The sequence below is a fragment of the Aythya marila genome (assembly GCF_965140915.1).
Source record: "Aythya marila genome assembly, chromosome: 1".
NCBI classification, from domain to species: domain Eukaryota; kingdom Metazoa; phylum Chordata; class Aves; order Anseriformes; family Anatidae; genus Aythya; species Aythya marila.
In genome coordinates this window covers 95,122,785-95,265,378 of record NC_139042.1, presented here as the reverse complement: position 1 = coordinate 95,265,378, position 142,594 = coordinate 95,122,785, and the positions used below count along the sequence as shown (strand labels likewise).

The window sequence follows — 142,594 nt, the reverse complement described above, 5'->3', positions numbered from 1 at the left end:
TCAGTGTAAGTGTATGGCATGAATTTCAAACCATGTAATATCCAACCTAAGTCCAGAAAATGGTGACAGAGGAGTCAAGGGCCAGTGGTGCTGGAGGCTGGAGCTAATGAGTCAAGTTTTTAACCTACAGTGACTTGTAACAATTTTTAATACAAATGTAAGAGCAAAGGAGAAAAGAAGCCTGGAAACTGAGCAAAGGAAGTACATGGATGGAGACAGTGGCCATGGCTGATAAGATACAGGAATGTTCTCTGTTAAGAAGGGATATGGGAGCGAGCAGGGCAGCCATGACAAAACAGATTAAACTGTCATAGAGATCAGACAAGTTCTTGCAGAACTGCATTCAAGAGTCCACTATTTCCCTTGGGTCTGTGTCTCTTCTGCTTTTCAATGTGTTAAGATTTATTTATTTATTTATTTTAAGCAGGCTAGCTGTTCCTTAATTTATTGTCAGTTGAACCCAGGAGGATATAAATGGAAAATCTGATCTGCCTCAGATTCAGGAAGCATCTCAATACAAGACGCTTGGAAAGCCTAAACTACATGCTCCAGCAGCTCAGTAGCTAGGTAACAGATCACACTGCTCAGGAAACATACCAGGCACTTGAAAGAGCTTGCTGATGGCCCAGAACGAGGACACGTACTGGCCACTCGATATCCAAACTCATTTTACTATAAATCATATGGGATTCACAGGATGGCTCCTATCATAACAGTTCTGACTGTCCAGAGTGTGGGCTGATGCCTAAATTGTGGTGTTATACATATATTTGTCATTCACATGGTCATTTGCTTTGCAAATAGACCTCAAATTGCCTTTGCTGTCTGCCCTCTGAATAACAAAAGGGTAGTGATATTGTGCAAAGTGGATCTCTTGTAGGCTACAATAATTAACAGAAGTATTAGCAAAAGTGTCCCTTTCCCTGCAGTTGTGCCTTGGAACAGAGGAAAAATGCCCTAGGTTGAAAACCACCCAGAAAGATTATTTTTGAACAGTTTTCCAGATAAATTGCAGGGACATTTTGCACACTGGAGGTTGAAGCAGTTCAAAAGTTTCAGACATAGCCTGTGTCCGTAGGTGCCTACAATGGCAAGAAGCCCCAGAGTGCTTCACAGCAGCAGTGCACTTGCACAGAAGATCCTTCAATATAAGCAGTAATGTTTTCTGTATAAATGAGAACTAAATTAAGGAGGCAAGCCTCCCATTCACACACACACACACACCCTTTTTAAATTAATTGCAAAAGACCAAAGACAATCAAGTTAAAGAATGACCAAGCTGTGACCCTATATCCTGCTTTAGTGGACAATATTCCCCATTGCTTTTTAAGGAATTTGTGTGGAATTAGTTTTTTAAGTGTTCTCAAGGTTTCCTCTTGGACTAGGACCCAAATGCATTCAGTACTGTACAGCATAGCCCATAAAAAATCTCCCATGCTCCAAAAAGTTTACAGCTGAAGTATGGATCAAGAGACGTGCAGGCAAGAAATACAAGGAAACAGGTGCAATTCTTTGTAAGCAGCAAGGCAAAGGAGTGATAATGAGGTGGCTTGGCAAATACAGGCATCCCATCCTGTATGTAATCTAGCTTGCAGTTAGCAGATAAAAAACTATTAAAGCTAGGATAAGGTATTGAAGTTGTTCCCGAATATCTTTGGGGCTTTTTGATTTTTATTTTGGGTGGATTTTACTGGTGTTTTAACGGGACAATAAACTGGCCCCATATTAATATGTAGATTATAAAATGAATGACAGGCAAAATAATGCTATTGTACACTTCCAGTTAGGTTACTGTTGAGCTGACAGCTAGACACCCATTAGAAGATTGCCAAGAGGCAGCCAAGATTTTTATTTGGACAGAAGGTGATGACCTGGACTGTGGAGGTGTACCTCTGACTCACCGGCATGAAGATTAATGTTGTGTTTACAAGTGAGATTATCTTGAGAGAAGATGTGGAAGAGCATTTAACAGGTGGCAGGAGAATTACTTGTGGTATAAGAGTCTTACATTTACAGGGCATAAAATTATCAACTTCTGGCTGGTAGTGGTGCATGTAGCTCAAAGGAAACTTCAGCAGAACAGCAGCAGCTGTCTTTCTGAACCCTGTCACTTACCTGCCCCATGATCTGTTTGAGCTAATCCTTTATCATGTTTTATATTGCGGCAGGTACAGACAATTCATATGACGCAAAAAGGGAGGGAGTGTTTGTTTTGGAAAGTGCTGTGGTAAATACCACATCCAACACTACAATACCAAAAAAAAAAAAAAAAAGAGAGAGAGAGAGAGAGAGCACTGCCCATTTAAGTGAATAGCACTGTTGCCAAAATATGTCAAATATCTCGGAGCATGAACTCACTTTAGTCCTCATATTCTTCCCTGCCACCTGCTGCCATTCCCCTCTGTGCTGGGATATACAGCTCTCCCTGCCTCGCCAGGGAGCAGGCACATCACACCCCATGAGAGCACGGTGTCAGCAAGGGCAGCAGCTCTTCCATTTTCAGGTAGCACAGGACACGAGAATCCTTTATCTCAGAAAACCACAGTATGCAATCAAAGATCTTATCACCAAGGAGCTGTTTGCTTTTCAGAGTGGAAGCATGCAGTTATCTCCAAATACTCGAGAGGCTTGTCGCCCACATCCCTTCAGAGCTAGTGAAAACAGATGGAAACCTCAGCATGGGAAGAGGCATGCTTGCTGGAGTGGCTTATTCTCATCCAGACACATGCATTCACCATGGTGCTCCGGCAGCACTGAACAGTGGGTGGTCCACATGACTCATTGCTACTACTTTGAGAGCTAGGATATTTTTTATTTTTATTTTAGCTAAATCTCAACAAGTGTACATTTTAAGGCCCCAAGGTCCAGGTTTGATGCCACTCCCAAAGACACCCTGAAAAGCACAGCATCCTCTATCCACAGAGAGAACAGGCTCTGCAGATGCTAAGACACCTGGTTAAGATGATGCCCACCATATATGTCCTAAGACCTGTTTCTGCCCCATAGCTGTTGCATCATGCATGTAAAGTAAGAAGCAGTTGGCTCAGGAGACTAACAAGTACAAAAGATCTTGCACACAATCAGATCTAAGCCCAAAGACAAAGTAAACCATAGTATAACTCTCTATTACTGGCAGGAATCCGTCTCTCACCATTTAGTGGTACAAAGTCAAGAAATGGGAAAATGGTATTTGTTTTGTTGTGTTATAAAGATTCATCCATAAATCTGCAAAGTTAGCATGCAGCCCAAATGTGTAGCTGCACTAGGGACTAGTCCAGTGGTCAGGTGCCAGGCAGGTGAACCTGGATAGTGCCCAAATCCTGCAGACTTCACATTAAAACATGCCATAGAGTGGAGAAGCCCTGACAATGCAAGAGACATTGAGGTTTTGGTTTTGTGATTCACGTGCGCCTCTAGGTGTGTGCAACACCGGAGTTAAATGAAACCATTCCCACCTGATTCCCACCTGATAGATTTTAACCTTGCATAGGTTGTACAAGGCAGCAAGAGGCCCAAGGCAGCACTGACCAAAACACAGCAGCTTGTGTTAGTCAGAAGGTGTGTTCATGTCTTTTTGTGGGCATAGCCAAAGTGACTTTCAGGTAGAATCACAGAATCATAGAATATGTCGAGTTGGAAGGGACCCACAAGGATCATCGAATCCAGCTCCTGGCTCCACATAGGTCTACCCAAAAATCAGAATTCAGACCATATGACTGAGGGTACAGTCCAAACACTTCTTAAACTTCAACAGGTTTGGTGCTGTGACTACATCCCTGGGGAGCCTGTTCCAGTGTGATACCACCCCAGGTGGCTAAAACATTCTAGTTAACTGTACAACTAAGAGGTATGGAGCTCTAATTAGGCTGTGGGATCATTAATTCCTCTACTTGTCTGAGAACTGACCACATTCTCAGACCAGAGCTGCAGGCTACTTCCCTGCAGCTTGGCTTTGGAGCTAGCATTGGACTAGCTAGCTCAGGTGTGTTTGCAGAGGTTGCCATTACGTATATCCAACATCTTGTTTCCTTGATACAGCCCCTATAAATCAGTCAAAAGTGTAATAAGGAACTATTATTGCAGTAAAAAATGCTGTAAAATTCTTGTCTTTAAGACGTCTTTGACTCAGCACATCTGCTTGAAGACCAAGCCATGATATCCGCTCTGCTTTGGGTGCTCAAAGGTACCTAAAGGCAGGCAGACTTGCACCAATTTTCTCTGGGCACACTTAGCACACCTGTGAAAACCCCAGCTGCCATGTTTTCCCATGTAACCATGTCCCCTGGGGATGCGACCACTCTAGGAAAGGCACCGGTGCTCCCACTCGCATCGTCACACCGCGCAGGCTGGCAGCACCACTACAACATGCAGCCAGAGTCACACTGGCACACTGGCAGGAAACTCCTTTTTTGAATTACTCTCTTGGTTTGTACACATTGCAAAAGTGTATCAGCGCTGAGGTTTTCGTGGTAAACTGGGAGAGGAGTTAACAGAATGCTGCTAGCACTATCTAACCTCAGTTGTTTTATCCCAACATGGCTGTGGTTTGGTCTTCAAACAAGCCGAAAGATAAGCAAATATCAGATGTGACCCCTCTTGCATCATGTATGTTTTATGAAAGCAAACAGCACTGTGCAATGCTGTGATTCATACCTTACCACTGAACGCTCAACAGAGTAATCATTTCACCAGAACAGGTGTTGCAAGCATTTTTATTCCTCCCCAAAGTGTGCAGTGAGGGAACCCCACGCAGAGGTCACTGGGGGCAGTGAGCATCTGCTCTTCATAGAGCCAAAAGGGCACCCAGAGGATCCTGTACTAATTTTGCTCCAGTTCTCATATAGACAGGCAACCAAATAAAACACATAAAGAGTAGCTCTCGGTGGCACATGCTGATAGATCTAGAAGTCAACTTTTCTGATTCCCATTCCTTGTTTAATGGGGCAATCTATTTTCCTTGTCATAAGCACCCCAGAGTTACATTTCCATAACTGTTCATTTGATTTCTTCTTAAAATAATGCATGGACTACAAACAGGAGAATCTTATTTCAGTGAAGAAGTTCATTGGAAAGGCATCCTGGAAAGAGCAGAAAAAGACAAAAAAAAACATCATTCACGTCATTAGTAGAATCACAAAAGTCACAAACTAAAAACAATTGCGCATAGCTCTCAGCTCCCTTGAGACCTGACATTTAAATCTCACATATATTTCCTGCAAGTTTTACAAGGGCTTCTTAAAAATATTCTTGTCTGCAGCTAAGTGAGGAAGCATCAAATCCAAGCCATGCACACAAAGCATCTTAAACGAATTAGTCATTACTCTTTACTATTCTAAATAATTTTAAATTAAGAAATAACATTTTGAGTAAGAGACATATTCAGCCAGGGTTGCTAATACAATTTTTTAAAACTTGCATTTAGTTCTCAAAAAATCTGAAGGAGAACCATGAGGCAGAAATAAAACACCGTTTTGGTTTTAAGATGGACTTCCAGGATCCTAAAGTACTGAAATGATACTGAAATCCACTAAACAGGTCATATTTCTCTTTTGAACATTATAGAATTTGAAATTATGTGTATTTTTGAAAGGAAGAGGACATTTTTACAGTGTCAGCACTTTCCCCTTATCCTGACTAAATGAAATTTGTAACCCAGAAAGGATTTGCCAAAGAAAAGCTGTTTGAGATTCAAATAATAAAAGCGTTGAGCAATTCTTAAGACTTTCCTTAAGACACAAAGTTGGACAATTTAAACAGACTCAGGGGACTCGTACATTTCAATAAGCATGGTTATGTAGATAAAGGGGTAGGCACTGCAAGTTTCCAGAGTGTGACCCTATCACCTGCTAATGTGTGGACTCTGCTCTGTATTTTCTGTCATTTGGAAACAACTGCAGTCCTGTGCCAATTCATTCTTTTGTTTTAACTTTCTCACTAATTGCAGTACAACAGTATTATTCAGTAGTTCTGGGAAGCTATAGTATCATTTCCCTTCATTCTGCAATGAATAATTCAGCTTGTTAGTTGAAGTTGTCTCTCAGTATTTTGCAAAATCAGAAATGAGCTCTCCATCAGCACATGCCTTGAGCAATATTTTAGTCCCATGGACACCTCAGAAATTATCTGTCATGAACTATCTCTATTGTGAGCTGTATTACTGAAAAAAAAAAATAAATCATGTGTTCACATTTTTAGCTGCTTTAAATAAGCATTTAACATACAAGTTATCCATTCAGGAAGCGGAAATCAACTCCTGTGTCCACTTTGTGGCTTATATATATAATGCAACTTTTGTAGTTCTGGAAATGGAAGACAATGAGCAGCAAAATATGCATTGGTACTATGAAGTGAGGTGGTAGTCAGAACATCTGGCAAATTCTGAATATAAAAAACATAGACAGAAATGTCAATTCCATACAAGAACTAAGACCATTTGTTCCAGCATCCAGTCTCTGATGGCAGCCAGTAGAGATGCTCAAGGGAAAAGCATAAAACATGGCATAAGCATGCTGGTCTTGTTTTAGTTTGCACCCAGATCACTGGCTCTGTCCTTGTCTTGTCCCTTTTGGAAACCAAATTCTTTTGGCCTCCAGGACATCTTGAGGCAATAAGCTCAATAAGGCAATTACGCACTACTGTGAAAAAGTTTTCCTTTTTTTTTTTTTTTTGTTTATAATCCCACCAGACACCCCCTACTGCTTGCATGTTGAGAAAGAATAAATAATCTTTCCCTATCTGCCTTCTCCATACTATTCCTGATTTTATAGTCTCCTATCATAACCCTTTATTATTCCGTTTGTCTATTTTCCCAGACTTATGAAAATTGGTACATTTAAATTCACTGTATGTAGGGATCATTTCAGTCTCTGCTCTTTGCTTTATATTTTTTAGTTCTGATGTATTTAAGAAGTGGTAACCAAAGAAGTGGGTGTTATATAATTTAAATTATATTACATTATATTATAGTATACGACATTGTACTCTAATATTCCTATCTAAAAGGTATAACTCATGAGTTATACAGTGGCCAAATGTGTAACTCATGAGTTATACAGTGGCCAAAAAATCCTCTATTTTTTCCTTGTGCTTTCCCAGTAATCTCCAATAGCCTGTTTGCCTCTTTGACTGCTGCTGAGCACTGAACCAGCATTTTCATATACCACAACGTAACAGTCACAAGGTGATACCTGTATCCTGAAGGCAGTCCAGTTCAAATATCCCATTGACTTCAAAGAACAAATGTGCAATGAAGTGAATCTGTTCCCAAAGATAGGACCAAAATATGGTCTATGCACCTCTTAGCTCCTATTTGAATGCCTCGTGATAGACAGTAGGTGGAAGAATGGCCATTTTGCATAGAACTGCACTTAACCCCAATTAGTTTGAACAGCGAACTAATTCTAGTTGGCATGAATTCAGAAAGAAAGAATCTGGTTCATGTATTTAATGTTAAAATGCCATAAACTATGCCCACATGGCATATTGTTGCTTATTTTGACCATAAATGTTTTGGAAGAGTAGAGATCACTCCCTACTTATACTTCTTTTGTTCTTGATGGTTTTCTGCAGATCTGCATGACTCCTGAGCATGGAAACTATACTACAGAACATGGACATATGTTGTCTGGAAGGGACACCAAGATGAATTAATTCAATTTTGTTATCAATTCAACCTGAATTCAGCTGAGATACATGTGCATTGTGATAAGGAGATGAACATTTGGAAGCAGACCTTAAAATACATTCAAAATCAAACACACTTAATGATAAAAAATATATTTTAGCTATTAAAACATGAAGAATTTTTAAAGCAACAAGCATCTGTAGAATTTCTATAGTATAAAGCATTACATAAATTTATAGCAAATGACTTAAAAAATATGTGATAATGACTGTTTCAAATCAAAGAAGTTGTGACCTTCGTTAGAACTTCAATGTGTTTTCAAATATAATAAATGACTAAATCACAGCCCATGTTACAGGTTTTATTTAAAAAGTTGTTTAATAAGATATTTGGCAGGCACCCAGGGAAAGCTACATGATAAACTCTGATACAGCACTACATGAAAGCAGCCCATCATTTCTGCAGAATACTTCTGCTGTTGAAAAGCACATTGCTTACTCAGAAACAATTATTCATGTGAAAACCATGACTAATTCTGATGAAACCCCTGTGAGTATTGCATGTACTGTTCTCTTCCTGTGTGCCTTTCAGCCATATCGGTATCTTCCTCAGCATGCGCTCCTACGCAGCCTACATTTCCAGCACCGAGATTGTGCAGCCCTTATTTCCTTTCCCCATTTCTCCAGTCTCTGACCTACCAGGATATATCTTCCAGCACTGCCAGGTTCATTTGCCTGGGGCTGTACTAAGTCATTGTCTCCAGATGGACCTGGAATATCAAATCCAGACCAGCTTGAAATTCCCCCAAACCTGCAGGTTTTAGACCCAGAGCCTTCATTTGGATCCACCACCCCCATGCTCTTCTTCTTCTGAAGGATACTCTAATCTCTCCGTGGGCCCCTCCGGCTGGGTCTGGTATCACGCCCTGTCCTTCTGGCCAAAAGGTTTGACACGCATGTTTCGTGAAAGCCTGTGGTCATCTCTAAGGCACATCCCTGAGTCCGTGGCTCCATGTGTCAACAGAAGAGAGAAAAATGGCTCTTCATGCATTTATTGTTCTGTTGATTGGTGATAAAAATAAAGCAAAACATTCCTGAATACTCTCACACAAGATTTACAAGAAGACAACAGTAACTGCCTGCGGATAATAATTAAGCAAGGCCCACAAAACTTTGGGGTATAGAAGACTGTCACAGCTTGTCTTTAATTTTGCTTATGGTCTTGCATAGTTTTGTTGTATAATAGTGATATTGAATTTGGAATCTCCGATGTACCATTAATTTGGAAACTGTGAAAAAGTGACAATCACAGCTGCAGCAGATGTGGATGAATAACTCAAGTCACGGGCTGCATAAAAAGGTATGACTTATTGAACTCTGCCCAGCACGAATTTGAGCACAACCCTACAGGCAGGAGAGAGTGAGTTCTCATTGCAGATGAGTGAGAGAGAAAATACCAAGTACTATGCTGTGTTACAATCAATTTATTCCACAGGCAGCAAAATTAACAAAACTGCATTTCTCTTGGGTTTGCATCCATCATCCGCAGCAGCCCCTTCCACCAGCAGCACAGGACAAGCCACACGGTTGGGGTCAAACAGCTCACAATCCTTCGTGGAGGGAAAATAATTTAATTTCATTTTGGTAGCAAGCAAATACAGCATTGTTTGTAAATAAGCCATCCTTCTCCCTCCTGTGGGATTGCACTATGATTTTATAGGTGTGCTGTCATTTAAAAGGAAATTTTATGTACATATCTTTGTGTGTACATTGTACACACACAGCCGTGTCACTCTGAGCACAGTTACCCAGAGTGTCATCCATACGAATGACAGCATTTTGCTTCACTGTAGCAAACCAAGCCCCATTATCACAGTTTTCTTGCAGACAACTAGCATTTTAGTATTTCAGTCGTATAACTGAAGTAAAGCTGCAGAGCACCTCAGAGTTGCCCAGAGTCTTCCCTTACCACAGAGCTTAGAGCCTTAGTTTGTGGAATCAGGCTTCTAGCTTTCATGGACCAAACATTCTTTTTTTTTTTTTTTTTGTCTTCTAAATCTGATTATTGTAAATAAAATTTAAATTTAGTACAGCTGGAATCCAGAAGACAAGTGAAACCATACCAAAAATCATCACAGTTTTCTTCTCGTATAATCATACCTTATGATGAGAGGCAGATGCGAGGCCCTTAGGTGGCAATAAAGGTGCTCTCTGAAGAGTATTTCAGCAATTTTGCCATTGCTTGGAAGACTTTGAACCAGTGCCAAGTTTCTCTGGTCCAGCAGACAGCAGGAGATGACAGAAGAGCAGAGCCTTGCCTGACACACAGACTTAGACAGCAGAGGCCAGCCTGGAAGTGCCTTGTTGTGGGAATAAGGGAGTGTTGTGTATATGTCACTATTGTGCCACCAGGCATTGCTGTGCTGTGTGGCTGGAAGAGCAGAAGTTTTGCAGCAATGCTGAGGGAGCTCACATATCACTTTGGGGTTCACACATGCTTAGGAATTGCCAGGCTGGGGTATTTGGGACTTCTCCAGATGCAAGGTTTGCAGTCAGTAACACCACCACATTCACCTTCAGGATACAGGGACATTTTGCATGCCTGACCTGTGCTGCCAGGCTGTTAGCATGCTGCAGAATTAGTCATCACCAACACTGGAGGTCAAAGAACCCCATGACAGAAATTTTGTCATACCAAAAAATAAATAAATAAATAAATTATAAAGTGATTGCAAGATGGGAATTGGCTTTACCACATGCTTTACATGGCATTAGGTTTTAAAATGCTGAGGAGCATAGCAGTGGCATTTTAAGCAGTGTTGAAGGCAGTCAAGCTCTCAGAGTTAATACTCACCCACTGTTGGGTTCTCCAGTCCTTTATGTTGGGCTTTACTTTGCACTAGAAAAACCTAGCTCTGTGGACTTGAACCACAATGTTATTGTAACATGCCATCTATCGCTTGTCTTGATGACCAAAAAGTGTAGGGGCAAAGGTGACTAGAGCAATAATACGTTTGTCCAATTGCATTAAGGAAAGGTGATTTATTGCATGGCAATCTTTGAGGGAGACATTATTTAGAAAGAACACATCAGAAGAAATGCATGTCTAAATACAGATGCAGATGAAATGCAATAGCCACAGTTATCATTGAGAGGATCTGAATCTTGCCAACAAGCAAAACCACAATAAATGGCTAATAAAAACGAATCTCTGTAAAGCATTAAAAAAATGTACATTACCATTATGTTGTGGTTAATTCTCAGACAATACTGCAAAATAACAGTGAAGTGCTACTTCCTGTCATTTAAAGGAAAAGAAACCCAAACACCAAGAATTCTTCAGGCTGAGGAATGCAGACATACATCATGTCTGTGAGAATCATAAAAAGATCAAATGTAATATTTTCTTTCAGAGCAGACAACTGCTTTGAGATTTTCCATTCAGACAGCCTTGAAAACCGCCTCCAGCATTTGCCAATTACTACTGACAAATACCATTTGGTAGTGAGTGATGTTTTAAGTGAAATAAAACAGTGAAGAAAACTGAACATGATGAAAGGATTTTTTTTCTCCCTCTGAAGTGACTGTAAGTTATATATTCACAAGGTAGGGTTTACGCTTCCTGCCAGTGACAAATTCCATGTGATGTTGAGCGCGGAGGTGAAGTTTGTTTGACAGTAATAGGAAAAGAAGACAAAACTCGTTTTCATGTTCTTTTAAGCAGTCAGATATATTTTAGCTATAAACAAAGGAAGAGTTGCTAATACCCCTGTTCCACATCATTCTTCATAATATAAGTGCACTAATGGAGAGAATGATTCTCTAATATTAAAGTGGTCGGAGTGCAAAGAGGATGTACAGTGGATCTTTCTGTCAGGGGCACTTGATTTACATATAAACTGCAACCTGCAACCAGCAACAACTAGCATATACCATATTTTTAAAATATTTATTGGTCATGGAGAGCTTTGAGATGAGGACAAATAGCTCAAACTATATGACCGGATAAGGTGTTTAAAGAATGATTTAAATAACTGACTATTAGTACTTTCTTTACTTTTTCTCCTTTTAAAAGCAGAATAGTCCATTTAGCTCTACATTTACTGCCTAAGATCATCATGAGCATTTCTCTCAGGGCCTTGTTTCATATCTGCCTTCCTCACAATCTTTAACTCTACAGCCCCATTAGAGGCAGGCAAGTGTTTATCAGGAAGGCAGCTGGCACTGAGACCCCAAAGTCCAGACTCACTGATATATCCCAATCCAGATCTCTGCCTGGCCTGGGCTCACACAGCATCACAACAGCATTGCCTGTTGGCCCTAGGACACCAAGTTACCAGAATTTTGCCTCTTCCTCCCAAGGGGAGTAGCATCTTTTTCTAACTTGTACAATGCTGCATAGCTGCAGCAGCTGTTTTCTGAATTATCCAAGTAACGCTCACATTTTCCCCCCTACTTGACATTCAACAGTTGCATCTTGTTATTGACTTAGATTCAAATCTTACATTCATCTTGAAGCAGTGGGGAAAATGGGGAAAAATCCAGAGAATGTGGGTACATCAAGAACATTTTTCATGCTGTTTTATTTTGCAATGGTCTGGGCTTTCTTTGTTTCACAGTTCACTGCACATTTTCTTTAATGAAAACATTTTATTTTGAAATTAGGAATGCTTAACCCATAGTTCTTCCAGTGCTGCTTTTCTTCTTTTGAATGGAGGGGTGTTTGTCCTCATCAGGTGATTCTCCCAAGGATTTTGAAAAACTTAAATAAAAATGGCCAATGTTGTGATAAGCAACATGAATGAATGAATATACAAATAACATGAATAAATAAATTTCAATAAATGAAATGGCCAATAAAAATGGCCAACGTTGTGGTAAGAGTTTCTACCAACTTTTGATGCTACAGCTGAACGTTTCAGCAGGGATACTCTGATTATTCTCCTTGATTATTGATATCCCTGATTATTCTCAGGGAGGCATAAACCAGAGACTCACTTGCCAGCAAGTCCCACAAGCACAAACGTGGCGGTGGATTTATTGTGCACACGCTGCCCAGGTGGCCAGAGCATGTACAGGTGATGTGTATCAGGCTGTGCACAGGTGCAGATCTATTGCCTGGCACGTGTACGTGAAGACCAGCATGTGCAGGTCTCATTGGACATAAAAAGCCTCCACTATGCTGCTTGACTGCATACATGTGGCTGGTCAGGCACATATGTCGGTCATTGATGCACCAAAGGAGCTCTCTGACTTCTGGAAATCCCAAAGTAAGAACCAAATTCTGATTTTTCTACCTGAACAACACTCCTTTGGAGCAAAACTCAGACATACAGCAGCCTACCCTCAGTGCTTCAGCTGTGCCAGGTGCTGTTCCTCTGTGGCTTTATCTCTGTGCTGTTACTGGAGGAGATTAAGAGCTACCTCAGGAGCAGGTAGATTGAAGTGGTGCAAACCTAGCAACTGCGAGACTCCCACCCATGCTGGGGGATGTTAGACCCACCACAACTCAAGCACAACATACTTCAGGACAGCCAAAACCACCTGTTAGCCAGTCCAGCCACACTGCACAAAGGGGAATTGGGGCTCACCTATACCCACACATTCAGGCTTCCCCAGGTATGAGAGCTCTGCCTACGTCTGGGTGCTTCCAGTGCAAATTGTGAGTTGACAATTGGGTCATGCTCTATGATCCTCCCACCAGGCTATAATAACCCCCCTGTAATTGCAACACATTGTGTTCTTTTCTTGACAAAAAATGAAAATTAAGCTTCAACTCACATAAACCAATTGATTTCTGTCAGCAAGATTTGGACCACAACTATGCCTAATGAAGCCCTGAGGCCAAATATCAAAGGCGAGGTGTAACTCTGTTCAAGCCAAGGGAATTAAACTGACATAGTATGAAGGGTTTTTGTTTGTTTGTTTGTTTGTTTGTTTGTTTGTTTTTTATCAGAAGCAGCCAGGGAGAGAGACAATATTAAGTCTTCTGAGGTTTAGATCAGTCTGTCTGTGGCTCATGACTTGTGCCAAGCATAGGTGTTTTTCTAACTGTATCTAGAAAGGGAATGGCCATTCCCACAGGCAGGGACCTCTTCAGAGAAGTACAATCATCTCCCATTGCAAATGTCTCCAATATTGACTTCAAAACATGTTATGTGCAATTTTCTGTTTTTCTGTTGATATTTTAGACTGGATTCACAAGAAAGGAGATCTCTGTATATCTGACCATCTCCTTCCTCTCTCCCTTGTTTCCTGAACACATTAGCCAACTTCTGCCAAATGCGACGTAAATGTATCAGACTCAAAGTAGCAGTCACAACTGTACTGTGAGTTCTGTTGGCTGTGCACTCAAAGTCCAGCTCTTTGACCATCCATACTGCCTTAGCCTTGGAGCATGCTCTTGGATCATGAGAGCACCTCCTTGAAAATGCTGAAGGAAACTTGTCAGAGGGGATTGCATTTCTGTCTGTTTCTTCCAACACATATTCCCTATCTCACCAGACAGCTCCACACCCCAGAGTGTCCCAGCCAGAGCAGCTCATGTCTTCCAACTCCTATCCATACAGCAAGGTAACCCCACCAGTGAATGACGGTGGGATGCATTGCATGCATCTCCATGACAGACAGGCTGACTTTATTGCCACGCCAGAAGCAGCATGCCTGACAAGAGGGATGTCCCACCTGGAGGGATCGTTCCCCATCTCCATGTGCATGGCAGCATGGAGCAGAGACAGCCCAATGGGCCAGCACTGCCAAAGGGCTCCCTCTGTCAGTGTGGCTCCAGCCCAAACAGGGCTCTTGCCCTTCAGCCTTATGGCCCCTGCTCTAACACCACAGAAAGAACAAGCCAGGGCACCAGCGCTATCCAGTTACCTAGTGAACTTACAGGCAAAGAAAAGGCAAATAGAAGCATGTGCCCTTCATAAGGGTGCCAAATATCCCCTGACCACACTGTTCCTCCTGTCCTAGCCCACCCTTCCCCTTCCACCTCCACAGCCCACACTGCGCTTCTAGCAGCCCTTTAGGAGTTTCCCAGGACTCACATGGTGCTTTCCCACTCCTGACCCAGTGTCTGGCTAACCCAGCATCCAAGCACTCCTCAGAAACCGTTCCGAGCAGTGTGAGTCCTCTTGGGATGGCACAGTCCCTTCTGATCTCTTGCCAACATCCTCTGCAGGCCAGCCCACCCACACCCAAGCATCTTTGTCCATGCAAAGCTCATGTCATGGGAAGGATACACAAAGTCATTGGCACTTCCTTGCTGCAAAGAGAGCTGGCTTCTTAAGGACTGAGATACAGGCTCTGGAAGCTGGCCCAGGCAGGGTGGTACAGACAGGCATGGCACCAGCCCCATGCTGAGAATGTCCCTCTGTCCTCTTCATAGTCATCATTGCCTGCCAAAGGTCAAAGGAGCCAAACCATCACGGCCAGCTCCTTCCAGAGCAGCCTCAGCAGGAGGGAGCTACTGAAATAGCATACCCAGTGCCCGTTGGATGTATCTGAAAGGGATACGGCACTCTTCTGCCAATTCCTCCAGCCCAGCTCTAGCATCCTTGTGGAGAGGTAAAGCACTGGAAATGTAGCTGGCCCTGCCAGACTTGGGATAAGTACAGGTTTATGTAAAGAGGAAAAATAATCTTACATTAATAGTGCACTGCAAATACCTGCCTCCTGCCGCACACATGATGGTGCTAGAGCCCAACCCACTCCAGTGATCTCAAGGTTGGCATGTTGTAGTATGGTGCAGCACTGGAGATGGGGGAAAAGAGTTAAGGAACAGGAGAGTGGGTTTCAGAACACAGTAGCTTTGCAAGCAGCATTTCTTTCCAGTCCTCATTTATCTACAGGGCATCTGGGACAATCCAAAGGGGCTTTAAGGACACGCAGTATAGACACACACTGACTGTTTCAGGAGTCGCAGGGAAAACAAGAAAGACAACAAGTGTCCATCAAAAGTAATGAGCAGTCATGAAAATGGGCAGGGAAGAAATCTCCAGGGAATGAAAGGGACAAACACCAGCTTATTGCTATTAGACACTAGAGAACAGACACTAAGTAGAGCCCACAGAACCACCCTGCACAGAGGAAACGTTTCAATCAGAGTTCAGCCAGCCACATCAAAGGACTACTGAAAGAGACCTGTGCGAAAGATGAATCCAGCACCTAAACTCTAAAGAAAAAGACACATGAGCAAACTTTGCAATCCCACTAGCTAAACTAGCTAATCCCACTAGGTTAAAAAAAAATAAAAAATGATTTGACACATTAGTTACATGTAGGGTGACAGTTTCAGGGAAGAGCAACATGATTTAACTTGAGAAAGGAGCAACTGCTAAAAAGTTAAAATCAAACTCAAGGAAAATAAAAGACTATAAAGCTTCGAGTTTTGCTTGAACGCAGTAGAAAGAAAACCACATTTTTAACTATTTATCTAATACCAACCACGATGCATCCATAGAAAACTATGTAGTCTGCTATTTAAAACAGAATACTGTAAATAGAATTACAATTGTATGTAGATATACTGTAATTTCTTATTTCTCTGTAGTACAGTTGCATCATCTAGTGGACAACACAGGGATTGCAGTAGTTTTACACAATTTAGATTGGGGTTCATTAAATATTGTTGCTTTCACTTAATATATAGGTCATTGCAGTGCTTTCTAGACCTTAATTCTGGAATTATAAATATTCTCTAAGACACTCAGAAGTGAATCTTAGAAATATATTTTTTCTTTCTGCTCCAATCTTCAAGAGACTGATTCCATGTAAGTTTTGTTATGGATAGGAATAAAATTGAGGTCTTTTAGTTGAGTTCAGTCCCTGAGCTTTTGCACTAAAATGAGACAAAATCATGAATTTCACATGGTTCAAAATCAATTGCTGGCTCAAACTCACAAAGAAAATAGATAATATTTGTGAATCTTATAACATCTATACTTCCTATTTAATGCATAATGAAACATGACGTTTTGTTGGGACAATTTCATTCGATCTCAGTGTTTGTATCTGTAGTCACTGATGCACTGAGTGCAAACAATCACTTCAAATTATACCAAAGTGTGGCATTTGTACATGGGCACTCTACCTCTAGGTAGGCACAGGCTACATACCCTGGGAGACATCACTTCTAAAAGCTCTTTCTTTGGGAATGTCATCTTTGAAATGTTTTCACAGCGTACCTAAAAGCTTTAATTATCAGGGTATGAGAGTTGATACTCCCTTATCTTGTCCTGAATAGACAGGTCTAAAGGCACTTAGCAATGATGGATGAGCTCCACACATTACAGCTGAAGAAAACTGTAAACTAGAAGCCACTCTCTGTAGAAGATCAAAGAAAAATCCATGCCATATTTACATAAATTGACACAGGAAAGATACTATCATGAGGTTTCATGTTTATCATTTTTCAGTGACTTCAGACTGCACTGGATCAACTCCCCTTTCCCCCCGAGACAAAAAAAAAAAAAAAAAAAAAAAAAAAAAAAAAAAAAGCACTGTGCTATTCTGTCTCACACTCTTATCACAGGAAATAAAGCTTCTCTCATTACACCTACCTAAAAACCCAGTGTCTTCACTGCAGTCACTGAATGCAGTCCTATTTTAGCTCTCTTTGAGTAATACTGCACAAGCTGGAAGAGAATCTAACTCACTGCCATGGTCTATACTAGGTTTGTATGGCTAATGGTAAGAAGCTGGGGTTTATTCCTACTACTGCTGAGGTTTGCAGATATGATCAGAAAGGAAATTTATATGAAGAGGGAAATACACCATGTCTTTCCACACTGGGATCACAGCTAAAATCCTTTTTAAACTAACAGATAGCCAGAGCCAAACATTCACAGCAATTTAAGTCACTAAAGCTATATGATTAAGGTGTTTGAAGCTCAAAGGGGCTTTAGGTAGAGGCTGACAGTAAGCATTTTCACTCTTTAAAAACTTGATTCAGTGTTCTCTAAGAAAGCACCCCCAGTGCAGTTACTTCCTCCAGCACCTTAGCTCTTAGACCAGCTTAGGATGCTCCATTAGGCACATAGTTTTAGGTTTGACTGAAGAAAAAAAAGGATTTAAGCTTTTGCTGACTGTGCATGTATGTGTGTATTATATATGTATATACATATATATATATATATATGCTGATTTGTTACCTATGCTCTGCCAGTTATAAATGCGCTACTTTTGATGGGTTACAAAAGCACTAGTTCCAAGGATTTTGTCTTTGACATTAAACACACATGGCTCTATTCAGAACACTTGGTACGGTGCTTAGGGTAAAGCTGGGGGCTTACTGCTGTGTTTACATCCAAGAGACAGACAAGCAACTCAGGCTGCCTGCTATCCTGCTCTGCCAGAACCCCTTCCTACAGTTCCTCAGGGAGTGCAGGAGTTAGAGGTAGAACCCGTATTCAGACCAGGTGGTATAAATGTGCACCTTATCCTGCAATACTGAAGCAAATAAACTTCCATCAAACTAGTATCCATTTTGCAAGGCAAGAAAAAAAAAAAAAAAAAAACACTACTATTCAGTCTTCCAAACACAGAATTGGATGCTCGGCTGGGTTAAGTTAGCAGGGCCCTACTGACTACCATGGGACTACATAGCTTCACCATAGCTAGAAAATACATCTTTTCTTAGAGAATTAAAAAGATCTTACTGAAAGAACCTAAGACAACCGGTTCAATGGTAATCATAAAAACTGCAGGACACGTTCAAAGCATGTGTCTATCCAGCTATACAAAAAGAGTAAGCACAAAAGAGTAACACTCTATACAAAAAAGTAAGCACAAGTCACCCTGCCCTCTGTTGGGAAATGTAAAGCAACCACACTGTCAGCATCTCCACATGAGCGATCCAGAAAGATCCAGAAAGCCTGAGAGTACACGTCTCAGTGCACTCAGGTGAACTGCATGGAAATAGCTTATTATCTAAACCTAGGAAGAGGTTACAAGCATGGCACCTCAAAACCAAGGAGAACTTTTGTCTTCAGTGTCATGGAAACTGAGTAACAGCAGTTACTTTCTAATTCCCCCAATCTTTTGGGCCTCACCCGACATACCTCTCTAGTTAAGGAAAGATCCTTCTCAGAGCTCCAGTGTTTGGTAAATCATAAAGGAGAGGGGGAAAAAAATAAGGGAGACACGTTGAAGAGCCTCAACTTGCCTCAAAGCAATGGGACCAGATGGCTTGGGAACAGATGTCATCAACAAGATCAGAACATTAGTGAAATACGAGAATTTTTGGAGATGACAGATTGTTTTGCTTAGAAAACATATCACATGTTCACATAGCCTCATGCAGATTCTGGATAACTACACTTTAGGAACAGCAGTTCACATGGGTGAGGTATCAAAGTATTTCCTGTCCCAAATACATTAAAGCAGAAAAAAAAGGATGCAGGGAAAAATCTTGGAATACTCAAATCCAAGTAAGTTTATTATACATTAACATTATTGTTCACAAGGTACCAAAGAAAATCAGAAGGTGCATTTGAGCTTTCATATTTCTTAGAAGTTTTCACTTGCTGCATTTTTTTTCTTTAAATAATATTAGCCAAAATATCTTTACTGCTGTATACAATTTCATTTATTAAAAATACATGGAGAGAATAGTTTTGTAGAGAAACAATATATTTACAAAAATAAACACTCTTTAAAAAGACAATTCTTAAAAAAAAGTCTGAAAATATTAATGAAAATTCTACAAAATGTGATTCCCCATACAATGGGAAATAATCACAACACAAGCACAATTATGAAGCTTATAAAGCTCAAACAAGAGTCCTGCTCAGAAATGCCCTCAATGAAGCCTCTCTCTTCTAAACTACATAGGGAGCCTGACCTCCCTTTTTAGTAGGACTCATACTGAAAGGCAACTCACGAGACTATCCTCTTAAAGACAGTATAAAAGTATTTCTCGTTGCGATCACAAGAACTGAACAGAAACAGAACGAATTGCCTGGATGGTCTTCCAAATACAAAAGAGTTTTAAAATGATGCATCCTTTCAGTACTCATTCCCAGCAGGAGGAGTTAGAACACAAACTAGTGAGTCTGGAAGAAGCTCTGAGAGTAAAGGAGGGAAATTTGTATTTCCTTAAGTTCCAGAAACACAGGCTGAAACTGTAAGGGAAATGATTTGGGGTCAGCCACAAAAAGGCTGATGGTGATTGTGTTCTGGTCCACATTTATTGCTCCAGCAATGAATTGACACTACATGAACTACTAATTTTTAGGCATATGTACAGACCTCAGGGAAAAAAAGAAAATGACTAGTACAGGACAAATAAAAGTAGCTCTGTCCTTTCCCTCTCTGTCAGTTGCCAGAACTCAAATACATGCTGAGGAACGTCTGCTTGACCCAATGATCTATGCCTTAGCCCCACAGGCAGCTGTAAAGTCTAAAACTGCTGGAGCCCACAATCCCAAAGCTGCTCAAATTACCCGAGGCTGTTTCACTCATAACTACCATGATTTGGATGCAATGTGATGAAAGCTGCCTGTGGTCCTCCCTACCCTTTGGGCTAACCTTTTGTATTACTGAAGAATGTCAGCAAAGAACAAAATAAGCTTCTAGTGCCCATGTGACCCTATAAAGAAAACTGGGCATTTTCTGATGAATTTTTCCATTCTTCTTTGCTGCTCCGGTCCATTAAAACAGCTGAGCAAGGCACATCCATAGCAAATGAGATGCAATCAACCACAGCTATCACAGCTCCAGACGGGTCAAGTTGTTGCCGCGTTCAAGTTGCAAAGAATCTCTGCTGATTTTTGTAGTATCTTCAGATCTTCCAAGCGTAGTGCTTCTACCAAAGAAAGGTGTTTTTTGAGATTCTCTTTGTCCCTTTTCAACTGGGAAATCTGGAATTTATACAAGTAGGGTGAAATTACTCAAAATTCACATTAGGACATGAACACAAAATTTGTGGAAAGCTCATCTGTAGTATTATGTCACACAGTATTTTATTATTTATTTTTTTTAATAAAAGGAAACAATCATCATGTGGATAGGAAGCAGAACAAAACCAAGGAGAGGATGGGAAGGGAAATTGTTTACCTGATATCAAGTTCCTAAGTCCATACTATCCTCAAGATGTATCTCAAGACCAGATTCACCTCATCCTCAGTGCATGCATTTCCTTTGCAAAAGCATGGTTTTCAAAACCCTTTGCCATTACAGCCATCCAACTTCACATTAAATACATGTTGCTTGCAAAAATCAGAAAGGAAGCAGAGATTCTTTTTCTAAGAGCGTAACAGTAACTTGGTCTTCAAGACCTCCCTCACAAATGGCTGGCTGACAAGGGTATTTAGCTTGGCTAGCTTTAATGAACATACTTTCTGCAGCAAATGCACTCACAGCAGGTCTGTAACATCTTATGTGTCTACTTTATTGGAGTCTACACTTCCTTTTAAGATGTAAATGAAACTTAAGAAATTCAATAAACACATTGATATTGTGGGCAGAGCAAGTTTAAATACTATTCACTTGTTTACAGGGCTTTGTATAAGCTTTGTTAACATGGTTCCTCCTGCTGCTGCAGCCACAAATGCTGCTGAGCAATTTATTTAGCAGTGTCAGTCACCCTGGGAACAAACACTACACCACACCAGTGAAGTCAATTCCCCCACCACCACACAACCCTAAAATTCTTAACCCTGAAAATCAGACTGCCATATATTTATGCAGGGAAAGAAAGGAATCTGGGCTACCTTGCTCTTCTAACCAAATTACCTGGAGAAGGACACGCTGTGTCTCCTCTGCTAAAAAATGGCATATTTTTGCTGTTATATTCAAAGCCTGCTGTTCGTTTCTGGCTGATATTACATCACCAAGCAGCACTCTCCTCCAGCAAGTACTAGAACCAAAATGTTTGAACAACACACAATCACTCACTGTATTAACAACTAAATATTAAACACATGGTTATATTTATAATAACATTGCAGGCATAAGGCAAATAGGGTTAACGTGCATAAAAAAGGCAGAGTGTACAGATATGAGGATGATGAATCAAGCAAGAGAGAGGAGACATTTAATGGTCCAAAGCAGCAGTTCTACCCCTACCCTTTCAGCCAAAGCCAGTCTGTGCTTCTAGTCTTTACTGTTATGCCATGCTGCCACCAACTTCAGCAGCACCAGTAAGGACTAAAAGCTATTCAGTCAGGCAGATCTTATTAACATATTGACACATTTCATGTGCCTAAAACCAGTGTCATTGGGATTTATTTTTAGTTCTTATAATCAACTTATTCCACTCAGCAATCAATGTCTGAAGCATAAATAGCTGCCCAAATCAAAACTAAGAGTTAGCCTTTTTGATAACCATTTTATTTTTGTTTTTTTTTAATTTACTATTACAAGAAAAGCTCGGGTAACCATTTTCTATTAAACCTGTCTGAGGCATGCTTGCCATTTGGAACAAATGATCAAAACTTCATTGATAGTCATTGGAGATGACTTTCAGCATCTTAATTGACCTTAGAATATCAGAAGCAAGCATGCAAGGTCAATAGCATATAAGAGTTCCATCAAACCAACAGAAAAATTGTCTGCAGTCTGAAGCGTAAAGAAACCTCTGTTTTTTGAAATAGAAATGGAAAACAATGGAGGTGTGTCTAGTGTTTAATACAAGAAAGTGAAAGAGCAAAGCAAGAACTAGGCAATCTCTTCACATTATATACTTTTCTCTGCCTTTCTTCTCTTCCCCTCTCACCTGGAGTCAATCAGACAGACACAGAAGACCCAAACCAGTCCCCAGTGTCTCACACACAGGCAGCAAAGAACAAAGGGAAATGACACATGCACATTGTCTAAATACTCAAAAAGTACTGAAACTTACAATTCATCTGCTCCAAGACTTAACAACTTGAGGGCTGTAAGAAGTCTCCAAGATGGTCCATCCCATCCAAAGGTCAAGTTTCTAAAAAGACAGAAGTGCTGAGATACAGAAAGTATAAGTTGTCTTCTACAGCCCAGTAGTTTTCTTCCTGATAATTGTCAACAAGAGAAGATCTTCTCTTCAAAAGTAGAGGATTTCTTGACTAACCTTACTCTGCTGCTGTCCACAACTAGGAGACAGGCTGGACCTTGAAGCCTGATATTGGTGTTTACCACTTGTATGTTCTCTCACAAACAGCAAGCAAATCAGTTTGTTAGATAAAAATGATCTTACGGTGGACTTTGGTATCAGAAGCAAAATTTGACTCCCAGAAAAAAAATACAAGAACGCTCACATGGAAACAAAAAACTCCAGATACCTACTGTAAGAAATCATGATCCTTCAGAATAGAAAGTTTTGCATCTCTCTGCTTGTCCAGTGGTGGAAAATATTTGAGGAGAATATCTACAAAAAGACATTTAAAATATTTATGTAACTAATATGAAGAAGAAACCACAACCCTCAATTCTGAAATGATATTTCAACTGTATTTGTCACTTAGCTAAAAGACAAAAGATGAAAACTGCTAAATTTGGGAGAATTTGAACATAATCAAAAACATATTTTGGAGGTGCTCACTACATCTTGAAAGCAATCAGCAACCTGCAGGATTTTATCCTTATAATGGAAATTCTGACTCAAATTGAAGTTATGAAAACCTTTCAGTAACTCCAGCTAGTGGGAATCAGAACTCCATTCTTGAAAACAATGATACAATCTAAGACATCCAGTTAGAAGCTCTATATAAATGGTAGTAAGAATCACAATTTTACAAAAGAAAGAGTTACCAAAACCACTTCCAATTGGAAAATGCCAATCTTTCAATTCTATGCAGTTCAAGGTGGTATCAACTCTACTCTACTTCTTAGAAGTACACAGAAATATTTTGATGGCAATAAAATAGAAGACCACAATGCCTTAATATGCCTTGTGCATATATGTATATGCAAGCACATGAACTTCACTATCCTTTAGTTGTTTCTAACCACGTCTCCTGTTGAAGACAATGTTAGCGCAGACACTCTGCTCTCTACTCTTGTACCTTTTAGTATCAAGACAATTTATAAATCCAACCTGATGAGACATAAACAGTGCTGTGAGGGTTATTAATGGCAACAAATCCATATTCTAGTAGCAGTCGCTGATTGTCATGAGGTCCATAGCAGATAAATACTTCTTCATATTTTTTGCACTGTGAATTTGTCTGTATTTCATAACTTCTTGCCTGTTCATTAAATGCAGCCTTTACCTTTGAGAAATCAAAAAGTAAAAGTTTTAGTCTTGGCAGAAGATGAGGGAAAAGGAATCAAGCCTTGAATATTTAAAGCCAACAGAACTAACACTTCTCTAACACAGCAACAACGACAGGGTGCAAACAGATAAGCATTACAGATGTCTGAAAAGGCAACCCATTTGGACAATTTAACACTAGGATTACTCCAAAAATACTAGTACAAAGAACAAACATCAAAACCTTAGTCTGCAGGATGTCTGCAGGATCCATTCTGTAGACTTATTACAGAAGCCCCCAAATAAAAGTGGCCACACACAGAGCTAACCACTTTTATGCTGTCCCAGAAATACGCTGGCACAGTCCCATCTCTGTCACCAGGTGAAACTGCTCTGTACACTCTCCTAAGGCTAAAGGTGAAGTAACCCAAGGACTGTGTAACTCAAGATTTGTCTTAAGAGTTAAGCCTGTGGGGAGAGCAAGGCAGGGTTATATTTACAAGTGGTTCCTCCCAATAGCTACCCTGGAAGCAAATCTCAGCCAGAAATAGAGAGCTCTCCCTGTACCTCTGCTTTACTGAGTAAGAGCCTCCAGGGTACATGTGAACCATGCGTGCTCAGACTGCAGGTGTCCTCCAGATAGATAACTTCCCCCCTATGAGATCTCTTGCTAACCTCCAGACACTCCTAATCCATCACATAAATGTATACTGCATTGGGATAGTACATTCATAAATCAAGAAATTAAGTGATCTATTCTTAGTCTCTTACCTGAACATTTGGACTGTGGTTTAGCAAATCTAAATATGGTGCCAATGCATAAACATCTGGCTCAAGAGAAAAACATTCCCTCTGGGAATGTTTCATGTATATTGTTCTGGTATTTATAGTGCACCAAGCCCACTCTAAGGCACTGTAGTTAAAAATAGTTCCTGTGTTCTCAGCAAATAAAGACTGCAGGGAAGAGAAAAAAGCCTTGGAAGACGTGTACAATTCATGAACCATTGTTCTCTGCTCCTCAGCCTTACTTCTTAAAGGTTCAGGAAGAAGGCTCACTACATCTTGCTCCAAACACACAGGGCAAGTGTATGACTTTGGTAAAACATCAAGATATGGCTTCCACAGAGATTTCTCACCAGCATGCTTCTCTGCTATTAAAAATGTGCACAGTGCTATCAAAGGAGATACAGGAGGCTTCCATCTATTAAGAAAAAAAAAAAAAAAGGCAGATACACAGAGGTGAGATAGGAAATTGATGTAGTAGTATTTTGTCTATCTTTTAATTCTTTGAAATGTTATAAATAACTTCTATTTTAAAGTTCTTTGTAGTTAATTTCCTTTTGATGATTTCAAAGGGGCTTTTGACTTCATTTTATTGAGAAGCTATAAAAGTCAGTTTGTGGTAAAAAAATTCAGGTTCACCTCTTGTTGTTTTTTTTTAGCATAGATAACAAGTACTCATGAACCTATTACAGCAAGTCATGGACCTAGGAGGGCCACAAGGATGATCAAGGGGCTGAAGCACCTCTCCTGTAAAGGAGAGGTGCTTCTTGACAGGCTAAAGGAGCTGGGGTTGTTCAGCCTGGAGAAGAGAAAGCTCAGGGGAGACCTCAGAGCAGCCTTCTAGTACCTAAAGGGAGCCTGCAGGAAAGCTGGGGAAGGACTCTTTTGTCAGGGAGTGCAATAATAGGACAAGGAGTAATGGTTTTAAACTAAGAAAGAGTAGATTTAGATAAGATACAAGAAAGAAGTTCTTTACTCATAGGGTAAAGAACTGCCACAGGCACTGGCACAGGTTGCCCAGGGAAGCTGTGGATGCCCCATCCCTCAAAGTGTTCAAGTCCAGGCTGGATGGAGCCTTAGGCAACCTAGTCTAGTGGGTGGTGTCCCTGCCCATGGTAGGGGGACTGGAACTGGGTGGTCTTTAAGGTCCCTTCCAACCCAAACCATGCCGTGATTCTATGATTCAACTCAACATCCAGCACAGGCCTTTGTCCTGAACTTTCTAAAAGGCCTGAACTTCCTAAAAGTTCAGGTGATTGCTTTGCTGCCTCATGTTATTTGCCTTCTTCTATTGAAGCATACTTGCAAATTTGTAAGAAACCATTCATAACTGGCATTTATGTCCAAGATGTCTCTAGTAGCAGGTCAAGTTCAAACCTCTACCATACCTCCAACTCCACCTAGCTGATTATTTGAGCATTCCACATGCAGGAGAGTATATAAAAAATACAAGTTAGGATACACAGTTCAAAATTCTACCACCACTTAAGATGATTCATCTACTATTGAGCAACCCACAGGAAGGGTCAGCTGAGAAAGTTGTTTTCCTTTATTGCCACACGTCACTTTTCACTTACTTGATAATGTATTCTCCTAAACAGCTGCTAAGGACAGTGTCCGTGGTGAGTAAGCATTTTTCAGGCAATGAAATAACCAGTTCCCCTGCCTTTGAGGGAACAAAAAAAAGTAAAGGTCAAGTGTAAATGACTCATGTACTATGTGATTCATGAAGAGAGAGCCAAGAGAACCCTAATGACAGGAAGCAATCAGATGTGATGTTGAATTTAATGGAAACTAACATGGCTTTAAGACGGTCACTGTCCAGGGAAGGAAGGACCTGCAACCAGTAGGAACTGTCACCTGCAGAAACTCACCTGTTCACAAGAGATTTTGGTGCCTGGCTCCTCAGCATCACTACCTTCTGTACTATGATATATTTTATAACTGGTCTCACAAACACTTGCTCTTCTATCAACAGAGCAGCATGGAGTAGGGATGTTTAAGGTCATGTTTACCCTGACGTTGTTCAAGCTGCCATGTGTGTAAATTAGCTTTCACCCCTAGCTTGAGAGGTACATGTCCATCCCTGTAGGGAGAGGACATAAATCAAGCCAATACTCTCCTCTTCCCATTTCTCTCCTGCATTTCCCTATCCTGTTCAAGTATAGCCGAGCACAGCTCTCATTTCATTAACTGCAGACTCCCAGCTCTGTGGATGATTCAAGCCTCTGGCTTCAACTGCTGGCTCTGGCCCTGAGAACATACACTGAGCCAGCATGAGAACCTACACTGTTCTCCACGCAGACTCTCCACTGCATCTCCTTCCTATCTCTTGCCATATTCTGTTTCACAAAAGGCTCTGGGTCTAATTTCCCAATATTTGATATGCTATTCTTATGCCAGTTAAGAAACTTCTCCAAAAATATTTTCTGAGAGGCACTCTGCAATTGGAGATCAGTCTTGCTATGCCAGTATCTGAAGGTCAAGGTATTTTTTCTATTATACCCCTTTTCTGCTGGGAATGTATACGAAATTACATTTTTATTACTTGATTATCGACAAAGAAGAGGGCCATTGAAGGGCGGTTAAAGCTGTGGTTTAACATTATGGTTAAGATAATCTAACACCAAATGTTGCTTAAAAGCCTTGACCCCTTCCCTCCATCTCCCTCCCTGACGTGCTATTGCTCCCTTTGTACCACCTGGTCTAACCAAGGTGTGCCATTTCCAGGAGCAAATCTATCAAAGGTAAGGGAGAGTCTTCTCCTGGTTTAGCTTCCTGAGGCAATTTACCCTAAGAGCAAGGAAACTGCTAGAAGCCAGTGGCTGAGGAAAAATGCACAAAGCAAGAAATGGGCCTGCTCCTTCTGTTTTCAGTTAGCCACTGACTGCCTTAAATTGAAATGTAAGACTGCATACTAAATTGCTGTAAATGAGTATAGTAATGCCCTCATCCAATGAATCCTCAGAGTATATACAATATAATTTTGCAGATATGACAACATTACAATTTCTAGTATTAGGCTAGAAATTACATTCACAATGAGGACTGCAAACACCTCGTCCAGAATTTTGAGTTTCCTTGTTGCAACAGTCACATTCTGTGATTCAGTGATTACAATTTAACGAACCTAGAGGCTCATTTAGAGGAGCTCCTGCATTACAATCAACATTACTAACCTGAAGACCTTTTGTTGTCATCAGTCCTCTTCCTGTATCTGAAGCAGAAACAAAGAGAATGTTTATAGTAAAATACAAGAGACTATGGTAAGCTGCAATAAATTTACAGGCCAACACAGAATAAGTCTGAAAGAACATATATCTCTCTGAAAAATCATAAAAGCCAATTATGGATTATTCTAAATACACACCACATTTCTTTTTCTCTTTTTACTCTATTTCCCTTTTTACTTTTCTACTATTTTTCAGGACCTGGAGAAAGCCCTTTCCCTGCAACAGTTGTCCAGTTCTAGCAATTACTCAATTCCTTTTTCCCAATTTTTTCTTTAAGCACATCTTTCATCACTGGCTCCTGGCCTTGTTTTCAAAGTTTTAACTTCACTTTACAATTTCTATTTGCAACATTTTTCTCTGATTCATACTACCTTCTCTACTCTCTCTTCAATATTGCAAAAGTTTTTGAAACACTATCTAATTGAAGAGAAAAAATATGGGTAGATATCTTCACTGTAAACAGTAGTATATGACTCTGACCTCTAAAATCATTTACTTATCTGTATCACTAGAACTGCTGAACTAGCACAGGAAAATAAAAGGTAAAGAAATGATACCAAGGTTAGATTCCGATACTGGAAGCACTTGGGATGATACTTTCTTATTGAAAACTGTACTATTAACACTTAAAATCTCAATTTCTACAAGGAATTTGGCATAGGTTTGCATGTTTTACAGCATACCTGATAACTCTCATAACAGAGTTTTACACAGAAGTATCTCCATATAAGCAACTGTTTACAGTATTTCAGGCCTCCACATATGTTAAAATATGTTCATGTTAAAATGACATTAACATGCACTTACCAAAAGTCCTTAAAAGACTAATGGTAACTTTTTTTTTTTTTTTTTTTTTGCTAATATGTCTGATTCAAAGTCAAAGTAGGAATACAACATTCTTAATCAAAAATATGTACCACCAATAAATAATTAGAACATTACCCTGGAATTGTGCTGGTCTTAAATTACTGTCTTCAAACCCTCTGTCTTTCAGCCACTTCTTAAGTTTAATATATTCCAGTTTGTGACTGCAGTTGACTGAAAATGAAAGAGAGGTTTAATGCTGTAAAATAGTGCTCTATTGTAAAACAAAACAAATACAAAAATTTGACTGTGTGTTCAGAAAAAAAATATGTTTTGAACTTCTTAGTACAGCATAACAGAATAGCAAGAAAGGCTCTCCTTGAACTAGCTTACTAAATTCTGGGCCTCTGGGCACTGGGAGCTCTCAGAAGTGTAAGAGTTATTCAGCAAGTTCAAGGGACAAAGAATTTAAGAATAACATGATGCCTCCCAACAGCCACAAAGTAGAGCTCACAGTATTCTGACTGGGAATGAAATGTTAGAATATTTGTATAGGAAAATAAAAAAGTAAACAAATAAATCTGAATGTTATTTGTAAAATATGAAAATGTTTGAAAAATGTGCACCATAAAATGATACCTAGATAAAGAACTATTTAGCAGTACTTCCAGGGATAGTACCTCCATGCATGAAACTCTGCAAGCGTTTTCTTCTTCTTTTTCGACCTGTCCGGCCTCTGTTTCTCTTCATATTAAGAAACAGATCTCACCTTTTTTAGACAGCCTGAATTTAGGAAAAAAGAGAAAAAAATATATTTAATGACCACTTCAAATGTTGCATGTTTCTTTCATTTCAATAAGAGAAACCAGAGCACGGCCTGCTTAACACACCGGCTCTTTAAATTTAAGCAAATATGCTACAATCAAACCCATAAACGAGGGTGGGTGATGGGGTGAGAGAAGATGGGAAGCCTTTATCTCCAGCATCATCTTGGCCAAGGCATGGCCATAACCGGCTAAAGGAAATGAGACGCGGGTGCTTACGTGCACAGAACTGAAACAGTTTCCGAAGAGCAAATATATTAAGAGTTATGGAAAATCAACAGCCAAAATCGGCTGCCCCAGGCACCCACCCAGCTGCCTCCAGCCCACCTGCAATGAGGGGTAAAGCTGCCACCGACCCCTTCCCCGTCCTGCCCACCCCGGCCCTGCCCGCCGCGGGAGGCGGAGCCCCGGCCGCCATTTTAGGTCCGTGCGCCTGCCCCTGGGGAGCGTGGTCTGTGGCGGGCCGCCAGGTCAACCTCTGCAGCGAGGTGCTCGGGGTACCAGGGGCAGGCACGCAGAGCCAGAGGTGGGTCGCGGAGCGCTGGCCGCCCCTCGGGTCTGTCCCGCGGCAGCACGGAGTCTCTTGGGGACTTGGGTTGGGTCTTGGCCTGTGGGATGCCTTCTGTTTTTCTTTTAGGGCGAAAAAGGGGCGCTGGGGAGGTGGTGGGCGGCCAGCGGGACCTCGGTGTTGAAGCGGGAGGGAAGGCTGGGCATGAGTCGTCCGGCATCTCCGGCGTGATGTGGGTGATTTTTGGGAGCTGGTGAGGGTTTCGTCCTGCTAGGTGCCTTCTCGTGGTTACTTGCAAGCTCCTTTTGGAAGGGAACAGCAGTTAAAAGTGGACAAAAACTGCTTTTGAAACTCCGTTATATGGGTATAATGCAGGTTTTAACGCGCTGCATCCACAAGAAGAGCAGTTTTCTGCAGTGGACTTTATGTCCAAAGCTGTCTGATGTGTTAAATGGAAGAAAAGTTGTGTGAGGGCAATGCATGGTCCTGTGTGTATCCCTCTGAAAACACCAGAACTAGTTCTGCTCCGCACTTCAGGATCAAGCTGCTCCTCTCCTATTTTTCAACCCTGTTTTTCCAGTTTTGACTTCATCAGTGCTTGACCTGAACCAGCTGAATGTCCTGAAAAAAAGGGGAATGGTCATCCTGTAAGGACCATTGCAGTCCAAAAGACTGTAATCCTATCAAAAGTTAAGTTAGTGATGCAGACTAGTGACTTTTAAAGTCCAACCAGTTACAGAGTTCAAACTTTTTAACAGCGAATATATTTCATTGCTAATACTCCACACTACTTCACTAAATTAATGTACAGTTGTAACGTAGGTTTACATAATTCAAAGAGAAATTCTAAATTGGATTTTTAAGAAAAAAAAAAAAAAACTTTAATCCTTTTTTAGATATCCGTTCTGTCCATCAGAGTGTGAAACTTTTCTTGTTTACTGTTTGCAGCTGCTGTCACTTTGGTGTACGTTCAGAGAGGACAATGTCCAGCGTGCCCGTGGCTGTGGTGACCGGCTCCAACAAGGGGATCGGCTTCGAAATCGTGCGGGCTTTGTGCAAGCGGTTCCCAGGGGATGTGTACCTCACAGCACGGGACCCCGGACGTGGCCAGGAAGCAGTGGCGAAGCTCCAGGAGGAAGGGCTGCATCCTCTCTTCCACCAGCTGGATATTGATGATCCGCAGAGTATCAGAGCTCTGCGGGACTTCCTAAAGCAGAAATACGGAGGTCTGAATGTGCTGGTGAACAATGCAGCGATAGCTTTCAAAGGTAGGAAGCAGACTGGGTTAGTCAGATGTGGTATAAAGTTACTTGAAGAAGGTTGGTATATGCATCAAGGATTTTATAAAGCTGCTTTTATGGGATTTCGGTGCCAACACCGTACTGTTTTTTTTGGCTGGGCAAGCTGCCTGCTATCTCAAGTATGATGAGAGGGTGATGTGAAACAGCTCTTCTGTGAGCACCTGATGGGTTAACTGTGTATGTAAAGATGCTTCCCTGGAGTATTTTGTTTGCATCGTGTGCAGAGCATGCAAATATTCAAGATGCACAGTGCACATGAGCAAAGGGATTTGTTGCCTTGGTGCACATGAGTTTCATCAGACCTCTGGCAGCCCATTGTAGGTATGAATGCTGGCCACATTCCTCTGGGATCTGAGTTTTCTGTGTTTTGTGAGCCCTGTACTTTGCTCTGTGCATTATCTGCTCAGGAGTTCAGTTGATAAAAAGAACCTTCAACTCTGCGTGTTCCTGTCACCTTTACTTCTCATTAACTTTCTCAGATTATTCAATTGTCTATAGGACAGTTAATTTAAATCTTGCTGTGCTGAGCAAGAATTTAAACTTTTCATCTCCTAGTAGATAGAAGGGCAGTGAAAGTGAGGAAGGCACCACAGTTATAAGGTAGAAGAGTGCATTCTACTTGTAGATGTTTATAAAAACAAATTGAGAATCATGTTAGCTTCAGATGAAGCAAATTGCAAGCGTGACTACTAGTTCATTTCCTTGCCGGTAAAAGCTTGCTCTTCTGTTTTGTTTTTTAATCTATCGTCTGTTGGGTTTTGTTTTTTTTTTAATCTCTTTGCCTGATCTGTAATTAGGACATTAACAGTTCAAGTATAGCATAAGCATTGTTTTGTCTGCTCACAATATGGGTTAAGGCAGCCTGTCAGTATGGACCAAACCACACTTGCTGCTGAAGATGGAGCTTCTTACATAGTGGGAATGTAGCAAGAGTGTTCTGAAGTCAAGTCACTGTTTACGTTTTGCTTGGTACTCTGCAGGAAGATTGCTCGCGTTAATGATCAGCTCAATAAGGGGCAACTCTTAATATAATTCAAGTGCATCCTGAAGTGTGGACAAATAGAGCCGTGCTAAAACCTAACAGCAATGGTTAAATGATTGCATCTCTGTCCAAGGTTATTGCACAAAAAGCCTGCAGGTCTCCAGGGCAGCATTTCTTCAGTTCATAATCAGGGCCCTAGCTCAACGTGCAAGTGACAACACGTTTGAGCTAGACTAGACCATGACTGCCATAGTTGAGGTGCAGTGTGTGTTTCCCCTTGCTGACTTTGCTGCAACCATAGCCTTCACCAGGATGGATACCGGGGCAGCTGAAACAAAAAAAAATAATCCAGAAATCACTCTAGCTAGATTGGCTAGGGCTCATCTGTGGGAGATCTCAGATATATTATTGTATAGACACTGGACAGATAAATCACAGAATTGTTTAGATTGGAAACAACTCTATAAAGAGCATGAAGTCTAACCATCAACCTAACACTACCAACTCTTCCACTAAGCCATATCCCTAAAGCACCACATCCACAAATAGGTGAAAATAGCATGAGCAGTGAGGTTTCTGTTAATTCCTTTACAACAACATAGATTTTTCTATTCATAAATTGCTTCCAGGCACTTAGAACTTGACTAGTCATGCTGACGATGCACCATGAGTCAGCAGCAGGTCGTGTGATGGGTTCCTCTATCACAGTTCTTATCTGTAACTGCTATTGTGTAAGGATCTAACAGAGGTTAGAGAGTTACACCTAAGTATAATAACTTGCTCTGATCCTTATCTCATATTTTGGCTTTAATTCTTGCTTTCTTGGTTTTTGCTGCCATCCCAGAATTTATGGATTCCTTTCTTTATTGTAGTACTGTGTGTTATTGCAGTCTGTCAAAGATTAGATTTGTCATTATATTGAATTTATTGTTCACTTTTTGTGCTGTGCTACAGGTAGTCCAGCAAAGTCCTTAGTCCACCAAAAATGTCCCTGTATGAAATGACTGTGTACTCATGACTTGTTTTCTGGATGAGTTTGTGTGTCATTCTAGTAACATTTGTTAAGTCAGGGGAGGGCGTATCAATGGGATGTTACAAGACAATATTTTGTTTGACAAATGGGTGGATTTCTGAGAGCGGGGGATTCTTGGCTTGCGTGGATTTTTATCTTTTTCTCCTGTTGTCACCGCTTTTGCAATAGGCTATGGTCTGGCTTTTATCTCTGTTCTAAATGCAACCAAGTGATCTGCTTGAGACTGACTTATTTACAGTTATTTAAGCAGAGTTTTGCAATAAAACCATACCTATGTTAACCAGCAAGTGATCTGTTACTGCTTCTCTGAGTTTACGTAGGTCTGGACTATGGAGACCAAGCGAAGACCTACCCATTCTGTGTAGGTGGCCTTTATCACTGCAGAGATTGAGCCTGTAGCAGATGAGGAAGAATGCTGTCTCTTTAACTTATTTCCCCTCAAGCTGGAGGATGCACAGCATATGGCTTATTGCTGAGCCAAATTGTCAGCTGATGGCACATCCTACCCCACTTTTGGTGGTGGCAAGCTGTCAATTCTGTCTGAGATCACAGCCTTAAGCAGTCCGTGGAACTGCACCGTACGATTACCTAAATCAGTTCCTTGCTCTTTCCTAGCTGCTGTTTCCTACTGTTGTGCTTGTGTCAGCACTGATCTGTCAGTTTAGGGAAATGATTTATCACACTGGTATTTATCAGTAGGCTTTTTTGGACTGCAGCAAATGTTATCCCTCACCCTTTACAGAATGTTTTACAGTGTTTGTTGCAATTCTGTACTGCTCTGACTCCCAAGTCCTGTCTGAGAACCCAAAAAGACAAGGCAAGAAATGGGTCAGGATATGGAAGCATTTGTCTGCTCTGGTTTTGGATCTTAATGCCAGAGGAGTAGTCAAACTTCTGCATCTTCAGTGTCAATATCCTAGATTCAGGATCTTTTTTGCTCTCAATTTCCCCTCTTCCCATCCCCTCCCAAAATATGTCAGGATGCTGGCAAAGTGCTGCACTGTGTATTTAAGAGGAGAGGGCACCTCCAAGTTTGCTTGGATGTGGTAGTCACGGCCCATACACTGAGAACTAGATGTGAGCAGGTAGGTCATTGGACAATGATAAGATAAACTTGTTTGTTTTTGTTAGTTGAATAACTTCCTTTCAAACAGTAACATAATTCTGTTTTGTTTTGTTTTTTCTTCCCTTGCAACTGCCTTTTACAAAAAGTTAATGACCAAACTCCGTTTGCGGTCCAAGCAGAGGTTACCCTGAAGACAAACTTCTTTGGAACTAGGAATATTTGCACAGAATTGTTGCCTATCATGAAGCCTTATGGTAAGTGTACCATAACAAGTAGAGAAATAGTTTTGTGTTCTTTTGGTGCTCATTAACTGGCAAAGTCCTGTCATATCTCAAGCACACTGCACTGAAGCAGAATTTTCACGGCACCCTCAAGAAGAAATGAAGAATTCACACATGTTCTTTCCATGCTACTTGTCTACATAAATTATTCTCGCTTTAGAAGGGACATTTTGATGATACAATTAGGATCAGGAAGCCACTAAAAATAGTGTTCCTGTTGGGTTTGATGCGATACACCTGTCCTTGCAACTGAAGAAACCTTCTCGATAGGCCGTTGGTCTGTCTCTATGTAGATCACAGACTTTGCTATATTTGCAGGTGTTTAGTGATAAAGTTATAAATAGCACTCAACGATGCTTTACACTGCCGTAATTTGGTAGCAGGAGGAACTAGAGGAAAAACTTTACCAAAAATGGTAAATACAACGGAGGAGACCAGGATAAAGGAAGACAGATGCATCAGTAATAAATGGATGTTAGCAGCATGCAAAGTAATCTGTACTCATCAGATGACTGTCCTGCACAGAATGCTCCTCTTGTCAAAACCTAGAGTGCTTGAATGCTGCTAATATGTCACAGATAATGTGAAAGGAGGGTATTTGGATCCAATTCCTACATCAAACTCTTGAAGTTCTTATGCTTCTTGTTGTTTATTTTTTTCCAATAGCAGTATTTTCAAACTTGTGATTGAGTGATATTTCCATAGATACTTGGATAAGTGCTTGATGCTAGAAGTGAAGTGTAGTCTATACTGACATCTAAGTACACCTACAATTTGCATGAGAAAAGGAGTAGATGAGATAAAAGTTGTGAACTCTGAGTCCACAGGGAGGAGGGAAAGGACACAAAGTGAATTTGAGTCAGTAGGTGGGGGAGAATAAAGAGCACCAAAATTGCATTTTAGTCCCCTGTACCAATGGCAAAGAACAAGTATTTTAATAAAGTCATTCACAAAAATGATTCATTTCTGTGGCTTTTAAGGTCTAAATCCTGCATTCATTCCTTAGTTCATTCTGTGCTGAAGAGCTAGGGGAGAAGTAGCTTACTGCAGTTTTGCATGCTGGGATTTGTAGACCATCAGGTATTCTATAAACAAGCTGATGCTCTCAACCTAGGAACTAGGTTGCTTTTGCTGTATTATGCATTATTCTGGCATTTGGGGTATTTTCCTGTGGCACCTTCTTAAGGCTGTTGTAGAACTGAGAATGTTTTCCAGCAGAATTTCAAGACTGCATTTAAAGGCTGGCTGCCCTTAACTGAGAAAGCCACTTACTGCTCTGACTGTGACTACAGACTGTAACAGGCTGTATCCTGCAAGCCTACCTGAAGTTCAGTAGAGAGCTTTTGCAGTTTTGCACCTTAAATTATCCTTTGCGATGGAATTCACTAGAGGCATTGAACACTGAGTAGACTGTGATCCTTCAGAAGTTCTGCAAAATAGTCCACATAAAATATTTCACAGGTATTCACTTAAGCAGCAAACACACTACTGTAGAGCAAACTTACTTCAAGTTTGGGTGTATTTAGTGTGCATAAATGTAAATATTCTTCTTTTTTTCCCAGGTAGAGTGGTGAATGTCTCTAGCATGGCAAGTAGCTCAGCTCTGGGACGCTGCAGCCAAGAACTACAGAAGAAGTTTCGCAGCGACACAATCACCGAGGAAGAGTTGGTGGAGCTCATGACAAAATTTGTGGAAGATACCAAGAAAAATGTGCATGAGAAAGAGGGGTGGCCAAATACTGCCTATGGGGTGTCCAAAATTGGTGTCACAGTCTTGTCCAGGATTCAAGCCCGGATGTTTAATGAGAAAAGAAAAGGGGACCACATCCTTCTCAATGCCTGCTGCCCTGGGTGGGTGAGAACAGACATGGCAGGTCCTAAGGCCCCTAAATCACCAGAGGAAGGGGCTGAGACCCCAGTTTACTTAGCCCTTTTGCCTTCTGATGCTGATGGTCCTCATGGCCAGTTTGTTAGTGAGAAAACTGTTCAGACCTGGTGATTTTATGGTTAGTGGACCCATGCAAGTGGTAATATGGCTGTAGATCAGCCTATGCCTTGGTAGTGACACCCCGAGCAGTCTCATCCTTTCCACAGCAGCATGAGGGTCCTTTGTCATTATGGTGGAGGTTACATTTCCAGTGTTTCTCTAACACTGTGTTTATGCTCAGAATCTTCCCAGCAGCATCCGTTCTGCTCACAGCACTGACTGGGCAGCCTGACCTCTGATTTGTGGGGTCTTCCAGCCCAGATCACATAAGGGCAACACCACGTTAACCTCCGCTGAGGTGCCTGACCTTGTTTACCAGAATTTGGTCTCCATTAAGTCACTGCCAGCCCTTCACTTCTCATACTACCCATGAGACTGCCATGGATCTCTGGCATGTGGCTCGGATGAGACAAATGCCTTATGCTTTCTTAGTGCAACAGATCTTTTTGGGTACCACAGGTTCTTGAGTTTGTATGTGATTTCTTAAAGGAGAATTAGGTGTGTTTTTGTTTGTTTTGTTTTTTTTTTCTCAGAGCTACAGTCTAACCAGTTTTTAGGGGAAGCTAATCAGACTCAAGCAGAACCACCTGTATAAAAATTCCTTGTGACTACAAAATGGAATTAGGTGAAAAAAAAAATTGCACTCATATACCATTAATTGAAAAACTTATCCAGTGGGCTTTATTAATGTGTACACCAATAAATGATTACTTATGGACTTCTATTATTGTGATACTAAAAATAGATGTTTGTTGAAAATACACTTTAATTTTTTGCATCCAGACCTGTAGCTGGAATGTGTGATGTTTGGAATATATGAAGAGAAAATAAACTACAGAACTATGATAGCAAACGTCTCCAGGACTTCCAGTTCATTTATTGTGCAGTCAGAAGTTTCCTTATTAAAAACCCAGATTAAGTGCACTCTGTGTGGTAGAGAAATTGAACTATGAATGTTATGTTACTGTTACATGGTAGGGCTGAAATACACATAATTATCAGAGTAAAAATTTTCTCTAAGCAAAATTACAACTAGGGAAAGCAGTGACATGTAGAGTACCAATTTTTTGTGGGGTTTTAAATGTTGGTTGTTGCATCTCAAATGCTTAACCTTGAAAGGGTTGCCCCTGCACTTCAAGCTGGGAGGTGCAGGCATGTCGAAGCAGAGGTGTAGGGTGGGGTAGGGTGAGGTAGCTGGCTGCAGCAGGTAGGAGCAAGGTGGGTTTTGGTCACCCTCAGGCAATAACTGTGCAGCCTTCTCCATAATACCTGGTTTTGTGCAGCACAAAAGCCATGGTGGGGGCTCCAAGGCCCTGTCCCATCTTTGCTGTGGGGCAAGATGCGCACAGGACTGTGCTATGCAGGAGGAGGGTGCCACCCTCTTGCTGTGGGAAACTTAAAGGGATGGGGAAGAAATGCATACAAGCCTCATTAGTTGTGAAAAATCTGTAATGGTTGTGTTGGTTCTTAATCAGGAGTCATCAAGATGATGCCAAAATGGTTTAGCTACCTGGGTTTTACACTGGCTTCCCATGGTATGGTTTGTGTTCAGGGAAGCCTGAGCTCAAAATGCACTGGGCACAATATGTGTGGCTTTAGTGATCGCTTAACAGCGCAGAACAAAGGTGTGATTATTAGTCAGTCTTTAAAGGACACAGTAGCGATTGTTTTTCATCAAGATGGAGCTGTTGGCACAAGTTGAGCTCCTCAGCCAGTTGAAGAGGACGAGTGCTGCCCCAAGAGTCCTCATGCTAATTTATGCTCCACAAAGAAGAAAATCTCCCGAGGCCTGATGTTTAAGGGCAGCAGATCAGTTACAAAATCCCTTCAAAAGGTTTTTAATGCATTTTATGTAGTAACCACAAGCTGTCTACTGTATCATAGCTCCAAATAGAGCTAATAGAGTAACTAAGGAAGAAAAGTGGAAGATGATGTGGTAGTCAATTTCAGAGATGCCATTTTTTGTAGTGAAATTTATATTATGGCTTCTTCCAATGTGGACTGAAAGAAGTAACAGAGGACAGACCTTTCCACAACCTTTGGGTTGAGTGGGGCAGTACTGGAGGAAGGAGAAGCAGCTGTGTGGACACAACCTCAGCGGCAGGAGGTGGGAACAGGTGTGTTGTGGAAGTAATGAGGCAGAAAATACTGCTTGTTCGCAGCAGGGATCAAGGAAGGCAGGAGACGCACAGCCCCCTGTGGTAACGGTGTGAGGGCCTTGTCCTGAGAACAGAGCTGGGACTGTGCAGGGCAGGCGTCCAGGGCAGGGCTGTTTGCCAGGAGGAGAAGGAGAGGACAGGCTGTACAACGTGCGTGGCAGGCTGGGCCTTTGGACAGGGCTTGCATTGTTCAACCATCATTTCGTTTTTTTATTTATTTCTTTTTTAGGCTGCTTCCCTGCTTCTCTCCCACGTCCATTATGTGTGAAGTGTTTTGTTGCTTTCAGGTTCTGGCACGCTTGTTGAGTGTTTAAAATTTAAGGGTTAGGAAAGGGATAAAATAATGACCTGTTCTACTATACAAACCCTTTACACGTGATTTACTGTTTTTGTTTTTACAGCACGTCACTACCATTTTTACTTTGGAATTTATTAGCCAAAGAAAATGCCTGGCAATGTAGTAACTGGAGTGACATGGGACAATAGAGGAATTGGTTTCACAATTGTGAGAGCTCAGTGGGAGCAGTTCCTTGGTAATGCCACGGCTTGCGCAGGATGCAGTCAGGCAGCGGTAGCAAAATTGGGAATGGAAGCTCTGCCTGCTTCCCTATCAGCTGGATATAGACAGCGTGCAAGGCCCCTGGGACTGTCTGAAGGAGAAGTTACAGACATCCAAGTATGCTGATTAATAACGGAGCCGTCACTTCCAAAGGGTTGCTGTTTGGCAGAGCTTTGCTTTGGAAAGCCAGTGACCCTTAAAGGTATGGGGGCAACCAGTAAGGAGTCTGGCCTACTCTAAACCTTTATGACTCTGAAGTGGATTACAGACAGATAATTTCTATCTGAATCTTCTGTGACACTGATGACTGTAGTGTGGACCACACCTTTGTATCCATTATGGTTGCAGTGCAGTGTGTTTGGTTTTTAAAACTGCACTGCAGACATGCCTAGAGAGGTTGAGGTCAGTTTACATAAAAATACGAAAAAATATACCTAGCTTAACAAGTTGTTTCCTTAAAATTTCATTTAAGTGTTTTCCTTTATAAAAAATGAAGATGAAAAGAACTCTAAATTTTATGTCCACAGATAATTTTAATTTAACCCAACACTTAGAGTAGTATGAATCAACATATAGGCAGCACCAGACTTTGAATGTTCCTTTCAGACTGAAAATGTGTGAAGAAAATTTAGATTGTATATGCCCTTCAGCATTACTTAAAACCTTTAAATGCAGAATATACTTGAAATGCCAGTCTAACATTAGTACAAAATGTTTGTGGCTTTTTGTCTCAAACAATGAAAAAAGCAAAAGGACAATAATAATGTTTTACATTGTTTAAATTTTTCAGTTTTCATTTTTATTGTGTAAAGATTTCATTTGGAGCAGACAAAAAAAGGAACCATCAGACGGACAACATTGTGGTCCTTTAGATTGTCTGTAGATTGCTCCACAAAGTTAGCTACCCATAGCACTTAGACCTGAAAGAATGTACCCAACTACACATTTTCCAGTCATGATTGTTGTCTTTGGTTCCTGCTCACCATGTAGAGTCACAGTTACTCTGTATTCTTAAAATCCTTCCCTTGCTGTCTTCACGTATGCACCCACACTCAGACACCCTGATCTGATGGGTATTGCCTGTTTTGTTTGATTGGAGTTATGCAGTATGTAAGAGGACAAATGGCAGTAGTGGCTCTGTTTTTATTTCTGAATACATTTGTTTACTTCTTGCTAAGGAGATTAAATACTGAAAACAAGCAACTTGTTAAATTTCCCTCAGTAAATAATAAGAAAGCTGTATATTTTCATTGTAGAAATTTAAGACTTTAAATTGTGAGAGAGATTTCTATTAAAAAATCTGATAGGTGATATACCCTTGGAGTAGACTTTTCCAGTATGAACCAAAGAGATTTATGTCAACATCATATGAAGGTTAAAGTGATGTTCATTAGATTGAAAGGCATCCCAGCCATCTCCAGAGGTGATTACATCAGTAAATCTACTGCTTGATCCAGTTCCAAGGGTCAGGAGTTATCATGGGCATTTCTGCATACAACAAATTGATTTATGGCTTTTCCCGATAAAAGTACTGAACAGTAGTACAATAGGCAGGCTTTGAATTAGCATAGCCTCCGATAAAACAAACAAACAAACAAAAAACATTCAGAGTTATTTTTTACATGATTTAAACAACCAGCAGGTTTGTAAGCACCAGAGCTAAGGAGGTGGGTTGGTCTGGAGTCTGGTTGATTTTGGTGCACGCTCTGATCAAAACTCACCACCAGGCTGAGCACTTCTGTCGCCTTATCAGGAGACTTGTGCCTGCCTGTAGCTTATCTGACACAGCCGCTGCTGCCACAACAGGAACCCCGGGGGATCTCTTTCCTCTGCCTGCCCATTTCTTTTAAATTCCAGAAGACCTCTGTCTTGTGGCCGAAATGGCAAATGGGTTCAAAAGTTGGGTAGAAATCTTAATGAAATGAACGTAGTTGCCTACCCACATGCAACTGGTGCAGCCAAGTAAGACAAATTTGCAGGGGAAAAAGAACTTTTAAAATGATAGCAAACCCTCAGAAGCTAATTTTAAAATATTCTAAGTGACACGCTGTATTCTGGGACAGAAATGTCATGTGTTAAGAACATCATCAAAAATATGAGTTCTTTGCTCAGTCAGGCACATATTCAGAAGCACTGAATTTCATTACCAGGAATGAAGCTACACTAAGTTTGAAAGTTTGAAAGGTACAAAAAAATAAAATTGAGAAATTGAAGCTTAAATTGATGGCATTGTCATTTAAAAAGACAAGCTATGTTGATGCCCATGGTACTGAATGTATCTACTGCCATCTATATCAAAGGAAAACTTGTATTCAAATGACCAACAAGTTAGTTTATTGGATTGGGAGGGTGCCTCAAATGAGTTTAGAACTTGCTTTTGCATACACTCTACTACCACCCCATTTCTGATAATGTATTGAGAAACTGTAGCAGATCTGTAACAATGCTGTAGATCACTGCAATATATTTTAGTGTTTTGTCAAGTCACGCCTTTATCTGTGGTTATGCAGTGCTTCATGCATACATACCAACCATAGCACTGTCAGCAGATGCTTACTTCCCAAATGGATGGAATGTGCAATTGCCACATGGGCTGTATCAAAGCTTGTGAACAATTGCCAAGATTTTAGTGAGATAACGCATGGCCAGCAGTGCTTTAAACCTTTTAGCTTTGAAGAGATGGTGATGTACACAATCGGGGATTAAAAGCACACATGGAAGCTTTCCTGCCACCACACCTTGCTTCCATTCTTCTAGCATGTGCACGAAGCAGTCTCATGAACTGCCCTTAGATGTTGCTTTTATTTGCTAGATGAACATGTCAAATTATACTACTAAAATCGAGGAAGAGGAAAGGCAGGTGGTCTGAAGAAAATTTGAGAGTGCATTAACATGAAATTTACTGGAAATCATTGCTGAAACAGTATCATAATCTTAAAAGCCACAAATGCTATTCTATCTGGAATAACTGAGCAGGCAGGTGGATGTTCCTTGAAATTTTCAACTACTTTAACTGCCAGGATTACATTCCGTCTCGACACACATGCGCACGGAGGTTAAATAGTATATATAAACACATATAACACACAGCATATAAATCCTTGTCTGGCAGGATCACGTGATTTATTTTCCATAGGTATTATGCCAGTTTATTTTTTCACCGTGAGTACTAGAAGCCGTGCATATCGACTTTCTTTTGAGCCTTTTGAAAAGGCAGCGGGCAGAGGTCCGAGCTGCCCCCTCCCCGCCTCACACCGCCACCCACCGCCATTTTGGGAGCGCCTCCCCCCCGGAGCGCTGGAAGAAGGGGAGACGCTGGGATGTACCATTCCCCTCACCGAGGGGGGGACAGGGGAGGAGATAACCCTCTGTAGCGCTCACCGACCCACGCAGCAGGCAGTCTTCCCCAGTGAATTAAAAGCGAGTAGAGACAAAAGCTGCCTCCGTGTGTCGAGGGCCACCCGGAGCCCTCCCACACCCATCTACTACCACATCCCCCCCGTGCTCCATTCAATGGTATCTCCCGGGCTTCCGAAGCGGGCGGGGCCGGGCGGTTCCCCCGCGTTGCCATAGGGACTGCGTGGCCCCGCCCCCCGGCCGCCCGGGACACGTCGCGCCAGGACCGCGCCGCGCCCGCACCGCGGGACCCCAGGTAGCGGCGTGGCGGGAACGGCTCGTGGGGAGGGGGCGCGGGGGGGGCGTCGCGCGGCGGCCGCCATTACGTGACGGGGGCCGTTGGCGGCCCGGCTTCGCGCGGGGGTCGCGTTGTCCCCCGGGTTTGGGGAGACGCCACCTGTCAGCGACCTGCTGCTTTAAAAAATAAACCTTCCATCATCTGTGGGGCATGGACACGGTTGGGTTTTCCAAAGCTTGCTGGTGTGCGTCCAGTCACCCAGCCCATCGCTGCTGCTGGGGATGGCAGCCTGCCGCCGTGCTGCCCTTTTGTCAGAGCCAAGTGTCCAAATAAATTCTTTTCCCCCCAGTTGAAGTCTTACCATTATTATTTTTTTCCCTCTTGAGCAGTACCTTCTGTTTTACCCTCAAGCTCAATCTAGACTCTACTCAATAGACCAGGTTTTAATGCTCTGAGAATGCTTCAGGCGCGACTATCACAGAATATTTAGATCATCCTTAAGTGCTGTCGATAATGGGATTGATTCCTCTTCAGTTAGTCGATCCCTGCCTTTATTTACCATTAAGAAATGGAGAAACTGGATGTGTTTTGGCAGCAAAGTGGCTGCAGGATTCTGAATGGTCTGGGCAGACGCGTTATTTATGAAGCTGGAGGTATTCCTGGCTTGCACGGAGCTTCTGCAGTGCTTCTTAGCTCCTGCTTGCTTTTAGGCAGCAAGAACGCAGTCCAATGGTTAAGGTGCTTACAAGAGCAGAGGGAAATAGGTTTTGTTTGTTTTTGTAATCTCCCTGCTGCGAGAAGTAGTGCATACATCCTGGTGAAAACAGAAGCTTTTAAAATCTTTACCGTGGTGGGGAAAGAAAAAAAAAAAAAGGCAGCACATGGTCTTCGTAGCATTGCTATAATAATATATATATATATATGTATATATATATATATATATATAATTATTTTTTTTTTATAGAGGTGGTTTTAGGTTGGACAATGTGAATTGGATGTATTAGCAATGACAGAACCCTACTATCAGGGCACTATCAAAGGTAAAACCTGCCTTTAAAATCATGTGCATCAGCTGGCATTTTTCTGTTTCTGAGAGTTTGCTACCAAAATGTTATCTCAATGCAGTTATTGTTGTTTGTTAAAGTTTAAGGACAATACACAGTTGCTCATTTTTTTTTGTTGTTGTTTTATGTTTGTTGTTGTGTTTTTTTTTAAGGGTGTAGATTGCTCAGACTTATTTCTGTGACCTATCAGTAGGGAACTGAATGAAGATACCTTTCAGAAACATAAAATGTTTCTGAATAGGACTTCATTTACTTTTCTGTCAGTGATATAGCACGGGTGGACCTAAGCCTACCATCCTTAAACCTAAGCATTTGTCTAAGAGATTATTGCGATATTGTCTGTCAGGAGAACTGCTGTCATGGCTAACATAGGAGTGCAGATATGATTTATAGTATGTAAAATGCAACCAGGCCCATTTCCTTTTGTTCTAAACCAGGTTTCGTTTGCTTTATTTATTTTTTTAACCTAAATGCATTACAGAATATGAAGAAATCAGGCCTGTAAAACTCGTTTTTTCACTCTGTAAAAGCATGTGAATACATTTTGGTGAGCTATAGGAAGACCTGAGCGCATGGCTTGACAGTCCTGCACAACACCTCAAATTTTACATCGGCTGCTGACGAGTAGAGATGCTGAGTTCTGAGGGATCCTTCTGCTATGAGCCAGGAGGCCCCTGAAAATTCATATTTGGATATGAGATGTTTCACGTTCCACTGCTACAGTTAACGTTTCAAAACACTGCCCAGATAAGTTATGAAAGCTATGTATGTCTCCCTAACCGCTTCTCAGCCTGTTTACAATGAGACTTTTATACTTTCCTTTCCTTTTTTTTTTATTGTGTGACAGTTCCACGTGCATGGAAGGAAAAAAACATGTTTCATAAATAGAAAAATGTGACTGCAAAACCACAAAAACAGGCAGTGGAGAGTTGAAGTCATGCTTGTAAAATGCTTTTTGGCTTCATGTTGCAACTTGATCAGATGACCAGTTCGTTGCAATCTGTCAGTGTTTCTATTTATCTATTGTTATCTTACGATTATTTTTGGTTTGACAGATCTTAAGTTTCCTTTTCCTCTTTGTAACTATGTACATATTTTAGTTTACCAGGAAATTTCACCTTGATATGAGAACTGAAGATGGATCCAGAAGAGCAGGAGTTACTTGGCGATTATAGATACAGAAATTATTCTTCAGCAATTGAGAAAGCTTTGAGAAACTTTGAATCATCAAGTGAATGGGCAGATCTTATATCTTCCCTTGGCAAACTCAACAAGGTATGGTGTTACAGGAATCTTTTTTCATTGATTTATTGTCTTTGTATTGTTATTAAATTTTCTGTAACTTACAGTACGTAGCAAAATTGAAAAATCATTCAAGAAATACTCTTTCATATAGGAAGGGGTAATGGAAGCCACTGAATCAGAATCTTTTATATGAGTATGAAAAAATCTGGTAAAATCAGCATAGGTTTCATTTGAATGGTGTTTGTTTCCTTTATACAGTTTAAGCCTAATTTAGATTTTACCTTAAAAAAATCTTCAGGATGTTGGTTAAATTAGAGCAGTCTAGAGCAGATAAGTAATGCTTTATGTAGGACAAAAGCTCAAAGATTTTAGCATAGCTTCTGAGTCAAAATTCATATTTAAAGATCATGCTTAGTTGACTACATCATTGTATTTGGGGAAATAACTGATTTGCTGGTGCATTTTGTATGACCATGGAAAATATGGCTGGATACAGGGAGAAAGAAAAAGACTTGTACAGGAAAACACCTAGGAAGTGTGTCTTCTCTTGCCAAGGAATGAGGTGTATGTTATTTGTGTCCCATTTGGTCTATTTTAACATAACGCTTGTCGTGAGTGTACATGGAGCAAGAGTAGTTGCGTCATCAAGTAAACAGGGATGGGAGGAGACAACTTGCAGAATTCATAAGGCAGCATCTGTTGTTAGAACAGATGCCCCACATGATTTTGCTGTTGTTGCTAAACCTTAATTTTACAGTTTTCAAAGGGGAGGAGAGTTCAAATCGAAGGTTTTTTAAAGGGCAAGCCAAGTTCTTCCCTCTTTGTGGAGAGAAGCTGGATTTGCTGTCAATAGGAGTAATGTTTCTGCCTTCACTGTTTCTGCCTTCACTCTGTGATTCCCGCTGAGGGCAATAAGGAGAGATAAAGGCCTTCAGAATGCTTCTCTGGAAAGGGAAAATCAGACTTAGGGTTAGAGATTACATACCTAAGTCAAGAATTCGGCTTCGACCTTTTATCATGACTTAGGTAAATACACTGCAACTGATTAACACCGATCCAAAACTCTTATGCAGGTACAGAATTGCCAAAACACATAGCAGCACAGCAGAAGCCAAGCAAGAAGGCTTTTAGCTGTTACATCAGTCCATCTGCTGTGGTATTTTGTGGACTTAATCGTCTTAGGAGCATAAGAGTTGGTAGAGCAATCAGCCCCAGTGTTCATCTGCTTCTGCCTGTTATCTGAAAATAGGGATGACAACAGATAAGTCAGGGGAATGTGCCACCAGAAGGAAGATTGTGAAATAAGGCGTCGATAGCTATTCTCTTAAATTCTATGATTGCTTGATCTATTATGATCTAAAACATAAATATTGTTGGTGAGTTCTGTTTGTAGAGGGTTCTAACGTAAAGAGCCTAATTTCATCTGCAGTTGGTTTCTTATAACCCAAAAATGAATGAGCAGTGAGAAAGTGGGGAGGAGGAAGTAGACTATCATTATTTTAGTGATAAAAATGTCTTTAAAAACATTTTTTAACGCTGCACGTGAACCTGGGTGTCAGTAACCGGAGAGCAGTGATGCCTATTGCTAAGCAAACATGAAAATGGAAACCGAGAGAGTGAAGTCGAGGAGTTCTGGGAGGACTTTTCATGCTTTTATAAGCATAAGCTTTATAAGGATATTTGTATTGCCGACTTTAATTGTGGGTGTTTTTGCTTATGTACTTGTAATATTTTCTGAGGCTTTTTCTCCTATAGGTAGGCTTCAACACTTACTTTGTACTATTGAGTCTCACAAGCAGACACCCACATCCTCACTTACTGCCATAGAAGTTCAGTAGAATCACTCTTTCAGTGCAAGGGCTGGAGGAATCAGTGCGGTCTCTTCCTACTTAAAGGTGAGGGTAAAGAACGGAGGGAGCAGATCCAGATGCTTTTGGCCGTGACTAAAAAAGTGATCTTGGAGCTCCTGATGCCGTTACTTTCGGTGAACAGAGACAGCCGTGGTACTGTTTTCTATTACCTATTTAGCCTTGCCTACTAAGGTTAAACTAAAGGTTCTTTTCGCAGCTTCTCTGTTGCTTCTCTCAATCAAAATTCTGTTTCATGGTGACTTTTAGAACCACAGAAGCAGCAGAGAAACTGGTCAGCTTCAGTCTGAATGATCAGCCAGAGCGGTCAGTTCGTAGATCTCTCAAAAGATTGTGTTTTGCCATTTGAGAGAGATGAACCTTATCTAACTTTGTCTATCTCTGCTGTGGACAGCTTTACTTTGAATCATTGGCAGGCAGGGAGAGAAAGAAAGGTTTTTAGTTAGTTGTGACTCACCTCTTGCTCTTTAAAGTAGGCCAGATGAGTCCTGTCCTAAAACTGCCTGTGTTCCTCACTGACTCTATAGGGAGCCTGAGGTGAATTACTGCAGTTTTGCGCGTGTTTTTTAGCTGACCTAGACATTTAGGGTTATATCAGGTGAATCTCCCCTGCAGCATTTGAACAGAATTGCAGGTACCAAGTGTGAGCCTGAATGAAAGTCGGAGGGAAACTTCTTTTAACAAAAGCTAGCATTGGTGAAAGTTGCTATCTTACTTAAGCTACACTCTGAGCTTGTAGGGGAGAGATTTTTGGTTTTAAATTTGTATAGTGTGTGTTATCCCACATTATGGTGATGAGTCCTATCTCTAGTTACATAAACAACTCCTTTAGTAGCTGCAGCCTAAGCTACTTCATGCTTCAAGAGTGGGGTTATTCTCTTCTCATTACTGTTCATGGATACAGCTTCAAACTATTCTTTTATTATTATTTTTGCAAATTTGCATATGTTTGGAAAACACTGTTTTGTGGTTAAGGTTTTCAGATCTTCAGCACAGATTGCTGCATCCACAATTGTTTTAGAGCTAAATGGGATTGTGCTGTTGTGGATTTTGCTGGCTTGTTCCAATGTTGTAATAGGATACAACTGTATACAGCTCTGCAAAATCTCTTTGATAGAAGAAATTTCTAGGGCTTTTCTTTCTTTTTCCCTAACCTAGAAATAGGTGGTAGCTCAACATATGCAGGCCTGCCTGTGAAAGAGATGCTTTTAATTTTTATTATTATTATTTTTAATATCCAAAATGCTTGTAGCTCTATTCCGAATTCAAACAGAGTAGAGGGAAAGAGGGAAGAAACTACAAAAACCATTGCTGCTACACAAGTGTTATTTCAGTAGTAACATTTAATCCTACAATATGTCTGTTCTTGAGGGGAGAGAAGAAAAGGATTCTTCTGAAATGCAGAGCCTGTGAGCACAGCCATTAATTATACCAGTTACTTCATATGAGGAGTGTGACTGCCGTGCCTTTATGACAGCCGTTGGCTGAGCTGCAAACACGAGCACCACTTGCCTTCTGTTGAAGACGAGCCTTGTATCTTCAAGAAAGGAAGCTTTGCCTTGTAATAGCTTTATGAAACTTCACACCCAGCGCACAAACACAGTGTGCGGGACTGGGGATATGTCTTTTTTTTTCTTCTTTTGATATAACTCCAGCTCCCAGTTTAGTTTCCTCACTACAGTCTTTGAACTTCACACTGCTATTTTAGTAGAAGCTGGAGCTCTGTTTAGATTTTTTTTTTTTTCATACTTACTTGGAATATGGATCAGTGGAAAATGGAATCATAGGCTCTCCTTTATCCCCTCCCAACTAGTGTTGACTTAAGAGTATCTCCTGATTGAAGATAATCGTACAGATGGATGTGCATGCTGCATTTTTCTAGAATTCTAGTTAGGTGAATAGAAATATTTACTTGATTTGCTTATTTATTTTATGTCTAGACAAATTGAGCAAACTGATCTCTAGTAGTTCTATAAAGCAGTGCAGGTTTTCTTAAAACAGTAAACGTGGATACAAAAATACTCCTGTTTGTGTATGTGTGCCTGCATTTGTTTAGTGCTTTAGGTCATGTGTATACACTGTCACAAAGAGTAAATAGTCTTTCCTTTCTATCCTTTATATCTCATGTTCAAAGAAACTATAAGCATGCTTATGCATTAGAAAATCTTATGTGTGCATAATATATTCTCTGGTCAGCCATAAAGAAAAAGAACCTTGAAAAAGTTGCAATCTGGATATGCACATGGACACAAGTCATTGTTTTGTATGTCTCATTCTGTTCAGTACGCCAGGAAAAAAATCCTTATTTTAAAAGCCAGTGGGAGGTCAAATGCTTCTTGGTTTTCTGGGATTGTTGGTTTCTCACTGATCTATGAAAACCAAACCCTGTGATGATCTTACTTTGTGTGGAGTGCTTGCTGACAGTCCAGGCTTCACCAGCCAACTCTTAGTAGGAGTGCCAGTGACATTTAACACTTCTGCCATCATAACTGCTAACGTGGAAGGCAGTTGGAGAAAAGGAGAAAAAAGTGGGTGGGCTTCAGCCCATATGTAGCTGAATACCATCAAATCAAGCTCACAAGAATCGAAAGAATGGGTGAATGGTACACGTCAGTTCCCAAGCCCGTGAGGAGAGCTGTCCATCTGCTGTTTTCTACCTAGATAATATTAAATTTTGCCTGGTAGAATATTAAGATGGTATTTGTTCGATCTTAAGGTCGGGGAGAAAATATTTACCACTAGCATATTTTTTGTAATTACCTTATTTTGTATATACAGAGGGTGTGGGCAAATATATACCAACCAATATAAACAGAATGTTTCAAAGTCCAGCTTTCAACCTGGTTTTGAAGTTGCTGCAAGACAACAACATATTAAGTATTCTTTTCTCCCTCTCAAGTATGAAGATAATTCCACAAATATAACTTGTTTCAATTTCATGTGTGAAATTCTGCTGTATTCTTCAATTCTAGTTTTTAATACCTATTAAAATGCAGATCTCCTTGTGGAGAAGAAGGGAAATGAATTGGCTCCAAATGGCATTTGTACTGTATGTATTTCAGAGTGGTGTGACGTTTCTTTCTGTTTTACTGTAGTTACAGACTCACAGCCTTTCTCTTCTTGAATGAAGTGTATTTACTAGAAATTCTTCCCTAACGACTGGTCTCTCAGCATAGGCAGGGCGGCAAATGGGAGATAAAATGCAATGGTAGTGTCGTGGATTCTAACTTCTCATGGCCATCTACTGCAAAGTCTTAAATGATACACTGCACACACTTGTAAATATGATGGGTTCTGTCTCTTACTGCTGATACTCATATACTCATGCTGATACTCATCTTACTGATATGAGTATTCAGGATTCAGTGTTCAAATGAATGCTGTGGTCATTGCTGAACTATTTTTTTAATTGAGTTTAATTGAGTTTAGCTTATTTGTCCATTGGTTTTTCAAAACCTTTTTTCAGGCATGGTAGATGAACATCGAGTTTAAAGCAGCTGCACAGAATAAAACTGTGGCTTACCCTTTGGGAGAGTCAAGAGTTTGCCTAATCCTCAAAACATCCCAAATGCCGACCTGCAGTAAAACACTTGTTTGCCTTAGCAGATGGTGATCAAAGGCTGAAGTAGCATTTACTTGCTACCTCTTTATTTAATCATCTCTTTCTCAATTGCAGAAGCACATTTAATTACCCTGCTGAAATGCATGCATCGTTTGAGGAAAAGTGTAATCTTTCCAAAGAGAAGTGATACAGCTTGTTTTTCCTGAGACCTGGCCTGTCTGCAATACTTAATTATTTCCTATCCTGAAGTTTTTTTTACTTATACATCTGTACAGTGGCTATAGTTACTAAAGCTTACTGAATATAGCCACACAGGATTATAAGTAACATCAAAGATGCTATTGTCCCATCTAACCATGCCTGCATTGGTGGAAGGGTTGTTTATTTCAGCTATAAGTGAAATGTTGATTTATGAGGAAAGACGGTTATTTAATTCTTATGTTATTGCCAGACTCCTCTTGTCACTTCCCCACTATTATTGGAGATAGGGTAAGGGAACACTGTCCCTGTCCCCTCATTTGACTTCCAGTTCCAGTTTCTAGGGACAGCAAGACCAGACTTTTCTCTGTTATTCATGACTAATTTATACAGAAACTCAGTTGCTGGTTAAGTGTAACAAACTGCATTTATGGGAGAAAACTCTTGAATATGTTATTTAGTTCTCAGTTTGCTAATAGAAAACCTTTGAAATACATTTATATTATATATCATCTTTAACGTTACAGCTGTTCATTCTAATCTCCTTTCTGCCACAGGCTCTTCAGAGTAACCTGAAGTATTCTCTGTTGCCAAGGCGTCTGATCATCAGTAAAAGATTATCTCAGTGTTTGCATCCAGCACTACCTAGTGGAGTACATTTAAAGGCACTAGAAACTTATGAAATAATCTTTAAAATAATTGGGACAAAATGGCTTGCCAAGGACTTATTCTTGTACAGGTAAGCTTCTCTTTAAAGGCTTATGCATTTCACAGCCTCTTTTAATTGACTAAATTAAATTTTTATTCTTTTTTTTTTTTTTTTTTAAATAGCTCTGGTTTGTTTCCTCTTCTGGCAAATGCAGCAATGTCAGTGAGGCCTGTTCTTCTTGGTTTATATGAGAAATATTTTCTTCCTCTCCAAAAGTCCCTCCTGCCTGGTCTTCAAGCCTTTGTAATTGGACTGCTGCCTGGACTGGAAGAAGGGTCAGAAATTTATGACAGGTGAGAACTAACATTAATTTAAAAGTAATACACAGTGTTTTGCTTTCTTAGGGAATTCTCAAGGAATTTCTTTTGGTTATCAATGTAAAGAGGTTTGATAAAGGGCTTCTAAGGGTCGAAGAATGAGGAGTCCTTGAAAGATGCAATGAATAGTATTAAAAACCCTTTCCCCTTCTGTTTTCATGTCAGGAGGAGGAAAGGACAGAAGAGGAAAAGGAGGGTTAAAAATAGATGTGTTGAGAGAAGAGAATGAAAAAGCATTTTTAAAAACTCTTCCAAACTCCTGAATAATTAACCTGACTCTCCAAACCACTGCTCTGTGGGAAATTCTATTTAAATGTTGTAACATGAGAGAGCAGCTGAATTGTATCTTCTTTTCAGTCTTCCTATAGCAGATACTTACCCTCAGGTTCTGAAAACATAAGCAACCCTTCCGGGATCTGTTGAGGAAAAAATAATCTCACTTATTCCCAGGTGCCCCTGGCAGTAATGACAATGACATTTGGTATGATAAAGTCAGGATCAATAAGCGTGCTGAGAAGAGCACCCATTTGTGTAATGGTTTTATTTCAGTTACAGGAGCTGTTTTGTAAGATCTTATAAGAGTTCAACTACTGTAGGTTTCATTCAGATATTTCTTTGCTTAAACAGTCACTAAACATTGCATTTGTTTATGTTTATGTGCAATGTCACTAAACATTGCACTTCCTTCTGTGTTTCCAATCTGGATGTGTTGGCTGCTCTCTGCCCTTTTTGAATGGTAAACTACATACACCAAGGTTGATAAAACAGTTCTACATCTAATACTTCCTCTTAGAAACAATTGTTAAACTGAAGACTTGTATCAGTCACTGGAGCAGCTAAGAATAGATGGCATGTGTTCTCAGCTTGGTGAATAGCATTCAGTTGGCAACTCCAGATCTGTGGACACGTGTATACCTCTTATACATCTGCTGTAGAAAGATAAATTTTAGTATGTGCTTTTTGTCAGGCAGGCTTATGAGACACAGTGATGATACATAGTTTTCCTCATTCCAATAGCACTGGTTGTTGAGGATGTGGGAAGAAAGGGAATCTGCTGGAACTAAATTTTCTATCCATCTCGAGCCTTTAAAAGAGTTTCAGCTCATTTTGAAACTGACATTATGAATTAGTAGTAATACATCTCCTGCTGTTCCTAAAAGTGGTAGAAGTACTAGCTCAGGTTGTGCTTCAGACTAGACACTTCCCTTCTAATGCTTAAACATACACACATACATGGAAAAGAAAAAATGGCTTGAAGGCTACTTTTTATAAAGAAATGGGTAGAGGTTTGGGATGACTTTTTGTTTTTCCTCTTCTGTACTGGACTTCTCCCTTTTCACTTCTACATTCCTCATGTGAGATTTCGACACCAGAGTACTGACACAGTTGCCAAAGCAGAGAATGTGCCTTTTAGTCATAGGACCTCTGACATGATTGCCATTCAGTGTACCAGTTCTATGTGCAATAACTGACAGTGTCACTTTATCTCATGTTTTTGTTCATTCAAGACTTAAAAGTTGAGCCCATCGATTTGTAAGCATGAATATATGGGATATCTTCCAGTTTCCAGGCTGATAAAATTGGCTTTCCAAGTCTACTGTTAGCTTAAAGTATTTCCAGTTCAGCATTACATACATTAAATATTGTGCAATCAGAGCTGCTGCCATAATTTCTTCAGAGCTTACTGTTTGCAGATGATTACTGTAGAAGTTTCCAAAGTATGCAGAGAAACTTTGTTTCAGTGAGTAGCACAGTGACAAAGTATTTGAGGCTAGCATTTTTGTTTGTTTGTTTTTTGTTCATTCAATCAGATGCTGGCCATCTTCATGTAAAACGCGCAATACTGATAATACAAAGAGGATGAAAATAAATAAATGTTGTGACCTAGAATACTAGCTTTGTGTAGAATTGCCTTTGTGTGGTATAAAACTGTACTAACAAATCTGTTACTTCGTGTCAAATATATTTCTGTACAGAACAGATGCTTTGCTTGTGAAGCTCTCCTTATTAATGGGCAAAGAAGTTTTCTATGGAGCACTCTGGGGCAGCGTTCTGGTCAGCCCGTCCATCAGGCTGCCTGCTTCTCTTTTTGTTGTCAGTCATATCAACAGAGAGCTGTCCGGTAAACAGCAGAAGTACATGCTTGGCACTGATTATAAGCTCACAGTAAGTTCATCACGCTCCTTGTGGAACAGTCTTATCTACCAAAATGCCAGCATACTAGCAGGTTGTGCCTTCTCTGTGTTGTATTAGAATGACACACTCTTAAGAGTCAGAGAAAAAAGGCTGAAAGGTCTACACTTCAGAATTGCTTGATACGATTTCTTCATGTGAACATTGTGTCTGAAATGTACCTGAGAATCTCCCATACAGATTTTGTTTACTCTGCAGAATGCAAATCTACTGAAGTTTCTGTACTTTTTGATAATCAGTACTGTATAAGGCCTTAAAAGACTGACTCTGTTTCAAATCAGAAGATAAATGTACTACATTACATATAAAGATACATCTACTTGTTCTGAATTATATCTGAGGCAAAATTCTGAATACCTTATATACAATTTATAATGTGGATTTCTCAAGTGTTTACAATCTAGAAGACAATTCTGAAATTTAGTATCTTTTTATTCAGTAAAATAGAAAACTTCAATAGCTAGTAATTTATTTTCATGATACAATTACTATAATGCTACCTTATGTAATTAATACCTGCATTTCGTGAGACTGGTAGCTAGTGATACCACATTGTGACATTCTGTATTGTTCCAAAACCAAGTATTTTGTAAGCATTAATAATATTTTGACAACATTCCACAAAACGCTTCTTGGGGGATGGGAAGTAAATGTGTAATGTATCCTCTTATTTAAAACAACATTGTTCAATATTTGTAAATAAGATTTGTAAAAAAAAAAAAAATGTTTTTGCTTTATTTTTCTTCTTATGGTTATTTGCAGTGATTGTACATTAAATATTATCATGAAGTAAAACACCATTGTGCTTTCTTTTCCTTTTACAGATGAAGTCTTTGTGCGTATCAGTACTGGATTCAAATGTTCTTGTGCAAAGAAACACTCTGGAAGTGATTCTCTTCTTCTTCCCATTTTATACAGCTTTGGTAAGAAGACTATTTTAATATTGTCACATGTGCATTTTGTGCAGAAAAGTATCTTCTTTGGAACCAATCCAGCTGTTATTACCAAATGGCTGAATTTTGTCTGACTTTCTAAATCAGTAAACAGATTTTGCAGTTTTTTGCTCCTCTGTCAATTTTAATAGGAGCAGAGAGACCTCTGTTACTCAGACCCCTTACAGCTAACTCAGTTTTACATCATCAGACTGCTTCAAATGAAGCTGTGCTTTGATGGTGAAAGTTGGGATAACTGGAAGGTGTTTGAAGTATTCAGGCCTGAGAAGCTGCACAGAGAAAAAATGAGCATTTGGGTTTGTCTGTACTAAAGTAAGATACTTCTGTGAAAGGCGAGAAAAACAAATGCTGCTTAAAACATTAGCTATTCCCCATCATTTCCTAACTCACCTAGTAGTATAGTCAGTATTTTGAAGGTACCAAGTAATTTTAAGTCTTAAGAAATAACATAATGAAGTCTTCAGTATTTTTAGCTTAACCATGGCTCTGTGCTATAAATATGAAAGTGGTCACACGACTGTCAGATTCCCTTTCCTGAATTTTTTAGTATACAAAATACTGTGTTGTTGATGTTTTTTTCCAAAAACACTAATCTTACCAATTTAAAAAGCAGCAACAACAATGACACCTCATTACAACTTTGACTTGTTTCAGTGTTCATAAACAGCTAAGCTATCTTTATTTTTCATCCTAGGACTGTGATGAAAGCGCTGTTCTGCTGCGCAGGTCTGATTTAGTCCATATTCTGTCAGCAGCTACACAGACATTGCTGAGGAGAGACATGTCACTCAACAGAAGATTATACGCATGGTTGCTAGGTACTGCACAATATACTGCACTATTTAGTGTTCTCAATACCTAAGAAAACTGTTTGGATGGTTAAAATGTAACATGCAATTTCAGCAGCTAATGGAAGATGATAAAATAAAATGTTGTTTAGCTTCCATTTATGAAGTACCTGTTTGCCAAATGAATGCTTGGTTTTATTGAACAGATTTTCTCTTCAGAGTTGAATTCATTTCACTGCCCTGAATCACCGGGTATCTGATGAGTTATTTCTGGCCCCTTCCACAGTTCACTCAGGAGTAGTTCGGTGCTCTGCGGAGTAGGGTACTATTTTAAACTAGTCTATTAAAGATTCCTTTGTAGGCTTAATTGTCAAAGAAGGAGTTGTGAAAGAGCTATTGCTTCTCCTCCTTTTAAATGCCAGAGGTGACTAAAAGTGTTATGACGAGTTCTAGCTGTGTAGTTAGTTGCTTGATGGCTGCCCTTGATGACCCATGTCTGGACCTGACTTTGGTTTTGATTTTAAGTTCAAAGTTCAGTATAACACATTTGGATGCCTCAAACTGTGTTATGGGGGCTCTCCTTGGGCAGCACATGAGTTGCTTTCAAGCAAAATGTTAAAATTACAAATTAAAAAATGCAGTGTTAATTTCAGTACTTGTATAGACGATATGTGTGTAGTGTTCTGTGGTGCATGTAGTTGACTGTAATGCAGTGTTTCTCTGTACCTGTGATGCCTCTGTTTATCTTGTAGGCTCTGATATTAAAGGGGGTACTTTCGCTCCAGACTCAACATCTTCTGAAGACCATGCTATTTATTTTTTTGGAAAATACTCTAAAGATCTTTTAGTTGAGGTTGGTGGTCAGTCTATACAGATATTTTTTTGACCTTTTTAATTTTCAAACTGTGTTTAAAATTGTTAGCTGTGCCACCTGGCTTGTCCTTCAAAGCTTTCTATCTCTGAATATAGCATCCTCTTAGTGGTTACATTTTCGTCTATCTGAGTGCTTGCTGTGCTTTATTTGTCCCAATATTATATGTCCTTACAAATACAAATGGAATCTAATGAAACCAAAGGGTAGCATCTTTGATGAACTACCTGAATTATTTAAACGTGCTTCCCTGAATAATATCAGATCTTGAGTGTTCATGATTGGAAGATGTCATTGATTTGTCTACCCTATAGGGAAAACTGAAATTCGACCGTAGTTGGTGCTGTACAAAATCAAACTTAAGAAGACTTCAGCGCTTAATAAAATGGTAATCTCTCTTCTGCATATAATGTTGTGATGTTTTCTTTTTCCTAGAGTTTGGCTGAAATTTTACATCAGAAATTCTCAGAGTCTGATACAGAGGAACAGCATCAAGCCTATTTGAAACCTTTCCGCATCCTAATCAGTCTCCTTGATAAACCTGAAATAGGTAATGTTACTTGTCATGTCCGTCCTGACTGCTAAAATCTGTTATGACTTGGTGTTCATCAGCTTTGGAAGTAGGACTCGAGACAACACCCTGCAGAATTCTTCTGAATTTTGAGTTTGTGTGTGTTGTGCATTACTGTGCAGGGGGACTGTCTTACTTGCCTTTGAACTGGTTCAGAACAGTGCTCTGGAGCAAGCACCCTTCAGGTTGTCTCTGGCTTTTCTGCAGAGCACTGCACTGTGTAGCCTGGAAGTATTGTAACAAGAACTTTCTGCTGTGCCCAGAACTGCAAGCTGAGGGTCCAGTCTAAAAGAACTGCTTCTGCCCTAACCTCAGTATTCTGCTCCATTTGTTCCTTGGAGCTTAATCTTTCAAGTTTGATCCATTGGGCATCTTTTTTTTTTTTTTTTTTTTTCTTCCCCCCCCCCCCCCCCCCCCCCATCTTATAAGAAGGTTTCTACTTAGAAAACTACCAGTACTGTTTCTGGTTTTCCCTGGACTTGTTTCCAGTGCTTGGCTCTGCTTGTGGGCCTTGCTATAGACTTGCATCACTCTGGTGTTGATGTTGTTTTTCCAGACGCTGTAGGCTGCAACTTCATGGTGCTACACCTGCCAAAATGGGCAGTGCCATTTACCTGCAGCTGCTCCACCTGGAAATAACCTGTTAGGGGTGTGGGGAGGTGGGGGTGTACCTGCTGTGGGAGGTACAGTCTGAGACTTCATGACTGAGCTATGAAGCATTTCCTTCTCTTCCCTGCCTGTCACATGTCGGTGCTGTTGTGTACAAGAAACTCCCTGAGGGTGAGGCCCTGCCAGCCCGCCCTTTAAAGGGCAACTTCTCTTTTCTGTGTCCAAAAAAAAATAATCTTAAAAGGACTAGACAGATTTTAGGGTTGCATAGGATTTTGTAAGAACCATGTACAGATAAATCTTTGCAATTATATTATGTGAATCTGATGGGTTATACGTTTTATTTTGCTGACAGTGTTAAACCGAACCACAAATATGGATTATTTTGCTGAACTACGTTATACAGCAATATTCTTTCTCTTTTGATCAGCACACGAATAATTTCTTGAACCTTAAGCCAGTATGACTTTCACTTCCTTTTGAAATGGTTTTAGCAATACAACTTTATTTTTTAAAAGTAGCAGTAGAAAATATAACAAGAATCTTTGACTTTTCCTGCTACTCTTAGTGATGTATCTTCCTTTTTTTCCCCTGTAGAAACACTCATTGGAATGGATTAAATATATATTTTTAAATTCAGTATTTGGGGTGTTGTGCATGTTTATTGTTTATACACAATTTCAGATAAAACAAAGAAGTACTGGCCATGAAAATCAGATGTGGTTGACAGTATACATCTAACTTGAACTTCCACAAGTACATATCTTTTTTTATTTTTTTCAGATTTTGTTCCTCAAAATTTAATCAAGGCTACTATGATAAATGTGTAGTGGGAAATCTGCTTATTTTCTCATAGATACAGGCATGGTGATTATTCTTGGTATGTGAATTGCAGGTTTATGGTGTGATTATGCCCGCTTACAATTACTGCAGTGTAGGTGTCTTACTGAACTGTCTTAAGTGTAGTGCGGCATCAGTGCTATTTCTTCACAGATATTACTTTTAAAAGTTCATAAAAATGAAACACCAGAGTGGTATAAACTAAAGTTTAGAAACAAAAACCACCACCACCACTAAAAAAATAAGTAGTTAAGTTCATTTTAACTGAGATGTTTCAAAAATTGTGACATTTTAAAAAGCCACATAAACATTTTCCTCATACTTCAGGAGTCTTGGTATTTTTGTTGTTGTTGTTAATGTTTTTGTTGTTGTTGTTGTTTTGGTCTAGTAACCACTAATTTAAATTTAAGTGAACTTTTAACTGAACTGCCTGGCACAATTACGGGATACTTTTTTCTTTCGATTGTAGGGCCACAGGTTGTTGGGGATCTGTTCCTTGAAGTTATTAGAGCCTTTTATTCCTACTGCAAAGATGCTCTTGGTTCTGATCTCAAACTCAGCTACAATCAAAGTGGCAACGTACTTGCAAGGTACAACTACAAGTTTGCAATTATGAACTGAAATCATACCATATATACTAAGCCAACTTCCTTTAAATAAGTTAATAATATTACTTAAGTTAATATTATTGTATAAAAGACCAGATTTCTTATGACTTTCCAGGTGTTTTACACACATAGGTGATTTCTCTTCGATTAGCACAGAAAAAAATGGAGTACACTGCATGGCATTGGTGTTGATTAAATAAGGTTTGATTTCTTTCATCTTGGAGAAAGATACTCAAAATTTAGACATTCCAGTTTGATGTAGCTCTTGATTTAAAGCAATCATTTTTTTGTAGATCGCAGAGTAAGGAGGAAAAAAGTTTTTAGAATGCATTAGCTACTATATAACATGCATGCTCTTCAAATCCTCACTGACATCTTTTTATTTTTTTTCCACTTTCTTTCTCCTTTTACACAGTGCAATCAAAGAGAACAAAAATGCTTCGGAAATTGTCAAAACAGTCAATTTGCTGATCACATCCTTAAGCACAGATTTCCTTTGGGATTACATGACCAAATGTTTTGAAGACTGTTTCAGGTGTTTGTTATTAAACAATAACATCCCTCTCCATCCCCCAAAAATGCTGCTTAACAGATATCTATATAAGATCATAAAGAAAGTTTATCAAAATAAATTTTGGTAGGGCCTTAATATATGTTAGCATGCAACATAAATATCTGTCTCATTCTAAAATAATTTAGAAATTCAATCAAGTAATCAATTGCATGAAAAAATAACCTGGAAGAAAATAACAACAAAAGAAGTGATGTTTAAAAATGGCAGATGAGGGTGGGAAAGACTTAAGAGGGGAGGTGGACAGGGAAGATAGTTTCTTTGTCTTCACTGGAAGAACAATGTTTTTGAGGAAGAAAAAACCTTTTGTTTCCTTTTAAATGTAAGACATTAAGTTATACTTAAATTAATAAGATAGTCTATAGAGATTTGATCTGAAAATTAGAAGCACTTTAGCATCTCACATACAAGCTGCCATTTAGGTGGTTTTAACAGAATGTTTTATGCTGCTGTATTAGAAGTCCCAGGTCAGTATTTTGTACTTATTTTGCTGAACCTATTTTACTGTAACAAGAATTTTGATATGAAAAGAGTTTACAAAATGAAGTTTCTCTCCATGCCAGAAACAAATCTACAAAGATGAGATACCCTCTGGAAAATGTTAGTACTCCTCCTACAATTTCAGAGCTCTGTACACTATTGGTGTTTCTTCTTGACGTGATTCCTTTGGTAAGTCAAACTTGCAGTTAACTACTTAAACATCTTTAGATACTTGAAAACAAATAATTTGTATTGTGACTACATAAAATGGAAATAAGCAAATGAGCAGGCCTGTGTGTATGCATGACATGTCCTGCAAAGTATAGCTGCATGTGCTTTTATATGGCTATCCTTGCTATTGCCTAGCAAAATGAAAATTGTTTTCCTTTTCAAATATGGTGATTCTTTGAAAGGAATGAAAATGTGTATTTTTTTTTGTTTGTTCTTGGGTAAATCATTTGCTGGGACTTTGTCTCTTAGTAGCTTACTGATTATCCTAAAACATTTGGGGAATTATTTGGTTTTTATCATATAGAATAAAAGAAGAAAGAATAGCACCGAATCAAATTTTTACAGTTTAACTATTCGTGAACCAATGTTATCAATGATTAACTAGTGCTGCTACACAGCTGAATAATTATATCTGATAACTATTTTAAACAATTCTTATTTATTTTAGGAACTCTACTCTGAAGTGCAGACTCAGTATCTTCCCCAGATGCTCAGTTATATGGTGCAATCTCTCTCAGAAAACATGGAAGTATTAAGTTTACCTGAACTCACTCATGCCTTAAGGACCTGTTTTAAGGTGCTTAGCAAAGTACAAATGCCCCCTTCCTATTTGGACGTTGAGACAGGCAGTGGAAATGGGGTAGGTATTTCTCCAGTACTTATAGACATTACAGTTAATAGTGACAAACCTTATTTTTAAATGCTAATTCTCTAAATGTCAATGATAAATGCAGCAGTAAAGATTTTCAAAGCTTATCTCCTTTTGCCCCTTTAAGAGCTGCTCAGTGTCCTATAAATCATATTGGGCATCCATTTCTGACTTGTTTGAATTACTTGTGAGGATGAAGGAGTCTTGTCTGAAACTGGGGCTATAATCCAACCTCTTGAGAAGAACGTGATCTTAACCATTTGAAAAGGCACACGGCGTCATGCAGTTCTTAAGAGTTGCCAGGTCAAGCCCAGCATTACAGCTGGTTGGGTCCGTAAGGCTTTAAATTGATATTTTAGTTTAACACAATGTGGTATTATTTGGGTGCAGGAGACCATGACAGCGAACAAGGAATAGATGGCATGAAGCAGTCACACAAGCACAGCCTGGCAAAGTTTTTCAGTAGAACAAAGAAATGCATCTGGCTGGAAATAATCAGATATAAGTAATACTGTTCCAGTGATTAATTGTTTTTAAGGAAACATTTCTATTTGCCAAGTATTTGTAGACATGGATCTGTTGATGTTTGATGAGTCAAGGATTGTGAGGTCTACATAAACATTTGTTACATTTTAAATGCTATTGAATTGGACTGCTTATTGGTGCTGATTTTATGAAAGTAATCTGCATCCAGAAATTGCAGTTACTATTTCTTTTTTTTCCTTCCATTGCTGTTTCTATTTGCTTGCCACAGTTCACATACTTCAAAATGATCTACGTAGTGCCACATTAACCATGTTACTGTTTCTGTTTTAGAGCCCAGTGAAAAGGGACAGTGGGGATGTAACCTTGGAGACCAAGTCAGTGCTGCAGGAAGAGGATGAGACTCCGTTCCCTCCCCTGAAGTCAGAAGACAGCGGCATTGGTCTAAGCACTTCTTCCCCAGAGCTCTCTCAGCACTTAGGAGTGCCAACTGTGACCCTTGAGAGAGATGATGTCTGGAAAAAAGGGGGGAGCATGCAGAAGACTTTGCACTGCATCCAAGAGCTGCTTGCCAAGTTTGCCAGTAAATACATTTTTGGGGTGCAGTTTCAAGAAGCAAGTAATGAAAGCATCTCAGCAATGAATCTGGAGGGAAAAGAGAAAAAAGAAAATGGCTACAGATTACCTGAAAGTGCTAGCAAGAAAAAGAGTGCATGGGAAGCAAAGCAAATGACTGTACCTCAGTTTAAACAAATACTTTCAGACTTGTTCTCAGTTCGAGGATCACCGTTCAAGAACAAGAGTTCCCATCTTCTTTCTTCTGAACACAACTCTGGTAATAAAAAAGAAAAGGAAGAAGAGTGGGACTTAGAGCAAGTGATGCTTGTCTTGGGACCCCTTAGAAGTGACTGCAAGGAAGCTTTCGCTGCAGCTTGTCACCTGTTGTTGGATTGTACCACATTCCCAGTCTACCTTTCAGAGGAGGAGATGGAACAGCTGTATCTCTCTTTGTTTCAGATTCCTGGTAAGAAAAGATTCCTATGCTGGACAAAAACTTGCATATCTGAGAGTGCAAATAACAGCGTGAGCTCACTTACTTGCAAGAGTTGTGACTGGTAGTAACACTGTTTGACAGGGCTGAATGCAAGTTGCTTGTGAATTTGAGAGTTACCACATCAGTATGTGTTCTGTGTCTTGGAGCTGAGGGACGGTTTTTCTCAAGCTTTTTAAATGCATGTTCTTGTGAAAGCTCTCACTACTAAACTTGTAGCAGAAGGGCTGAAAAGGTCTTGTGGCCTGGAGAGTTTGTGGCAGGGTTCAGGAGTTTCAACAACCCCCCCCCCCAAAAAAAAAAAAAGAGAGGGAGAGAGAAGTGTTAGAGGCAGGCAGAGTAGATGGAAAGCTGGAGCTCCAAACCATAACAGAAGCAAGCAGAACAGTCCTTTCCCTTACCCTCAAAGTTGAAAGGAATTTGATTCAAGCTAACATATAAGAATAGTCTTGTATAATTGGAGGGCCTGTTTGTGCTGGGAGTTTTCATTAGTTTTAGCAGCAGCAATTACTGGCCTGATGGCTTATTGACAAGATGGGCTTGTAGTGAATGGTGAGGTGGAAAACTGGAACTTTGGGTTCTCCACCTCATTAAAAATTTCTGCTGTCTTCCTGGCAAAGTAGTGGTATGCTTATCATCTGCATGGGTGAGCTGTCTGCTTGACATGGACACTTCCATGTATTTTCAGTGCTTTCCACATGGTCAGCAAGGTACTTAGAAGATTTGTTTTCATACTTACGTTTCTTTGGAATATTGTGCTAGGATTATCGATCATTTTCAAAGTAATTTTCAACTGCACAGCCTGGAGAATAGAGTAAGGTTTAAAGGCAGAAGGAGAGAACCTATAATAAAAGGTCTGGGTTGAATGCAATGCGGGACAGGTGTTCATTTTTTCATAGTGGTAAAACAGTTAAAATATTTGGCTTTGTAGCCAGAGGTAGGAATTCATACTTGAGACTGTCTCCAGTCAAGTCCTAATAAAACTTTATCTGATTATTCACTTAGGAGAGGCAAAAGTGACTTGACCTGTTGTTAGCCATATCAATTCCTCGTGTACTTTACGGTTGCTAAAATGTTAAGCCTCAATGCTACTGCAGAGAGCATCCCTGGAGCAGCAGGCTTCTGTTGTTAGTTTTGAAAGTGACAGCTGAAAAACAGCAGCTGTAAAACTATTTGGGAGTAAACAAACTGGAAAGCAGAAATTCTTTTAGCTAGTGGGTCACAGAGATCCTGTGAGAGCTTTCTGCTGGAGAAGCAGGGGAAAGGGTATAGTTTGCTTTGAAACAAGCTCTTCACAGTTGGATTTGAGCAATCGTCTTTGTCTGTGGGCCCCGTGAGCTTGATTGAAGAATTCTTGGAAATATGACCACGACATTTAGAGTATTCAAACCTTTTTTTTCTTGCTTATCTTCCGAGGAGGTTGCGATGCCAGCTTCCCTCTGTGGCTGAAGTCCTTAATGACAGTATGCTGCTGTGTGAACGACTGCTACGTTCAGAACGTGTCCATCTTCACGCTGCTGGAGGTGATCAACCATTCCCAGTCGCTGGCGCTTGTGATAGAAGACAGAATGAAGCGATACAAAGTCTCTGGGCACAACCCCTTCCTTGGAAAGCTGCAGATGGTCACGCTTCCTCCCATTGCTCCTGGAGTTCTGAAGATCATCTCGGAGAAAACAGATTTCTACCAGGTATCAATATTCTTTTTTCTTTATTGCCCAACTACACTCTACATCCAGGGATGGGGTGGGGAAGGAAACATTGATTTGAATGTTTGGGGCAGTATATTTATGTTGCAATGACATTGCTGGTGGTTTTTTTGTTGTTGTTTGTTTGTTTTTATTGTTGTTGTTGTTTTGCTTTCATAAGCGTTTTAAAGCAATTTAATTCATATTCATGTACTTCGCAACAGGATGTTCAAAAGTGACAGGTTATTTTTGAATGGGTTTTTCGTTTCTGTGCCCAGATTCTAAGGGTGGAGGCAGTTGATTTCTGACTTGAAGGGCTAGTTTTTCTTAGCCTAAACACTAGGCTTTGGAGAACTTTGATACCACTCAGAGACATTTTTGGATAAGAGGCAATATTAGTAGGTGAATGATAACAAGAACATGCCCTTCTCCTTGTTTTCAGTATATCTATTTCAAAGATGCTTTCCTTATCCTGATCATTTATTGATATGAGGGTTGGTTCCAGGCTCTTACTGTTAATTACTGTGCTTACAGCTGCTGTGCCTGACACACATATAATCTGTAATGTTTTGACCCAGAAAATAGAAGCAGAAGGTGCTTTCCTCAGCTTGTGGTGCACGTCCCTTTGAATTACCTATCCTGTAACACCAGGTTAGGAATGTTGCATTCCTTTAGGTTCGAGTGTGTAACCTCAATTCTTGCTCTTTGCTAAACTAAGATTTGGAAATCCTTTTCAGTAATGGAGTACTTTTATGCAACAGAAAGCTTTTAAGTCAGTGAAGAAATTATGTTGTTGTTGTTGTTAATATTATTTTATTTATTGTTGTTACTGTACCCTAGAGAGTAGCCTGTGTGCTCTGGAATCAGTTGAACAAAGAGACCCGGGAACATCATATTGCCTGTGTGGAACTGTTCTACAGGCTGCATTGCTTGGCACCATCAGCAAATATCTGTGAAGACATTATATGCCATGCGCTTTTGGACCATGATAAGGTAGGTTCTGTGCTCACTGAAGCCCCATCATCACTTGAGACAGAGTTGTTCCAATGCTTCCCAGACTATTTCTGGTCCCTTCCATCCCAGCTCTTTGCTTCCGTGGTCCCTCTGTTTCTCAGGAGTCCAGCAGACTCCCTGTTCACTCCACTGCGACTCCCTGGGACTGATTCATCATGAGACTACAGCTAAATCTAACCCCCAGATGCAAGCTGTATCAGTCAATGCTGGAGCGTTTTTTGTTTTGGCCCAACTAATGTAGCATCTGAAAGCTTGCATTTTTTGTCCTTGTTTCCAAAATGACCCAGCTACATGACTTAAGTCTCAGATCATTTTGTCTTGTGTTGATTTTTTTCTAAACTTCATATTTGAACCAAACTTTTTTTTAAACATGTAGGTATGTGCCAGCAAAATCTTGACCCTTTAGTATTTAGTTCTTATATTAAGTAAGCTGTGTTTAAACTAAGTCAGTTCTTAATTACTTTACTCATCTAGTTTAATGACAAAACAGTTCTTTAATAGTCTAGAATTCATTTGTGAGAAGCGTCTTGCACAACAAAACTTACAACAACGTTCTTGAGTGTTGTTTTCATACCTTCTCACTTGCAATTTTGAAACTTAAATTTGGAAATCTTTTTAAAACCTTTTAAACAAAATTGCCAATTCTAAACACTAACTGATATAGCAATGCATTCTTATTTGTCATCTAGCTTTCAAACCTCCCTGGCACCAAATATAGTCTAAATGTGTTTACACATTAGAGTCCTGAAATACATTTCTGGCGTATTGGCAGATCTTTCTTTTTCTTCTGCAAACACTGTGGCTGTTAAGTTTTGGTTGTGCATTTGTGGATATATGGCATTTGATTTTAGCCTATTGTAAAATGAACATGTGCTCTCAAACTACCTGAGAAGGATTAGTGTTTGTCTACAGAACATATTATTTTGCTAAAAGTTTAAAAATCACTAAAACTTTACTTAGAGATAAATGCTGCAAAAAAATAACGTATCTGTCTTGTTTCCTTAAAAAGGGGACAAGGCTGGAAGCACTGTTCAGATTTTCTGTCATGTGGCATCTGACCAGAGAGATCCAAGGCAGCAGAGTAACTTCTCACAATCGGTCCTTTGATAGGTATTTTCCATTTTCACTGGTTTGGACTAATGTTTATGCTTTGTTCTGTTCTTTTTTCTGGGCTGGAAAAAACGCTTGCTGTAGAGACATGCAAGCAAAAGAAAGATCTTCACTTGCACTATTGCTTGTGCTCAATATGCATGGTGCGCTGAAGAGTGCTTTTACGTTCTTGTATGGAGGAAGTTTTTGTAAAAATAGAACAAGCTTTATGTATGAAGAGTAACTTCAGGCAGACAAGTTCCTGCTTAGCAGACACTTTTTCTCTTGCAGGGGGTTAGACTTTTTCCAAACAAAATAGAACCAACACAAAGAAAAAAATGTTATTTTCGTTTTGAGTGACTTCCTATTTATGAGATCATAACTTTTATACAAAAATGGAGACAAAAGTAGTAAAAGTCTTTCTCAATATATATGTGAAAGAACTTTAAAGCATGCTTTTCTTCTACAGTGTGAAAATATGTATGGCCTTGCTTCTGCAATTGCATGTGTAGTAGAAGAAAAAATGTGCATGATCAAGCTGTTGGTAGCAGAGATGAGCTATTGGCTGACACTTGCTTGAACATGCGCTAAACCTGTTCCCTGCCACTACTTTGTTGTTTGCATTAATTTTTTTAGGGATTTCAATTGTTCTTATTCGTTCTGGTTTCTCTGTTCAGGTCTCTGTTTGTGGTACTGGACAGTCTCAATTGTTCAGATGGCGCAATTGGTGCTGCAGCACAGGGCTGGCTGATCCGTGCTCTCTCACTTAATGATGTTGCACGGATTCTTGAACCAGTCCTGCTGCTGCTGCTTCATCCAAAGACACAACGCACGTCCATCCACTACATCAAACAGAAAAATTCAGCAGGTAACACTGTTCTTGGGCTGAAACTGTAAGTGTTGGCGTAGCATTACATACTCCTGAACACCTACAGAAGGTGGTCTCTGAACTGTGATGGCATCCTATTACTGAATAATAATAATAATAACTGGCCTCAGTTCTGTAGGTTCCTCCTCATCCAAGTACCTCTGGGGATGCCTAAAGCAGAGTTCATGAGTAAGTCATGCTAGTTCAAGGCCTAATGACACTTTCTGTTAGAGTGGCTGCTCCTACACTGTTGGTTTAGATTGCTTCTTGCTTTGCTCTGGGATCTTGTCCCACACTTCTCGTTGCCATTCCCAGATGATCCACACTGCATGTGCATTCACTGTTCACAGGATGCCTTCTCAAGCAAAACTAAGTCTGCAGCCAAATGGAATTCAGGAGCAGTTTGGTGACTGCATCAGTCCAGGGACTATTCCAGTAGGCAGGATGGACAGGCAAACCTTACTCTCTGCCCAGTCTCACCCTAGCAGACCAAGCACACTCATACCAGATTTCTTTATTCAGATTACGTCTCTTGTTATTGATTCCCCTGGCATCATGCTAACATAATCAGACAGGTTGTGAAGCACACCTTGCTGTTTTGGGCGCGCACACACACAACTCTAATTCTGCCAGCTTCTGAAGATTAAACTGTCTTTGTCCAAAGATCATCCATCTTGATTCAAGAGGAGAGTTGACCCCTTGTGGTATACAGCTTGAGGTATCCCACAGCTAGAATGTAGAAACAAAGAGGGGGTTTTGCAGTTGAGGATCACCTCCAGCCACCAAAATTTAGGAATATGCCAGGGAGTCTTTATCTTGAGTGACTAAATTTGACAGTTAGATGCTCATCTTAAGATCTATGATGAGAGTCATTATGAACCACATATGATCCTGTGACACGTGGAACAGACAACTAGTGTGACAGAAAACTCTGGGGAGTAGGTGGAGAACACTGAGATGTAAGTGCAGACTCAGGGTTTGCTCCAAGCATGGAGTCCTCTGAAGGCTGGCAGTCTATTCAGCTGTGGGATTGCTGGGAGCAGTGCGGATATGAGATGTCCTGCATTATATAGCCCAAGTCAAGGTTCTTTCCTGGAGCAGATCAGGAAGATAGCATAGAAGCGTCCAGTACTTTCTTCAAAACGAAACTTCTGTGTCATCTGTCTCTTTCATTACTGTTAACCTAGCTGTCTGCTTGCATAATTGTTTTTCTGTCTTGATTGGTAAGTAATTAGATGGCAGACACTTATAGCATCCAAAGAGAGTTGTTCAATAGATGCTATACAAACACAGAGCTAATATATCCCTTCCTTGTTCCACAGCATGAAAACAAGGAAAACATTAGCTCTTAAAAAATAACAACAATAACTTCAGTTCTTAACCTTCTAATTTTCTTGATCTCAACAAACATTTTATGCTCAGAAAGCATAAAAAAGATTGTCACAACTAGGGAATCGTAGCATAAGAGGAAACATATGCTTAGGGTTTTGATCCTCTTGCACTTAGAGTAGGTTAGTACTGCTCTACCACTTTAAAAAAAAAAATCTTACCTCAGAAAAAAATATTTTTTTTTCTCATTGCAATTAATAGACTATTTTAAATCTTTTTATTATTTCTTACAATGATTTATTCCATGTAGAGGATATTTGTATAATGGCCCATTATATACTCTTCTTGATTTTTTTTTTCCAGAAGATATGCATGTTTGGCTTCACAAGAAAAAGGCCTCGTTGAAAGAGTCTGGTGTCTCTGAGAGCAATTCTGAGGAAAACCTTCCATTGAGCCAGTTTACCACCGTGGATAGAGAAGCAATTTGGGCAGAAGTGGAAAAAGATCCAGAGAAGCCAGAGTTAAAAACTGAACAGTTTGGATTGCAAGAGGCATCACTTTCAGTAACTTCACAAGAGGTAGACGGTGACCAAGACAATAGTGAGCACACAGAATCAGCAGACACCAGCACAGGCCGTGACAGTGAAAATACATCTTCTTTTTCTCCTTCTCTGGAGCTGCAGGAACTGAGCAATGAGGACAATGACGGTGCTGCAGCTGATGGCAAAGAGGCCACAAACCATGCAGGTTCCTTCCATGCATCCCTTCCTGAAAGCTCCAAGTCTAGTATAGCGCTAAACCTTGTGCGTGCTGACTCCGAGAGGACTCAAGCATCCGAATCTCTGTCAAGCGATGAAGAGCTGGACTTGGAGCTCCAGGAAATTACCAACTCTAAGTTGCTCAAGCAGCAGAAGGAAAAACAAGAGATGATTGAGGCTCTGTTCAAACATATGCTGTTATATTTGCAACCTTATGATTCCAAGAGGGTATTATATGCTTTTTCTGTTCTGGAGGCAGTGCTTAAAACAAACCCTAAGGAATTTATTGAAGCTGTAGCTAACACTAGCATGGATACCAGTTCCACAGCACATTTGAATCTTATTTACAACCTCTTAGCTCGCCATCAGGAGGCTTTAGTAGGGCAGAGTTTTTATGGCAAGCTTCAGACTCAGTCCCCAACCATGTGTCCCCATTCTCTTCTAATAGAATTGCTCACTTACCTCTGTCTCAGTTTCCTGCGCTCGTACTATCCATGCTACTTGAAGGTTACACACAGAGACGTGCTTGGCAACAGAGACGTTCAGGTAAAAAGCGTGGAGGTCTTGATTAGAATGATGACCCAGCTGGCTACCATGGCAAAGGCAGCAGAGAGTAAGAATGTAGAGTTCATACGCAACTTGCTTGGAAGATGCAAAATTCAGGAGTTTGTTCTTCTTTCTTTGTCTGCATCTATGTACACAAGTCAGAAGCGGTACGAACTGCTTATGGCAGATGGAGTTCATAATGTGCCTGAAGAAGATCTTTTTGAAGAGAGCCTAATCAATTTTGGACATGATCAAATATGGAGCGAACACCCGCTCCAGATTGAGTTGCTGAAGCTGCTGCAAGTACTGATTATCTTGGAGCACCATCTTGGACAGACTCAGGAGGAGCAGGAGAATCAACCAGACCTCTCCAAGGAATGGCAGCAGGCTCTTAATTTCCAGCAGGCTATCGGTGCGATGCAGTATGTCTATCCACACCCAATAACTTCACAGGGATTATTCGTCTCTGCTGTTGTTAGAGGTTTGCAACCAGAGTATGGCTATGGGATGCATCCCACTTGGGTAGGCTTGGTCACATCTTCCCTGCCCTATTTTGGAAAGTCTTTAGGCTGGACTGTGGCACCATTTGTTGTACAGATATGTAAAAACCTGGATGAGCTTGTCAAGCAGTATGAAAACGAAGCTGTGAAGACATCCATGAAAACATCTGCAAGGTAGGAGTCGGCAGTGTGGGACTTATTGTGCTGAAACTTGTTTTTAAGTTCCCCTTACTACAGAGTAGTGCATAGTAACTTACTCATTTAGCACTGTAGCTCCCAGAGTTTGATTCTGAAACCCTGCTGCATATGCAGGCATCTGTCCCTTGAGCCCAGATGAGGTGGATGCAGTACTGTCGCAGTAGGACTCACTGCAGTCGGATGAAGAGAGGAAAGGGGACCAGCAGCAAGAATGACCGGCAGCTGTGATGCTGCTTGCCATCCAAGTACAAAGAAGTGCCCAGTTCTGACAAGACTCAGGATGTTGGAGGACTAACTGGGGATAGAGACCCTGCAGAAGAAAAATACAGTGATACTGTTGAGAACAGTCAGTAAGTGAAAGGAGTAAGGAAAAATAACATTAAAGAATTATGGTGAGGTGGGGAAATCTGTTTTTAAAGATCTAGACAAGGAATTGGGGTTGTCCAAGCATAGTCTGTGAATCGTCTGTTCTGATATTCCAGAATTCCTTAACTATCAAATAGAAATAGATCTCTCTTTGAATTTTTACTCATGGAAATGCTGCTTGGCCTGCTGAGCTCTTTTATTTTTATTTTTTTCTCCAAAGCTTAACCACTAAAAGAGAGAATGTTACGCCTGATTACCCACTAACCCTTTTGGAAGGTCTGACAACTATTGGTCACTTCTGCCTTCTGGATCACCCTAATCAAACTAAAAAGGTAACTGCTTAATGCCTACCACTTGCTTGACACCATGGCACCTGTTCATCAAAGCATGCATCCCTTTTTACTCAGAGGTGATTATAAATCAATAAAGGAGAGCTTGAACAAGAAAGATAGCCTTAAAGAAGCCTGATAACACATCAAAGCAAGTGAATTAAGTAAAAGTGTAAGGGAGGGGGGGTTGAACTTAGTTCTTTTTTATTTGAAGAAAGGAAAGTTATTTTTAAGTAAAGTCATTCATGATGATCATAGTCACACAAATACTAGTGGCATGCAGCTTGTCTGTAGTTGCTTTGTCATTAACAAAATTTTCTGGTTTTGTTTGAGTTGATAACATGCTTTCTGATGTATTCCCTACATTTTTGTTCTCATAACATCTGGCATAAGAGGATATTATATTAACAATTTTCAAGGCAAATTGATTCTCTGTGACCCAAAATGGTCAACAGCAAACTCAATAGACTTTAATAGCAGCAGTATAATTCAGAAATAGAACAGCTGAATTATTTTTAAAGTTGTCATTACAAAAGAGTCTCCTAATTGCAGAATGAGAACACTCTGTGGTGCATAATATGATGTATTTTAATATTCATATTTTTGCTTTCCTAGTCATTAGCTGAGCCTGCAAACCTGAGAAATGCTAGGAACGCCATTTTGGAAGAATTGCCTCGTATTATTAATACTATGGCCCTTCTTTGGAGCGTTATAAAGAGGGAAGACTCTCAGAAAAGACCAACTGACTTCTTTGGAACAACTAAAGGCTCTTCCTCAGCGTACTTCAAAGCAACCAAAGTAGGAGTTCTTTTAAACTGCTGTATATCTCATCATCCCTGTAATCTCCTCCCTCACTAGTGCATTTTACATAGAGTTCATAGAAATAGCTTTGCCATTTTCAGAATGATATTGGGGCATAAAGAATTTTTGAAGAACTCTTACGAGCTCCTGACTTGCACAGTATCTACAGTATCTTCCTACAAAAGCAGATTTTTTACATGTTCCTTCTGCCCATCCTGGTCCCTTACCTGACCTTTTTATTTATTTATTTGCGTGCATGTGTATGTATGTGTTTTTTTTCTGTGAGCTTCTGTTACTAATTGTTGTAGAGCTAAACAGTTGTCTGCACCTTCTGCAGGTGGTAGAGCATCTACCTGAGGGAATAAAAATACTACAGGCTTTTCCCTTTTTCTGTAGATATTAGAAAATTATAGTAGTGAAAAGTATGTGTAGGAGAAAAACCAACACAGTAAGTTTTTATATTTTGCAGTCTGTTTTCTAACGTACATGCCTCCCTTCTCTAAGAAGGACACGTAACTCATAGGCAAATTAGCAAAACTGGCCTGACTGCTGAACATACAAAGAGATTCTTTTGTTATTGTGTATTTTGTGAACATCTTTGGAAAAGGAAGAATATTTTGAAGACTGAGTTAGCCTTTACCTTCCAAAGTTAAAAGGAATATTTTATTTTTCCCCCCCTCTATAGACATTAAGAACTAAAATACTGGACTTCATGAATCCATTGACAGCACAACTTGGAATCCAGTTGATGGCAGCAATTGCAGCAGTGTGGAATAGCAAGAAACCTCATAGGAATCAAAGTAAAATGAAGGTGAAACTAAAGAGAGGAACTCTGGACTTGGTTATAGATAGCTTGATTTTTTTTTTGGTGTTCTGTTGTTTGTTGGTTTTTCTTTGGTTGGTTGGTTGGTTGTTTTACAAGTGACAAAGGCAAATCTAAAATGTTTTTGTTTATATGTAATTCCACAAAGCATCAGGGCTACAATTAAATCTTAAATAATCAGATAAAAAATTACAATCTAGCAGTTTATCTGACAGTAATAACCATTTTTTTATTCAGTAATGGATTGTAGTCTTAGTATTACAACTTGCCAATTTTACTTTAAATATCTTGGATCAGCTCCATTTCCAGAGAAGGTTTAGAGATGTAATATTCCCTGGAACTAAGCATGTATTCAGAGCAGAAGATCTTTCTTTTCTGCTTTTGTTTGGGCATGCTGAAATTCATACAATCATAGAATCATCTGGATTGAAAAAGACCTTCAAGATCATTAAGTCCAACCATCAGCCTGAGCTACCAAGCCGTATCATTAAACTGCATCTCCCTCAGAGCCGTCCTTCTCTCTCTTAAATACCTCTAGGAATGGGGAATCCACCACTTCCCTGGGCAGCCTGCTCCATTGTTGACCACCCTTTCCGAGAAGAAATTCTTCCTAATACCCAGTCTAAGCCTCTCCTGGTGCAACTTGAGTCTATTTCCTCACATCCTATAACTTTTGTCACCTGACAAAAAAGACCAACACCTTCTTTGCTGCAGCCTTCTTTCAAGTAGCTGTAGAGAGCAAAGAAGTCTGCCCTAAGCCTACTCTTCTCCAAACTAACCCCAGTTCCCTCAGTCGCTCCTAATTAAGTCTTGTTTTATAGTCCCTTCACCAGCTCTATTGCTCTTTTCTGCACACGCTTGAGCACCTCAATGTCCTTTCTTTAGTGAGGGCCCCAAACTCAGTACTCGAACACAGTACTCGAGGTGCGGTCTCACTGGTGCTGCATATGAGGGGATGATCGCTTCTCGTCCTGCTGGCCACACGATTTCTGATACAGGCCAGGATTGTGAGAAACATCTCAAATAATTTTCTTCAGATAGAGGATTTTCTGTGAAGCTATTTTATTCACAATTGCAATGGCAGGCGTCCTGTCAATCAGGAGAGCATTTTAGTAAGCAAATCATAACCTTTTATTCCCTATTACCCGATGCCTGATCACCTGCCCTGTTTCCTCACTGGCTGAGTACTACAGGTTCACAAGCTACTCGACACTCCTCTATACCATATATATACAATTATTTTTTTTCAACCCTTTAATTTCTCCTTTCTTATGTTTTGAGAACTTGTGATCTTTGTTTTACTGTTCTCACACTGCTCATCCTGTTTTTCTCAAGCTTCTACCTTATTTTGGAACAGTGAGGCCTTCTACTGTCCACTTACCTACTTAGCATTTCTCCTTATTATGACTACACAACTACCTTGGAATACAGAGAAGTAATTCTCTATTGCAAAAACACAACTTTGTTTCTCACAGGATGCCATTGGCTTTCTTTGCCACCTGAACACACTGCTGGCTCGTGTTCAGCTGGCTGCCAACCAGCACCCCCAGGTTCTTTTCTGCCAGGCAACTTCCCAACCAGTCTTCCCCAAGCCTATATAATTGCATCAGGTTGTTAGAACCCAGGTGCAGGACCCAGCACTTAATTGTCTTCATGAAGGTGTTGGGAGAAATCTGTCTGTGGGGAGATTTTGCATGGTTGATTTGACTTCTGTCGTTTAAGTTTTGTTTAAGTAATGATATTTGAGTTGTTACACGGAAAGCTGCTTTTCAGCTTTGTGGTTTACGTGGTGCAGGGATCTGACAAATGTGGGTTTTGTTTTGTTTCATCAGATTCTTCCAGTGGCTAGCGCATCGCAGCTTATTCTTGTGGACTTAATATGTGCACTTAACACATTGAAAATTGATACCATATTACATCTAGTCAAAGAAGTAGTCAAGAAACCATCACAAATCAAGGGTGAAGAGGTAACCAGGAAGATAATTTTGTTTTCTTAATACATTGGAATAAACCTAGAATAGCATACATTAGATGTTGTTAGAAGGAAAGTTACTTTTTAACTGTGAAATTTGCTTTTGTTCCTCTTATGTTTTCAAGTATGTGGGTTTCTGTAATCAGTGTAAGTAGATTCTTTTTGCTGGAAAAGTATTTTTGCTATAAAATACCTTAAAAAGGTATTTTTGCTAGAAAAGTTGCTGGTAACGAAAAGCTGGAGCGTCCTCTGATATTAGAGATAATGGCTCAGTGACATGTTTCTATTCCTTTACCCTTATCTGAACAGTTAGAAGTACTTTATGCCGACTCTATTTTCCATTTGGCTTTCAAGGAAGACAGTACTGCTGTGATGCATGCCATCATGGGAGCTCATACAGTTCTGAAAAACTGTAGTGGATATCAGAAGTAATGTGACTACTTCTAAACAGGGGTCCTCTATTAGAGCTCAGAATTCCCTTGTAGTGTTGTGTAGATAGTTGTATCGTGGCTGATAACCTGTTGGGAGTACCAGTGGCTTCTTAGAAGGGTTGTTTTCCAGCAGCTTGGGCTTTCTGTTCTTTTGAGAGCAAATAACTGCATTTTTGCTTTTATTTTCCAGAAATCCTCTCTTGTAGATATTCCAATGCTGCAGTTCAGTTATGCTTTCATTCAAAGGTAATTTGGTTATATAAGATAATTTTCTGTTTTACTTGAAGTGCTAGGATAACAGCTAGCATTACTATTTTTGCTTTACTTTGATCTTTGAGTCACGATGTCACAGAACACCTTTGCGCAGGAAATAGTTATTGCCACTTCACTGTTAAGTGATGGATAGACACAGAATAAATGGGCTATGACATTTTGTTCCATTAATCAGTTGATAATGCCAGTCTGAAAGTCTCATTTAATACTACTAGAGCAATATACCTCAGACATCCAATTAGCAAGACACTTTTGTTTGAGTTCTTAGGACCTTTCTCCTTACTTGGTCTGTGTTGCCAGATGAATCAATAGAGAATTTGTACATTTCCTTCCTCTTCAGAAAGGCACAATAAAATTGCTATGGCTGCAGTCTGCGCTGGGCATTTAGCGGATCGTACAGCTGATTGGAAATACTCCTTTAATCAAAACTTTTCCTCCTATACTTGCCTTTTCTTGTATGGATTTATTAGACTGTACAATGTACTGTATGCAATAAGCTATGGAGATAAAGTAAGCTGGCAGGCAGTGGAGTTAGCTAAACTTTATGCTTTTTCTTTACCCTGAAGAACCACCACTTTCACAGTGCTGGCATACTGCACATGCTGCTAGCATCTACTGATGCTAGCACACACATGGCTTGTGGCACCAGAGCCTTACACCATACTGCTGGATCAGTTAGGAATGTGCAGGATTTGAAGGACTGATATTGATGGAAGCTTTTGGGCCACCAAGTTACACATGTATGTTGTTTTCTGCTTTAACTCTTAACTTCTGACTTGGGTGTGTTTGGTGTGCTTTTTTTGGTAGACTGCCTGTCTCAGCCTTGCAGGAGAACTTCCAGTCCTTATTAGGACTTCTGAAGGAGTCTGTGCAGTTGAACTTGGCTCCTCCTGGGCACTTTCTGCTTCTCAGGTACTGCATAAGAGAGAAGAAGGCTTATTGATGTACCAAGTAGACCTATCCAATTGCTAACTCAGATTGAATTGATTTTCCCACAGTACTCTGAATGACTTTGTGACTAGGACACCTACGCTAGAAAACAAAAAAGACCAAAAAGACTTGCAGGTACGGTCTATACGTGTATAGCTTTATCTTCCAGTTCATACATCTGGCACCGTTTACCTAAGTAAAAGTGGAGATGGCCTAATGTGTACTTTGTATCCAAGTTCACCTGTCTTTTTAGAATGTTTGAATGTGCATTCACATGTTATAACTTACACCCCGTAAATATGGGGAGACTGAAATATGGGAGACATGATGCATGGAGTGTCTCTAACAAAATGTTGTCAAAAATGCGTGAAAACACAGTGGCAGCTGTGGACTGTTCAAAGCTGTTTTCCCAGGATGATTATATGATTTTTCTCAGAGTTTAAATCAAAACATAAATCTGCTGGTCATGAGTTCATGTCGTGTGTAAGTATTGAAATCTCGAAACTAAAATTAGTAGCATAATTTATCCTTGCAGCTCATAGCTGGATTTGGCAGTGTAAATGACCACTGGCTCACGTTTCTGTAAAGAAGGGGTGGGGTAGAGCAAAGTTCTCTTCCTCTACCAACTGTGGTTTCACTAGAACAGTTTAAGCACTACCCATGTAGGTGCAGTTTTGGTTTTGAGCCAACCTAACGCTTTTTATGAGGTGAGACAATGTTATGGTCTCAGTGTGCCAACACTTCTTTGACTCTCCACTTCTGCTTCAGAGACTGACCAGCAAAATGGCAGTCGTTATAAAACAGACTGTTTTGCCATCTTATCTTTTAGCCTCTTCACACATGACCTCTGCTTTCATTTGGATACTTGGAATTTGGTTTCCCTAGAGTGACCAGCTTTTCATTTCACTTGGAATAAAATGTGCTAAAATGTGACTATGAATATAGTTTGATGCAATGTCTGTCTTACCCATATCATAAAGAATTAAATATGGACAGATGAATTTCTATAAAATGGAACTCAGCCTCACTTAATGCTCTCTAAATTTGAAAGGAAGAAAAAGGAACTAACAGGTTTCAAAACAAGACAGACATTTGCATACCATTTCTGAGGGGCTGAACAATTCAGATCATGTCTTTGATGGATGACATCTAATGCAGAAAGAGTGTAGGGACTGATGCTGAACAGACACTGTATTAGTGGTAATGACTTGCGTGGAAAATCATTACCAAAACTTCCATGCTAATCTAACTTATTTTTTTTTTCCTGCTTCCCATTTTCATGCCTTGCTTTATTTGAAGTGAGCAGTAGTTTATCTTGAGAGTGCATATTGGTAAATAGATCAGAAAAGTATTTATGTTTCTAAGAGATAAAAGTGCCTACTTTTGATCATCCTCACAAGTTCCATGTAAAAAAGAACTTCACTGGATTGCCCAGCTAACAGAAGGCTTCATCTGATTGTCTGGCTTCATCATATTGTCTGGTTATTTTATAGGAGGTGACCCAAAAAATTTTGGAGGCTGTAGGGACTGTTGCTGGTTCTTCTCTGGAACAGACCAGTTGGCTGAGTCGTAACTTGGAGGTGAAAGCTCAGCCTCAGATTTTACCAGATGAGTTCAACGTTGAAGATATGAATGGTAATGTGATTTTATCTGACTTTCAATTGCTTTCTCTCTTCTGCTTAAGTCAGTAAAGAGTACAATGTGTCAGTGTGTAGTTTGCGTGAGAATGAAGTAATATAGATGAAAAGTGAAAGTAAAAATATTTATTGCCCTCCACTAACAGTGCCAACATAAGTGGGTTTAATAAATACCTACATACTGTATGTAATAGAGAGGAGAACTTACCACAGGTGCATGCAGTACATGGGACAGAACAGCACGAGGCATGAAGGATGTCATTGTGGCAAGACACTCAGGAGCATTTCATTGTAATACAAGCATGCAAGGAACAGTTCTGTTTGGGAAGAAAATTAGCAAACCGCAAAATTTAACCATGTCATGTCTGAAGTCAAAACTAAACAATTGATTTTGCCTCTTGCAGATACTTCAGTGGCACCATCATCAATGGTTTCTGCCTCTGCTCCTTCAATATACAGCGTCCAAGCTCTTTCACTCCTTGCAGAAGTAAGTAGGATCCAGAGTTCCAGTTGCTGTTCTCATCCATGGTTATTTATTGATATTATTGAGCAGAGGAATACATTAGGTTTTTCTGGTAAACTAAATGGGAGCTTAAAAAAAATGAGCTTAAATATTTAATGAGGCATCCCACATGTGCACACATCCTATCTTGAAACATAGCATGTTTTTCACCTTTGTGAGAAACCTACTGTAGGTTTAATGAGACATTATTTTCATTTTTAAGGTTCTTGCTTCTCTTTTGGACATGGTTTACCGGAGTGATGAGAAGGAGAAAGCTGTGCCATTGATTTCCCGTCTACTATATTATGTATTTCCTTATCTACGCAACCACAGGTGACTTCTCTCTCAGCACATCTGGTTTTTATTACGTCTGATTTTGACCACACTGTAGGACTTCTGCTCTTCTTCTCAGGAGTGCTTAATATAGTCAAGGGGAACTGTAAGAGTTGGAGAGCTGAAGTACAAAGTCTCATACAAATAATTTTCTAATTTAGTCACCAGCTGTATGGAACAGGCAAGCATGTTGTCCCCTTCCTGTATCTTCCTGTACCATGATCTTTTGATCTAGAAAATTATCCGTAGTGTCACTAACAAGTGAAGGTTTCACCAAGGAAGGGAAACTTCCTTTATGAGCCATAGTCCTGTAAAACTGTGCTCAGAGACTGCTGTTCTGAATGATACCCCAGAAGAGCTTCTTTCTCTGCTCACTATGGAAGATCTAGGGAATGAGGCATAGTCAGTTTATCATGATGGTGGTGAGGCACTGGCACAGGTTGCCCAGAGAAGCTGTGGATGCCCCATCCCTGCAGGTGCTCAAGGCCAGGCTGGATGGGGCTTTGGGCAACCTGGTGTGGTGGGAGGTGTCCCTGCCTGTGGCAGGGGGGTTGGAACCAGATGGTCTTTGAGGTCCTTTCCAACTCAAACCATTCTGTGGTTCTGCCATTTGAATGATGAGCCATCCTCCACAACAGGGTAATACAAAACTTCCTTTTTGGGAGCGTATCTTGTATATTGAGTAAGTTTACACTCTGCCCAACCAAACTCATGCAGCAATAGCAGACATTGCTGGGTTTTGCATTGAGTTATGTCTCTGTGCTTTTAGAATGATTTTCTTGACCATTCTCTTTGCTGTAATGGACAAACGGAATTCAGGGTAATGCTTGATGACTGTGTTTACATTAGCAATTTTGTTAGAGCAGTAGTTTAGTTTTGAAGTGAATGCTGTGATTTGTCTCCATTTGGAGGGCCTTGACTGCATCCCTTCTCAACTAAAAGTCGTACTCCTGTTAGTTTGAGTGCCACCACTCTAACCTGAAACCTGAGTTTCGCCGTGGTCAGAGCAGCTGCTGTAGCCAAGATTTCCAGGAAGGTCTTTAGTGTATGTGTCCTCTGCAGAATAAAGGTGCCAGAGGACAAGCATCAGTTCATGGAGGGTCCCTTCTCCGTGCTCCTACCAGTTTACACTTGGGCCCATTACACCTTCACTGTTGTGCCTTACTGAGCCTCTTGACCAGTTTGGAAACTTAATTTTGGGGAAGTTTTGAACCACACCTGTAGTGGAGACAGGCAGTGCTGTGATATGTCTAATCCAAAACCGTCTCCCTAGACAAGGAACACTGGAAAAGTGAGGAGCTTCTGTATAAACTGTTTTGATCAACTGATCTCCTACTGCTCTGAGTTATGAGCTAATGCAGACATAGCCTACCTGTTACTGAGATAATCTGGTTAGAAGTTCTGGGGATCCCAGTTAGTTTTCTGAGTACATAAATTTAACTTTTTAAAGATTGATATTTATTATTATTGTTCTGTTCCCCCAGTACCTACAACATTCCTAGTTTTCGTGCTGGTTCTCAGTTGCTTGGTTCATTGAGTGGATATGCCTACACCAAGCGAGCCTGGAAAAAAGAAGTTCTCGAGCTGTATATGGATCCAGCTTTTTTCCAAATGGACACTTCATGCAACCAGTAAGACGTGAGACTGTAGCGCTCCAAGACTCTATTCTATGATTTGCAAAGGAAGGCTTAAAGGGTTACGGGCTAGTATTGAAAATTCTCTTTAGTGCATTCTTACAGAATTGAGTAACGTTAAAAATGGGACTCAACAACTTACTATACTAAATGGATTATAAGCACTTAAAATTTCTTTATTGTGCAGAAGAAAAAATGTGTCTCATTCTGATAACTCCCCTTAGTGATTTGAGAACCACATATAATAGAGCAGAAGGACCTAGAATGTAGTATGTGTTAAAATCCGTAAGATACTCCATTCTGAATACACTTTGGAAACTGTTTCCTGGTATGAAATGTTTGACAAAATGTTTTGAGGTGAATCAACACCAGAGCTTTCTCTGGTTGTCTAATTCCTTCTATATCTTATACAGTTGGAGATCCATTATTGATCATCTTCTAACACACGAGAAAACTATGTTTAAAGACTTGATGAGTAAGTACTAGCTACTTTTGACTTATTTCTACATTAATTTGAAATGTATTTGCTTTTCAGCTATTAGTTGTATTTTTAATAATGTACTGATAAAATGCAGACAGTGCTACAGCTGCATAATTGATTGTTAACAACTTTATTCTCTGCTAAAAACTAAACTGACTAAGTTTGCTAAATTGACTCTGAATTTTGGTAACATTTAAAATATACCATAAGTAGTTTTGTTCAACAAACATTAATATTGAACTCCTACAAGCACATTTGACCATAATTTTAAGTTCTTGAAGTATGACTGTAGCAGTTGTTAGAAAAGCAAGGAGACTTTGGCTAATTTTGCATGCATCTGTGTACTGCATAGTGCTGCAGGAATACAGTGCACCTGTGCAGCAAACCTTTGAGCAACATGCTTTGATCTCTAATTCAGGCTTGAGGACAGTGCAGATTAAGTTCTTGGGGAAGAGGTGACTTAGGACCCCTTGAATTTGCCTGAAGCTTTGAAAGAAGCAACAGCTTTTGTCCCTTTTCAGACCTTTTAAGAGAGTAGTTGAAGGGTTACAATGCAAAACTGTTAATTTTAAATAATATATATTTTTTAACTTACTGTCTCAGTTTCTGCTCAGTACGTCTTGAGAGCACTCCTCTCTGGATTTCAGAGGCTGAAAAGAGAAGGAGATTCATGCATATTAGGACAGACAGGGCCTGAAAATACTGGGTAGCCTCATTTGAGCTGCGGTGTTTTCTTCATGTAATTTTCCCACTAGTGTGAGTGGATCTGGATCAACACCAATATATTATTCCAATCTGTAGACCTAAAGAGAGTTTATATTTTTAAAGTATCTCAGGACACTGAAATTATTTTAATCCCAAATCACAAGAAGTTTTTATATGGTAGATAAGAAGTAATTCTTGTATGTTCTAGATATGCAGAGCAGCGCCTTAAAACTCTACCCAAGTATTGAGCAAAAAGCAATGTTGTTAAAGCGGCAAGCTTTTGCTGTCTTCAGTGGAGAAACTGATCAGTATCATCTCTATCTTCCCTTAATACAAGGTAAAATTTGTGGTCTTTTCATCTGCCTTTTTTATTCAGCTGTAATACATATATAAATTGTGTAAGAAAGGAATGTCATACTTCCATTTTTTATAAAAAGTTCTTAACAAAATTCATAATACGGTGAATCTCTGAATTCTACCAAAAACAGTCTCATTAAGAGAGAGACAGGAATCTGCATACCCAAAGCCTTTGGCCTACAAATATAAATGGAAACAGGATTATTTTGTGGCAGTCTACCAACTTCTCTTGGGTTATTGTTCCCCTCAAATGTCAGTTTTGACATAATTTTGTCCAATATAAAAACCCCCTCTGTTTTCAGACTTCTTCTGAATGACATACTTGTTACTAGAGTGCAAGGGACTGAAACTGAAAGCAAAAATTTTACCTTGTCACCTTCTGTATTTTTGATTTCCTGGAACAATGTGTGTTCAATAAAATAATACTGTTTTTTTCTTCACTTTTTGAATGTTTGTTTCAGAACGACTGTCTGAGAACCTCCGGGTTGGACAGACTTCACTAGTTGCTGCACAGATGTTTCTCTTCTTCAGAGTTCTTTTGTTAAGGATTTCTCCTCAACATCTAACCTCATTGTGGCCAATTATGGTGACTGAATTGGTAAGAAATAAGTAGTAACTTGAAACTAATTTGTCTTTGTTTGCATTTTGTCTTTTTCTTCTTCTCAGATATACCCATTGTTTGAAAAAGGAAATGTTTTCAGAGGTCTACATTAGTTTGATGATTTGGGAAAATAATTAACCTTGTCCTTAGGAAATACATTTTTGACTGATGTTGCTATTTTGCTAATGTAGTGTCTTGCATGACTTAACTCATTTCAAGTCATGAAAGTAAACCAAGAGCCTGCTATTCCTTTTATTACTTACACTACTATGTGAAGCATATCTTTTAATGATTGAGTTGTATGAACATTTTGGCATCCCCATAACTTATTTTTTTTTTTTAAAGATTCAGACATTCCTACAACTGGAAGAAGATTTAACTGAGGAAGATGAACCATCAAAGTAAGAATTACCATTTCCCTGATGAAAGCTTGTGAAACTCGTTAAAGCTGTTAGCAATTGTGCTTGTTCTGTATCTACTTTTTAAAAATTTTTCCTCAGGGATAGGAAAGAGACAGCAGGGTGTTTGTAATTGCAGTTGTGTATTTCTGGCACTAGTGAATCAGTTTAGGATTTTTTTCCAGCAGCTAAAATAGTTCTAGATGCAAAGAATGGTACTTAATAGTTGCATACAAAACTAGAAGAGATGCCAAGTAAGTGTTTTGGATATTTTAACATTTTGACGTTTTTTTCTGAATATTTTAGATACCAGTTCTCTGCTTACAGCCTCTTCTTATATTAATCCCAGTATTAATACAGATAAAAAATAAGGCTTTTGTTGCACATAGGTACACGTGCACATTTGTGTAAATGTAGATGTTTTCCTTTAGCTTAATGAAAAATGTTGGATTTGTGTTTTAATTGTGCATTTCTCAATTGTAACTAACACAGAAGCAACAGCAAAATAAGCAAACATAAAGTCTCAGGTGATGGCAGTGGACCTGACATCCAGCAGAATGAGCTATCCTTGTACTTATCAGCTTGTAAGTTTTTGGACACAGCACTTTCATTTCCACCCGACAGGATGCAGTTGTTTCAAATGTAAGTCTTCTAATTACTTAAGTGGTCTGCAAGTCATGTCTGTTCTTGTCCTTTAAAGTAATTTCAGATATATTTTTTTCTAGAGTTAATTTTTTCATTTGTTCTTTTTACAAGTGCAAACACTGAAGCAAGGATAAAAGTAATTTGGGGTATTTAGGAAAACACTTTGGTCTTGTCAGTGTAAGAGGATTTTGCTTCGTTTGAAGATTCCCTCACACAGAAAAATGTAGAGAAGAGAAAAACAGAGATTGCTCTTTGTTTTCCCTTTGCGTACGCTTGGGATTTTTTTGGAGCTGGTTGCATTTAAGTACTGACATGATAGTAACTTGCCTGTTCATTAAGTTTGGCTCTGGTAATAGCATAACATTATACGTATGACAGCTCATTCTGTGAACAAACCAGTGCTCTGCTAAACTACATGTGATTCAAATGGAATTGTTCTACCTGTTTTCTTACCAATGTATTCCATTTGTTTCAGGTACAAATGGGCATTCGTCCCAGAGGTGGACACACAGTCATCTGATGTGACTTCTCATTTTGTAGAAAATCATCAAGAATGCAGACCACATATAGTAAGAATCATGGATCTGCTAAAGAAGAAATACAGGGTAAAGAAAAAATGCTTTACTTGAGTCCTTTTTTTTTTTCTTTCTTTTGAGGCTGTTAATGTACTTTTCTAAATAAGTGGTAAGCTTATAAGTTAGGCAAGAGGTTTTTAGATATTATAATAATATTCCTGGGGCTTTTAAAAATGTATCTGCTTGCTTTCATAAATAGATCTTGAAGATGTCAGATTTCTTTTGAGTGTGGAGTGGCAATTTTCCTTGTTCCCTTAAATCTGCCCACGGGTTTGAACAATTTGTCTCAGACAGACAGGACTGGTATTTATAAAAACAGCACGCTGTTCTTTGGCAAAAATAAAAATGTTTACCATAATAGCATTTTAAATTACCATTAATGTTTAGGATTAGGATTAATCCTAATCCTAAAATTTAGCATTAGGATTGATACTTACAGAAAAAAGGAAGAGGGGCATCACTTGGTATTTATTAGAGTTAACTCTGTATTCTGCAGCTGTTTGATAGGGGCTTCTAAAGTCTAGTCTAGATTGGCAGTATTCTGAAAATGTAAGACTTCCATTTAAAGGCAGCTCAAACCTGAACGTAAAAATAACTCAGTATACCATCTATACAATTTGTATTGTGATAGAGCTGTAGGCTGTGGATCTCTCAGTATAAAAACAAGCATATAGTACAGGCTTCAAATAAGCCATATTTAGTAGAACATTGTGTCAGTGCAGAAATGTTGGTAAACCTTGGTTTGCATACTTGCAGGAAAAAAACAACACTAATGAGGGAATTTCCAAGAGGCACAAATTTCCTCTTTTGACCTTCCGCACTATATCAAGCATCACCCAGCTTATGCCCTTCTTCAAGACTCTGTGTTGTGCATTTACAACGAATGGAAGTGAATCCCAGCATTCACATACTTCTGCGTCTCTCTCTGTGGACTATGTTGGCAGTAATGGCATAAAGATCTTGCAACAGCTTGAAGAGAGCGTTGAATGTGACTTCGTTGAAAACATGGAAAGTTAAGCTGCATGTCAGACACTTCGCTCGTGGTGGATAAATAGCAAAAAAGCAAAAACAAATTGCAATTCTTCTTTTCACCAGTTTTGAAACTACATTTGGGATTTCTTCCTGCTTTTCTACAGTGTACTTCTTTCCAGTTGGTGTTAAAAAGCGGGATTCTTCAGTTTCTGGGGAGGTGGGAAGGAGGAAGTGCAGTGTAGTGGTAATTTACCATAGTTACTGTTTTCTTTTCCTTGTTTTCAATGTGAAGGATTAAAAAGATTGTAAATAATGGAAGAATATTTTTGAGTTGGTGAAGGTAGCAACTGTACCATTTATCCAGCAACTTCTCAAGTAAGTATGTTAAACTACTTTTGGAACTGTGTTCTGAAAGTAAATTTGAGAAAAAACTAATATTGCATGTCAGCATACAATCAGTTTGCAGAAGAGCCATTTCATGATGTTAAAGCCCCCTTCTATTACGCGTTTCTTTAACTTGTCCTAACGCTTACCAACTTCTAAACGAATAATTTAAATTTGAAGCAGGTGTATTTTATAAGCCTTTGCATTGTGCAAGTAACTGCAAGCTTACCATGTTTGTAATTTCAGCTTTGTATTATAATAGCATTCTTCAGGATTAGTGATTCCTAAATAAAAAGCAAACACATGCATAAAAGGCAAACCTATGCAGTAACATTTTATAATTTGCACTACTTTGAGGGCTTTTGATTTTTATTTGTTTATTAAGACTATTCTAATTCAGTTTTTAAGTGAAAGAACTTTTGTTCTTTCAGCGTCTAAGATCACCTTGCGACTTGTGAAATGCAGTTAAATGAAGATAATCCTGTAAAAAATATAAATTGCTGTAGACTGACAGCCTAATTAAAGTGAAAAGAAAAATCATTTTTTAAAGGACACTTTTTATACAAACGGGTGTATTTGGCTGTTCCTAGGTGTTAACGGAGGTAGGGAGGTCATTCTCAGTGCCATGACTACAGTATTGTTCCCTTTGCAGCTTCTTTTGGTGCTGCACTGCTTCCATCATCAAGGATGTGGAAGAGGGTGATTAATTCTGTCACCAAACAGTGAGAAGGTGAACTCCACTGAATTTTCATATTTAGTGGCTTTTCTGACTGAATTTGCAATGCTGATTTGTCTAAGAGGGAAGTTTGTCATAGTTTTTGTGGTGAAAAGCTTTGTCTGCTCTTTTATTTAAACACCTTTGTTTCTAGAGAAATGGGTTTGTTAGATATGCCTGCAGACTGGTATGTGCTTCTTGTTTTATTTGGAACAACTGAGGTAAATGTACTTGGTGTTGGACTTCATCATTATTGTTTTATTTTTTTTATTATTAAAAAAAAAAAAAAAGGGACATGCCAAATGAATGTGTTAATGTCACTGGGTCATGAGGTCAGGGATTTTTGCAAAACTCACACAAGAAAGATGGAATGTTGTTCTGCAGTGTTTTTTACCTACAGATGTATGAGTCCATCTTTGGATTATAAACTAAAACTATGAAATGCTGAACGTGCTTTACTGTGATAATACTGTAATGCTGTATGAAGGTAACATTGTAACAGGCTTATGCTAAACTTAGTTTCTGTGAATTTTTACAGTAAGGAAAGTAATGGATGAGTGTAATATTGTGTAGTCAGTAGACTAGGAATGTGAATTACTTGTTTTCATGTAATTTGTTAACAATCTAATGCTGTTGGAATAAGCACAAGTGCAAAAAATTGTTTTTAAGTATCACTTGAAAGTTGGAGCAGATATTTTTTAAATTTTGTTCATTACTTTCATAAATATAGTGATTTTTTTTAAAAAGAATATTGCTGATACTCAGGATGACTTGGTAGTTTTACTTTCATCTTTCTGTTGGTTGCATTCCATACTTAGGGAGTTCTTTTAAAATTCTGATGATCTGCTGCCAAATCTGCTGTTAAAAATCTAAGACAACTTTTTGCCGCTGAACCTTTTGCTTTGTGTTCTCCTGTAAGCTATAAACCTGTGTCTTCACTTAGTTTCCTCGCTAACTAAAGGTGGTGAAGCAGTAACTTGGAGGGTTTTGTCATCTTTCCCTTTGAAAGGGAATGTCCCATTCTGGCTGCCTGTACTTGGGACGTGCAGGGGATCAAACATCAGTTACTCCTCTGCCCTGCCGCCCAGGCTGTGGTGGTGAGCATTAAAACTAGAATCTGTGACCTAGGAGTGTAGAACTCCCTGACTTCTAAGATGATGTTACCTTCTACAAAAATACCACCTGCTTCTTCTCTCTTGCCTTCTGTGCGTATTTTTGCCTTTGTTCTGTGGTTCTGGAGATCGCTGCTTTAAATGGCCTCAGATATTTGGCTTGCAGAAGCATTTCACTGAAGCAGAATCTAATTCATCAGAGGAAAAAGAATTTTAAAACTTACTAAATAAGCTGATCTTGTGTGTGGGCAAGGAGGAAAGGGCTCTAACTAAAACAGTCCTACTTGGGTGGCAGAAGCTTGCAGTTCAAGTTATCTCTAACAGTGTAACTTTATTCCTCTTCTACATGGGGCTGTCTGTAGCCGTTTTAATTTTAATACTACGTCTGTTAAATCCACAGCAAGGAGGAGGTTGTATTACTCTAAAACTGGTACCACCACCACAGCTGTCTGAGTTGACCATGGATACATCTGAAAAACTTTAGCCTCAAACTCAGTACCAGGAGTTGGAGAGGAAATGCCTCTTCTGTGTTGTGTAGTTTTTGCTTGTTTTCAGAATAACTAAGCTTAGCTTTCCCTCTTGGATACTTCAGCTTTGGGTTAGCATAGCAGCAGTGCATGATACATAGAGGGGAAAAGTATTTAAATATTCACAAGAGTTTCCTTTTCCTGAAGGGAAGAAAAATACAGTTGGTGCAGCCAAGATAACTGCCAAAGAATAGCAGACCTTTAAATACAGAGCATTGAATAATGGTTAAGTGTGTTCAATACTACATTTGAATGTAATTCTTCTAATAATATTAAATGTTATTTTGAAATACCTCTTCAAATGCAGTCCTCATTTTAAGACTACCTTTACTGCTCACAGACCATCTTTATTTTTTTTCTGACTCTGTAAAAGCTCTCGAATTCGCTCTCAGTGCGTGTTGGCTTAGTCTGGATCCCTACAGCTGTGTCTCTGGGCTGGCCCATGCACATCCCCTCAGGGAAGGACTGTACCACCACCTCCTGAGTCTTCTCATCACAAGCCCCTCTGATGTCCCCATCATTCACATTCCTGAACTTTCCACCCTGGGATCCCAGTCCTGTGCTGCTGGGACAAGTTTCCAGGATTTCTGCACCTTGAAGAAGCAAGTGGAGCTAGCAGATGAAGGAAGTTGCTGCTGCAGAATCAGAGGATTGCTGACCAAGCGGCTGACAGGCACTGACTGCCTGTTCGGAGGAAGTGCCTCTCCCCAGGGAGTCAGGGGCTGCTGCTGCAGAGTGCATTTGTTCTCTGTGCACCATGGATTTCAGAGTTTCAGGCTCTGTGTGTTCGTATGTCCAGGTTAAATGCCCTGAAGGTACTGTCTCTTCATTTGAAAGGAAGAGAACTCTTCTGTACAAATGAGCTTGAGAAGGTCTAAGGCTAGAGAAGTATGGTTTCAAGGACTTTGATGTATAAGCTGCTTTTCAGATTTCACTTTCTCCTGAGTCTTTGCATACCTTTCATAAGGTAGAGCAATGTATCTTGCACCTGAAAAGCTACTAATGTTCAGTTACTGCAATGATTTTCTAAATACCCAGTGTATGTTGCATGTTTGCTGAGGAAGGCTGTAGTGTAGACTGATTTAGTAATACTGAGGCACTGAATGCCTCCTAAGTACCTGCTTAATCAAATAAAAATCAGCAGGGCTGGTCATTTAGGTTTGGCACACCTCCATCTTTTGCAATTACTATCCCAGGGCAGCTTACCCACTTATTAAACGATAGCTGTCTCCCAATGCTTGGTTTCCAAAAATTCAGCAGGAGCTAATGGCAGCCATGACTGCCCAGCAGACCAGGTCTCTTGGTTCTGCTCCTGCAAACAAGGCAGGAGCAGGCTGATGGCAAAAAATGGTTGTTCAAAACTGACGGCACTTCCAGGTAGAGGAGCCTGAGGTATGTTTTCCACGATAACTCCCAGAGCAGGGGCTTTCACTGCAACCCCAGGGCTGCCAGTAATCTCCTTCATGTTTATGGGAAGGCTTGCTAGGCCCCACCTCAAAAATTAAAAAAAAATAATCATGAATTATAGGCTTTTGTTGGAGAAAGCAGGGGAAAGCATTTCAAGGTCTTCTGAAGGCTTTTCCTCAGCTAAGGGTGAGTGGCCTGTCAGGTTTCAGTCACCATGAATTGCTGTATCTCAGGCTTTTATTTTGAACCTTTTCTCCTGTGATGTGTACCTATATCTGTGGGTGGGTGTTTGTTTTTCTCTCCAACCACAATAATAGCACCTTTCTAACAGCAGAAATTTGAGATTATGGAATGAAAACCTGGGAGGATGACAAAGGGAGCTGGAGAGCAACACCCAGCTTGATTACAATAGCCACCGGGGAGCTTCCCAGCTATAAAAGCATGTAAAACAATCGGTTATTTAAAGTTCTCCAGGAAGAAAATTAGTAGTCTGGACTCAAGGTAAGTAGCAATGTCCTGCTCAAAATACCTGCAAATAGCTGAAACAGAGTAATGTTGATAAAACACCTGAGGAATTTTCTGTGGGTAAATAGTAGGTGAAGTATGAATTCTGGCCTCTAGTCCTCTTGCATTTTGCAGATGTTACCTGTGTGCCACTTGATAGAATACAGGTGGTGCTATACCTTCAATCAGGGAGGCTCGTGCTGAGTGTCTTTCTTAATTGTCTGACTTATTTCATAAATAAAGGCACTGGAATTTGACCTCAGTGCTGTCTTTGACAAACACAGGCCCGACCCAGTGGAAAAGGGGGAAGGGAGCTGTGCAATCTTTGTTATGCAAGTGTATCTGACAGACCAGCTGCGGTGAGCAAGGGCAATCAAAGCCATCTGATCAAACTTTTGGTCCTTATCGTGCATGCTGGGGCTTGCAGCTGAGCTTGTTCTGCTGGGCAAAAGCAAACAGTTGCAGGTCACAACTCTATTACTCCATCCCAATTATGCCTTTAGAGGGTGTGCTCACCAGCTAACCAGAATTACACTTCTGATCGGGTCGGAACAGATGCGATGCGATGCTACAGCTGCAGGAGAGAGTGTGGAGCAGCAGCCTCTGCTGCTATGAACTCTGCACTTGCAGCCTTTACCTTTGGGGTTTTCTAGGACTTGTTCCTTCCTAGGCTGTAGATAAGGAGCACAGCAAAACACCCCAAGGAGAGGCAACACCTGGGTTACCAGACTTAGGGGGATCTGATAGATATGGAAGCTTCAGGCAGCATCTTTCTTTTACTATAAATCACACCTTTATTAGTAACATTTTGCTGACTCGGAGGGGTCTTTAGGTCATGTGGGCGTGTGTTTTTTTAACTCTTAGGGCCAGAAAAGCCTCACGAAGTTAGCTGTTTTTACTCGGAGGAAAAAGGGCGGCAGTGTCAGAAACGGGCATTTCACACAGGCAGGGGCGGCTGGGGCTGGTCGGGAAACGAGGGCACGAAACGTCTGCGGCAGCTCTGCCCAAAAACAGGGAGAAAAAGGAAAAAAAAAAAGCGAAGGAGCCCCCGCCCTGCCCCGTGCCTCAGGCGGGGCGCGGGGCGGGGCCCAACGGCCGCCCCTGCCCGGGAGCGGCTGGGCTCGGAGCCGCCGGAAGTGCGCGCGCTGGGCGCTCCCCGCCGCCTCCCCCCCCCCGCGCTCCCGGCCCGGCGCTGGCTGCGGCCCCCAAAATGGCGGCGAAGACGCAGGGCGGCATCCGCCTCAGCGCGGTGAGCGGCGCCCGGGCGGGGGGCTCCGGATCGCCTCCGAGCGGCTCTGCACGGCCCGGGGGGGGCTGAGGGGAACCAGGGGGAACCGGGGAGCACTGAGGGAGGGCGGCGGAGGAGGGGAGGAAGGGAACGGGAGAGGGGAGGCCGAGAGAAGCGCCCCCCCCCCCCCCCCTCCCCACCGGGCCGGGGCCAGGAGATGGCGGCGGGGGCCGGGGCCCTGTGGGGAGGGGGGGCCGGGGCGAGGCTCCTCAGCGCCTCGGGGCGAAACGGGGCGCTTGTGGCTTTCGGGTTGGGTGTTGTGAGTGTTGTGAGCTGCCCTGGGGATTGTAAACATCGCCGGTCCGCGGCAGTTCGGGGCCGTGGCCGAGAATCTGGGCTGGGGTCGTGCGCTGGGGGGGGGGGGGTGTGAGCCGGGGGTCCCCTCAGGGCCAGCAGCCGGCGGTGGCTGCCCCGCGCTGGGCAGAGGTTGTCCGCAGATGTCACCTGCCTGCAGCCGCGCTTTCGGTTTGGCCCTCGAGTTGTCGCCAGGGTTTTGGACTGCACCGCCTGCCTGGTGCCTTCGGGCAGGGAAGGGCTCGCCCAGCTCTTCGGCTTCTCCTGCTTTGGGAAAAGAGAAACGTGAGGTGTCCCGTGGTTTCGGTAGCTTTCTTACAGGAGGGGAAAAATGCACCAGCATTAATAGCTGTACTTGCAAAAACTACGTGATACAGGCCAGGCTGCAGTTTAAAACTGATCTCACTTTGGCAGATTTCTGCAGAATCTCCCCTAGAATTGGTGCAATAATTAACTTTCAGAGTTATATTTAGGGTTCTGCTTATTTTTTGTCAGTAGTCATTACTTTAAACGTACATTCAGTGTGTCTTCAGTCAAAGCTGTGATTTCTCCTTAAGTTTTCAGTAAAGAAATGAAGCAGCTGATACCGTTCCTGGTTTGCTTGTTCCTAACAGAGCCTTTTATACAGTTGGGCACTGTTTCCCAGCAAAAAATGACACAAAACTGACAGTCACCACCTCTTCTGTCAGCAGCTGTGCTTTAGAAATACGTTGGGTTTCACGAAAACATTTTCATTGGTTTCAGAAGCGTGCATGAACCGCACAGGTAGTGCAGGCAGGCCTGGGTGTGCATTCCCACCCTGGCATTTATCTCTTGCTGTTGCTCTGGTAACGTGTTTTTTTTTCTCAGTTGCGCGATGAGACAGATCAGGAAGTGATCCAGATTAAAAATAAGATTTAAAAAATTAGTTTTAATTTGGAGCAGTGCCATGATGTGGTTCGCTATGTTATCATGCAACCGTGCTAGCATAACTGGCAGGGAGGAGGAAGGCATGTAGCAGGAAAGAAGGAAGCAACTAGATGGAAGAACAGTGGGAGGAAGAGGATGGTAGTGGGGCTGCTCCCCCCAAAGTTGCAAAGTTCTTCTAAAATACAAGTCAGTTCAGTAGTTACATTATTTGTGCATGACTTACACTCTTTAAGAGATGGGATAGTTGCATTTTTCTTGGAGCACCAAAATTCCCAAAGCTGCCTGTCATTTTCAAAGGTAAGCTGCCTTGTTCTTTAATATTTGCTCATCGTAAATGCAGGGGACTCCTTAGTGCAGCTGAGTCTTTTTATAACGTGAACTGTACGTTCAGTGTGAAGAAGGTGGAGGTTTAGCTCTATGTTCTGGAGGGATTTTGCTGCACTTGCTTTCAGGATAAAAAATGAAGCAGCCAACCAAAACCCACTTGCTAACAAAATCTATTGGGCCCAGTGCTCAGCGCAGCTGGATCACCTCAGCTGCGGTCATACTAAAATAGCCCAAAGTGAGTGTTCACCTGGGGAGTAACTTTCTGACTGTATTCGTTGGAAATGCGATTATTCACAAAGCTAATTAAAGTAGCGATTTGATGAAATGAAGTGTTGGGGACAAAACGGGCTCCAGTAATTCCCGCTGAGCTCTCCCTTGGTTGTGCTGGCAGCCAGCTGGATGTGCTCTGAGGCAAGCTAGGGAGCTAATGGCCTTACGGTGCTTGTCTCCATTTTTTTTAAAGCTGTTTTCATCGTGTGTTGGTGTTTTGCAGCCCTGCATTAGCAAGCGGTGCTGTCTGCTGGGAGGCAGATGTTCCCACTAACTACCCTGAGGGACGCCCGCCTTTTGCTGGCGGAGCTTTAGAGCCAAGAGCTGGTTTCTGATGGTTCCCATGGCCACATCCGTGTCTTCTAGTTTCCCGTAACTGTTCACATTCCCACCATCGTGTATCACATCTCAGCCTTTTTCAAAGCCTTATCAAATGAAGCAGTGTCCCAGGAGATCGGCATGTGTTTGTTTATAAGAGATGGGGTTTCCTTATGATGCTATTCTTCTCAACGTCAGCCGCCGGTACGCAGCAGTGAAGTGAAGGATGGAGAAGCTCTCTATTACGCAGGCACTCACTGCCTGAAGAGAATTTTTTGCTGGGCACACATCCACTTTGCTCTGTGGAAAAAAGGACATTTGGCTGTAAGGGTCAGTTTTAGTGGTGCCGATGCGCCTTCTTTCATCAGCATTACTTGACCAGGGGAGGGCCACAACTTTGAATTCACACCTTTTTAAACTACAGTCAGGGCTTTTTTCCAAGTCCATATTGCTGAGGTTACAGTGCCAGCGGTTACTGTGGGGTCCCGGTCTGCCTTCTGCATGACAGGAGTCTCTCGCTGGCTAGCAGCAAAGCAATACTTCAGCAGTGAGCTGAGCAGATGCTAAATATTTGAATGTGTACCTGTGTGGGGGTGGTTTTGTTTGATTTTTTTTGTTTGTTTTGTGTTAGTATCATGTTTTGACAAGGAGGAATTTGGGGTTTGAGGGGGAGTGTGTGGAATCCAGTTGTCCCTGGTGTATTTTGGTTATCATCATCATCATAATTTTAGAAAGGAAAGGAACAAATGCTGCCAGCACTGTGAAAGGTTGAAGTGAAGAGAACAGATCCTTAGATCTGCTGACCCATGATGTGGTACAGAACGAAACTGAAAGGTGTGCTGGAGCATGTGCCATGGTACACATGAGGCTCCCAGTACTTGGCTCGATGTCATCTCGATAGATTCTGAATTGTTTGTAAGCATCTGGTGTGAACTTGAAAGGAGCACGGTGACTGGGGCTGGTTCAGTTTACTGGAGTTTATAGAAGTGGGATTTTAAAACACAGATGACACTGAAGAATGTAGAGCCCACTCATATGTGCAGCCTAGCTCGGTGCAGAACTACAGGGGTTAAGCTGCAGTCTGAAAGCGTGCTCTGCGCTCTTTGTGACCTTTGAATCAAGGTGAGATTTCTTGGCAATTTATGTTGATCCGAACCAGGGCTGCTGCTGCGCTCCCACCGCGGCACTTGGCTCGCTGCTCTGGAACTTGCTCTTAGCATTATTCTTTTCTCTGATAAGTGGACTTGGAGACTTGAAGTGGTTGCTTGCTTTTATTTTGACCTTACTAATTATACGAAAGTGATTGTCGGTGTAGTAGTTCTGTAAAATGTATTAAGTGAGGATATGGGTGTACTTTATATATAAAATCAGAAAATATTTTAAAATATGGATTGTGTTTTCTGATGCAGCTGCACCGTACAAGGGCTTTTTCCAGTGCTGTGTATTCATAGGTACTGCTTTTTATGAACATAACTGTGCCAGTAAGGCTTAAACATATCCATGTATATGCACTGGGTTTGTGCTAAAGGCCTTGTAAAAGTATAATTACAGATATTCTAAGTGGTAATGCAAGTACAGCTGTCACTTTCAGCAGTTATACTTTCCCCAAACATTGCATTGACAAATCCTGAAGTTGTATGGATATCTACTTCTGGTTTTCATGTTCTTTTGATCTAGGTGAATGCGTGCAAACGCAGGCTCTCGTGAATTACTTGAGAATACTTTGTCACTGACATCTGCAAGATGTGTCCCACAAACAAGTGTATTTATTTTGCGTGTTGTCATCTAATCCAAGTAGTGGCTGCATTCCTGTGGTAGCATCTGATCATAAACATCTAAAATGTCTGAGCTTGAATTGCCAACAGTATAAACTGCTAGGTGAGAGTGCCTGATGGGTCCCATTAACAGGTGATTTTGATCAACAAAGGCAAAAGGAGCAATGAGATAGCGAGTCACTGAGGGTGTGGGGTGCTGTTCCCTTTCCCAGATCCATACTTGTGGTTTAAGGTTTACATTTTTAATATTTGAGTGCTTGTATTTCTCTTGCTAGTTTTGGACTAAGGCTTTGATATTTTTTGTAACTTCTTGTTTGAAGTACACAAACTAATGCCATTGTTTCTGTTTTATTTCAGCTTTGTCCAAAGTTCTTGCATACCAACTCCACCAGTCACACCTGGCCTTTCAGTGCAGTTGCGGAACTTATAGGTATGTGGATCAGTAGTTGCCCGAGTACTTGATTGTAGTACCTCTTCTTCTTGTAAAACTTTTTTTTCTTCCCTTCAGGTAAGGAAACCCTGTTGTTATCATTCAGAATCTTACTGAAATCTTGTTTGGGTACAGTCAGACAGATTGACTTAATTCTTTCTCGACAGCATGTGTACTATCTGACATCTGTTGCGGGGGCCTTCTAGGACTTGGTATTTTCTTCTTACTGAGTTTATTGAAGCTTGCCAAATGCAGAGGACAGTGGGGCCAAGAGAATCCTTTCTCTTCTAGTCCACCAAATGCAGGCCTATTGATCTTCGCTGTTCCCAGTCTCAGCCAGCAGTATGACTGAGCACAAATTCCAAGGATGTGCCTGCACACTTATGTACTGTACAGACACAGCTGGCGACAGGCAGTTTAGCACAGACTGAAGGACGATGGCTTTGCAAGAACCCACATAAACACAAAATGTGAACAGACCAAATGGCCTCGTTCTGTTCCTGTTTGATGGTTAACCACATTTAAATGTTGTTAGTGGCACATGCGCGTTATTCTTGGTCACTTAACTCTCATATTTACCCACGTGTCTGGGTATTTTGCTAAGACCTGGAGTCCTTCCAGTTACTGTGTCCAGACTTTTTACCAGACTGGCTTTTTACCAGTCTCTGGCTTAGACCTTGGATCTCTGCAGTTTCTGGTTTCTTCCAGCTTGTTGACTTGTCCATCTTCAGGTTGGCTAGCAGAACAAATGCGTACAGGCACACATTGAGATGAGAGAGCACACTCATGTGGGAAATAGAAATAAAGTTTAGTGAGAACGTACAACAGAGTGGCAAAGGTTCCAACCCCAGAAGTGTACTGAACAGCTTTCACGCAGTCAGCCTGTGTTATTCCCACTCTTCCATCACTTCCATTACCCTGTGTGTTTTTTCCATCCATTAGGACCTTTCCCTTACCTTCACTTCAGTGTTTCCTCAAAATATCCACCAGTAATTTCTGCACATGGACACAGTATTCCTCAAACATCCTTATTTTATTCTTTTGGATTACAAATTTTCTGGTTGAACATCTTCAGGGTTACACTTGAGTGGTTCCTTTGAATGGTTGGTCCACTGATGTCCTAAGAATCCTGGTGTTTGTAATTGTCTCTATCATCTGCTGTTTGTTGGGGTTTGAGTGTGTTTAATTTATTAGCTCCTATTTATTGTCTTGCTTTTTATTTTGAATAGCCACTAACTGGATATTCTCAGAGTTGCATATTTCCTGAGTTGGGGAATGATTAGCTTACTTTCTCTAACTGGTTCCTCGAAATAAAGGCGTGGTATGGAAAGATTTGCTCAGCTTATCAAGCAGTTTGCTTTTGCCAAAAGGAGCACCTCTTCTGGTCACATTCTTTAGCTTCCTATGCTCTAGTTCTGTCAGTTCTTAAGCCAGAAGAAATGTAACCTAGCAAAAAAAAAGAAATTTTCTGCTAGATAAGGAGAGAGTTGTCACAAGGAAACAAGAACCACATGACTGTGCTCAGGACTAGCTGTTTTGGTGGGAAGTCATGACTGACATGTTAAGTCATTTCATCTGTCTTATGCCACACCTGGCTGGAATTAACACATCTGTGCTGTGCAAGGCTTGTGAGCTGCCTTCTTCCTTCCTTTGCCTCTCTTGTCATATGTTTTGCTGTAAAAAAAGGTTCAGAAGCCTAGTAGCAACATGCTGGGTAAAAAGGCTTCTGGTTAGTTGATTTTGTAATCTGTCTTCCTCATGCTATGTGAGGCTATACTATAAGCCAAATATCAAGCAATAGTAATAGTAATAAATAACTTTACAGAGGCCTGAGATTAAGCTGTAATTCCTTTTATAGGTTGTAGGGTTGGCTTGAGCTGTTGGGTTTTGCCCCTCTGTTGAACCTGCAGAACAGACAGGGAGGCAGGGACACTGCTTCCTACTGTGCCATCACATCACAGCTCCCCCAGCCTCCAAATTTCATGAGCACCACAGAGATGGTGGGAAGAGAAGCTAGGAAGTATTTCTAGTGCAGATGAAATTTAAACCAGCTTTGCAAACAAGAAATACCCGTGGAACCATGATTTCAGTTGCACTTGCAGTAGAAATGCTGCAGGCTCCTTCAAATCCAGTGAGTAGGAAGGATGGGGTATAGCATTTTATACTTCTCTTCTGTGAAAGTCTGAAAGTCACACCTTCTTAGATCTGAAAAACCTGTGGTAGCAGGATATATATTTGTGACTGTCAACTCTGCTGATAAAGAATCTATGTGGTAGTAGAGCAGCAGTAATTTTTTTCACCTAATTTCCTGCACCTGTGGAGTCAAATCTTAGCTTTCACAGAACTATCTGAGATGGGGGGGAAGGTGTTGGCTTCAGGTTTTTGTTTGCTTTTTTTAATGTCTCGAAGTTGATTATCTGAAGTTGTGATAGGACTTCAAAGCTGATTTCCCAATTAAAAAGCCTACTGCAGGTAAGATATTTTTGCTGCCAGGTATATTAGTGATGAGCTGTTGTCTGCATTTCACGCAGTAACCTGTCCTCCTAGAAGTCAGTCAGAGGAGATGTTTGGGTGGATTGGAGAAAAGTGAATGTTGCAACAACTGCTTGGGAAACAGGAAACAAAACTAGAAACTTGTCTGGGTTTTGTTTTCAATTTCAACCACTCATTTCATTCTGTTTCAACCACTTGTCTCAGACTAAGTTTTTAACTGTATAGTACTGTTGTCTGGAATAGCTGGAGAACTTTGTCTTGTTTTCAGGCATGGTTTGCAAACTTTTGATGCAGCTGTTTCATGGTAATGTTTTGATCTAATGTTGTCAACTATAAAGAGGTTAATACTTTAGAGACTTTATTTTTAGTGCATTTACTTATTTAAAAGCTTCTAATAATAATAATTAAAAAAATATATATTTGCTTCTGTGTAAAACTTGGCTACTATTCAGTGACTTTTCTGAGAAATACATCTCTGTGCCAGCACGTGACTTCTGCAACTATTACGTACCTAACCGCAGAACTGAAAAGTTGCTGCAATCTTAGAGCTCTGTTAGGATCTGCACAAATGCAGAACTGAGAGCCCATGATGCCATATTCACAAAATAAAAGTTCTTGTGAGCACAGCATAATAATAAAGTTAGGGACAGCAATTCCTTGTAACTGTTTGGCAGTGTTGCAAGACAAGCATTTGGTGGATTTTTTGTGGGGGAATACCTACCAGATGCAACACTGTTGCATGCCACATAAGCATTTAAATAACTTCGGAAGAGTTGCTACCTGACATCTTCACTGGAATTAAGCACTTTAACTGTAAACATATTTTAAAGTGTCAAATTCTTGTGTTGTTTTTTTTTTTTAGTATTCTGTTCTTATTTGCTTTTTTTTTTTTTTGCCATCTTCAGATAATGCTTATGATCCAGATGTGAGCGCTAAGCAGATATGGATAGACAAAACAGTGATAAATGACAATATATGCTTGACATTCACTGATAATGGAAATGGTATGAACACAGAGAAGCTGCACAAAATGCTAAGGTAGATAACCCTCTTTTGCAATTTCTTTTCTTGTAAAGATTCCAATTTCTAGTTGTGTTATTGCTCAGTTCATTCCTTCCTATGACATGTAATCTACTAAGCTCGTTTTTAAATTAAGCACTTCTGAAGGTGAGTGATTATCCAAATGAGGTTCTAGAAGAGACAGGTGCTAGCATAGCTTTCATGCAGCTTTGGAGATGTATTTTATCTCCTAATTTCCTTTTATCCTTTATATAAACATTCCCACTTAATTTTCTGTGCAGGTGTTGTGCCAGGTAAACTCTGTAGTGCCCTTCAGTGGAGCTAAGGAGAATCATTTCCCCCTTCAAGCTTGCTTTAGACTAAATTAGTGAACAAGAGACAAAGGAATATTCAATTCAAACCCTTTGGAGTATAGAAAATAGAAGGTGTTCTGGAAAAGTTAAGGGAGTGGGAGTTAAATTGGTGTGGATTGTCATTTTACCTTTTAATATTCTAAAGAGTTGAACTGTTCTTTTTGCAGTTCCTGTTTCTACAGTTAGTAAAGAGGTTGCTGTTCAAGCTTCTTTAGTATAAAATATATTCTTCTGCTTCCAGTAAATCTCTAGGTTTAAACTTAAGGAAGTTTGATTTCAAATTACTTCCTTTTTCTATAAGGTATCATAATTAATAACTTACTTGTGAAATCCCATGCTCCAAACACAGTTACACATTTTACTGCATTCTACTTTAAGTGCAATGAGAAGTTACCAATGGAAAATTTGTAGATCAATTTTTAAGCTAGTGAAGGAAGAAAAAAACCCACAACCTAAAGGGGCTTTTCTCACAACTTATTGTGAAGCCATGGGGTAACTATTAGAAACCTGTGTGAAAGCAGATAATTCCAGGCATATGATATTTCTTATCGATACTTGAAAGGTGAATCTACCTCTGAATTCTTGCACTGTGATTTTAGCAACTTTATATAGGTTGTATTTCTCCAGATTTACGTTAGCTGTTCATTGTTTAACTGCATGGCAGTATCTGATCTCTAAAACAAGAGGTGAACTCAATGTGTTTAAGTCTAAGTTAATGCATTTTGAATGCATCTTTTGGGTTTTCAAGTGCTGTGGAGCTTTTTACACTCTTTCAATGTGTTTTTACATTTCAGCTTTGGCTTCAGTGAGAAATCTGTTATGAATGGCCGTGTTCCAGTGGGACTGTATGGAAATGGGTTTAAATCGGGGTCCATGCGCCTGGGAAAAGATGCGATAGTCTTCACCAAGAATGGGGAAACCATGAGTGTTGGCCTGTTATCTCAGACTTTCCTTGAGGTCACAAAAGCAGAGCATGTCATGGTTCCTATAGTGACATTCAACAACCAACATATCCTTTCAATAACTTATGAGCAAAAAGTGGTGTATATGTGCAAAACTTGGGTGATGACATCATTGAAGGAAATCTCCTTACCTTTACAGAGAACCTTCTACCCACCTTACAATTTATTTAGACTAATGTGTTAAAATCTTTACAGTTGTAGATCTGAGATGTGGAATGAGAGCCCGTGAAAAGTAGAGGATTTTGTTGCTGAAGTTTGCTCATCTTTTGAAAGTTTTTTTTTTTCTTTTTAATTCAAAGTTATTTTCATTAACGTAATGCTTACGACAGATAAGTGATCCAACAGAATCCAAAAACAGCCTGAAGGCCATCTTATCGCATTCTTTATTTCCTACTGAGGAGAAATTACTGGCAGAGCTAGATGCTATCATGGGGAAGAAGGGAACAAGAATTATAATTTGGAATCTTAGAAGGTAAGATGAAGTCCAGTCTCTTATCTCACATTTCATTTGTTATTTATTCAGTGTATGCAAATATACAAGGGTTGTTTTTTTGTAGAGTAACTCCAAAAGACTGGAGAGTTAGCTGCAGTTGGGGAAACCAGACTCAAACTCATGTATCTGGAGGGTGGTAGTGTTGCATGAGAACTGTTGCTAATCTCAAATAGCAAAGGAGGAAGGAGAATGTAAAGTACTTCATATTTCCCTTTGATAAAATACCGTTAATTTTGCCAGAAGAAAAACTGAAATAGATGAATTATAAATGTAGTATCTCAAACTGATGTGGCAAGATTTAGACCTTCCTAAACTTATTTACTGTTTGTTGTAATGTAAACAGAATTCCAAGTAAGTAGTTATTTATTTTCATCTACTTAAGTATGTGGGATTGTTTGCAGCAGTATGGATTTCCAACCTTTTCTAGCTTGGGCTTACTGCTTTTTTTAAATCTGTTGTAGCAGTGGCAGCTGGATGCCATCATTTCCCATCTTTCCCATTCCTCTCTTTCTTGCATGGTTGCTGCTGTCTTACTAGCAGGGAACCTGTTTGATGGTCTGTCTGGAAAAGCTTTATCACTCCTTTAACAGTGATAGAGATAATTGGTTGGGAGTGTACTTCCTTGTACTGTGTTCTTAAGTGTTCAGCTTACTGGAGTTTTAAATACCTAAAATAACGAGGTATCCATCAGAAGCAATTTTGAGCTGTTTCATGGTTCAGTAGATTTGGCAGGAAAACAGCTTGTTTTTCAGTTTATTCTCCACCGTCATAAAAAAAAAAAAAAAAAGTGTAGGGAGGAAACCCAGAGTGGGTTAACTACAGATAAAATGTTATAGGACAGTACATTATAGCAGATGAAAGGCTTTTTTTTTTCTTATTTCATTAACTACTTCTGTGTTTTAGGGACCTTAAAGCACTTTTAGCATAGTACATTTTAATGCAAGAAAGCTGAAGGTAACAGTCAGGTATTACTAATTTCAATCGTTTCTCCTTGCCATGTACTTCATAAGAAAAATTTTCTCTCTTTTACAGTTCAAAAACTAAGTTGTGTTATCCAGATAAACTTCCATTTATTTTTAAGAATGAGGACTTTTAGGAATGTGCATCACTTTTTGTATTTTATTTTGTTCAAGAAAGAAAGTCAGCTAACTATGCAGGGTAACTTTCATGCTCTGAATTTGAGTCTTCATTGGAAGTTGTGGAAGAAAACACTTGAGGACTTTTTTTCTTGTTGTTTGTAATATGCTGCAACTAAATCTACTTTCAAAAACCCAACAGAGCTGTTTCAATATTAATACTTTATTGCTGGAGTATTTTTCAAACTACAATATATCAGAGTTATGCAAAACTTCTGTCAGTTGCAACTAAATAAAAGAAACCATCTGTTGAGCCCTGCAATAAGAAATCACAATGAAGTATTACTGAGTTAGAAAGTTGTAGTGTGTCACTTCTACAGTAATAAAAACCTTAGGAAGGCAATTTTCAGTGTTAAGAACTCTTTCATTTAGAAAGAATGCATGCATCTTGGCTCATCCATTATTTACAGTTTATACTGGCTACTTTTATTAATGAAGCGCAACCTGTTTAGAATACAATTAGAACTGTTTAGAATACAATTAGAACTTAGGAAAGTTTCATTTGTTGTCTCTGCTCTCGTATTCCTGGGGTTTCAAAAAGGAGCTGGTGAATTTGTGAATTTTAACGGGTCTGTGAAGAAAAACATTAAAGGAATTCTGTTTCTTTCATCTTTGTGATATATTCTGGGTTCGCCTCAATATCTTTTTTCCTTTTCATAATTAGTATATTTTTATCTTATTTCTTAGAGATAAAAATGAAAAAACGGAGTTTGACTTCGATAAGGATAAATATGACATCAGAATTCCAGAAGACTTAGATGAAACAGGGAAAAGAGGATATAAAAAACAAGAGAGGCTAGACCAGATTGTTCCAGAAAGTGACTACTCACTACGAGTATGTATGCTTTTTTCATTTATTTGTTTTGTGGAAAGTGAAAGATGCGCGCTTCTGTTTTAACATCATATACCATACTTCAGAGGTGGTGATTGGAAACAAAAAGAAAGACAAATGTCTATAAATGTTAAGGCAACATGTCGACACTATTTGAAAAACATGAAACATGTTTGTGGACTTGTATAAACACTTGCTGTTTTTTCAGAAGAAAATTACTGTTTTTGATGACTCTTCACAAGTAAACTTTTGCTAGTTTTCAGCTGGTGAAGTGTCCATTCTGCGTTTCAAAAGAGATCAAGGAACTGGGAAGCAGTTCCAGTAGAAGACCATGTCTGCAGGCTAATTATTACAGCCACTGTTTACGCTGTTGATCCCATAGCCTTTGAAGGTGATTTCTTTTTTTGTAAGAAAGTGCACCTGGAATTACTAGGTGTTCTGGGCACTTCTTTTGAATAATATTCAGTAGTATTGTTCCAGTTGAAATGTAACGTTCAATTATTCAAAGACTCATTGAAGTCATAAATCCACTTCAAATACTGAAGGTGTAAATATGATGAATGAAAGGCAGACTAAAATTCATGGATTGACACGCCTATGAGAAAGCTGTAGTTTGATAAGGCAGTCATTTGGAACAAAGTTAACAATTGCCTTTTTTTTTTTTTTTTCCTTTTTAAGCTTGTAATAGAATCTTAAAGATCTCAGTAGGGAATAAGAATACAGGCTTTTGCATTTGAGCATGATTGAGAGCTCTTAATGATAAAAGTGCTTCTTCAGACACCTGATTAACTTGTCATGTTCATAAAAGTTCTCCTTCAATTGCAGTTCATGTGATTTTGCACACCCTAGGCACACTTGCATTTCCTGGGTTTTGTGGATTCAAGTGTGTGCATGTGGGGGGACTTGACAGAAATCAGTTCATAACATTTTAATGAAAACCTGGGATAGTCTTTCCAGCATAGTGTGTATTGTAAAATACTCATATCTTGATGTTTTTTTATTGGTGTGGGTTTTTTGGTGGGGATAGGGAAGGTCTTGTTGTCTTTTTGAGTAACAGGAATTACTGTGTGTTTTTCAGGCTTACTGCAGTATTTTGTATCTGAAGCCAAGAATGCAGATCATTCTGCGAGGACAAAAAGTAAAAACACAGCTGGTTTCCAAAAGCCTTGCTTTCATTGAACGTGATATATATAGGCCAAAATTTTTGAATGTATCCTTTGGTAATTCGCAGTGACATCGAGTACACCGTCAGCAAGTTTGCAGATGACACCAAGCTGAGTGGTTCGGTTGATACCAAAGAAGGAAGGGATGGAAGGGCTGCCACCCAAAGGGACCTGGACAGGCTGGAGAATTGCACCCATATGAACCTAATGAGGTTCAACAAGTCCGAGTGCAAGGTGCTGCACCTGGGTCAGGGCAGTCTCAGGCATGAGTACAGACTGGGAGAAGAACTCATTGAGAGCAGCCCTGCAGAGAAGGACTTGGGGGTTCTGGTGGCTGAAAAGCTCAACATGAGCCAGCAGTGTGTGCTTGCAGCCCAGAAGGCCAACTGCATCTGGGGCTGCATCAACAAAGGAGTGGCCAGCAGGTTGAGGGAGGGGATTTTGCCCCTCTGCTCTGCCCTCATGAGATCCCACCTGGAGTGCTGCATCCAGGTCTGGGGCACCCAGCACAAGCAGGATGTGGGGCTGTTAGAGTGAGTCTAGAGGAGGGCTACAAAGATGCTCAGAGGGCTGGAGCACCCCTCCTGTGAAGAAAGGCTGAGAGAGCTGGGGATATTCAACCTGGAGAAGAGAAGGCTCTGGGTACGCCTCATTGTGGCCTTTCAGTACTTAAAGGGGTCTTATAAAAAAGGTTGAGAAGGACTCTTTGCTTGGGTAGATAATGATAGAACAAGGGGGAGTGGTCCTAAACTAAAAGAGGACATTTAGACTAGATGTTAGGAGGAAATTCTTTACTGTGAGGGTGGTGGGGCCCTGGCACAGGCTGCCCAGAGAAGCTGTGGATGCCCCATCCCTGGAGGTGTACAAGACCAGGCTGGATGGGGCCTTAGGCAACCTAATCTGGTGGGTGACATCCCTGCCTATGGCAGGGGAAGTGGAGTTAGATGATCTTTAAGTTCCTTGGTGGTGTTTTTTTTTTTTGTTTTGTTTTGTTTTTGTTTGTTTTTTAATGGCACACTAAAGGAATTGTCTCAGTATGTTTAAAAATAAAAAGAAATTCAAGGACCCAGTGTAGAATGAGCACTCAAAGTAAATACGGTTTTGTGTTACAAAACATTAACCAGACTTTTCCTTAATATCTGGTAAAAGGCTAAAACTGTAAGAATTACGTTTGGATTTAACTGCAGAAACAAAGATCATTATGGAATCATGATGTACCATAAAAACAGACTCATCAAAGCTTATGAAAGAGTTGGCTGTCAGCTAAAGGTAGGAATTTAAGCTGAAAAATATTTTAACATCATTACAAATCATTCGCACTGAAGTGCTGAAATGCTGGTTTCTTTTTAAGAGTACAGCTGGAAACTAGTATATTGATGCAGCTTTTTTAATAGCATCTTACTTTACTTTGCACAGCTGTTAAAAATTGCATTAAATTGTATGCAGTTGTTTTTATCCAGGGGAGATGTTTTGTCAAGAGAGTTGTGGTTGGGGGGGTGGAGGGTGGTGGTTTCTTGGAGACAGGTGATAAGCAGAAAGTTTTTTACTTGTTGTGTATATAAGTTACGATTACCTTTGACAAAGTCTTACAGTTTTAGCATGGAATTTGGTGAGTCTTTTTTTTTTTTTTTCTTCTCCTGATAGATCTTAATCTCTTTCAGGCAAATAACATGGGTGTTGGTGTAGTTGGAATTATCGAGTGCAACTTCCTAAAACCAACTCATAACAAACAAGATTTTGATTACACAAATGAATACAGGTAAACATGTATTTTATATAAGCTTTTTGTTGAATACTGTCATTCACTGTGAAATACTTGACCATGAAAGGTTTCTTAACCTCTTTAATACAAGTAAATGGTTATATTCCACCATTAAACTGCATGATTGTTCCAAACAGTAGGGGTAGGGCGTTTACATCTATGCTGGTCATGCTGCATTCATTGTGCAGTCAGTGAAATCAAGGCTATGTATGACACATGCCATTTTAAAGTGCGTGCCTTTAAAAGTGGTTGGATGCAACTCTGCCCTTTGCTGATTGTAAAATGAGCCCACAATCGCTAGCTTGAGGCTGCTTGTGTAGTAGATGACTAAAATTGTGAGGTATGAATCCCATACTATTAACTACTCATAACAGTTTCTCAGGCAGTTTTCTGGACATTTTTGAGCTGTTCTTTTCAGTTTCTTTCGTAAGTGTGGATTTGAATGTCCTGAGGTCCTTGTCTACATGACAGAGCATTTAAAATACAAGATACCCTAAAGGCAGCTGTGATCTGGAATGTAGCTTCATTCCAGTTGTTATTTCTAGCTCAGGGCTGCTGCTTCTCACATCTGCACCCATCCCATCAGTCAGTATGTAGTGTGGTATTTCTTTTGATTGCTCTGTGAACCTGATTGAGAATCTAGTCTGATTTGAAAGAAAAAATAAAAATCAGAAGTGTTTTTAATCCAGGTGAATTTCCTAGCCTGTGTACACTGCTTTGCTGTGACTTGGTTGTGCTGGCATTACGGAAGGCATGGAGGGAAGGAAGGGATGGAGGGAGTGAATTATCTAAGCAGAAAAGCTGTCCAGGGAAAATGTTCTAGGCGCAAACCTTGCGAGTTTTTCTACTCTAATTTCTTTCCTTTCATGATGACAAGGCTGTTTTCTGTGTTGCTTCATATTAAGGCATATTAGGAGCAACCGCCTCCTCCAACAGCCCTGTCCCAGGCCTCCCTCCTGCCCAGCCTGTGGACCCAGGCTCTCTGCACAGGCTGCCACTTTCCCATAGGCAGGCTGAACTGGTAGGGAAGCTGAGCACGTATCCCTGAGATGCAGCCACACAAAACGCTGATGTGGCTGGTTACACACACTTCTACAGGCAAGATGCTGCCTTCAACAGCACCTGCATACAGGACTCACGAAAAACATGGACATAGACAGCCAAGTACCCTCCTGTCTCCTCAACTCATAGAGATTGAAGGTCCCTAGTGATGGCAGACATGTGACACTATATTCACAAGGAGACACAAATTCACAGATCCCTTCAGTACTGTCACATTTGCATGCTTGTCCCACAGACACACCATGTTCACAGGTGCCCATGGATATACCAGCATAGACCCTTGCTCACTTGATACCCTGGCCTGGAGCTGGGGCTTCCTACTCACTGGAAATTCAGCTTGTAGTTTGCTGGTGAATACATGTGCATATCCCCATGCACACCAAGCCTGAGGAAGGTACAGACACCTCCCTCCACACACCCCCAACAACTGGCACCAGGCACTTTGGCTGTGACCTGCAGCCCTGTTCCAGCATCTGGCACGGAGCACCACACTCCCAGTGGTCCCACATTTGCTGCTTTTTGTGACAAATGCTGTTCCCACCCCAGTAACTGGACGTTGAAGACCCCAACACTCACTCCAGTAGCTGACTACAGGCCAGGGGTGACCACACACCCAGTCTGACTCCAGTAGCTGGCACCAAATCCATTCACAGTGGTCCCCCCCGTACTGGCACTTTGTGCCCAGAATCTGAAGGACTCTCCTTTGACCCCAGGAACTGTGGCCCATCCAACCACCGAGGACCCTGGCTTACTCTAGCAGCCAACCCTGCAGGATGAGGTGCCCACACCCCAAGTCTTACTCCAGTAGCTGACACCAATTTCCACTCTCATGCATGGATCTTACCAGCATCTGGCATTTAGTCCTTGCAGGGCACATACACGATGCAGACAGAATGCAACACGGAGATAGCTAAGACTTAATAAGGGGATAGGAAATACTTCAGGCATCAGGTGCAGACATCTGTTAGCCAAGCATGCTGATAGTCCTTGTTTTATGTATAATCTGAACTCTTTTTATACCCTTTTTTGTTTAACTCCTCCATTTTTGCTCCCTCTTCCCCTGCACGTTGCCTCATTAGTTGGCATAGTTCCCCTGACCTCCGTCCAACTACCTAGGCCTTCAGGTTTGCATCCTTACTGGTTCCTTGATAAGCCTGTCAATTAGTGTGACTGTCCAGGGTTGTTTCTGTTCATACTAGTCGGTTGGGTTTTATGGTTCTCTGTGTTTATCTCCTTCCCTTTCCTCATCCTCCCAACCGAAAAAATAAACGTTCTCACACTCCACATGTGCTTAACAATTAGTGTGACTGACCGGGTTTGTTCTTATCACCTCCTCCCTTATCATGTGTCAGTCAGGTCTGCCTCTCTGCTTGTTTATGGCTCCTTTGACCAGACATGCTTAAAGGAGCAGATTTCCCTTCTACCTATCCTAACACTTGGTTTTAACATGGACTTAATTTGGGGGTATTGACTTGCAGACATAGGTGGGAGTAGACTTTTTGATAGGAGAAGTCATTAACTTTTTCAGGCTGTGTGTTTTGCCCTTCAACCAGTTGTTGGTGTTCCCCTGACGAGGACAGCTGAACTGTCCATGGAGCTCTTCCCAGTTAGCTGATTTGTATGCAGCTCTGCTTAGAAAGGTAACCCAGAAACCTCATCAGAGTGCTGTCATAAATTAAGCTGTTAATTGTAGCAGTTCAGACTTCCCCTGCTATAGCTCCTGGCCATTCCTGCTGTTGAAACAACATCTCTTAGTGGAGAAGGAGCAAGCTTGATAGTTGGGAAGATGATTGTTGCAGCCACGACAGTTAATCTGCCTGTGTTTTTAAGTAGTACTCACAGCACACTGTTCTCAGTCTTCCTTGCAGTGATACTGCCAGCTTTAAGCAGTCCCTGTGTCTGCCGCTATTATACAAGCAGAGCTATTAATGAGAACACATGTTAAAGCAGACCAGGGAATCATTCTAACGGTAACATAGCTCTTGTGCTTGTTTTTAAGTACAACTGTTCCCTGAACCGTTTCCTTTGTGGTTGCACTAACAGTTCCTTTGGCAGAGGATATACCATAGGACAGTCATTTGTGTTAACCAAATTTTACGCTGTGTTCCCACAGGCTGGCACAGTGAGCATTGAATATTTTACTTGTTTTTTGATGGCTTTTTTTTTTTTTTTTTTACTTGTAATATGGACATAGAGGTACTTAAAGATCTTTGTGTATAGGTCTTTCTACAAAGACTGCTGGTACGGGTTTTCAGAAGCAGCCCAGAACAAAAATGAAAACCCGATGCTGTAATTTTGTGATCAATGTAAGCTGACCTGTCTCTCTCCCCTCATCAAAAGAGACACGATTCAGTCCAAGTATTGCTGCTCATTTCTGCCCTTGCACTACTTCCTTTTTCTGGCACCAAAATTCATGACTTGGGTTTGGAGGTTATCCAGGTGGAAGTTTTCTTGGCAATAGTAGGTCACTGCCGAGACATTTGTGTTATTTCAAAGCATGGGGTTGTGTAGGTATTGGAATAAGCTGGGAGGGACTGGCTCACAGTCTGTTTTTCCAGTCACTTAACTCTGACATAAATCAGCATGCTGATAATAGGCGGTCGTACCCTTACCTCACCTGTGGGGCTCATTGTTCCTCTTCCACACCACTCCTTGCTGTGTGCCAGCTCTGGCAGTCGTGCCACTGCATGGTAAGTCCTGATCAGGAAACTAATCCAGCTAAAAATGAATATAGGGGAAAACTGGCCTGCTTCTTTTAGCAGCATGTAGAGTATATACTACACTAATGTGAATTATATTTATAGTCTCATTGTAGTATTGCTGTAGGTCAGTTTATAGTGGTCATGAAGCTATAGACACACGCAGCCAAATACCCGCCTCAGTCCCAGGTTGACAGAGGCAGTTTTGTATCATGATTCTTGTAGGATTGAAGCTTAGCTGATGATTTGGCTTCAGGGTTTGCACTGTACATGTACAGTGCTTCTGAATCAAGGACTCTCTGTTTCAGTTTAAAACTGTCTTCGTGTTCCAAGTAAAATTTCTTGTGATTTCCTAGCTGACAAACATGACTTCTCACAATTCTGAACTTCTAGGGTTTGCTAAATGCAAAAAGCTTACTGGTGTGCAGATGGAAATACTCATAAGCTTGTATGCTTATTATTTCAGCATAGTTTTAACAATGTTATTTCTGTTCTAAAATTTTATTATTTAAGGTGTTTTTAAAAAACTTTTGGTTGTAGACTCACAATAGCGGCTCTAGGAGAAAAGCTTAATGATTACTGGAATGAAATGAAAGCGAAGAAAAATGAAGAATATCCATTAGCTTTGCCAGTTGAGGAGATCCAGTGAGTATCACTTTTAAATAGAAGAACTTTACATACTGTTATTACTATGTTATGCTCCATCATGAAAATAACCTTTTATTGTAAAAGTTTCATTTTTTTTCATTACAGAAAGCAGCCTGATCAGACGTGGGTACAATGTGATGCATGTCTGAAGTGGCGGAAGCTTCCAGATGGAATAGAGCACTTGCCAGAAAAGTGGTACTGCTCGCTGAACCCTGATCCACAATTCCGGTAAAATCTGATTTAGATAAATACCAAACTGTTGCTTTTTATTATATCACCTAATGTAAGTACGTATGCTAAGCTCTTTTTGTTGCCCCTTTTTTCCCTTAACTCAGGGATTGTAATGTGCCAGAAGAACCAGAAGATGATGACTTAATACATCCCACATATGAGAAAACTTATAAGAAAAAGTGAGTACTAGAGACTTTCTTGTAAGTGTCCATGCTAGAAAAATAATGTGAAAGCTAAACACCATTTTCTTTCACCTGTTGTATGATTGCAACCCTTCTGGGAACATATCAATCAGAAAATAGCGCCCTGCAATCAAGACCTGATCATAGCAGTGACTAGCTGAATAGTATTTTTCTTTTCTCCACTGTTAGCGTTTTGACAGGACCTTCAAATTTCTCTTCGACTAATGCTTGTTTTCCATCTTAAGTAAAAATTAGAAAAGTCATAGCAGAACAGGTCCCTCTCATTTAATAACTAGTGAGGTGAATAGTGCAAGAAGCTGGTGTTCACTACGGTTCTCAGAGGGGTGGTGTTCCATAGTATTAAGCAGTATGAGGATAGTTTGGGATGTTAGAGAGAAACAGTCCCTTATATCTGTTGGGAGCCCTTGTCTAGGTAACTGTTTTCAGGGCCCACATCGAAGCAGCTGAATACCTCAATGCATTTATCTGAGAATGAGAGGATTCTTAGCCAAGGTGTGTGCAGAAAAAAAAATGACTTGAGCAATTTTAATGAACAGCTGGTTTGCATTCTAGAAGGCTTTTTTTTTTTTTTTTACCAGTTTAAACAATTTTTAAAAATAAATCTTAATCTCAGAGAGAACTTGTTTGAAGTTAAGCTACATTTAAACTACAGTAGTTTCTAAGATCATGCAGAAAATTTTTATTCAGTAAAGTAGAATATGTTTGTTAGAAATGTAGCTAGCCAAATAAGTTGTATTGTGTTTAGTCTTAGATGTAAGTTGATCTGGTTTCACAATGAATTAACACTTTGAATCTAAGCTCTTTTTTTATTTTCCTTGTTCCTGTGCAGAGACAGGGAGAAACTGAAGAAACGGCTGGACTATGGCCACCAGGTAACTCTCCTGAAGTGGATAGGAAACTGATGTTGGTAACGGAGTTATTCTTTCTGGCAACAGTAGTCTGCAGTTTGATCCAGTAGGCCAGGCTTTGATTTAGGTTGCCTTAACTAGTGGTCAGCTGATTAGATCAACAGCCTGTTTTGTTTTGATGGTTATATAGGCTATATTCACTCTTAGTAAACCAAAAATCCCCTATCTTTGCTGTCCAATGATAGGAAATGCACCATTGAGTGCTATTCCGTACTGAACAAAGGGTTTGAAGGGGACAAAGCTGCCTCACGAAATAGTACTAGAAAAGATGTCAGTAAAGGATAACTATTTTTATGACATGATATCTGATTGTTGAAAGTGGATTTGTTGTAGAGGGAAATGTGATGAGATAAAACCGAAGGTTTTATGGGAAAAAAAAAAGTTGGGGCTGTGGTAAGTGTAGAATTCGTAGTAGCTGTATTTTTGAAAGCTTGTGTTGCAAGGAGGCACTCAAATTCAAATGGAATGCAGATGGAAATCAAAAAGATTTAGTAATGGGCATGTGCAGATAGGAAATTTGATTCTGAGTTACAAAGTGAGATTTAGGTTGTTCTCTAACTGTTAACCTCAGATCACTCAATTTCTGGAGAAGAGATTTTGCATTTGTTAATTTTAATCCATCTACTTCATTGTATTAATTCTCCTGCAGTTAGTTTTATCGAAGTAGAGAAGTAATTTCTAAAAGTAAAATGGTTTTGTTCATTTTGGACAAACTGAATTAATTATGAGCAACGTAACAGAAACGTCTGTCCCATATTTTGTGTATGATGGTCAGGCTTCAGACATAGCTACAGAGCTGCTTGGAAAAAACTCTTCCCCAGGATTCTGCATGGTACTTAAAAATAGCTATTTCTGTTTCTATTCTTCTATAGAAGGACTTGTAAGATCAGAAAGATTTATTGCCAGAAAGCAGCTGTGCATGGGGAGGACTGTGCAGCTGGAGTCCTCTGAGAAATCCAGCAGCAATTTGTAATTAAGATATAAAAAAACCTTGCTGCTTTCTAATATTTCTATGCTTACGACATGTGCTAAAAAGTAAAATTAAAACCAGCATTGGAGAGACACAAAGGAAACAATAATTGATACAGATTGGTAGAGTTTAGTTGTGTTTTTTTTTGTTGTTGTTCTTTGCATATGTGATTATTAAGCTGAGGAAACCGAGGTTTTTAAAAGGAGTCTAGTCCACCTTTCTTACTGCAAAATATTGAGCCAGGGGTCAAGTGGATTGCTATATGGAGATGTATATTGCAATACATATATTGCTTCTGTATCCTTGCAGTACACAGAAATGTCTGCCATAATTATAAGTGTTTTCAGATAGTTAATAGAACTACCTAAACCTATTCTGAAGAACCTACTAATATCTCTTTCCATTCTTAACTAACATTATCTTATAGATCAATAATGAAATGTTTTTAAAAACACCTGTTTCCTCAAGTAAAGACTTTAAAACATTCTCAGCTGTGAGTGGAAAGGAAGCTGTTCCAAGAGCACTTTTACCAGAAACATCAAATGCTTCTGTCAGAAGACCTCTGCTTGTTTCAAACAGATCAATATCTTCACCTCATTCTGATTCTGACAACAGGTTAGTGAACCTATACAAAATAGAATCTTATTTATCCCTAATAATTTTTTTAATGAAAGTGATGGTGTAGTGTATAAACCCATCTTCGGGTCACAGCTGCCAAAGTTTGTATGTCAGTTCTGGTACTATAGGGAGAACCATGTTAATTAAAGATACCTAGTAACCTTGTCAAGAAGAAAAAGGAAAGCAGCAAAAAAACACGGTGTACAGGCAAGGAAAATTGCTTAGTGGTTTGTCTCACTTTAGGAAAAGGCTGCATTGTGTTAAGCTCACTCTACAGTATGTTTTACTTAACCTCTGTTACAGGGCTTCTCTATCCCTAAATGTTGAGTCTGTCTCAAAATAATGTATGAGAGTAATAACCTAGTGGGAATGTCAGCCATTGTTTTTACAGGAAAGGTATTTATTGTGACTACTGACCTTAAGATGTGCTGCAGGGAGACATCTCTTTCTACTGAGGAGCAGTTTTGAATTGTGCTTACAGAAATGCTAAACATAGTTTAAAACAAATGACTTTGCAGTATTTGAACAATATGGTAACCAATTTAACATTTTCTTCCTCAGTTTGAAACGGAAGACACCTGGCTGTGTCACACCTGTGTCTTTAAAAACACCTCGATTAAATGAGAGAATATTCAACAACCATGATGATGATGATGATGTCATTATTTTAGAGGAGAGCAGCACTCCAAAGCCTTCAGCAGATTCTGATGTTCCAGTGGTAAAAACTGAATGTATTAATGTGGACCAGGAGGAGAAGCAAATAGAAAACTGTGATGTCAGAGAACCTTGCAGCGCGACTGCTTCAGATTCAAAAAATGAACAGTTGACCTCTGCAACACAGACAGATGTCCCAAATTTAGTGGTTAAAAAGGAAGAGATGGAAGATGAGACTGAAATTCCAATTCCCAGTGTAGAAGTGGAAATTAAGCAGCACAATGTAAATTCTGAGACATCTGCAGATCTTGGAAATGAACTGAGAAATCAGCTGCAATTAGTAAACAAAGAAAAAGAAATGTACCAAAACAAATGTGAGGTATTAACCAAGCAAGTAGAAACACTGGAACAGAGGATACTAGAAATGAATAATAAGTATGTGAAAAAAGAAATGTGCCATCAGTCAACTGAGACAATTTCTTCGTTTGCAGAAGAAAATGTTCATGAAAAAAGTTTGGCAGAAGTAAGCGTGCTATATGAACAGGCCTTAGAAGAAATAGCAAAACTAAAAGAACAATGCAGTACTCTGCAGAACTTAAAGACTGAATGCAGCAAGTGTGCCGATGGTGAAAGTAAGAGTGAGGTCGACGAAATTGCTGTACAGCTTGACGATGTTTTCAGGCAACTGGACAAATGCAGCATAGAGAGAGACAGTTACAAAAGTGAGGTATGTTTGTTAAAACGGGGATATGCTTCAAAATGACAATTAAAAATGTAAATTTCCATCTTCTTGAAGGGGTGTTTCATAGCAGTCCTAATACCTAACATGTTTAGTTAAATTCAGTCTATTAACTAATCAAGACACCTAAAAGGGGCTAACTTAGTCTACAATCTTAGGGGTTTTTTGCTTCCATTGATAGAAAAAAAGCAAACCTGAGAGTCTGACAAAGTTGGTTTAGAGTGCAGTGTATTCAGCTGGCTGCTCAAAAGCAGTTTGTCTAATTTGCCATATCGTAGAATTTCCCTGAAAAGTTAAATTAAAAGCAGTCAACAAATAGTTTGTTTTGGTTATATTTATTTTAACCACCACAAATTCATGTGATGTGTGAAAGTATTTATTTTGATTTAATTTCCAGATTGAAATGCTACAAGTGGAAAAAAATAAAATTGCCTGTCAATGTGAAGAACTCAAAGCAGAAATCGCACAGTTAAAAGCTTCAATTCCACAAGCGGTAGCACGAGCAAATGATTCTACAACCAGTAATGTAGAAGAGACTGTAAATTTTTCTGATGGAGAAAGGTATCAATTTTGTTCTTTCTAGATTATATCAAACAAGATTTTGTTTGGCTGATTGTATCTGAAAGACCTTGATTGAAGGTCATGTCTGATAATCATATAATAAAACTTGGTGCTTGGAATTCTTTTCTACTGCCTTTTGTGACTCCCAGCTCAGTAACATTCATGCTCCATCTCTTCATCAAGTAATTTTTTCTAATGGTTTAGGTATTTGTTTGAGCAGCATTGACCATTGCACGATAGAATTCCCTACTGACACTTCTTTAAATATTGACAATGTTGTAAGATAATTTCTAGTCACAATTTACAGAACAAGAAAAGGGAGAAAGAAGGCAAGAAAGAGGGTGATCATTAGTATATGCTGTATAGATGAACTTTGCTTTTGCATGCTATTTTTCTTTCTTGAATCAACTGTACCCTGCTGGAAAGAGTGTTTTCAATTTTGGAACTGATTTGTCCTCCCATATAGCAACTTGCTGCAGAGCAGTCTTATGGAACTAGGTCATCTCCAGGGTATATCTTGGCACTAAACAAGAGTTTATGCTTTCAAGTTGAGATTTTGCTGCTCTCCATTAGTAGAAATAAACACACAAAAGGAGCACATGCATGAGGTGGAAGGAAGGACGATCAGTCCAGCAGGAATATAGTCACACTGCCTGAGCATGTCAGATGGAATTGAAAGCCAAAGCTCAGCTGGAGTTAAAACTAGTAAGGTCTGTCAAGGAGAAGTAAGAAGGGCTTCTGTAAACACAGTACCAGCAACAGGAAAACAGAAAATTATGGGCCTGCTGCTCTGTGAGGCAGAGGCCTTGTGGACGAAGGATGTGAGGTACCTGAGACACATCACTGAGGTACTCAGTACCTCTTTACCTTCATTTTCACTGGTGAGGGCTGTCCTCTGGCCCCCAAGGTCCATGAGCCTAATTGTTAATTGAAGCATTGCCTGTAGTAAAGGGTGACTGAACTATGGGATCACTTCAGCAAATTCAACACATGCAAGCAAGTCTGTAGAACCAGGTGACAAGCATCAGAGGGAGCTGATCAATTGATGGAGTTGGCCTTGTGATGAAGTTTGTGGCAGTCCGTTGTGTCCAGAAGTTGGTGGCAGTCAATTAAGCTTCCCGATGCCTGGAAAAAGGCAGTTGTCATGCCCTTATTCAGGATAGGCAGATAGGAGGATCTGAACTACATACAGACTGGTCAGCCTAACCTCAGTCCTCAGGAAGACAGTGGTACAGATCTGCCTGGATGCCACATGCAGCCTCACAGTAGTCAAGGTGATAAGAAACAGCCAGCGTGGATTTACTGAGGGCAAACAGTGCCTCTCCAGCCTCATTACCTCCTACAGTGAGATCACCAGCTAAGTGGATAAGAGGAAAGTGGGCCTTCATTTTAGGAAAGCCTTCACTGTGGGCTGCCATAATATTATAACCAAAATTTGTGAGTTATGTTTTGGATAGGTAGACTAGGAGGTGAGTTGTAAAACTAGCCAGTCCGATAAGTTTGGGGATCAATATCAAGGCCAATCATTGTTAATGCCTTCATTAAAGGCCTAGATGGCAGCAAAATGAATTCGGTAGATTCTCAGTGACACCAGATCAGAGGGGGACCACCGATACGCTGGAAGGTGGGGATGTTGTTGAGGGACCTCAACAAGTTGGCTGAAAGAAACCTCACAGAAGTTCAACAAAGCCGCAGTGACGTTTTTCAGCTGCGCTGGGAACAACCCATGCAGTTAAACAAGGTGGAGGCTCCTCCTGGGCCGGTTGTGGGGGATTAGAGGTTTGAATGTGAGTCAACAGTGCGCTCTTGTGGTGGGAGGGCCCGGTGCCTGCTGGGCTCTGCTGGCGAGAGTTCAGCCAGCAGTTTGAGAGAAGTGATTGTTGCCCTCTGCTGGGCTTCGTGAGACCAGACAGAGTGTTTGGGGCTCCCTGGTGTACAAAAAACACCGGCCACTGGAGGGCCACCAAGATAATTAGGGGCTTGGAGAGCCTGAGGTACAGGGGGATGCTGAGGGAAATAGCCTTAAGAAGAAAAAGCTGCCTTGAGATCTGGTTTCTCAGTGCTTTCTTCTGCAGCTGGATGTGGCTGTAGAAAAGATGAAGCCTGGCTTCTGGTGAGCACAGCGATGGGATGAGAGGCAATAGAAACAAGCTGCAAGAAAAGATTCTGTTTAAGCTTTTTTACTTATATCCACAGTGAGGGCAGTCAAACTCTGGAAAAGGGACCCAGGGAATCTGAGGAATCTCTGCCTGTGGAGATTTTCCAATTTGATTTGAGTTAGCCCTTCTTTCAATATGTGTTGAAGGGAGTGGATGACCTCTAGAGACCCCTTTCAATCCAAGTTTTTCTGGGGTTCAATTTCCCCTTCACCTGCCAGCATTTCATTTTCTGCTTGCTGCATCTGACTGGAAGAATTAGCAAATACATGCATTGCTTGTGGTGGAAGTTACAAGTACTACTGGGATTTGATGGCACCATGAAGACTGGCTACTAATAAAGGATAATGATGGTAGAAGGAAATGCTCAAGAGAAGGAATGGATGATATAGAAACAATTTGATCAGGAAGACTATAGAGTAGTTGAACCATGAAAGAAAGCAAAAAGAGGAAGAATAGTATTTTCCATGTACTGTAACTCCTACCTTAATTCCTCTTTATAATGTAAAGTCTTTGGACAAGCTACTCTTTCTTGCCTTCTCTTTTTTTTTATTGACTTTTTCTCTTCTTCTGTTCCCATTGGTGGTGGTAGTTTGTGATTATAGATGTATAAAAATACTGTGTTTTTTTTTTTTTTTATTTTATTACTGTTTTGAGAAATAAAGAAGTATTGTGGGGTAGAGGATTGTGCAAGTGCTTATTTGCTAACTTAAATGGAAGTATTAAACTTCTTTTCAGAATTCTTAGTATCCCTTTGAAGCTAAGGAAATGTACACCTTCAAAATTAAAAACTCGAGAATCAGCTTTGAAAAATCAGTAGATCTTGAAATTATCTTGTTGCAGTTTCAGTTTCCTTTTGGCTTACGGAAGTCATGCACAGAGCCTTTTCATTATTGAATATTAGTCCAGCTTCATTAATTAAATTTGTGTGTATTTTAACATGAAAATTCATCTATACCTAAACATATCAAATTATTTCTTCACAGCCTGAAACTACGCTCCCTTCGAGTGAATGTTGGACAACTTTTGGCTACAATCATGCCTGATCTAGACTTGCAGCAAGTAAATTATGATATTGATGTGGTAGATGAAATTTTAGGACAAGTTGTAGAACAAATGCATGAAATCAGTAGTACTTAGTATCTTAAGATTTTAGCAGTCTCTTATTTGTTCTTCCATTATAACCTTTGTATAGGCTCAAAAGTGTAAATACTGCTTCTTCACTTTATATATTTGACATAGTTTGATCGATAAGTGTATATACTCTATGCATTTAGATGTTCCCACAGATACAGTGGGGGTTCTCTTAACTTCCTCTTAAAGGAACACTGTCAATATTGACCAACCCCAATGTACTTACTTAATTAAGGATTTTGCTTTTAAAATGTATTTGTAATTAAATTTGCAAATATTTTTATGATTAGGAATCTTAATACTTTTCTACAAAAGTTTTGGTTGACTTTTGGTCTTATATAAGCATTGATACTTGCAATTTTTTCCTCTTCTGAAATTGAAGCAGTGGAATATATTAAAAATGCAAAAAGAGCCTTCCTTGGTTTCCTTCTCAGAACAAACCTCGGTGATGTTATTGTAAACTACAGTATTTTCATTACTATCAAAAACGTTGTATGTTGCATTAATGTTCTAGAAATGTGACTAATAGATAACATTTTTGCCCATATTGGCAATATTTGTGTTTTTACTACCAAAAGAGGAAAAAATTCCTTAAGGGTCTCATCCTGAAAGTGGGTGATCTTTGACTCCTTTTGGATTTTTTGGTGCCACTTAGGAACATTGTGTACATAATCTTGCAGCATAAACAAAGCCATGGGATATTTCAGCCTTTTAAGTCTTGGAGACCACGTACTTGTGTGTGTCCTGCCCTTGCTACTTGATTGTTGTTTCCTAGGGTTTGTTTCTGTGTTTGAGTGCAGTGGGAAGGATGTTTGGTTCTAGCGTCCGTAGTTCCTATCTGAACATCTGTAGGTCCCATCTGAATGCAACAGTGCTGGTTCCCAAGTGTAGTACGTACCAGTACATGGGTTCAAGTGGTTGGTTTTCAACGTGCAGCTCTTGCCCACTTCTTTCCAAGTCAGAGGCATCCGACGGAATGGGAATGATTCTGGTGGCCTACTGGAGAGAACATATCAAAAGCTAGGGTTGGACTCCCGGAGGACCTCAGCTGTAGCATCAGCTCTTGAGACTTGAAGGCGTTTTTTCAGGGCAGCCCAGTGCTGAAACGGAATGACAAAGAGGTTCTGTGATGTATACAAATGCTTTTATATGTTATCTTGGGGGGTGGGGCAAGTTTCTGTAGCATTAAACATGTATTCTGCCCTGGAGTCTTTCAGGCTGGCATGTGAGGGTCCTGAGACTCATTTCCAGAACTTACTTTCCTATCAATGTGCCATGCTGTGTATAAATGGGTCAGACTACTGAATCCTTGATTATCTGGTTGAAATAGAAATACTTCGAAAAGGAGGCATGTCTTATCTGTGGTATGTAACTACACAGTAAGCTAAAGCTGAAAGTGTTCAAATACAATTTTTTTATGCCCTCTTAAAGTTTAGACATCCTTTAGAGTCGCTCTTTTTTTTTTTTTTTTTTTTTTTTTTTTTCCTTTTACCTCCTTAAATGTTTCACAGCAACTATTAAGCCACTAGTTCTATGCTCTAATGCTCACGCAAACTTCCTGGAAGAAATGGTGCTGAGACAAAACGTTATTACAGTGGTGACAGTATTCTCCTCGGCCTGTTGCATGCTTTTCCTTTCAAGTTGTCATGAATGAGAAGAGGTGGCAAAGACAGCGCATCTACCTTCTACGTCTGGTATTACTCCAAAAAGTGATCAAGAAAAATGGTTCTTGCTTTAAAAAAATAAAAGAGAAATCATGAAACTGCATCCAGTGTTTTCATACCTAGGAGTTGTACTTTTTGTCAAGCCAGCGATTTTGGCTTTTGCACTGCTAACTGTCCTGAATAAAAGGCAGATGATCCAATTAAGTTGTAGCTCAGTTTCTCGCAATGGGTAGCGTTTCAATCTGAAGAGGCTATCTGTTCTCGAATGCCAATAAGGATCACGCGATTCTGTTGTACTTTGTAATGGCTAAATTGAATGTTTGATTTTTGAAGAGGTGGCTGTAATATAACTTTGTATGACTTTTAAAAAGTTTATATTTCCCATTTATTGGTGTGTAGTTTTCCATTTATTTATTACGTTTCATCAGATCCTGTAGTTGAGTTTATTGTAGGTGACTGTCAAAATATAGCATATGTCTATATTAAAAATTGAAAATTTACAATGTACATTTACACTTTGATGAACAGTGGACTAATGGAAATGGTTTTTATTTACCTGTTAAAATGTATTTTTTGTAAAAAATTTCAAAAAATAATAATAAAAAAAAAAAAAGAAAATAAATTTGAGTTTGCTGGATCAAAACCTGAGGATGTTTTTGTTTATAAATAAATGCTCTGCAGCACGGCTGGAGTTTCTGCCTTATTTCAGAAAGCGGGGCGACCCTGGGTGGGAGGAGAAGGCTTAGGCAGGCCCCCTGTGCCCTCTATTTAGATGTTCTTTTCTTAAAAAAATAAAAAATAATAATAATAATAAAAACGTTTCGGGCTCTGTTATCGCCGCCCGCCATCATGGCGCCGCCCCGCCAGGGGGCGCTGCCCCACCTCAGGCGCTCCTGGCCGCTGGGGCCCGGCTGCGCAGGCGCGGTAGGGGCGGGGCGAGCGGGAGCGGGAAACGCGCTCGCGGGCGGGAGCGGGGCCGGGCCGCGCGGCGCCGCGGGTAGGGGCGGGGGGCGCGCGGCGGCCGTTAGCGGCCGTTGGCGGCGGTTGGGCCGTGAGGTGAGGTGAGGTGAGGTGAGGTGAGCGGCGCGGCGCCTCGCTGCGTTCCCTCCAGGGAGCCATGAAGGTGATCACGTGCGAAATAGCCTGGCATAACAAGGAGCCCGTGTACAGCTTGGACTTCCAGCGCGGAGCCGACGGCAAGATCAACCGGCTGGCCTCGGCCGGCGTCGACACGGCCGTCCGCGTGAGTAGCGCCCCGGGCGGGCGGGCGGGCGGCGCTGGGAGACCCCTCTCAGCCTCCTGGGGGTCGGCTCCGGGCACGGCAAGTGGCTGAGGAGCGTAAGCCCCGAGAGATGCGGCGGTGAGGTGCGCCGTCGTAAAGGCAGGCGGTTGCTTTCTGTCATAAAAATCCCTGATGCGCGTTGTTCCTGTCAGTCAGTAATCGCTATTTTTTTCTCTTAAAAGTAAGGCCTGATCGGAAAGCTTTGGGAAAATGAGTGCACTGAGGGAGCGACGTTCATTTTAAATGCATCTTAGTCATCTCTTTAAATAAAGTTAATGGGCTAGTGAGGCACAGTTTTCTTTTTGCCTCCCTTTCTTTTGGAACTAAAACTGAAACAAAGTAGGTTCCCATCCTGATGGGCTGTTCGTTTCCTTTTATGTCCCTTCAGTATCCAGGCATGGTGGTTTGCCATTTAAAAAAAAAAAAAAAAAAAAAAGGAAAAAATTGACTTGTTTGCTAAAAACCCTACTGCTAACCCTTCAATTTTCCTCAAACTCATCTTGCCATAAAGGATTCCAAAGCAGGAGCTTCCCTGTGCTCCTTTTTAACAAACTCCCTCACAAAGAATTCATGCAGGTTTTCTGCTATGTGAGCATGTATCCATCCATCAGTCTTGGATAATTCTACCTTTTAAAGATCTTTTGAGCCTGTTTATGTTTTGTCAGTCTTCACTCACCTGATTTATTTGAAAAAGAAATAAAATACTGTAATGAGGTCTCACTACGTGTACAATAAGCAGGTAAATGGAGATAAGAAGGTTTTCTTTTTCATATTGTTACTGCTGCTTTTTCTTAATGGAGAGATACTGTGGTTTAGCAGAGGATCTGAGAGGCAAGGATCAGACTTATCCTTTCAATCTGGACTGTTTGGCTTGCATCCACACTATTTTTTTCCTGTAGAGATAAGGGTGATTTTTTTTGATTGTTATTATTTGTGTTTGTTGTTGTAATACCATAATATTAAAATCACTATCTATAGACATGTCTAACTCACTTGAAGGTGGAGGTTGTTCATGACGGATAAGAAAATGATGTCATGATGGTGTGTGTTTGATTGTTTTTTAAATTTATTGGAAATATTTGGTAATATATTTCATCAGACTAAAGTACTGCAATATAATTACAGCTGTAGCTTGTAGAGGGAAAAATATTGTGCTATTACAGCTTTAGCTGTCAGAGTTTCAAATTGTAACTTCAGAATGACTGCCCAAGGAGTAAATTGTGAATCCTTGTAGTGATGAACACAGCGTACATCTTGTTTCTGAAAACTACCTGTAATGCTTTTGTAACTAGATATGGAAAGTGGAAAAAGGACCGGATGGAAAAGCTATTGTGGAATTCTTGTCCAACCTCGCCCGCCATACCAAAGCAGTAAATGTTGTGCGCTTCTCCCCCAGCGGTGAGATCCTAGCGTCTGGTGGAGATGGTGAGTGATAATGCATAATGAAGCTAACCTAAAGAAGCTGTTTGTGCGTCTGGTGAGTGGAGGGGGGAAATGAATGTGGGGGAATGAACGTTCATACCTGTTTCTTGCACTTCTATCTGTGGACTCCTGTGTGCCCTCTTGATTGTAGTTGGGGAATGCTTGTCATGCAGTTCCTAAGTAAGTTCTCACTGTCTGTGTGTCTGAAAGGATGTATTCCAGATATAAAATAGTTGCTGTTTCTGTTTCAGAGGCGGGGAGACTGAGTGTATTGCCTAGCATCATACTGAGATGCTGCAGCAGAATCTGTAAATTTATCCCTGTCCCTCCAGGGCCATGTAGGTTCTTCAGTTTCAGTAGGGACAGCGTTAGGTGGGTGGGTGAGACAGAGCTGAGTGTTACCTGCCTCGCTGGAAGATTTTCAAAAGCCTGAAGTGCAGAAGCATAGCCAGCTCTAACCAAAAGTAAATTGAAAAGTAAGTATTTAACTCTCGTCTTACTCCTGGGAACCTCTGTATTCTTTTTATTAGCATTACATAAAAAATACATAGATTAAAATCAGTAGCTCACACTGGAGGAGGGTAAAGCAGTCTCTTCTTCTTCATCACAAATTAAGGCTTGATTTTCATGTGTCATACGTGAGAACTGTAATGTTAAACTAAATGTAACATATTAACAAAACAAGTGGAAAAGAAGGCTTCATTAGTATTTCTTCTACAGATGCTGTTATTTTGTTGTGGAAGCTGAATGATAGCAAAGAACTGGAACCACTGGCTTTTCAGGATGAAGATGAAGCACAGCTCAACAAGGAGAACTGGACGGTTGTTAAAACTTTAAGGTAGTTCAATATTTTTTAGCTTGCTTTCTGTTCTGGGTTTTTGATTCTGCAGTGGCTTTTGTCATGTGGTATGGTCTCATGCTCAGTGTATTTAGAACTTCAATACTCTCTAAGATTTGTTTACTCCAATGTTCGTCCTTTTAGCATCTTTTATTTTTTCGTTTGATGCAGTGCCAACCTGCTTCCTCTTAGTTAAGGCATTTACGTGACTTAATTTACATGACATGACTGATGTGCTCTGAAACTGGTTCCTGAGATTTGCAGTCACTTAAAGTTTAACGTGTGTGTGTATATATATGTGTATAAAGAAAATGTGAAGTTTTATTTATTAACTTCATAGTGGAAATTTTGATCATTATTAAAGCAAAAAATGTCAGTAGTTGAAATGGTTCGTTGAAATTTGCCAGCTGTGAAGCTTTCACTTGCTGTGAAGCTAGACCAGTCTTTTTCAACTGATTCTTTTTAATAGTTCAAAATCCAATATATTATTATTCAAACTTATTATTATTCAATAATAATTATTCAATTCAAACCTATTATTATTCAAACTATTATTCATATTATTATAGTATTCAAACTATATAGTAAAATATACACACTGTGCCTGTTAAGTCTAGGTCGGTATTAGCTGACAGTGACTAAGGCATTAAACCAATGCTGGCAGTTGGAATGTGTTCTGTTCTCACTCAGCAGAAAATTGAAGGAAATAAGTGGTTCTGCAGTACTTCTTGATGAGCAGTATTTATACCTGCTCCATTTTCTGTGTAGTACCTGTTAAAAGTTTTGGTCTCTGTCTATATTGATCAAATTGTTAAGAATTTACGCTATATTACAAAAAATAAGCAACTGTGCTATACATAACTGTTACAGTCCTTGCAACTGTCGTGGCGTATGTGCAAACAGTTTCAAACATGCTAGTGAAATTGCATGAAGCACCGGCAGGATCCTTAGGAGCATCAAGCTCTTAAAGCAAACCAAGCCAACCCCCCTTCCATAAATTTAGCATTGCAAAAATTAAAAATTTAAAGCTATGACACTGTATGGCAAATCTTTAAACTTCAGGCAATACAAATTGGTTTCAGTGAAGTCCTTCTAGGTGGTTCTGAATATCTTACAATGTTTGTTCAGTTGCAACTAAATCAACCTTAATTTTCTGTATTTCATGTGGTTCTGGTGAGTGCGCGTATTTGTTTATTGCTCTTAAAAAAATCATAAATATGCAGTAAAGTCATCTTGAATAGTGACACTTCTAGGCTTCTTTGGTGTAGCGTTCTGTTTGTACAGATCCTACAACTCTTCATTTGCTGATCTTTAGATATAAATTCATAATTTCAAATGCAAGTTTTTTATTGTCTGTGGCAAAAAAAAGGAATGTTGAAAAGGCAGGTTTATGTTGCATAGAAGGTTGGTTGTGCTTTTAAAAACATTCCATTGCCTCCTGAATATGGAAGTTTTTTAGAAGCTGAAAATCTTGCTGTTCATTTTACTTCCATGATTTTTTTTATTTGTATCTCTGATTTATTTTTTTTTTTACCTGAAATTGTGCAAAACTTTTATGTTTACGTGTATCTGTTCACCTTAATAATTGGTTTCGTCTCTGCTGGCTTCTAGAGGTCACTTAGAAGATGTATATGATATTTGTTGGACTTCTGATGGAAATTACATGGCATCTGCTTCTGTAGATAACACAGCGATAATGTGGGATGTCAATAAAGGTAAATGCTGTTTCTTATTTGTGGCTTCAGTACTGTCTTAGGGTATTTACCAAAATAGTTAAAAATGTTTTCTTTTTGTGAGAGAGCAGTCCACTTAGTTGCTAAACTTTTGGAATTGTGAGGCAGGTAGCCCAGCACATAAAGATAAACTCTAATATGAGGGTATCTAATGACTTAATACTATGTCATCTCTTCACCTCAGGTGACTGGGAAAGCAAACAGCACCCTTTTTCTTTCCCAAAGGGTGAAGGTATAGGGTTTCTTTCCCTATACAAATGTCTTGTGTATCATTTGCTCACCTCCCCCCACCCCACCCAACAAACAAAAGTAAACAAGTAACTAACTACCTTGGTCAAAACCATGAAGAACATTTAGCATGTAGGCTGTTTCGTTTTGCAAGATGTGACACTTTTTTAGGCTCTGTTCAGCAAAACACTTTTGTTTGTTCTCTGTTGCTACGGAATTGCATGTATTCTCCAAGAAAAGCCCATCTATAGAAGTTCCTTTGGACTATCCCAGAATATTTAGCACTCTGCAGTTTCCAGCCATGTATGTATGTAGTAACCAGTTAGGTTAGGTTGCTTGACAGTGGGTTGGTGTTTTCTTATTAGCAGCGTGGTCATTACTTTTAATTTCAATCTACTGTGGAAATATTTGACTTTCCCTCGGGTTAAACTTTAATCTTGCATTTCGTATGCTTAGTATCTAATAAAAAAAATAAAGTAGGATCCAGGATTATTTCTCAGTTCCTGCGCCATGGAAGTATGAATGTTCTGCTGCTGACATTTTTTCATGTTCTTGGTTTGGATGCTTAATATCTCTCCCATCCTGTGTTCACATACACTCCTTTACCATAAATACAAGAATGTTCAACTAAGTGTGTATGTGCTCAGAGCTTAAGTATGTGCAGGCAGATGGTGATGAAATGTCCTGCATCTTGGACTGCTTGTGACAACTTTAAATGGACATATCTATTCAAACTTTTACTAAAAAAAGCTGGATGTCCTTTTATGTTGCTTACGTAATATATGTGTAATGTCTTCCGTTCTCACTGCTTTCTTTTAGCACTAAATCATTGCTGCAGAGGAGTTTTGTGTCTTCTAAGTGGAGACAACTAATAAAATGGAAGTAAGAAGCCGTTAATGGAAAATGTAGGCTTTGTGGTTGAAGTTGAAGATACATGAAAGTAAAGAGCTTCAAGGAGAGGTTCTTATAATATCCAGGCTAAAAGCTTGCATGGTTTAAAAAAAAAAAAAAATGGCAGGAAGAAAGCGAATAATAAAAATCCATAGGGCTGTTTAGTACAAAGACAACATCACTAGCCTTAGAAATCCTACAGGCACAAACTGCTGGCAACTCTCAAGGCATCCTGGAGAAATATCATTATGTGCTAAGTTTCTTCTTACACTCTTAGGCATGTGTTGTTGGTCACTGTCTGAGAACAACTGGGCCAGAAGGACTTCAGGAATTACGCAGCATGGCCTCAGCTCTTTGTGTAATCTTTTCAAAGAGCTGTTCCTTTGAAACAAAATGACACTACAATACTAGAAGAAAGTCTGTCACTGGTATTCAAAACATAGTATTTCATGAGAATTTTCTGTAACTACCTCATCATGATGCTTTGGATTTGTGACATTCATGTTAGGTCAGAGGGTTCAAGCCTTTGAAAGATCTTCAAGATCCAGTGAGCACGAGCTAGCACTGCTGTAGAGGTATTTCTGAAAGCTGTGTGTGTGGAAGCCATCAGTCAGTCTGCGTGCAGAATATTTTTTCAGTGCCTGCTCAGCAGAGTAGGTGAGTTTCCACAGCCCCAGAGAGCAGCGCCTGGCTATCTAGCCCCAGCTGAAAGCTGTGTTTTAGTGCTGGAATTTCTGTCTCTGTATTCAGCCAGAAATCAGCCAAGGTCAGTTAATTGTTGAGGAGTACTCTAGATGTTTGTGACTTTTTTTTTTTTTTTTTCTAATCAGAAAGGTTTTGAAATATATCATCTGGCACATTTGATGCCTGAACCAAGCTGCTTGTCTGAGTTAGTTTGCAGGGAACAAGCCTTAAATTAGTGTGTACCAATTGGCTGCATTTATGTCTAGAATCTGTTTTTTGTCTAGGATATTTCTGTTTCCAACATTCTTGTCAGGTACCATCAAAATAAGGTTGTCTAAAAAAAAATATTTGTTTGCATTTTAAAACATCTTGCCTTGTTTTATTTCTGAAATGAAGAAATGTTTTTAAAACACATTTGAATTCAGAATTTGGAAACTGTTTGTAATTTCAGGGCAGAAGGTTTCAATATTAAATGAACACAAGAGTTATGTCCAAGGAATAACCTGGGATCCGCTAGGCCAGTACATTGCAACTCTGAGTTGTGATAGGTGAGCTGATGGTCTAAGTGTTTTGCCTTAGAGTTCTTGAGATAAATGTGACTTTTGCCTATGTTCAGACTGTTTTCTAAAAAGGTTGATGTGAAAGCAACGTTATAATTCAGTTACCTTTTGCTTGTAGTAAATGATTCGTGAGGTCTGAGTGTCTTTTCTAAATGGCAAGTAAGCTTATATAACCTGTTTTAGAAAATTGTCTTCAGGAAATAAGCTTTCATGATATTAGAGATACCAGATACATCTTAAGAGATCGCTGCATTCTCTGATTGTCAGTGAGCTACTAAGTCCATCCTTGTCAGTGCATTTTAGAGAAAGATATAAACAGGTTAAGAAATCAGTTACAAATAATTTTTTTCACTGATGTATTTCTTTCGCCCTCTTGCTCCCTCCATCCCAGGCAGTTTTGTAAGTGATGTCATTGGGAAAGCAAACACACACTTCATAAACTTGGCCTTTGTCAGAACTTTGCAGTTCAGCTTAAGCTGTCTAGGGCATGTGTGCTGCTCAGGAGGGGTCGCAGCTGGCTAATAAATGTGTGTCATTTGGCACCAGTTGCAAGGAAAATTACTGTAGTGGAGGAAAAGTAGTTTTGATTTAAGATTTGCAATAGGCTCAGAAAAATGATGAGTTAATGGCTGCTAGGTCATTATAAGCCTTTATTTTCTGATAATCAGTTATGTGAAATTTGTGTGCTTCCATTAAAACAAAAGGCAGTGGAACACAAACCAGCATAACCCAGAGAAGGCTTCAGTGGGTGTCTGAGCTGGCAGAAAGTATGGGATGGTGGGACCAGCAGTTGGATTTGCTTTGGCTACCTGCTGTTTACTGAAATGAAGTCAGTGGAGTTCAAACCTTCTCTGTGCAGTTAGACTCTGGTTTTCATGTCTTCCAAAGGAAACTGAATTAAAGCCTAGAAATATAACTAATTGTCTCTGAGGCGAGTTCCTATTTCACGGGAACATATTAGCTACTACAGCACAGGTAGGAATGGCGTGGCTGTTCACTGTCCATTAATTCCCTTATTCCTCTATGAATGCACATAGAATCATATAATGGTACTTTACAAACCTCATTGAATTAAATAGTTGGCAGTGATTAATTGCTTGCTTAGCCATAAAGACATGTCCTCCCTGGTGGTGTCTCATGAACAGAGTTACAATTACTGGGTGATTGTCATTTATTTTTGGCAGTCTTGACTGAAAAGTGAGATGTTTTAACGCTGTGTAAATCTTGAGGTGAAGGGAAGCTGGTTACAGCTAACTGTGCTCTCCACCGCGTAGGGTCCTGCGAGTATACAACACACAAACCAGGCGTGTAGCATTCAACGTTACCAAGATGCCATCTGGGTCGGGAGCTGAAGGAGAGGTATGTTGTGCTGCTGCTACTGGAGAATATGCTGGGTGCTATTCTGTATGACTTACTCTGTTCTCCAAAACTAAAGGGGCAAATATTTTCTATTCAAGTAATCCACATATCAAATAGTTTTGTCTGTATCTAGCTTCCACATTTTGTTAGTAGAGACCTCTTCAGGTTTCTTCTGTCGTTGTAGAAGTGACTAACAGTGCCTGCTGCTTTTGATCTCTTGCAAGTTCAGCTGAATAAAGTAGTAACACAGCGTCTTTGGCTGTAAATAGTAAAAATGGCATGGAAAAAATAGTATGTGTGATGAATTTTTAATAGACTTAAAACATGTCGGTCAGAGTGTGGCTGTACATTTATTAATGGATATGACAGAGCATTAATCTTTTTGTAAATTTCAGGCTGTTGAATTTAAAAGGGGGTCTGGTTTTTAAGAAAAATAGGATTAGAATTTCCTAAATTTTTCACTAATTTTTAAGAGGGAACTTTTTTCTCCTCACAAATAATTCAAAGTAAAATAACACTTCTAAGCTAGCTATAGCCTTTTTAATTCCTTTTATTCCTTTTTTTTTTTTTTTTTGTGAAATATTTGTAACAGTTTTATAGAGACTAAAGAACAGACCTGAGAGAAGTCTCTTTGCCATTATAGAAGCTTTCCTTAAACCTCTACTCCTAGAGTTAAAATTAAATGCCTAACGAACAGGTTTTTACACTGACTCTTACATAATGTTCTCCAGGTTATTAATACTTCTTGATTACTGGTCTAATGTGACTGCTCTTAGAGTGTTTTGATTAGCTGAAGAGGGATCAGCGTTATTTTTCTTAGCTGTGAAGAATTTATTGCAAAGGGGGAAAATAAGTTTGAAGGAATCATGGTTTCTAAAATATTTATCTTTTATTTTAAAAGCTGTGTGAGGTTGGACTGTACAACTAGATGACTTTTCGTGCTTGGATTCCAGCTGACATATTCGTGGCACTTCTTGCAATATTTTCAATGTTACAGGCTAGGAGCTATCGGATGTTTCATGATGACAGCATGAAGTCATTTTTCCGCAGACTCAGTTTTACTCCTGATGGTTCCTTATTACTCACTCCAGGTATGTAAGAACATGTAATGTTTATTATACTTTACTTTGAATGTGCATTAGGATTACTTTCAAACTGCTAGGGGATGCTTATTTATCTGAATCGTGCCGTTCCTCCTTAATCATCTTCCTGTTGAAGGATATAGACACTCCACAATACTCATTCATTATCAATCCAGAACCTCAACCTTCTCTGGTGATAAAAGTTATATTTGTGGCATTTTTCTTAACTGAAACACGTGCATTGAAACAATACAGCTCTGTTTAAATAGAAACGAAGAACAATGAGTGGTTTCTTTTGACTGTCAGGTCTCTCATCATTTTTATCCTTTTTTAAAAACATTCTGCAGTCATAGTAGAAATAACATTGGAAGGAGGGGATCAGTTTGCCCACATAAGCACTGCTTTTATAGGTGTCTGGCATCATCAAAAAGAAGCTTTGAGCGGGAAGTATATAAGGGAAACACAAACAGCATTAAATAAATATTTGGGATGCCTTTTTAAGTTGTATTCAGGTTGCACAGCTCTTGCCCAACTGACAAGCCTAATTCCTGAGAAGTAAAATGTTTATAGGCAGAAAGTGTGTACTCAGTACCTTTTTGACTTGATGAGTAATGTTTCTACCTCTGTTTTTGCAGCTGGCTGTGTTGAATCAGGAGAAAATGTAACAAACACCACGTATGTTTTCTCCAGAAACAATCTTAAAAGGTAGATTAAAAGATCAAAAATCCTTTTATTAGAAAAAATAATCAAATGCTGGTTTCTGAAATACTTATTCTTCACAAAAGGCCTATAGGTCATCTGCCCTGTCCTGGAAAGGCAACTCTTGCTGTTCGCTGCTGCCCAGTCTACTTCGAGTTGAGACGAGCACTTAATAAAGGTACTGTAAATCCTTTGGGGATTATGATTTTTACAGCAAACGTGAAAAGGCCAGTGTGGCTGTTTATATGCAGGCCATATGATTTTATTCCCAAGCCTTTTAACATTCCTTAAGATAGTGTTGTACTACATCTTAGAAACTGTTTCCTGATTCTAAGACCCTGAATTCACCTCAAATACCTTGTGAATAGCTTTTGATACAGCGAATAAACTTCTTACTTGGCCTTGTAGGCTACAGAAATACTGCTTAGCATTTTCCTTTAACTTTTAATCATTTTCTATGAATAAAAGTAAATAACTTGGCTTAGCACTAAAGGAGCAACCCAGTGAAATATTTTCTTTTAGTCCCAACTACCCACATCACAGAAATGCCACAGAGTTGGTGTAGTTTGCAACAACCATTGATGTTTATTCAAGGAAGCCAAACTTGAAGCAATGCTGGTGTTACAGGCCAGAACAAGAGTTCTGAGGAGGGGAAGAATGGTATGAAGTTGCATGAGAACTGTGCTGGTATATGTGATGGTATACATTTATGGTGACTTTAATTTAAAGTATCTCCTAAGGTTAGTTTGTGTTGCCTTCGGTATTAAGGTGCATTAAGAATTTAAACTGGACAATATGACAGACTTACAAAACAAAATATTACCAACTTAGATTAACTAAATTTCTTCTGACTTCTCTCTCTTAAGTTAAACAATGGAGGGCAATCTTTAGGTAATAGAAATGTTAGTGCTTGGCATTAAGCTTTGTTTTGTAGAAGTGCCATTTTCTCAGCCATTATCTTGATGAATAATTAAATCTTTGTTTGGGTTCATGACTAACTAGTGTGTTTACTGCCCTGTAATGAACACAAGAAAGAATTCTCAGTGTTTTCATTTCTTTACATTCTAGATGAAAGTAGTCAGAAATCATCTCCTGCTCTGTTGAATTTGCCCTATCGCTTGGTGTTTGCTGTTGCATCAGAAGATTCTGTGCTTTTTTATGATACTGAGCAGTCTTTCCCCTTTGGCTATGTTTCTAACATACATTATCACACCCTCAGTGACATTTCATGGTATGTAACTGTTAGATTCTTAAAAGTTGTGATGGGGGGGAAAGGGGAGGTTGTCCTTCTTATACACTGAGGCTGTGCACAACTTCCTGTGTCTTGCTTTATTTTTGTATTTCATTTATGAAACATCTTTGGTCACTGTCATTGTGATATCTGAACAGCAAGTCATCTCTTTTGCCCTGTAAACTGGAGAATTACAGTTCTTTGGTTGGGAAACAAGGTGCAAGCAGCCAAAGGACAAGTAGATAGCATTGTACAGACAAATAGAACATTTGTACAAATGCTAATGTACTTGGTTGCCTTTGGAAAGTACTCATTGTCCAGGCAGTGTTACTGGTAATAATGATGTTATTCAGAAATTTTAAAGGTCATCTCTGTGCTCAGGTATCTGTGTCCTGGTCAAATTACACTTTATCTGCGCAGTTCTGCTTGGTGGTTCTTCATGTACTGCTTCTGAGTAATTTATCTGGCTTGATGCAGGAAGTCCAAACTGGAGCTGAAAATTGAAGCCAAGTCTTGCAAACAGGATAATCCCTCTGCTGGACCAGGCTTGTTACGCCTTTCTAGCCAGTATTCCTAAGCTGGAAGCCTGTATCAGAAGTTACAGCTGATGCTCAGAAACTGAAAATCATTGTGTGTCAGGAGGAGGGGAGCAGAAGAGAATAGGAAATCGTGTTTTTTTTTTATCAGTGGTTGATACTACTTGATGAAATAAGTACCATCGTAGCTAAAGAGCTTAAACAGCTCTGCTGGTCAGAATGGGCAGACTTAAGCAATATTTCAGAAACTGTGGCTGAAGGGGTTTTGTACCTGCAATTGAACTGTGCCTGCTGAGATGAATGCATAATACCACTGATCACAGACAAGGCCAGAGAGATTAAATCAGATGTGAAGGCCAGACTTGAAGATCTTTGGTTCATTTGAATTGCATGTCTTTCACTTGAATGCAGTCTTATTTAGATGCTTGCATGTACTTGGGGAAGGGAAGAGGAACAGATTTGTGTTACAGAAGGAGAGGGGTGGGAGTTGAAGAAAAAAGTTTTAACTTTTTTAATGGAAAAAACAAATCCAAATAGGTCCAGTGATGGAGCCTTTCTTGCAATTTCTTCCACGGATGGATACTGTTCATTTGTTACCTTTGAGAAAGATGAACTGGGAATACCACTGAAGGAGAAGCCTCAGATAAATGTCAAGACTCCTGGTGCAACAGAGAAGAAAGTGAAGAAGAGTCAGTGTCACAAAGCCATTTCCCCAGGCTCTAGGCTGACCGAGGGGACTCCTCCCAGCACTCCCACCCTCCAACCTAAGACACTTGCAGGTGCCGGTAAGGACTTGCCTTCCACACCTGCTGGCGTAAAAAATGTTCCAGTCCCATCTTCAGACGAGAGGAAAATAAGCCAGCCAGCCAGCCAGAGTACTAAAGTAAACCAGCCCAAGAGGATTACTCTCAACACTTTGCAAGCATGGAGCAAGACGCCAAGGTGAGATTTATATTGCCGTTTGCAGTCATAAATCTGAAGGCCAAGACAAGCTGTGCTTGTGCTGCATTTAAAGGTTTGAGGTTTAGACATAAATTCCTAGCCTTGTGTCTTGGTGGTAGCTGTCTTGACATGGAACTTCTTGTTCCAGTTGTACTGCAGCTAAAAGGTCAGAATGTCTCTCAAATCCTAAATGTACAGTTCTTGCCTTTCTATCTAAAATGTGAAGAAGTAGCAAAGTAAACCTGTGCATGACATGTCTGTCCCATCTATATGGGAACTAACAAGTGAAAAGGTTTTAAGTAGTTGAAAGTTACCGTTGTCCGGAGGGCAGGGTGACAGCACAAATTAATCTTCATGTTTTTTTTGAGAGAGAAGCTATATTTTATCATGTTAGCTAATTTTGTTATGAGTGTTTTCTTGTAGTAGCATATGTGAGACTGCCAGTGGTATTTTCTTACAGTCCAGTTAATCTTCTGTCACTCTTGTGCTTATTTCTAAGTGCTATCCAGAAGATATTTAGCAGAAGAAAATAGAAAATCTGATGAGTGTGATGTAAAGAAAGGACTTCTTTTTTTTTTCCTCCACTAGAGAATTGTTAGTGGACTTCATAGGGCAAAAGAATTCCCTAGAGTTTTAACAGTCTAAGGTGTTAACGTAGACAAGGCTAGCAGAGGAATGGTAAGCTGTTGCAGCAGAATTAAAAGCCTTAACAGGTGTCAAGAAACAGGCTAAAATCCTTACCTTTGCAAACAGTCTTAACTTGAAAATATTTCACCAAAATAATATCTCCTGAAGGTCTGTTTCACATAACATATGCAAAAGTACTTTCCAGTGAAAAAGATAAATGTCTACTTAAAGTACTTCTAAAAGTGCCCTGCTCATCATATGATAATAAGAAGAAAAGCATAGTAACATACATCTAAACAACAGTAAATTTAAAGGATTCTATGTATAGTATATGTTCAAATAAAGTGGCAGTGAAAGCTTTAAGTACTTGAACTATTTCTGCTCTTTTAAAGGAGAATAAACTTGATAACGCTGAAGCCAGATACACCAACCTCAGCATGTACAGATACAGTTCCTTTACCTCCTTCCTCAGAACAGGAACATGGTAAGCTTTTGTGGCTATTAGTATCCAGAAAAGATTTTTGCCAATCATTTTTTTTTTTTCCATTGCGGACTTCTCTTATAAGTTATAAAAATCAAATCAAGCACAAACCTAAAACTCATAGATTTTAAAGCTTCTTCATTGTCTGGGTGTGTTTGAAAAGTTCTTTTGACAGTATGAAGAATGGTGTTCTCACTATGGTTGTCTCAGGTAGCTGCTCATACATCACTACAGTTTAATAGTAATGGGAACATTAGCTGGCAGTTGAAATGCTAAAGAGTAAGCTTCCTTGGACGTGATGTCCTCCAGGTCACACAGGTAGGTTTTAAGGAGACTTTCTGCCCTTGTACTTTGAGCGTGTAATTGTTTCACGTGTTGGTCTCTCTCAAAATGGTTTCTTTCATGAGTGCTTAATTGTTAGTAAATCCAGCAAGCCAGTTCACTTCCTTAATCTGACTTCACTGAGCTTAAATGACTTTCATATCTGCCTGTTTCAGAGAGGCAACTACCATCTGATGACAGTCTTCAAAATCCCCCAGCATCTAAACGTCCTAGAACAGAGGAAATGCCTCTTTCTGCATCTGCTGAAGATCAAATCACCTGCAAAACAAACAAATAACGCCAGTATATTAGTAGACCCTTCAGTTTGAAGGTGATGCAGCCATATCTGAGAGCACATTTCTTTTTGCAAATGTTAAATCCTCAATTCCTGATTAAAGTACCATATGCACATTTGACATAGTGCTGTGAAGAAAGAAACTGGCAGTAGAAGACAGAGGTTGCAGGAATCAAATTTCTACTGGCAGTAGAAGACACAGGTTTCAGGCCTTGCAGAAGAGGAAATAGTTGTGAAGTGACTTCGAAGTGTAGTTCTACTTCTTGAAGACAACATTATTTAAGAAATGCAGCAGCTCAAGGAAATAATGAAAATCTGGTTATTGAAAAGCTGTACAGTAACCTAAGAGTTTCCATAAGAAGTCCTTAAGTTGACATTTATAAAGTATTACGTCTTCCAGCAGCCTGTCTGGCAAATGAGTAGAATTTCTAAGGGATTAAATGAATTTGTAATGATTGGATGTGTCTTAAGAAAAAGGAAAAAAACAGACATCAAAAACCCTGAAACTTTCATTCAGGCAGCTTGGCTTATACATTGTAGCAATGTGCAAAATAATTAACACTCTACAGTACATGTGGAATGGAAGCAGATGTTCAATATGCTGTGAATGCAGCAGCATGCAATATGACTGAAGCAAATCAGAACCTAAAACTGCGAGAAACAAGAAAGCAAAAGGAAGAAACCCTCCGAAGACCTGTTAAACGCATTAAACAGTGGAAGAAAGTTCGCAGTTGTTCAGCGCCTGTATTTACAAAAAGGTAGACATGAGATTTTCCTGAGGCAGCAGGATTTGAGTGTATACATTAAAATGACATGAAAAGGTTTCCCCTTTTCTTTTTTTCCAAATCTAACTCCTTTGACCAATAAAATATAATATAAAACCAGTGTATAATAAACTTTTTAAAGTTCATTTATTTAATACTTGCTTTATTATTAAACAAAGAGCTGCAAATTGTAAATGAGACCCAAATCTTTGAAAACCACTACACTTACTTTTCTCTGGTGTGCAGACTAAGACTCCAGAAGTAGAATGCTCAGCTGCAGTAGTCTGAGCTTATCTACTTCATTACTTTTGTTTAATATCAGGTACTTATATGTAAGAAGATAATAATTAAAATGTGAATGGTTGTTCTAGTTTATGATAACATGTAGAAGTTTTTGAATAGAATTTTCTCTTGTGATTTAGCCCACACATATCATGTGAAGTTCTGAAATACATGGGAAGGGAGAGCTGCAATTGATATTAAAGCTCTTTGACTTTCATTCTTCCCTGGATTTGATTGATTTTAAGCTGTGTAATTAGTGTTTATTTTATGACAGTTTCTAAGAAATTGGACAAATACATTAGAGAAGCAGAAATAGAAATGTTTCAGAAGTGATTCGCAAAAATGTCACAAGGAGGAAATACTAACGAACACCTATTCCAGAAAGCAAGCTTGAAACAAATTGTGTGTAATCATATGTATAAATCGTATTTAAATGGAAATTAATTAGTAAAAAGTTGTAGGAAACTAACTGTATCTTTGGTTTAAACTAATGAGATAAGGATGGAACTTCATTAGACAACCTGTTTTTTTCTTACAATGAGGAATATGAAGACTGTTACCACGCAAAGGTGTATCTGAAATGTTTTCTGTCTTCCCAAAAGTTTATAGAACAAAAATTTGTAGAGAAATCTGAATTGATAGCTAAAGCAGATATTTATAGCTAACACAAAATAGCATGACCAGCAACAGATGTTTTCTTCAGCATGAGCTGTAAGAAAGCTGGCATTTCATCTTTCTGTGGGACAGTGACCTGCTTAATACTGCAGTAGTTCGTTCTGTTGCACTGCAAAAAATTAATTGAAATCAAACTTAGACTTTGAAATATTAATTGTAAAATTATACTCATTTTTTTTACTTTTTTTTTTTTTTTTTACACAAAGTTCATTTCATCATAAATTACTCTTTCTGTTGAAAGCTAGTTGGTTAGATATATTATTTTAGTGTTAATGGCATATCTGGCCTTTGTGGTCTTCAGGTGCAATTAGTTACCAGAGGATTCATCTTTATTTCATACCACACCCATTCAGGTGATACCCATTTTTGTTTATGTAGTTACTTAGCATGTTTTCCCTTTGCTTTACAATATAATTGGAGTGGTAAATGTATCATGGCTTCCACTGCTTCCATTGGGAGATTGTTTCCACATCATCATCTCTGTCATAATGCTCTACTTGGTATTTTGTCTTCCCTAATGGGACTTATTTTCAATGCAAACCAGTGCAATGTTTTTGGCTGGGACAAAGTAAGTTTTCTTTCTAGAGGCTCAATGCTGTGTTTCGATGATGATAGTGGTGGTAACGCATTGATGTTTTAGTTGCTGCAGAGCAGAGCTTACACAGAGCCAAAGACTTAGCTGCTTCTCATGCTGCCCTTCCTGCAACCAGGCTGGAGGTGCACCAGGAGCTGGGGGGGGGACACAGCCAGGACAGCTGGCCCAGACCACCCAAAGGGATGTCCCCTACCACAGGCATGAGGCTCAGCAATAAAACTGGGGGAAAGAAGGAGGAAGGGGGGCACATTTGGAGTGATGGCATTTGTCTTCCCAAGAAACCATTAGGCATGAGGAGCACCACTTTCCTGGAGGTGACTGAATGTCTGCGTGCCCATGGGAAGTAGGGAATGAATTCACTGTTGTGCTTTGCTTTTTTTTTGTGCAGCTTTTGCTTTACCTAGTAAACTGTCTTTATCTTGACTCACGAGTTCTTGTGCATTTACCTCTCTGAGTCTTCCCCATCCCACCTGGGGAGAATGAGCGAATGGCTCTGTGGTGCTGAGCTGCCTGCTGGGACTAAACCACAACATCCTGTTCCTAAGAAGTGGGTTATGCTTTTTTTCTCAGTCATGCATTAGACTCGGTTCTAAGACAACCCGCCCTGTGCTATTGCAGTTCTTTCTTGACTGTCTGGCAAGTTCTGCATAGCTGTAATTCTTTTAAACATAGCCTTTTGTTCAGATCTGACTTGTGTTATTTTTTTTCATGCTTCAAATGGACCCTGAATTCGTATTCCAGTAGTGAACATGGCATAGGTCTTCCTAGGAGACACTTTGCTCGGTGCGTTTTGTGAGAATCTTATCTACTCTAAGGACACTTGTCCTTCTTGTACTATCTTGATGAGGTTGCATCAAGATAAAGGAAGAAATGACCTGTCAGTATCTCCTTTCAATCTTGCAACAGTAAGAAGAAGGAGCTACACACATAAAAAGTCTGTCCTGCAAGAGGCACTAAATCACTTTTGAACACTGGAAACTGCAGAACTCCTCACTGGGTGTCCAAACCGTGCATCCAGTCAAAGTATTTTATTACCTGTGTATGTCAATATCCCCCAGACAAATTCCCTGAAAGACCAAATAAACAGGATTTTGATCTCAGTTTGCATTTTCTGAGGTGAAAGCAGCACGGTCTTCTGTACCTGTTTGACCACGATGAGCATATGTGGATTACTGAACCTACGTCTTTTTCCAGTCCTGCTAAATGGTGGCTGTGGCTCAGAGTGAAACGCTAAGGACAGAGACCCTTGGTACTCAGGCCTGTGACAATGCTCTCCTTAGTGACTCAGATGTGCAGAATATGGAAAAAAAAAATGCAGGTGAAGACTTGATGCACTGTTTTATCAGGATTGGAGCTGTACCCAATACTGGCACATCAGTCAATGAATAGAAACTTCAGGGCATTTTACCCATTCTGTCCTTGCCAGAGACTTCCAGCTCAATATCCCTGACAATTCAATACATGAGTTGGTCCGTGTGGTGCTGGAGGTACCACAGCTGTTTGTCAGTATTTTCAGACTCAAGCACTTAACAGCTCAGTAAATCGATCTCGAGGGCTCGCAGATTTGTATGTGGCTGGTAACTTCCCTGTTTTTCAGGGAAGGTGTGATAAATGCTCTTGAAGCGTAAAGAAAAAATGCAAATCAGTGTCATGCCTGCTTGGTGCTGATTCAGCTGCCTTCTTACTGTAAGCCTCAGTTTGTGATTCAGGCGATGAGCTCCCAGAGGGATTCCAAGGAGCGCTGTGTCATGAGGAAAAAGCCCTCATGTTCTTCTATTTTTACTTGCAAGATTGTCTTCACCCATGAAGAGTGCAATTTTAATTTGCCTACCTTCTCTATTTTTCTCATGGAAAATTTTGTGCCTCTTTCCAGAGGTGCAGACTCCCCAACATGTGGGCAGTGTCTGGAGCACTGGCTTCTGTCAGCTGTCAGTGACGCTTCCATAGCATATACGTACCTCACAGGGAGGTGTATATTCTGATAATGTTGTGACTTAAGGATCACCTTGAGACCTTAGGGAATCTTACCAGTCACTTCACAGCCTCTTAAACTGTTTTTTTAAAATCTCAATTAGAAGGATGTGGAGCCCAGGGTTATGGCAGACAGATCACTTACAGAGGGCACCAGAAATTCTGCTGACATTCCGATGTTCTTCCATCAACATCCCCATCAGTGCAATCATGAACCGTGTATTTCAGTTGTTGCCTCACTCCTGGTTTTCTTGCACTAAGGGCAGACACCTCTCAGTCACTGAGCTTTAAGGCTTTTGGATTCTGGATAGCTCAGTTACTTGTTCTGCTTTGCAATCCTTTCAACCTATGCTTCTTGGAGGTTCCCTCTTGTAAGAGTTTGCTAGGAATGTTGGCCATACACGCTTGATTTAAACCAAGAAATGAACTCCCTCCACTTTAGAGGAATTGCCCTTTAATCCGTTTATCTGGAGCTTAGGCTATCTCACACATTTCCAGTATGTAGAAATATAAGAGCCATAGTAAGAGCCTTCGGATTGTCAGAAAGTCTGTGTCACGACCTGACATCAAATGGAATAGTACTTGTCTTATAGAGGCTGTCAAGGCAGGTTATGTTCTCTGTTAGATTGTCATGAAGCTGCCAAGATGAAGCCACCTCAGATGCAGAAACTGAATTCAGGCAACATTGTTTTTGTTTGTTTGTTTGTTTCTGCTGAAAGGTAATCTCCCGTTGGAAACCACTCACCTAGAGATTTCTTCATTTCTAAAAATGGTATCACTGCAAAGGCATCAGAATGGTTGCAGTTCTTGATAGAAGCGAGACAGTCCAGTGAAAGGCCACTAAGGTGATGAAGATACCAGAGCAGCTCTCTTATGAGGAAAGGCTGAGAGAGCTGGGACCATTCAGCCTAGAGAAAAGGGGGCTCAAGAGAGATCTTATCAATGGATACAAATACCTGAAGGGAGGCTATTAAGAAGATGGGGCCAGGCTCTTTTCAGTGGTGTGCAGTGCCAGAACAAGAGGCAGTGGGAACAAACTGGAGCACAGGAGGTTCTGTCTGAACATCGGCAAGCACTTCTGTGCTGTGTGGGTGACAGAGCACTGGCACAGGTTGCCCAGAGAGGTTTTGGAGTCTCCCTCCTTGGAGGTCATCAAAAGTAGTCTGAACATGACCTTGGGCAACCTGCTCAGTGTGAAACCACCACACCCTGCTTGAGCAGCGGTTGTACCTGATGACCTCCAGATGTCCCTTCCACCCTCAGCCATTCTGTAATTCAGTGAATACAGCTATTTCAGGTTGAATGAGCAAGTGATTTAACAATTGAGATTGATAAGCTAATTACCAGCTGTGGAAGTTCACTGAGATATGTGACTTTCATGAAACATTTCTCAGAATTCATCCTCAAAATTACCTGAATTTTGTACAGATGCATAATGAAAGTACCCATAATGAAAAACATAATGAAAGGTTGGGAGTGCACACATCCACTACAGATATCACACAAAGTCTTCTGCATTGACTGATGGTGTATGTGAACTGTATATATCAAAGAGTTCAAGTTGGAGGCAAGTGTAACTTTCCCTTTCTCAGATGATTTTCCTGCATGTAAAACTGACATCATCTACTTGGACTTGTGTAAAGCATTTGACACTGTCCCGCATGAGATCCTCATCTCTAAATTGGATAGATGTAGATTTGACGGATGGACCACTCTGTGGGTAAGGAATTGGCTGGATGGTTGCACTCAAAGAGTTGTGGTCAATGTCTCCGTGACCAGGCAGAGATCAATAACAAATGGTGTTCCTTGGGGTCAGCGCTGGGACCAGTGCTGTTCAACATCTTTGTAGATGATGTGGACAGTGGGATTGAGTGCACCCACAGCAAGTTTGCTGATTACACCAAGCTGAGTGGTGCGGTGGACACGCTGGAGGGAAGGGATGCCATCCAGAGGGACCTGGGAGGGCTCCAGGGAGACCTCGGAGCGGCCTTCCAGTACCTAAAGGAAAGCTGGGGAGGGACTCTCTCAGGGAGTGTAGGGATAGGACAAGGAGTAATGGTTTTAAACTAAAAAAGGGTAGATTTAGATTAGATATAAGAAAGGAATTCTTAATTCTGAGGGTGGTGAGGCACTGGCACAGGTTGCCCAGAGAAGCTGTGGGTGCCCCATCCCTGAAGGTGTTCAAGGCCAGGCTGGATGGGGCTTTGGGCCACCTGGTCTGGTGGGAGGTGTCCCTGCCCATGGCAGGGAGGGGTGGAACTGGATGGGCTTTAAGGTCCTTTCCAAACCATTCTGTGATCCTATGTACTTACGTCTTGATAATAGATCTCAATGTCCCAATTCTGCATACCTTTTTATTTTGTGTTTCTGTTTGTATGTGTAATCATTTACCTGTGCCAGGGAAAAAAAAAAAAAACTTTACTCTATGTGCCTTTGCTGGTGAACAATCATTCAGTTGTACAAAGTTCAGTGAATGGTTCAAAAAGCCCAGGCTGCAGAAGCACAAAGCATGAGACCTTTGTGTGAAAAGACATCTCGGAGTGACCACTGGATGTCACTGTTCTAACAGGATTCCTCCTCCTCAGGCTGGGAGAAAACGCTACTGGGAGCAGGGAAGAGAAAGAAAAGTTTTCTTTTTAATAGCAAGTTGTAATTGACTCTCTATAACAAATGTGCATTATTACCAAATAAATTGATTTTACTGTTTTGACAAGCTTCCTTCTAGGAAGATGGACTTTTTTTTTTTTTTTTTTTTTTTTTTAATATATATTTATGGTATTTTCTAATCGTTTGAGGAAATTAAGTCTGTACCAT

General features: G+C 40.0%; 5 protein-coding genes across 9 annotated transcripts; 4 read left to right on the top strand and 1 right to left on the bottom strand.

Annotated features, from left to right (window-relative positions):
• Window positions 1-19,108: 19,108 nt before the first annotated feature.
• SETD4 (SET domain containing 4) lies at window positions 19,109-29,806 on the bottom strand. The gene is made up of 11 exons (XM_082751878.1): window positions 29,766-29,806; window positions 29,295-29,397; window positions 28,753-28,848; window positions 27,753-27,794; window positions 26,155-26,239; window positions 24,566-24,995; window positions 23,639-23,813; window positions 22,888-22,969; window positions 22,466-22,546; window positions 21,358-21,481; window positions 19,109-20,483 (listed from the first exon to the last, which is right to left on the bottom strand). Exons 2-11 carry the CDS (start codon window positions 29,362-29,364, stop codon window positions 20,349-20,351), a joined length of 1,320 nt encoding a protein of 439 aa, XP_082608004.1. The 5' UTR covers window positions 29,365-29,397; window positions 29,766-29,806; the 3' UTR covers window positions 19,109-20,348.
• Window positions 29,807-29,832: 26 nt separating this feature from the next.
• LOC309873998 (carbonyl reductase [NADPH] 1-like) lies at window positions 29,833-37,443 on the top strand. Its single transcript, XM_082751877.1, has 4 exons — window positions 29,833-29,964; window positions 30,895-31,214; window positions 34,475-34,582; window positions 36,172-37,443. The coding sequence occupies exons 2-4, from the start codon at window positions 30,929-30,931 to the stop codon at window positions 36,606-36,608; spliced, it is 831 nt and encodes a 276-aa protein (XP_082608003.1). The 5' UTR covers window positions 29,833-29,964; window positions 30,895-30,928; the 3' UTR covers window positions 36,609-37,443.
• A 1,718-nt stretch (window positions 37,444-39,161) lies between these two features.
• On the top strand, window positions 39,162-88,591 carry DOP1B (DOP1 leucine zipper like protein B). 4 transcript variants are annotated; one of them, XM_082762502.1, is made up of 37 exons: window positions 39,162-39,516; window positions 45,113-45,287; window positions 51,443-51,624; window positions 51,717-51,887; window positions 53,888-54,077; window positions 54,929-55,027; window positions 55,752-55,875; window positions 56,598-56,698; window positions 57,152-57,266; window positions 59,206-59,326; window positions 59,760-59,879; window positions 60,479-60,584; window positions 61,075-61,266; window positions 62,092-62,782; window positions 64,226-64,497; window positions 65,335-65,487; window positions 66,518-66,618; window positions 67,275-67,465; window positions 69,158-70,772; window positions 71,383-71,494; window positions 72,107-72,289; window positions 72,978-73,103; window positions 74,948-75,082; window positions 75,709-75,764; window positions 76,599-76,703; window positions 76,790-76,856; window positions 78,215-78,356; window positions 78,763-78,845; window positions 79,084-79,193; window positions 80,678-80,824; window positions 81,241-81,302; window positions 82,222-82,350; window positions 82,832-82,968; window positions 83,317-83,372; window positions 83,862-84,011; window positions 84,490-84,619; window positions 85,346-88,591. In XM_082762502.1, exons 2-37 carry the CDS (start codon window positions 45,150-45,152, stop codon window positions 85,604-85,606), a joined length of 6,873 nt encoding a protein of 2,290 aa, XP_082618628.1. In that variant the 5' UTR covers window positions 39,162-39,516; window positions 45,113-45,149; the 3' UTR covers window positions 85,607-88,591. The 4 variants fall into 4 exon arrangements, with proteins under 4 accessions (XP_082618628.1, XP_082618630.1, XP_082618629.1 ...); XM_082762504.1 differs by lacking the exon at window positions 39,162-39,516 and adding an exon at window positions 42,466-42,966 and having other exon boundaries at window positions 69,161-70,772; XM_082762503.1 differs by lacking the exon at window positions 39,162-39,516 and adding an exon at window positions 42,467-42,966 and having other exon boundaries at window positions 64,229-64,497.
• A 2,762-nt stretch (window positions 88,592-91,353) lies between these two features.
• MORC3 (MORC family CW-type zinc finger 3) lies at window positions 91,354-121,016 on the top strand. Of its 2 annotated transcripts, none has more exons than XM_082751832.1 (17): window positions 91,354-91,459; window positions 95,749-95,821; window positions 99,220-99,352; window positions 100,482-100,696; window positions 100,974-101,121; window positions 102,966-103,113; window positions 104,189-104,320; window positions 105,423-105,542; window positions 105,935-106,032; window positions 110,337-110,441; window positions 110,550-110,672; window positions 110,780-110,854; window positions 111,708-111,750; window positions 113,184-113,371; window positions 113,936-114,755; window positions 115,165-115,328; window positions 118,471-121,016. In XM_082751832.1, the coding sequence occupies exons 1-17, from the start codon at window positions 91,421-91,423 to the stop codon at window positions 118,622-118,624; spliced, it is 2,778 nt and encodes a 925-aa protein (XP_082607958.1). In that variant the 5' UTR covers window positions 91,354-91,420; the 3' UTR covers window positions 118,625-121,016. The 2 variants fall into 2 exon arrangements, with proteins under 2 accessions (XP_082607958.1, XP_082607957.1); XM_082751831.1 differs by lacking the exon at window positions 91,354-91,459 and adding an exon at window positions 92,957-92,998 and having other exon boundaries at window positions 118,471-121,015.
• A 145-nt stretch (window positions 121,017-121,161) lies between these two features.
• On the top strand, window positions 121,162-136,377 carry CHAF1B (chromatin assembly factor 1 subunit B). The gene is made up of 13 exons (XM_082784700.1): window positions 121,162-121,525; window positions 122,857-122,989; window positions 123,707-123,824; window positions 125,436-125,539; window positions 127,812-127,908; window positions 129,195-129,279; window positions 130,277-130,370; window positions 130,997-131,066; window positions 131,147-131,238; window positions 132,129-132,291; window positions 133,365-133,769; window positions 134,789-134,880; window positions 135,375-136,377. The coding sequence occupies exons 1-13, from the start codon at window positions 121,400-121,402 to the stop codon at window positions 135,494-135,496; spliced, it is 1,701 nt and encodes a 566-aa protein (XP_082640826.1). The 5' UTR covers window positions 121,162-121,399; the 3' UTR covers window positions 135,497-136,377.
• Window positions 136,378-142,594: the final 6,217 nt, after the last annotated feature.

What these genes read in the sequence shown, in the direction of transcription:
- MORC3 (XM_082751832.1), top strand. Translation starts at nt 91,421, where the DNA reads ATGGCGGCGAAGACGCAGGGCGGCATCCGCCTCAGCGCG. An exon ending in ATAATTTGGAATCTTAGAAG is followed by an intron (nt 101,122 to 102,965) that starts GTAAGATGAAGT and finishes CTTATTTCTTAG; the next exon opens with AGATAAAAATGAAAAAACGG. An exon ending in ATAGGCCAAAATTTTTGAAT is followed by an intron (nt 104,321 to 105,422) that starts GTATCCTTTGGT and finishes ATCTGGTAAAAG; the next exon opens with GCTAAAACTGTAAGAATTAC.
- SETD4 (XM_082751878.1), bottom strand. Translation starts at nt 29,364, where the DNA reads ATGAAGAGAAACAGAGGCCGGACAGGTCGAAAAAGAAGAAGAAAACGC. An exon ending in CACTGTTTATGTCTCATCAG is followed by an intron (nt 22,970 to 23,638) that starts GTTGGATTTATA and finishes GTCTTTTTGTAG; the next exon opens with ATATTCTCCTCAAATATTTT. An exon ending in CACAGCGTGTCCTTCTCCAG is followed by an intron (nt 20,484 to 21,357) that starts GTAATTTGGTTA and finishes TATAAATTCCAG; the next exon opens with ATTTCCCAGTTGAAAAGGGA.
- LOC309873998 (XM_082751877.1), top strand. Translation starts at nt 30,929, where the DNA reads ATGTCCAGCGTGCCCGTGGCTGTGGTGACCGGCTCCAACAAGGGGATC. An exon ending in TGCAGCGATAGCTTTCAAAG is followed by an intron (nt 31,215 to 34,474) that starts GTAGGAAGCAGA and finishes TTTTACAAAAAG; the next exon opens with TTAATGACCAAACTCCGTTT. An exon ending in GCCTATCATGAAGCCTTATG is followed by an intron (nt 34,583 to 36,171) that starts GTAAGTGTACCA and finishes TTTTTTTCCCAG; the next exon opens with GTAGAGTGGTGAATGTCTCT.
- DOP1B (XM_082762502.1), top strand. Translation starts at nt 45,150, where the DNA reads ATGGATCCAGAAGAGCAGGAGTTACTTGGCGATTATAGATACAGAAAT. An exon ending in TGTTTTGAAGACTGTTTCAG is followed by an intron (nt 59,880 to 60,478) that starts GTGTTTGTTATT and finishes TCTCCATGCCAG; the next exon opens with AAACAAATCTACAAAGATGA. An exon ending in CAAACAGAAAAATTCAGCAG is followed by an intron (nt 67,466 to 69,157) that starts GTAACACTGTTC and finishes TTTTTTTTCCAG; the next exon opens with AAGATATGCATGTTTGGCTT.
- CHAF1B (XM_082784700.1), top strand. Translation starts at nt 121,400, where the DNA reads ATGAAGGTGATCACGTGCGAAATAGCCTGGCATAACAAGGAGCCCGTG. An exon ending in CCTAGCGTCTGGTGGAGATG is followed by an intron (nt 122,990 to 123,706) that starts GTGAGTGATAAT and finishes TTTCTTCTACAG; the next exon opens with ATGCTGTTATTTTGTTGTGG. An exon ending in AATGTGGGATGTCAATAAAG is followed by an intron (nt 125,540 to 127,811) that starts GTAAATGCTGTT and finishes TTGTAATTTCAG; the next exon opens with GGCAGAAGGTTTCAATATTA.